The sequence below is a fragment of the Laccaria bicolor genome, genomic scaffold (assembly GCF_000143565.1).
Source record: "Laccaria bicolor S238N-H82 LACBIscaffold_26 genomic scaffold, whole genome shotgun sequence".
Taxonomy (NCBI): Eukaryota; Fungi; Basidiomycota; class Agaricomycetes; order Agaricales; family Hydnangiaceae; genus Laccaria; species Laccaria bicolor.
Window position 1 is genome coordinate 1 of NW_001889897.1, and position 133,328 is coordinate 133,328.

At 47.9% G+C, this 133,328-nt stretch overlaps 41 protein-coding genes across 41 annotated transcripts in view; 22 read left to right on the forward strand and 19 right to left on the reverse strand.

Moving 5' to 3' along the window:
• Positions 1 to 6,449: 6,449 nt before the first annotated feature.
• On the reverse strand, positions 6,450 to 6,647 carry LACBIDRAFT_303967 (uncharacterized protein; the record flags this gene model as incomplete). Its single annotated transcript, XM_001884559.1, has 2 exons — positions 6,450 to 6,522; positions 6,571 to 6,647. The coding sequence occupies 2 exons, from the start codon at positions 6,645 to 6,647 to the stop codon at positions 6,450 to 6,452; spliced, it is 150 nt and encodes a 49-aa protein (XP_001884594.1).
• Positions 6,648 to 10,892: 4,245 nt separating this feature from the next.
• On the reverse strand, positions 10,893 to 12,288 carry LACBIDRAFT_294988 (uncharacterized protein; the record flags this gene model as incomplete). Its single annotated transcript, XM_001884560.1, has 2 exons — positions 10,893 to 11,751; positions 11,827 to 12,288. 2 exons carry the CDS (start codon positions 12,286 to 12,288, stop codon positions 10,942 to 10,944), a joined length of 1,272 nt encoding a protein of 423 aa, XP_001884595.1. The 3' UTR covers positions 10,893 to 10,941.
• A 1,514-nt stretch (positions 12,289 to 13,802) lies between these two features.
• On the forward strand, positions 13,803 to 16,334 carry LACBIDRAFT_252427 (uncharacterized protein; the record flags this gene model as incomplete). The annotated part of the gene is made up of 18 exons (XM_001884461.1): positions 13,803 to 13,928; positions 13,985 to 13,996; positions 14,047 to 14,097; positions 14,151 to 14,275; positions 14,329 to 14,420; positions 14,474 to 14,599; positions 14,656 to 14,792; positions 14,843 to 14,959; positions 15,010 to 15,196; positions 15,246 to 15,321; positions 15,380 to 15,399; positions 15,454 to 15,569; positions 15,622 to 15,659; positions 15,711 to 15,785; positions 15,836 to 15,906; positions 15,965 to 16,092; positions 16,149 to 16,214; positions 16,269 to 16,334. 18 exons carry the CDS (start codon positions 13,803 to 13,805, stop codon positions 16,332 to 16,334), a joined length of 1,629 nt encoding a protein of 542 aa, XP_001884496.1.
• Positions 16,335 to 16,903: 569 nt separating this feature from the next.
• Positions 16,904 to 17,929, forward strand: LACBIDRAFT_330235 (uncharacterized protein; the record flags this gene model as incomplete). The annotated part of the gene is made up of 1 exon (XM_001884462.1): positions 16,904 to 17,929. The coding sequence occupies one exon, from the start codon at positions 16,904 to 16,906 to the stop codon at positions 17,927 to 17,929; it is 1,026 nt and encodes a 341-aa protein (XP_001884497.1).
• A 216-nt stretch (positions 17,930 to 18,145) lies between these two features.
• Positions 18,146 to 18,388, forward strand: LACBIDRAFT_303970 (uncharacterized protein; the record flags this gene model as incomplete). The annotated part of the gene is made up of 1 exon (XM_001884463.1): positions 18,146 to 18,388. The coding sequence occupies one exon, from the start codon at positions 18,146 to 18,148 to the stop codon at positions 18,386 to 18,388; it is 243 nt and encodes an 80-aa protein (XP_001884498.1).
• A 1,964-nt stretch (positions 18,389 to 20,352) lies between these two features.
• Positions 20,353 to 20,982, forward strand: LACBIDRAFT_330236 (uncharacterized protein; the record flags this gene model as incomplete). The annotated part of the gene is made up of 4 exons (XM_001884464.1): positions 20,353 to 20,598; positions 20,685 to 20,708; positions 20,767 to 20,890; positions 20,963 to 20,982. 4 exons carry the CDS (start codon positions 20,353 to 20,355, stop codon positions 20,980 to 20,982), a joined length of 414 nt encoding a protein of 137 aa, XP_001884499.1.
• A 293-nt stretch (positions 20,983 to 21,275) lies between these two features.
• On the reverse strand, positions 21,276 to 22,856 carry LACBIDRAFT_330237 (uncharacterized protein; the record flags this gene model as incomplete). The annotated part of the gene is made up of 5 exons (XM_001884561.1): positions 21,276 to 21,334; positions 21,467 to 21,491; positions 21,553 to 21,738; positions 21,776 to 22,300; positions 22,737 to 22,856. 5 exons carry the CDS (start codon positions 22,854 to 22,856, stop codon positions 21,276 to 21,278), a joined length of 915 nt encoding a protein of 304 aa, XP_001884596.1.
• Positions 22,857 to 24,981: 2,125 nt separating this feature from the next.
• On the forward strand, positions 24,982 to 25,689 carry LACBIDRAFT_237703 (uncharacterized protein; the record flags this gene model as incomplete). Its single annotated transcript, XM_001884465.1, has 2 exons — positions 24,982 to 25,268; positions 25,326 to 25,689. Coding segments are annotated over 2 exons (651 nt in total), but the record flags the coding sequence as incomplete, so codon positions are not given.
• Positions 25,690 to 25,891: 202 nt separating this feature from the next.
• LACBIDRAFT_303972 (uncharacterized protein) lies at positions 25,892 to 27,981 on the reverse strand (the record flags this gene model as incomplete). Its single annotated transcript, XM_001884562.1, has 8 exons — positions 25,892 to 25,962; positions 26,014 to 26,052; positions 26,104 to 26,392; positions 26,455 to 26,648; positions 26,705 to 27,323; positions 27,377 to 27,576; positions 27,622 to 27,865; positions 27,913 to 27,981. The coding sequence occupies 8 exons, from the start codon at positions 27,979 to 27,981 to the stop codon at positions 25,892 to 25,894; spliced, it is 1,725 nt and encodes a 574-aa protein (XP_001884597.1).
• Positions 27,982 to 30,058: 2,077 nt separating this feature from the next.
• On the forward strand, positions 30,059 to 31,574 carry LACBIDRAFT_294990 (uncharacterized protein; the record flags this gene model as incomplete). The annotated part of the gene is made up of 2 exons (XM_001884466.1): positions 30,059 to 31,388; positions 31,561 to 31,574. The coding sequence occupies 2 exons, from the start codon at positions 30,059 to 30,061 to the stop codon at positions 31,572 to 31,574; spliced, it is 1,344 nt and encodes a 447-aa protein (XP_001884501.1).
• Positions 31,575 to 31,876: 302 nt separating this feature from the next.
• LACBIDRAFT_294991 (uncharacterized protein) lies at positions 31,877 to 38,807 on the reverse strand (the record flags this gene model as incomplete). Its single annotated transcript, XM_001884563.1, has 9 exons — positions 31,877 to 32,184; positions 32,247 to 32,332; positions 32,386 to 32,836; positions 32,937 to 33,446; positions 33,498 to 33,789; positions 33,842 to 36,606; positions 36,661 to 36,792; positions 36,846 to 38,063; positions 38,123 to 38,807. The coding sequence occupies 8 exons, from the start codon at positions 38,805 to 38,807 to the stop codon at positions 32,248 to 32,250; spliced, it is 6,138 nt and encodes a 2,045-aa protein (XP_001884598.1). The 3' UTR covers positions 31,877 to 32,184; position 32,247.
• A 1,521-nt stretch (positions 38,808 to 40,328) lies between these two features.
• On the reverse strand, positions 40,329 to 41,010 carry LACBIDRAFT_303976 (uncharacterized protein; the record flags this gene model as incomplete). The annotated part of the gene is made up of 3 exons (XM_001884564.1): positions 40,329 to 40,495; positions 40,548 to 40,659; positions 40,720 to 41,010. The coding sequence occupies 3 exons, from the start codon at positions 41,008 to 41,010 to the stop codon at positions 40,329 to 40,331; spliced, it is 570 nt and encodes a 189-aa protein (XP_001884599.1).
• Positions 41,011 to 41,774: 764 nt separating this feature from the next.
• LACBIDRAFT_252397 (glycoside hydrolase family 13 protein) lies at positions 41,775 to 44,296 on the forward strand (the record flags this gene model as incomplete). Its single annotated transcript, XM_001884467.1, has 12 exons — positions 41,775 to 41,986; positions 42,058 to 42,150; positions 42,209 to 42,242; positions 42,307 to 42,436; positions 42,586 to 42,740; positions 42,794 to 42,897; positions 42,947 to 42,996; positions 43,055 to 43,298; positions 43,367 to 43,588; positions 43,659 to 43,752; positions 43,814 to 43,975; positions 44,033 to 44,296. 12 exons carry the CDS (start codon positions 41,775 to 41,777, stop codon positions 44,294 to 44,296), a joined length of 1,764 nt encoding a protein of 587 aa, XP_001884502.1.
• A 315-nt stretch (positions 44,297 to 44,611) lies between these two features.
• Positions 44,612 to 47,156, forward strand: LACBIDRAFT_303978 (uncharacterized protein; the record flags this gene model as incomplete). Its single annotated transcript, XM_001884468.1, has 14 exons — positions 44,612 to 44,744; positions 44,797 to 44,859; positions 44,917 to 44,933; positions 44,980 to 45,167; positions 45,231 to 45,394; positions 45,449 to 45,477; positions 45,531 to 45,575; positions 45,626 to 45,756; positions 45,808 to 46,061; positions 46,115 to 46,472; positions 46,532 to 46,765; positions 46,829 to 46,861; positions 46,923 to 46,951; positions 47,011 to 47,156. The coding sequence occupies 14 exons, from the start codon at positions 44,612 to 44,614 to the stop codon at positions 47,154 to 47,156; spliced, it is 1,824 nt and encodes a 607-aa protein (XP_001884503.1).
• A 547-nt stretch (positions 47,157 to 47,703) lies between these two features.
• LACBIDRAFT_303979 (uncharacterized protein) lies at positions 47,704 to 50,239 on the forward strand (the record flags this gene model as incomplete). Its single annotated transcript, XM_001884469.1, has 17 exons — positions 47,704 to 47,836; positions 47,887 to 47,949; positions 48,007 to 48,041; positions 48,103 to 48,156; positions 48,207 to 48,244; positions 48,309 to 48,352; positions 48,404 to 48,472; positions 48,523 to 48,551; positions 48,611 to 48,649; positions 48,719 to 48,831; positions 48,891 to 49,144; positions 49,198 to 49,264; positions 49,329 to 49,556; positions 49,614 to 49,847; positions 49,908 to 49,940; positions 50,006 to 50,034; positions 50,094 to 50,239. 17 exons carry the CDS (start codon positions 47,704 to 47,706, stop codon positions 50,237 to 50,239), a joined length of 1,608 nt encoding a protein of 535 aa, XP_001884504.1.
• Positions 50,240 to 51,033: 794 nt separating this feature from the next.
• On the reverse strand, positions 51,034 to 52,550 carry LACBIDRAFT_303980 (uncharacterized protein; the record flags this gene model as incomplete). Its single annotated transcript, XM_001884565.1, has 6 exons — positions 51,034 to 51,813; positions 51,865 to 52,104; positions 52,160 to 52,249; positions 52,311 to 52,358; positions 52,417 to 52,478; positions 52,541 to 52,550. 6 exons carry the CDS (start codon positions 52,548 to 52,550, stop codon positions 51,034 to 51,036), a joined length of 1,230 nt encoding a protein of 409 aa, XP_001884600.1.
• A 229-nt stretch (positions 52,551 to 52,779) lies between these two features.
• On the forward strand, positions 52,780 to 53,942 carry LACBIDRAFT_303981 (uncharacterized protein; the record flags this gene model as incomplete). The annotated part of the gene is made up of 3 exons (XM_001884470.1): positions 52,780 to 52,911; positions 52,972 to 53,376; positions 53,436 to 53,942. The coding sequence occupies 3 exons, from the start codon at positions 52,780 to 52,782 to the stop codon at positions 53,940 to 53,942; spliced, it is 1,044 nt and encodes a 347-aa protein (XP_001884505.1).
• A 1,456-nt stretch (positions 53,943 to 55,398) lies between these two features.
• LACBIDRAFT_303982 (uncharacterized protein) lies at positions 55,399 to 56,265 on the forward strand (the record flags this gene model as incomplete). The annotated part of the gene is made up of 3 exons (XM_001884471.1): positions 55,399 to 55,488; positions 55,548 to 55,583; positions 55,633 to 56,265. The coding sequence occupies 3 exons, from the start codon at positions 55,399 to 55,401 to the stop codon at positions 56,263 to 56,265; spliced, it is 759 nt and encodes a 252-aa protein (XP_001884506.1).
• A 313-nt stretch (positions 56,266 to 56,578) lies between these two features.
• On the reverse strand, positions 56,579 to 58,958 carry LACBIDRAFT_303983 (extracellular triacylglycerol lipase precursor; the record flags this gene model as incomplete). The annotated part of the gene is made up of 14 exons (XM_001884566.1): positions 56,579 to 56,683; positions 56,741 to 56,775; positions 56,839 to 56,994; positions 57,051 to 57,173; positions 57,231 to 57,446; positions 57,505 to 57,820; positions 57,870 to 57,956; positions 58,008 to 58,108; positions 58,161 to 58,230; positions 58,285 to 58,360; positions 58,415 to 58,425; positions 58,480 to 58,575; positions 58,627 to 58,745; positions 58,808 to 58,958. The coding sequence occupies 14 exons, from the start codon at positions 58,956 to 58,958 to the stop codon at positions 56,579 to 56,581; spliced, it is 1,662 nt and encodes a 553-aa protein (XP_001884601.1).
• Positions 58,959 to 60,407: 1,449 nt separating this feature from the next.
• On the reverse strand, positions 60,408 to 61,663 carry LACBIDRAFT_294995 (uncharacterized protein). Its single transcript, XM_001884567.1, has 3 exons — positions 61,512 to 61,663; positions 61,238 to 61,456; positions 60,408 to 61,183 (listed from the first exon to the last, which is right to left on the reverse strand). Exons 1-3 carry the CDS (start codon positions 61,650 to 61,652, stop codon positions 60,689 to 60,691), a joined length of 855 nt encoding a protein of 284 aa, XP_001884602.1. The 5' UTR covers positions 61,653 to 61,663; the 3' UTR covers positions 60,408 to 60,688.
• Positions 61,664 to 62,506: 843 nt separating this feature from the next.
• Positions 62,507 to 64,474, reverse strand: LACBIDRAFT_330252 (uncharacterized protein; the record flags this gene model as incomplete). The annotated part of the gene is made up of 5 exons (XM_001884568.1): positions 62,507 to 62,725; positions 63,003 to 63,241; positions 63,940 to 64,046; positions 64,098 to 64,362; positions 64,459 to 64,474. 5 exons carry the CDS (start codon positions 64,472 to 64,474, stop codon positions 62,507 to 62,509), a joined length of 846 nt encoding a protein of 281 aa, XP_001884603.1.
• Positions 64,475 to 64,778: 304 nt separating this feature from the next.
• LACBIDRAFT_330253 (uncharacterized protein) lies at positions 64,779 to 66,268 on the forward strand (the record flags this gene model as incomplete). Its single annotated transcript, XM_001884472.1, has 6 exons — positions 64,779 to 64,880; positions 64,946 to 65,056; positions 65,085 to 65,094; positions 65,414 to 65,529; positions 65,661 to 65,696; positions 65,921 to 66,268. The coding sequence occupies 6 exons, from the start codon at positions 64,779 to 64,781 to the stop codon at positions 66,266 to 66,268; spliced, it is 723 nt and encodes a 240-aa protein (XP_001884507.1).
• Positions 66,269 to 66,493: 225 nt separating this feature from the next.
• On the reverse strand, positions 66,494 to 68,097 carry LACBIDRAFT_303987 (uncharacterized protein; the record flags this gene model as incomplete). The annotated part of the gene is made up of 3 exons (XM_001884569.1): positions 66,494 to 67,270; positions 67,320 to 67,884; positions 67,943 to 68,097. 3 exons carry the CDS (start codon positions 68,095 to 68,097, stop codon positions 66,494 to 66,496), a joined length of 1,497 nt encoding a protein of 498 aa, XP_001884604.1.
• A 709-nt stretch (positions 68,098 to 68,806) lies between these two features.
• On the forward strand, positions 68,807 to 70,315 carry LACBIDRAFT_303988 (uncharacterized protein; the record flags this gene model as incomplete). The annotated part of the gene is made up of 7 exons (XM_001884473.1): positions 68,807 to 68,869; positions 68,924 to 68,998; positions 69,050 to 69,193; positions 69,253 to 69,345; positions 69,396 to 69,519; positions 69,574 to 69,873; positions 69,927 to 70,315. The coding sequence occupies 7 exons, from the start codon at positions 68,807 to 68,809 to the stop codon at positions 70,313 to 70,315; spliced, it is 1,188 nt and encodes a 395-aa protein (XP_001884508.1).
• Positions 70,316 to 70,570: 255 nt separating this feature from the next.
• LACBIDRAFT_303989 (uncharacterized protein) lies at positions 70,571 to 71,927 on the forward strand (the record flags this gene model as incomplete). Its single annotated transcript, XM_001884474.1, has 4 exons — positions 70,571 to 71,276; positions 71,333 to 71,347; positions 71,402 to 71,584; positions 71,656 to 71,927. 4 exons carry the CDS (start codon positions 70,571 to 70,573, stop codon positions 71,925 to 71,927), a joined length of 1,176 nt encoding a protein of 391 aa, XP_001884509.1.
• A 243-nt stretch (positions 71,928 to 72,170) lies between these two features.
• Positions 72,171 to 73,793, reverse strand: LACBIDRAFT_303990 (metallophosphoesterase; the record flags this gene model as incomplete). The annotated part of the gene is made up of 4 exons (XM_001884570.1): positions 72,171 to 72,568; positions 72,622 to 72,951; positions 73,003 to 73,185; positions 73,244 to 73,793. 4 exons carry the CDS (start codon positions 73,791 to 73,793, stop codon positions 72,171 to 72,173), a joined length of 1,461 nt encoding a protein of 486 aa, XP_001884605.1.
• Positions 73,794 to 74,571: 778 nt separating this feature from the next.
• Positions 74,572 to 76,219, reverse strand: LACBIDRAFT_330257 (metallophosphoesterase; the record flags this gene model as incomplete). The annotated part of the gene is made up of 4 exons (XM_001884571.1): positions 74,572 to 74,969; positions 75,026 to 75,361; positions 75,418 to 75,600; positions 75,655 to 76,219. 4 exons carry the CDS (start codon positions 76,217 to 76,219, stop codon positions 74,572 to 74,574), a joined length of 1,482 nt encoding a protein of 493 aa, XP_001884606.1.
• Positions 76,220 to 76,843: 624 nt separating this feature from the next.
• LACBIDRAFT_330258 (uncharacterized protein) lies at positions 76,844 to 77,750 on the forward strand (the record flags this gene model as incomplete). Its single annotated transcript, XM_001884475.1, has 2 exons — positions 76,844 to 77,002; positions 77,061 to 77,750. The coding sequence occupies 2 exons, from the start codon at positions 76,844 to 76,846 to the stop codon at positions 77,748 to 77,750; spliced, it is 849 nt and encodes a 282-aa protein (XP_001884510.1).
• Positions 77,751 to 78,479: 729 nt separating this feature from the next.
• On the forward strand, positions 78,480 to 78,936 carry LACBIDRAFT_303993 (uncharacterized protein; the record flags this gene model as incomplete). The annotated part of the gene is made up of 2 exons (XM_001884476.1): positions 78,480 to 78,569; positions 78,622 to 78,936. 2 exons carry the CDS (start codon positions 78,480 to 78,482, stop codon positions 78,934 to 78,936), a joined length of 405 nt encoding a protein of 134 aa, XP_001884511.1.
• Positions 78,937 to 79,530: 594 nt separating this feature from the next.
• Positions 79,531 to 85,836, forward strand: LACBIDRAFT_294998 (uncharacterized protein; the record flags this gene model as incomplete). The annotated part of the gene is made up of 28 exons (XM_001884477.1): positions 79,531 to 79,629; positions 79,706 to 79,818; positions 79,867 to 80,014; positions 80,064 to 80,171; positions 80,222 to 80,492; positions 80,541 to 80,654; positions 80,705 to 80,977; positions 81,029 to 81,200; positions 81,254 to 81,399; positions 81,450 to 81,581; positions 81,672 to 81,790; positions 81,846 to 81,909; positions 81,962 to 82,371; positions 82,465 to 82,494; positions 82,556 to 82,703; positions 82,737 to 82,757; positions 82,817 to 82,912; positions 82,962 to 83,053; positions 83,106 to 83,235; positions 83,291 to 83,413; positions 83,466 to 83,829; positions 83,887 to 84,062; positions 84,112 to 84,273; positions 84,326 to 84,569; positions 84,619 to 84,960; positions 85,010 to 85,098; positions 85,146 to 85,358; positions 85,417 to 85,836. The coding sequence occupies 28 exons, from the start codon at positions 79,531 to 79,533 to the stop codon at positions 85,695 to 85,697; spliced, it is 4,680 nt and encodes a 1,559-aa protein (XP_001884512.1). The 3' UTR covers positions 85,698 to 85,836.
• Positions 85,837 to 86,036: 200 nt separating this feature from the next.
• On the reverse strand, positions 86,037 to 87,137 carry LACBIDRAFT_303996 (uncharacterized protein; the record flags this gene model as incomplete). Its single annotated transcript, XM_001884572.1, has 3 exons — positions 86,037 to 86,453; positions 86,500 to 86,702; positions 86,750 to 87,137. The coding sequence occupies 3 exons, from the start codon at positions 87,135 to 87,137 to the stop codon at positions 86,037 to 86,039; spliced, it is 1,008 nt and encodes a 335-aa protein (XP_001884607.1).
• A 2,811-nt stretch (positions 87,138 to 89,948) lies between these two features.
• Positions 89,949 to 91,088, reverse strand: LACBIDRAFT_252407 (uncharacterized protein; the record flags this gene model as incomplete). The annotated part of the gene is made up of 1 exon (XM_001884573.1): positions 89,949 to 91,088. One exon carries the CDS (start codon positions 91,086 to 91,088, stop codon positions 89,949 to 89,951), a length of 1,140 nt encoding a protein of 379 aa, XP_001884608.1.
• Positions 91,089 to 92,294: 1,206 nt separating this feature from the next.
• On the forward strand, positions 92,295 to 96,859 carry LACBIDRAFT_295000 (uncharacterized protein; the record flags this gene model as incomplete). The annotated part of the gene is made up of 8 exons (XM_001884478.1): positions 92,295 to 93,846; positions 94,107 to 94,173; positions 94,376 to 95,781; positions 95,806 to 95,852; positions 95,903 to 96,101; positions 96,161 to 96,325; positions 96,527 to 96,737; positions 96,764 to 96,859. 6 exons carry the CDS (start codon positions 92,295 to 92,297, stop codon positions 96,253 to 96,255), a joined length of 3,366 nt encoding a protein of 1,121 aa, XP_001884513.1. The 3' UTR covers positions 96,256 to 96,325; positions 96,527 to 96,737; positions 96,764 to 96,859.
• Positions 96,860 to 97,020: 161 nt separating this feature from the next.
• Positions 97,021 to 103,182, reverse strand: LACBIDRAFT_330263 (uncharacterized protein; the record flags this gene model as incomplete). Its single annotated transcript, XM_001884574.1, has 16 exons — positions 97,021 to 97,314; positions 97,365 to 97,699; positions 97,752 to 97,848; positions 97,908 to 98,537; positions 98,829 to 99,017; positions 99,262 to 99,379; positions 99,782 to 99,839; positions 100,104 to 100,114; positions 100,316 to 100,355; positions 100,485 to 100,605; positions 100,684 to 101,012; positions 101,066 to 101,159; positions 101,212 to 101,574; positions 102,166 to 102,366; positions 102,770 to 102,988; positions 103,042 to 103,182. 16 exons carry the CDS (start codon positions 103,180 to 103,182, stop codon positions 97,021 to 97,023), a joined length of 3,240 nt encoding a protein of 1,079 aa, XP_001884609.1.
• Positions 103,183 to 103,928: 746 nt separating this feature from the next.
• LACBIDRAFT_330264 (uncharacterized protein) lies at positions 103,929 to 106,923 on the forward strand (the record flags this gene model as incomplete). The annotated part of the gene is made up of 8 exons (XM_001884479.1): positions 103,929 to 104,228; positions 104,288 to 104,370; positions 104,534 to 104,547; positions 104,602 to 104,958; positions 105,007 to 105,031; positions 105,084 to 105,665; positions 105,728 to 106,814; positions 106,879 to 106,923. 8 exons carry the CDS (start codon positions 103,929 to 103,931, stop codon positions 106,921 to 106,923), a joined length of 2,493 nt encoding a protein of 830 aa, XP_001884514.1.
• A 10,644-nt stretch (positions 106,924 to 117,567) lies between these two features.
• LACBIDRAFT_330266 (uncharacterized protein) lies at positions 117,568 to 119,034 on the forward strand (the record flags this gene model as incomplete). The annotated part of the gene is made up of 9 exons (XM_001884480.1): positions 117,568 to 117,577; positions 117,642 to 117,789; positions 117,845 to 117,928; positions 117,984 to 118,270; positions 118,344 to 118,436; positions 118,500 to 118,562; positions 118,607 to 118,668; positions 118,723 to 118,936; positions 118,994 to 119,034. 9 exons carry the CDS (start codon positions 117,568 to 117,570, stop codon positions 119,032 to 119,034), a joined length of 1,002 nt encoding a protein of 333 aa, XP_001884515.1.
• Positions 119,035 to 123,298: 4,264 nt separating this feature from the next.
• Positions 123,299 to 124,264, reverse strand: LACBIDRAFT_237670 (60S ribosomal protein L8; the record flags this gene model as incomplete). The annotated part of the gene is made up of 4 exons (XM_001884575.1): positions 123,299 to 123,431; positions 123,491 to 123,783; positions 123,841 to 124,106; positions 124,168 to 124,264. Coding segments are annotated over 4 exons (789 nt in total), but the record flags the coding sequence as incomplete, so codon positions are not given.
• A 912-nt stretch (positions 124,265 to 125,176) lies between these two features.
• Positions 125,177 to 126,139, forward strand: LACBIDRAFT_330268 (uncharacterized protein; the record flags this gene model as incomplete). Its single annotated transcript, XM_001884481.1, has 4 exons — positions 125,177 to 125,208; positions 125,234 to 125,345; positions 125,538 to 125,609; positions 125,879 to 126,139. 4 exons carry the CDS (start codon positions 125,177 to 125,179, stop codon positions 126,137 to 126,139), a joined length of 477 nt encoding a protein of 158 aa, XP_001884516.1.
• A 3,709-nt stretch (positions 126,140 to 129,848) lies between these two features.
• On the forward strand, positions 129,849 to 130,499 carry LACBIDRAFT_330269 (uncharacterized protein; the record flags this gene model as incomplete). Its single annotated transcript, XM_001884482.1, has 2 exons — positions 129,849 to 130,392; positions 130,444 to 130,499. 2 exons carry the CDS (start codon positions 129,849 to 129,851, stop codon positions 130,497 to 130,499), a joined length of 600 nt encoding a protein of 199 aa, XP_001884517.1.
• A 342-nt stretch (positions 130,500 to 130,841) lies between these two features.
• LACBIDRAFT_295001 (uncharacterized protein) lies at positions 130,842 to 131,985 on the reverse strand (the record flags this gene model as incomplete). Its single annotated transcript, XM_001884576.1, has 5 exons — positions 130,842 to 130,883; positions 130,959 to 131,093; positions 131,159 to 131,302; positions 131,399 to 131,623; positions 131,890 to 131,985. 5 exons carry the CDS (start codon positions 131,983 to 131,985, stop codon positions 130,842 to 130,844), a joined length of 642 nt encoding a protein of 213 aa, XP_001884611.1.
• Positions 131,986 to 132,233: 248 nt separating this feature from the next.
• LACBIDRAFT_295002 (uncharacterized protein) overlaps positions 132,234 to 133,328 on the reverse strand; it is a gene marked incomplete at its 3' end in the record, with an annotated part of 1,542 nt that continues 447 nt past the window's right edge. Inside the window, exons 2-5 of the mRNA XM_001884577.1 lie at positions 133,267 to 133,328; positions 132,487 to 133,168; positions 132,322 to 132,460; positions 132,234 to 132,251 (exon numbers count right to left, since the gene is read on the reverse strand). The exon at positions 133,267 to 133,328 is cut by the window's right edge and continues 68 nt beyond it. Coding sequence (XP_001884612.1) covers positions 132,234 to 132,251; positions 132,322 to 132,460; positions 132,487 to 133,168; positions 133,267 to 133,328 — 901 coding nt within the window. The remainder of the gene's footprint in view (positions 132,252 to 132,321; positions 132,461 to 132,486; positions 133,169 to 133,266) is intronic.

Below are 133,328 nucleotides of genomic sequence, written 5' to 3' on the forward strand. Positions count from 1 at the left end.
ACTCTAGAGGATCCCCTGTCTGTGACGGAATTGAATATTTCGCAGAGTATTTCCGCAGCGAGATTGTCGATGTAAGGCATCTGAAGATCTGCGGGATGTCGAAGGGAGCTGGGAGTCACGATGGTGGAAGGGAAAGATAGAGGCGTCCAGAAATCCGGAAAGTTTGAATGGCTAAGTTGGACTCTGTTGGTTATTTATACATGTAGAGTGTGGCCTAGTGTGGCCCACAACCGTCCATTGTTCTCTGGATTCGTGCAATCCCAAAGATGGATACCGATCATGGTGTGGGACAAGCCACGAAAATCCGAGCTGTGGCCTTATTTTGATAATTGGGGCAGGGAGCAGGTGTTGCACAATACGGTAGAGGAGGAAAAAACATCTCAAAAACTATTCCCTGGCAACCTCAAAGGGAGGAAACAATTAGACCGTCAGTGACCACAGCGGAGGGTTGACTCTTGCCGAAATTTGGGTATGGGATTAGACCTCTGCCAGAGGTGTCCATGCAGTCGAAGGATGGGGAAAGCTATTGCGATGACTGACTCAGAAGGCCTTGAAAGACGAAATTTCAAACAAAAGAACAAAAAATATTTGTAAAGGTTGACGGACCCAATGGTTCAAGACTAACAACCAGGTATCACGAGCCTTCACGCGATACAGGGAACGCCTTGGACTCCTCACAAAAGAGCAAGAAAACGCCCTTAACCATGGCAGACAGAACAAGAGTTGAGATAATTCGATTGGCTGAGCGACTGTCGCCGGACTTCGCGTTTGACCGCGTGTATTCTGTGCCGATCATGAATGTCTGCATTCCAGTTGTATTGGTTGTTAGCGAGAGTATCGAGATACTAAGGCCAACATGAAGTGACGTACGCGTGTGCCATATGTCCGTACCAGAAGAGGGAGACTGTTGAATACCACATAGCTTAGTGGTAGTTAACAGAGACAAGGCAAGTTTGCATCGTAGAGGGACATCATTGGCTCAAAAGAGATTCTCTGGAGAAAATAAGAATTGGTATATTCCGTTCTTGAAGCAGGCTTACAGCTGCCAGTCGCACGCAGAGGCGGCTGAACATCTAGTGCGTCTTCAGATATTGTATCCGTTAAGATGCTTAGGCGAAGAGTCGTCACGTCGAAGCTCTGGGATTATCATAATACGTTCGAAGCTTTGGAGGACCAAGGAAGAGTGATTCGGTTGAGAAGGATAGAAAAAAGACTCAAATTTCTTGATGTCCGGCATTTACCGATGACGGTGTAATGGACGCACGTGGGAAGAACGTCTCTGTTTCCCCCCACACAAGCTTTAGACCCGTGCCTACGGCACGGCACTCGCTAACGCTCGGCCGTTCCTCCAGCACTGGTCACAGCTTGCCGGGGGCACGCCCCCTGGACCCCCTGGTACACATGTTTAATCCTAGTTCTGGTACACATGTTCAATTCTGGCTCTTCTTACATCTCAATCAAAATAAAGTGACATTTATCAGTACTTTTACCATTTACATCAATCTAATAATACCTCTGGATAGACTACATTTTGTGTTACAGTTTGTTGTGAACCATCTTTGAAGAGAACTTTGATACAGTTGCTTGATGTGCAACGTGAAAGAGCCACATAAAGTTGTCCATGTGTAAATACTGGGGTCCGAACATCCAGTCCTAAATGTTTCACTGACTGTCCCTGAGATTTGTTGATTGTCATGCAAAAGGCCAGGCGAACAGGAAATTGCCTTCTGCATAACTGGAATGGAAGTTCACCATTTGAAGGCTCAAATCTTATGCGGGGAATGAATGCTGTGTGTCCTGCAAATTCTCCTCCCAGAATGCGTACTTCTAAAACTCGGGAAGAGGCACGGGTGAGGATTGCCCGGGTTCCATTGCATTGTCCATTTGCTGGATCAATATTTCGAAGGATCATTACTGGTGCACCTATCTTGAGTTTCAATTTTGCTAGAGGCATTCCACTAAGGTTGATGGAATTGAGGTATTCTACTGGGTATTCAAATTCACCATCCACACCTCCTTCTCTCATAATAGAGTCTGCTGAGTGAAATGTAAATTCATTTCCACACATGCGTAATGCCTGTAAATGAGCAGGTAAGTGTGGATACTGAATACCATTTTGGTTAGGATGCCCCATATTCTGGAAAAAAGCTTGTTAGACAGATGGAAAATAGCCTAATGGTTTTTCTTACCACATCTACCATAGCAGCAGGTGGAAATAGAGGTGGAGGGGCAGCAAGGGGGGCAGCATGAGCCTAAAAGATATATTAAATATTAGAAAAAGAGATATAACTCTGCAACCTACCTGATTTTGCAAATTACCCACTTGTGCAGCCATCCCAGGAGTAAGGTGAAGAATTTGACCATTATATAGAACCTCAACAAATGGATCATCACCTACAGGACCTTGAGGAATTTGAAGAGGAGCAACAGGGGGTGGAATAGGGAAAGGAAGAATAAAAGGTACACCACCACCAACAGCAGGATTTTGAGGTGTTCTCCTATGCTCAGGACTTTCCAACATCCTTTCTTGACGCTCTCTTGCCCTCTCAATATTTCTATGCCTTTGTGGAGTATTAGGAAGAGAATCCCTAGGGAATAAATGATAGTTAAGTAATAAAGGCAGGGAGCAAAAGAAATATCCTACATCAAGACCAAAAGGACAACTGAAGCATATATTCTGATTACCAAAAAAAAGAGAAAAAGATCCACATATTGAAGCAACTAACCAATCAGCAAAACCTTGTGAAATCCTATCATCAAAAGTGATCAGAAGCAATCCAAGTGGACAAAATGTCAATTGAAGGTGTCTAAAAATAGTTGAAGGCTTTCCATAATGATCAAAATGTTATCCAGAAACTTACAAAATAATGTATCAGAGTTCGTGGTGGTTTGTGGAACAGTGAGGCAGGAGCAGCCTGAAGCCGTGTTGAGAAGTCTCGTGAGGGTGTGAAGTGCTTAGTAAGATAAAGCTGAATTTGTCAGCCATCAATCCTTTGTGTTTTCATGTATACAAGCTTTAGACCCGCACCTACGGCGCGGCACTCGCTCCGGTGCTGGTCACAGCTTGCCGGGGGCATGCCCCCTGGACCCCCCTGGTACACATGTTTAATCTCAGTTTTGGTACACATTTTTTATCCCACTTCATGTTTAATCCCACTTCTGGTACACATATTTAATCCCACTTTTGGTACACATAGTTAGACTTAAACCTGGACTTATACTACAGCACTCACTTCGCTCAGTCATGCCTTGCCAGAGGCAAGCTGTTCCCCCAGCACACATGTTTGTTTCCAGTTCTGGTACCCATCTCTAATCCCTGTTTTGTTACTTACACTTTATTTCACTTCATTTGAATTTTCAAAGATACACTTTAACCTACAGTGGCACTCATTGCACTTGGCCAGCTTGCCAGAGGCAAGCCCTTGGACTATCTGATACAATAGTGGAATGCAGAGTTGATGTCACAGCCACCAAAATGGGTCATGACAACTTGTCCGCTAAATCCCACAATACAGAAAATCTGTGAAAGTTGGACTTTGTATCGCTTTCTGTCTCGAGGGCCTAACCAATCAGGCAGACTTGGGGCAGACTTCAAATTGAGACATACTTTCCTGTTAAATTACCTCTATATGTGATGCCATACCTAATTTCTACATAACAAAGATACCATTCAGTAAGAAAGAGATTGAAAATTTCACACATTTTGGGAATTTTACGGTGTTCCTCAATGTAAAAGATCTGGTATGTACAGAGCATGCCATGTGGCCATCAGGGATTTGAAACTCAGTCAAAGCTGTAGCAGGTGTGTCAATGGTCAGTTGTAGTGAGGGCATTTACCTGTTGGAGTTGATTCACTAAGGAAAGTTGTTGTGTGGTGAAAAAAAGCATAGTGTTGTGGCCACCACGTCAACTCTACATTCCACTAATATAACAGTTGTGGTGTACATGTTGCTCAAAGTTACAGTTTCTGCACCTATGGTGTGGACCCCCAGAACACATGTTTAATTCCAGTTTTGGTACACATCTTTTATCCCAGTTCCAGTGCACATGTTTAATCCCACTTCTGGTACACATATTCAATCTCCATTCTGATACATATTCTTTATTCCAGATCTAGTGTATATCTTTCACCTGAATCATCAATGTTAGGCTTAGACCTGGACACAGCAATCACTTTGCTTGGCCATGCCTGAGGCAAGCTGTCCCCCCCAGTACATATGTTTATTCCAGTTCTGGTGCACATTTTCAATCTCTCTTTTTTTTTTTTTTGGTGAAGCTATGTAGCATACAACAGTTAACAGTGTTATCCTTGTACGCAAGCATCAAGGACAGGGGATTGCACCCTGTTGGAAGAATGTCAACTCACCCCAAGGAATTGTGGCTAGGCAGGCTCACACTGGAGCAGTGTGGGACTCAGAGCAGCCACATTGTGTAAAGCTAGCAGTTGCAGCCTGGAGGCCACCCTACTCTCATACCCACTAAAACCCCAGCTTCTGGTACTTTCATCTTATTAAATTTGAAATTTTAAAATTATGCTCTGACCTGCACCTATGGTTTGGCACTCACTGCAGTTGGCCAGCTTGCCAAAGGGAAGTCCCTTGGACTATCTCATAAAAATCTGATAGCTGTGGTGTACATGTTTCTCAAAGTTATACTAATCCCTGTTTTGGTACTTACACTTTATTTGAAATTTTCAAAAATACACTTTAACCTGCAGCAGCCCTGGCTGCACTTGGCCAGCTTGTCAGGGCAAGCCCCCTGGACCTCCCAGTACATATGTTCAATCCCAGTTCATTTTATCTTAATCATCAAAGTTAACCTGCCCTCATTCAAATTTTTATTCTAATCCAAATCATCAAAGTTACATTTAGATCCACACTTATATAGTCCTACATTTGGTACTGTAACTGCAGTCAGCAGTACAAAGCTGGCCATAATTTTTGATTTTTCAACACTATACCATGCACCATAAATTACAGTTCAGTAGGCCACTGATGAAAATCTGTAGAGCAACTAAAATCCACCTGAAATTTAATCAGCATAGATCTCAAAGTAGGAGAAATATACACTAACAATGAAGTGGGGGGTAAAAAACAGTACAGAAAAAGCGAAATTGAGGCTGCTCAGAGAGGTGTGACCACAAAAACACTCACAAAAAATTAATGCAGGATCTTACTATTACAGAATGAGGTTGGGAGCTACCAATACAAAATGTTCTGTGGTTGTGGTCACACCGTGTGACATTCCCGGGAAACGCCGCTGACGCGGCTCAGTAAAAGACAAAGAGGCTGCTTACATGATCTATTACGTAATAACTGACAACCGTCCTCTCTTTATATACGAGGATTGACACGTACACAAAGATATCATCAGTGATTATCTATCCAATTATCCGTGAAGCTGGAGCTGAAACACATTATCGTGTTGCGCAGGTGTTTAACCGTGGTTCCCTTGCTCGCCGTTTCGAACTGCTAGTTAATTTTATCGACCGAAAACGTGGGACCAGTCGACCTTGAGGACTCAGGAGGAGCGAGATCATACATTTGCGGCGGACAGACCAATTGTGCACATCAGCTCAAAATCAGTACCCAGACGTCCTCGGGACTGGAAGTTTTATTCATGATACAAAGGTCAGTCTTGAATTCGATGGCAATAAAGCATACCATGAGACACGGTTTTTTTACTGAATTTTTGTGTGTTCAGTAGATACTGATTAGTCGGCCGCCACATAGGAATCGCCTTCATCGCCTTCAGGGAGTTTCTCAGTCTCTGACTTTTGTTCAATTGTTACCGCGGGAATCCTGGGGAGCCAAACCGTCAAGTTCAAACTGGCGTGGCTTGGAAGTACCACCTTATCACTGGATGCGCCATTTCGGCTGGTTGATTAGGGGACCTTTGCGCTCCTTTCAACTCCTCGCTCAATGCCGCAGGATGAAGTACCGCAGCAGAGGCCCAAGTGCAGAGTGCGGTTTTTTTGCTCAACCCAAGCTCAACCACTCAAACGTCGATTGGACACTTCATTCTCGTTATACGCCCTCTATGAATGTCCCTGTGAGTCCACTCGCATCGCTTCCTGGTATCTGTCGAATAAACATCATCTCCCCGCCTCCCTAAAAGATTGCTCTGGACGTTCTCCCAACGTTCTCCTTATTTTTGTGAAGTTGATTATGTAAGCAATTAAATAATTTCTTTGAACAAGCTTTAGACCCGTGCCTACGGCACGGCACTCGCTAACGCTCAGCCATTCCTCCAGCACCGGTCACAGCTTGCCGGGGGCACACCCCCTGGACCCCCTGATACACATCTTTAATCCCAGTTTTGGTACTCATCTTAAATCCCAGTTCTGGTACACTTCTTTTATTCCAATCTCTATATTCATTCACATACACTTATTTACAGTAATTAAAGAAATTGTACAAAAATCATAGCATAAATCTACAATATCAAATTTAGTCAAGAAGTACCTCAGGATATACAATATTTTTGGTAACAGGAATTGGAAGTTGATCATCCCATATTATCCTGATGTTATGAACAGAAGTTACTCATGAAACTGCAACATAGAACTGCCCATGGGTGAACACAGCAGATTGAGCATCTATCCCCACATAATTCACAGATTGTCCTTGTGACTTGTTGATAGTCATAGCAAAACACAGTCAAACTGGAAATTGTAGATGTTTAATTTTGAATGGAACTTGGGTCTCATTAGGAATGATCCCCATCTGAGGAATGAAGATCAGCTCTCCAGCATGTTCTCCAGTGAGAAGTCAAACCTCCAAAACTAATGGAACTTGGGTCTCATCTATGTGAGGATTGAAGATCAGCTCTCCAGCATGTTCTCCAGTGAGAAGTAGAATGGTAGTGTGTTCTTGGTAGAATGTTCTGAGTAGCATGTTCTCAATGCACATATTCAATCATAGTGTGTGCTTGGTAGTGTGTTCTCAATAGTCTTGCTAACACTTGGCCATTCCTCCAGCACTGGTCACAGCTTGCCAGGGGCACACCCCCTGGACTCCCCTGTACACATGCTTAATCCCAGTTTTGGTACACATGCTCCATCCCATTTCTAATGCACATCTTCAATTGTAGTGTGTTCTTCGTAGTGTATTCTCAATGCACATCTTCAATGATAGCATGTTCTTTGTAGTATGTGCTTGGTAGTGTGTTCTTAATAGTGTGTTTTTGGTAGTGTGTGCTTTGTAGTGTGTTCTCAGTAATGTGTTCTTGGTAGCATGTTTTCATACACATATTCAATCATAGCATGTTCTTGGTAGCTTGTTCTCAGTAATATTCAATCATAGCATGTGCATGTTAGTGTGTTCTCAGTAGTGTGTTCTTGGTAGCGTGTGCTTGGTGGTGTGTTCTCAGTAGTGTGTTCTTGGTAGCATGTTCTCAATGCACATATTCAATCATAGCGTGTTCTTGATAGCATGTTTTCAATGCACATATTCAATCATAGTGCATTCTTGGTACTGTACGATTATGACTGAGTCTTCACCTCAAGCATCACAGAGGGGTTTGAATGAAGGGAAGTGAGCATGACATCACACATCACTGCAGGTTTTGAAACTGTTTCCTCTTGCATCTAAAATACCAATTCTTCTGAGCCTCACTCCTAGCTGTGTAGACAGCACTAAGAATCCTTAGACTAATTTCTAAGGAGACCTATTGCACCATTGATGATTTGACTGCAAGGACAGCCTATTCTTGATTTTCTGAAGTACAGATGAAGAGACTGTACTCTTTGTCATGCCTCACATCAGATGTTGAAGTGATGAAGAGTTGATCGAAATAGGTCACACCATAAACGGCTTGAAGAGGTGGTCATAATCGTACAGTAGCATGTTCTCAGTAATATTCAATCATAGTGTGTTCTCAATGCACATATTCAATCATAGTGTGTTCTTGGTAGCTTGTTCTCAATGCACATATTCAATCATAGCACATTCTTGGTAGCATGTTTTCAATGCACATATTCAATTATAGTGTGTGCTTGGTGGTGTGTTCTCAGTAGTGTGTTCTTGGTAGCATATTCTTGGTAGCATGTTCTTGGTAGCATGTTCTCAGTGCACATATTCAATCATAGCATGTTCTTGGTAGCATGTTCTTGATAGCATGTTCTTGGTAGTGTGTGCTTGGTAGTGTGTTCTCAGTTAGGAGGTCAGGATTGATGGTTAGAATTAGGGATGTTTTGTCTCCCTATGTAGGAGGTTAGGGTGGTTACATAGTTTGAAGCTTCAATTGCTGTGAGGCAGCTAAAGTAGGATGCTTGAATTCCTATTTTGGGATTGTCATTGAATGTATATCCTCTTTTTTATCCCAGTTCTTCAATGTTACACTTGGATGTGGACTTATAGCACAGCACTCAATTCACTTGGCCACACCTTGCCCAAGAGAAAGCTCACCACACTTTGCCAGCTTGCCAGATGAAAGCCCTCCAGATCCTCCACCCAACATATGTTCACTCCCAGTTCTCGTACATATCTTCCATTCAAATCATCATAGTCACATTTTGATCAAGACCTACATGGAGCTACATGCTATATCATGATTATAGCCAGCCATAGAAATTTAGCTATATTTATTGGCCTAACCCTCCATCATATGGCTTAGCTTAAAAAAGAACTGTAAAACCATCGCATATCAATGCTGTGCAAAGAAAGCAAAAGACTGATAGCAACTGGCAGACATTTACACAGAGAGGCATTTGGTCCTCCAATTTTTGCCAACTTCAAATCACCAAAGAAGGAGCAAAATGTCCACCCACACCAAGTACTGGGAAAATGTAAATCAGAAGAGAAAAGTCAAAAAAGAACTGCCTAGCAGGATAACATCAGACAGAAAAGGAGCAGGAGTGGTTAACCATAAGAGAAAAGAAGAAATATACACTAATAGTGACTTTGACACAGGTGTAGAGGGAAATGAAGGGTGATAAAGGTGAAAAAAAAAAGTGAAATTGAGGGTGCTGAAGGAGGTGTACCCACAAAAATGCATGGTAATTATTCTATGCAGTACAGAATGTAGTTGTAGGGTCTAATAGGACCAACACAACATTGCCTATGGCCAGAGTTTCCAGAAAAAGCCACTGGTATAAAGAAAGAGGTTGCTTACATGATCTATTACATAATTATTAGTAAGCGTTGTACATTTATATATTAGATTAGAATCAAGGGGGTGGCGGAACGTGGATCCCGGATATAGGGTTAGGGGGGGGGGCTCCGCTTGGGTATCGAAATATTTTTTGTGACCTACATTGCAAAAGTCCTGCCAATAAGCCAAATCGCGCTCCCCAAAGAAGTTGGGAAGTTCAGATGCACGGCAAACACTTAATCTGCGTATTTACTATCCGAAATTTTGACTGAGAGCCAAAAAAAAGTCAACGAACTTTTTTATAACACCATTCAGGTTCGCAAAAAGATGAATTCGAGAGCCACGAAATGTGTGAAGGTTGGCCATTCATCGAAGTTTTGGATGTGTCTGAGTTGTATGGATACTATGGGGGTGAAGTGTCGTTGCACGTAGTAACAGATCCAAAAATGTAACATACTACATACTTACTTGAGTATGTTTTTGACATAGGAACTCAGAGGTTTCCTTTTTTGGGGGGTATGGGGTAGGGGGGGGTAGGCTGAGGGTGCCTTAATTCGTAATGCGACTGTATATCTAAAATCCACGTTCCGCCACCCCCTTGATTAGAATTAGATAGAAGAAGATAGATAGAATAGAATTACCGAGCATTACCGTCACGAACCAAGAAATCAACCAGAGGGCTCGGAGTTGCTTTGTTACGCCCCTTGTGCACAACATCAGTTTACCGGAAAAAAATAACTGACCAACCTTCAAACCGTTCAACTTCTGTATTCTTCCTCAGGCTGGTGCAATCATAAGGAACCTCTCTACATCGACTCCTGGGATTGCACTCTAAAGCTTCAGGCTCGGGGATTCCACTATCAATCTTGGGCAACTCCTGGGTCCGCCCCACCATTCACTCACTTCTGGTATCTCATGTACTTGCATTGGATCCCGGCACGATGATCATGCGCTCGCCCCAAACTCCTATCCGCTCTCCAAAATTGACCCGCCTGACACCATTGGCGGGAGAAAGGAGTGTATTTTCCACCTTATTTAGCCTCGCAATTGGGATGGTTTCATTTCACAAGTACCCCCCGCGGAAAACAAAAGGTTCATCCATCTGCCTACATTCGTTACATTTGACTTGACCTTCGTTTCCAGCTGACAGTCGCGATGAGTATCAAGCCACTCAACTACGAAATTCAAGTTATAGGGCGGCAGCAGCCAATCGTATATAAAGACTCCGTCCCAGCATCCCTCACCGTTGCTGCTCCGCCAAAGGATAAGACGCTCGCATTCCTCGCCCAACTCGTCAAAAAACACCATGACGAAATTATGAAAGATCAGGCGTGGAAGTGTTGGAAGTGCGGCAAGAATGCGACTAGCATGCTGCATACCCCGTCGCCGTACTTACATCTGAAGGAGCCTATGGTTATGGATATTGCACAGCCGATTTGCTGCAATGGAGGGGTCTGTGATAAAGAGGGAAGGGTGATGATTGAAGAAGAGATGAGAGAAGCTTATGGTACGGGACTTGCTGGGCTATAGGCTCCTTCGTCAAGAAATTGTTTCCGAGATTGTCAAATCAACTTTGAACTAAGACATGTTGTATCATTGAGACCAAACAAGACCCCTCCACTTCATCGCTAATGATATCGCGTTTGTGAGACCAATCGGCTCCACATGGCCACGTACTAGCTATTGTGTCTTCGATTGCGCGACGAGGCAACGATGGCTCATGGATGGAGCTGCAGTAATTCCACCCGCAGTCCCACTGACACGTATCACCGTAACCTTCCGCCTTAAATAGCCAGCATAGGATAGTTTATATGGGATTTAATTATACGAAGACCAGTCCCATGATGATTACAATTCAATCGACATAGTAGGCCGAATCCTCCACCTTTTAAATTTCATCCCCTCCTCCCTCTCCACCAAAACATCATCATATTCAATTTCCTTCAGCTTTGGCCAAACAGACTTATCCAACGACCAAAGCTTGATCAAAGTCTTTCCATGGGATTCGTCCATAATCCCCACCATTAACCGAGTTAAATTAGGGAACAGCCTCGCGAGAAGGTCAAAATCGTCATCGCCGTCGTACATATTGATGTCTTCGAGCCTCAAACTGCGCACGTTTGGGAAGTGGAATGGTATGCCGTCGCACACGGAGATAAATCCAGCCCAAATGTCTTCAGAGATACCGACAAACCAGACTTGCTCCAGAGTCTCACTAATCCGCTCTAGAAAGGTTTCCGCAAAAAACTGCTGGGCAGCGCGAATGCGGTCGTTGCTACGGATGCTCCCCACAGAGTCTCTGATGTCGCGAAACATGATACTGACGAGGGGTGATGCGGTCCTTTTGAGATACTTGACTCTGTCCTGCGCAGCCTCCCATTGAAGGCGCGCAGCGGGGATATCGATGTTGGCGAGGATGATGTGTTTTACATAAGTCATTGTCAGAGCGTCCAGATATTCCCCCTTGGAAAACAGACGGTCCTCGAAGAGAATCCGATCCATACCCGTAGGAAAGTCGGACACCAGAGCGAATTGAGAAGCCAGCGAGACGACCTGAGGCGCGATTAGAGATATTTGAAATGGTATGTTGGGACTGATCTCTTTCCGATCAACCTCCTCGAAGATGTGGAGCCACTTGATCCCAGCGGTCGTGTCGGACTGGTAATTGTAATATTCCAAGGCCCGTAAGAAGTAGTGGATCGCCCAATGGCGTCCCTCCAGGCGCAAACTCACACAACGCGCTAAGTGCTTGGCGAATATGCCATTAACAGCATAAAAGATGCTTTGACAGTTATCCCTCGTGTTTGGGTTGCATCTTACTAGAAAGGACACGTCCAGATGGAGTGGATTACTTCGGGAACGCTCGAGTACCTCTTTGGTGAGGTCTGCCCAGTCCGAGAAGAGCCGCCTGTGAGTGATGCGCAGACGTGACCACATAACGGGTCGGTCGAGCATGATCCTGCGCCATCTTTTGCAGACGTGTGAGAGGGCGATCGCGGTTTCGGAGTCATGTGTGAGTTCGGGAAGCATCAAGGCGTCGGCTGGGGGCGTGACTATGATGCCACTGCTGTCCCCGTCTGGATCCATGACTGCCATGGTGGGGTCGCTAATGCCACCATCTACACATCCTGTGAGGAGCTTGAAAACCTCGCACAGCATTTCTGTAGGTAATTTGTTGACGGAGGGCGAGCGCATTGCGGAATGTAATCGAAGTTCGTTGGGAAGCGCGTTCAAGTTGTGGTTGAAGGGAAAGTGGGAAGACTGTCGTCGGAGTCTGGATTTTAGATGGCTGTATTGTTGATTTAAAGTGACTCTAGGGGGTTAAAATTGTGGCCCCACAGCAATCCATTGTTCTATGAACTTGCGTATTCCCTAAAATGGATACCGATCGGCCGCCTGATGCGAGCTGATGCGCTAGGCGGGATGAGTCACGGACATCGTGGCCTTGTTCCGAAATCTGCGCCCACAAGGCAGTGGTCGCAAGAAACACCAGGAGAAGTGGGGATAAGCGGCCGATAGCCTGGTATTAAAGATCAAAAAGAACAAGAGGCGTCCACAAGCGCCCACCAACTAAGAGCGATTAACGGGACGATTCACCGATAACGTGGGCTCGTGGTCTTGTTCCAAAGTTGGGGCCAGGGAGGAGGTGCCTCAAGGCGTCACTAAAGCATAGGCAGCAGCGATGTCCGAGGGTTCTGGGGGGATGTGATTTCAAAATGAACAAAACAGCGTGGTCATACTAACCAAGCAATGAACAGAGTGAGGGGACAAAACCCTGTTTCGGATGAGCAAGCTCTAGGCCCGAGCATTGAACCTCGACTCTTGTTGTCAATGCTGAATTCTGGGGCCAAATTTTAAAAGCGGGGCTGTGGACGTACTCCGACTTCCATGAATATAAAAAGGACGCAGAGCTCAGGAAACCACCGGACTCTATAACAGCAACGGCAGGACTGTGACTCCAATGTCCCTGAACTTGTTTTAAGTCGGCGCTAGGAAACAGGTATTGCAACCGCGAAGTGTTGCGCAACATAAGCCAAGGTCATGACGGAAGACGTTTGAGGACAAAAGCTGGAGAAAAAACATCGAGAAGCAATGAAACGTATGAGCTCGGCTTACAACTGAAGAGGATAACTAACGTCAATATGGGCTGTTAGAAATATTAAAGATCTTACGTTTTCTGTGAAAATCAGTATTCTAAGTTGGCTCATCATCGTGCTCACTGTGAGCAACGGTCAACTTTGAACTCATAGGCAAGCACAAGGGCTGCGGGAGGCGGCGGCGTGGGAGTTTATCCGGTCACTGGGAGTGGTGACGTGTGTCCGTTCCTTTCGGAAACGTGAGCATGGCAACGTGAACCCATCTTGCACTATCACTTGGCTGGTTGGAAAGACGTCAACTGTAAGCTCTCAATCACGCTCAGCACGATAACACTTTGACAAGAATTTCCCAGCCTGAATGTCTCTGGGAGCCTCAACCAATGACACCATGAATAGCACCCAGCTCACGTCCGATACTTACCCGCTCCAGCCTGTAGGTATCGGAGGAAGTTCGACGAGTGGGGTAGGGCCGGTCGGAAGATCATTAGAAACTTCAGCCGGCCGCCTTACAAGCCTATTGATTCTACCGCGTCAAAGTTGTCTCATTGCATTATTTATAGATGTGGTGGTGCATGCCTCGTTCCCCGCATCTAACATAGTGCAATTCCGACCATGCGAGCCACACCCCTCCTTCGCAATGCACCTGCTACCGCATCTGCGGCTCTCCGAGAGCGAGTTCGTCGACCAGCTTATCTGAGCAAACTCGCTCATCCGAAGGATTTGGCTCCGCTTTTCAAGGTGATCCTTATTTTTCCGACTTTTTTTGGGCGCTATCTCATTGCACACTTTGACAGAACGATGACTATGTATGTTCTTATGAACCACATCAACTCCCTTGCCTAAACGAGCTGTATAGATTGGATGGTCTGGGTTCACTGGAGTCGGGTATCCCAAAACTGTCCCGACGGTATGTTTCACGATATCTTCCCACCTTTCAACTATAAAGCTTATGATTGTCAGGCAATGGCTGACTTGGCAGAAGAGAGCAAAATGCAAGAAAACCCTGAAACAAAGAAAAAGTTCAACCTCTTCGTGGGCGCTTCTGTCGGGCCTGAGGTTGAAGATCGCTGGGCATCCCTGGACATGTAATGTGATTGTATTCCAAACTCTCGAGCCTCACTGATTGGACGCTTTCTAGGATTGCTCGTCGATACCCACATCAAGTCGGAAAAGAGGTTTCAAAGGGCATCAATGCCGGTCGGATTGAATTCGCCGACAAGCATCTTTCCAGTGAGTCTTCTTCATCATTGAATCGTTCTACTGACTCTATAATGTCAAAACAGTGTTCCCTCAGGACTTGACTTACGGTTATTACAGCCTCAAAAAGAAGCATGGAGATCCGAAGAAACCACTCGACTGGGCCATCGTGGAGGCGACGGCAATCACAGAAGATGGGAGTATCATTCCCGGTACGTCTTCCCACTTTCTAGGGTCTCCTTAGAGTCGGATCCTGACTAGTTCCTAGGTGCATCGGTGGGTGCTACCCCGGAAATAGTACAGAGCGCGGAAAAGATTATTATTGAAGTTAATACCCACATTCCCTGCCTTGAGGGGCTACATGACATCAACCACTCTTTCACGCCGCCGAACCGACAACCCTACGTCAGTCATCTTTTTCTGTTGTGCGTTTGTCCCTCACTCATCCCCAACAGCTCGTCACAAACCCTATGAACCGGATAGGTCTCACATCCATCCCCATCGACCCCGATCGCGTAGTTGCCATCGTTGAGTCCCGCGTGCCCGACAACACGGGCAAGAACGCGCCTGAGGTTCGTCGCTTCTCTCCCTTCTCTTCCGTTCGCTCTAATGAGCAATGTAGAACGATGAAAGTCGCGCCATTGCAGCCCATCTGATCAACTTCTTGTCGGAGGAGGTTGCTGCTGGTCGTCTCCCCAAGTCTCTTCTCCCTCTTCAATCAGGCATTGGTAACGTTGCCAATTCTATCATTGGTGGTTTGGCGGATGGTCCTTTCGAGCAAGTGCAAGTTTGGACTGAGGTATTGCAAGGTAGGCCGTTCTTGATGATTTCTTATCGGCGTATGTTAACCTGCTACAGATACCTTTATTCGTTTCTTCGACTCTGGGAAGCTTCAGTTCGCCACTGCGACCAGTATCCGTTTCTCGCCCGAGGGGTACGTTGCCTGTTCTGTCTCTTCAGATATGAGTACTCAATCCATATGCTACCCAAAGCTTCGACCACTTCTATGCCAGTAAGCAGGGAAACATGTCACCAGTACCTCCTTACTGATATGTCTTCCTTCTAGACTGGGCCCAATACAAAGACCGTCTTCTCTTACGCTCCCAACAAGTTGCGAATGCCCCCGAGATCATCCGCCGTCTCGGAGTCATCGCCATGAATACCCCACTCGAAGTCGACATCGTATGTCTCATTCCTCCGACGTTCCCATATAAACTCTAACGAAGGCTCGCAGTACGCCCACGCCAACTCCACGAACGCTCTTGGTTCAAGGTACGTTCTGCGATTCTACATCGAAATCGAGCCCTGATTGATGTCACCTAGAATGTTGAACGGTCTCGGTGGCTCAGGCGACTTCCTTCGTAACGCTAAACTCTCCATCATGCATACCCCTTCGGCGTACGTCGTAACCAAATCACCCTCTCTTTCCCCATTGACACCACTACTAGCCGACCAACCAAGACGGACCCGACAGGGATCAGCTGCATCGTTCCCTTCGCATCTCACGTCGACCACACTGGTTCGTCTTTCCAGCAATCAACTTTCCCTGCCGACTCTTACGCTTACACTTTCTCCAGAGCACGATCTAGACATCATCGTCACCGAGCAAGGTCTCGCGGACCTCCGTGGCTTATCGCCACGCGAGCGTGCGCCGGTCATCATTGAGAAATGCGCGCACCCGGATTATAAGGATATGTTGCATGAGGTACGTGTATTCGTCAATTTTCGTTTGATGTGGATATGGTTTGATGGTTGGGGTAGTATTATGAGCGCTCGTTAAAGGAATGTCTGGCTAGGGGGGCTGGTCATGAGCCGCATATGCTGAGGGTACGTACTTGCTTCTTCTTTGGGGGGTAATACTTACTGATTGTGGGATGGTAGAATGCGTTCAAGTTCCATACGAATTTGATGGAGAAGGGTACGATGAAGATCTCGAAATGGGATTGAGCTTGAGTGGTGATGTTATTTATCAGCTAATACCGTACTACAATCCAACTATTTGTTCACCATATTTTTTGCCACTTTTTTCTGGTGCATCCAGAACCCCTGTCCGAGCGAGTGTTTGGTAAATCCAGCGTGGACAAACAAAAATCTTTCACCTTCAAATTCTCCTCGCCACCATACTAGCTTGATCGTATCTCAACCTCTCCGCACTGCTGGTGAGGTTTGGTAAGTCTCGTGACCAATGTCCTCGAACCCTGCTGTCACTATCAGAGCGCCGCTCAAAATGTCAAGTTGTTGTCCTTCTGTCACATACACAACGTTGTTCAGACCTTTCGATACCAAGGCGAACCTCTTAGAAAAACCTTGTCTTGGAGTGACATTTGTCAAGGCTCGCTCACTCCATGGCCTCTCATACCATTATGACCCCATACCATCGTCGGACCTGCCCATTTCACAACTTATCAAAAGCCCTCCTGCGAGAAATATTTAGCGCCCATTTCTCCCAGTCGAACAACGTTTTGGGATTAACCATTTCCAGCGTCTGTAGGAATTGGAGAGAAGTTGCCCTAGGCATGCCCAATATCTGGACCAATATATCCCTTCGCGCCGCTCGCCATCCCCGGATATTAGAACACATTCTTTCCCGGTCTACACACTATCACATTGACGTCAGAATCGACTTCAGTGAACAACGATTTTTCTCAACCTGTGATGCTGAAGCCCCCGATTTTCGTGACACCTTCGAGGCAATCGTGCTTCACATCAAGCGCTTGCGTAAACTTACAATCACCGCGCGGAATCCTATCATCCATGCAATTGCGAAGCACCTCAAATATCGCACTATGCCCAAACTCGAGCATCTGGAGATCATCCAGTGCGATACGGGTCCGGTGTCCTTCTTTGGACCTTTCCTGGTTGATCAAAGCGCGTTTACATCTCTCCGACTCGTACGAACAGCTGCTACCTTCGGAGACGCCTCCCTACTTCAAGGTATCCGCACTCTCGATTTGGTCGAGTCTTCAGGTCGATTTCTCGACCAAAACGCACACATCGACTATAGGTTTCCGGCTAGTCAGCCGGTACCATGCATGAACAAGCTCACAAGGCTCAGTATAACGGATACAGAGCTCTTCGTGAACGTTATCAACCCCCTCGTCTCTATAAAACCCGCGTTCACCGTTTCGCAACTCACCCATCTCACATTGTCCCGACTTAAAGTCGCGGCTTCCCCCGACTCTATGGCTGCGTTCATCAGGCTTTATAACATGACGTATACCTCCCGTTTGGAGGAGCTGTGTTTGGATAACATCCATGATAACGCTCTTGAGATTCTTCAGCAGATGATTGGCGCGCCGTATCCGAAGTATCCGCTTTTGAAATCGTTGGGGCTGTCGTCCCTTCCTGTTAAGGATTTGAGGAGAGAGTTTTATGTTGCTTTTCCGGCGGTTGAGACGCTTATGCTGAGTGATGTCGATCCGAGTTCTTTGTTGGTCGCGAAAACGCGAGACCCGCACGTTCTTCCGTTGTTGAAACGTGTCACGTTTAATGGCATTGATTTGAGAGTAGGGGATGAGGTTCGAACGATTTCTATCAGATGATATACCCCTTTGCTTACCGCTCTTGCTATATACCTACCTATATGCTGTATACTTACCCTAGGAGTTGTAATTTTATCTTGACTATGCTTTGGCCGAGAGATTTATTCTGAAAAATTTTAAGCGGTAAGTCCATGGGTAAGCCGACGATTTTTTACAAGGAGTCGGCTATGCATGTTGAGCCGTAATTGCAATGAGCTAAGGACACTTAGTTTATAGATGATCAATATTTTTGATACGCTTCTCAACTACGAAGCATTTACCCGCCGACCATTTTACTATAGGTCAAAGAAGGTGTGGCCATGGAGCGAACAAAGAAATAATGGTAAAGAAAGACACCCCTGTCGCGGGAAATCAAATGCCATCACCAAATGGTCCGTGCGCGCTGCCGCCCTATATAAACCTCGTTGCGACCACGTTGATTCCTTACCACTCTGGCCTTTTGGCTTAGATCAAGTGTAGTATCTGTTCTTAATAGTTTAACCACTATTATGGAGGCACCGCCTCCATTTCTGGTTATCTAATTTTTGCCGCCCCAGCTCCTTGGGCTCTGCTTGCACCCCTTGGACACGATGACCTTGCTACTGCACTACCGGCTTGTGTCGTCGGGGGATCCCTCCCTTTTTTCGGGTTTTCTTTTTGCTGCAAGTTACCTGCACATCTGTAGATGATGCGGAGGATTTCAGCAAATGGATGGCTTTGAAATTTGATTATTTACTTGTTTTTTGGTTTTTTGGTTTTTGTTCTTCCATTATAGACTACAGAAAGGTTAACATTCTGCGCGATCCTTATCTTACTTTCTAGATAGACTCGCATCTATGTACGTCCGATGTTGATTTCCAGTGTACTTGTCCTTGTGTTCTCACCTTTGCCCACGTCGCCTCGATCTTCCGAACCCCAAAACTATTTGTGGAGAGATGAGAAGCTGCGCAGCTCCATGGCACATGTCTTGACACACCTCTTCAATTTCGACAGTCCTTTTGTCAATGTGAGCGTCGCTCCACGTTCAGTTTGCGACGTGCGTTGAAGAGTCCACCCTCGATCCCTCTAACTCGATCCCATCAAAAGGAAGCCTGTCCGTCAGATGCTCCCGCCGACAAGTTTCGTTTCGGAGAGCTGTCAAGCGTTGGCGGCCTACGGCCAGAAATAGTTAGCTACTAAGTACATAAAAATTTTAATACAATATTTTGCCGGTCACTGTAACGTGTAAATTATGTCCCTCATACACTTTTGTCAGGTGTTTCCTTAGTTGCTTTCTGTCGTTATAATATTGAATAATGTTGTGTTTTGATAGACGAGATCTACATAGTTTTTTAACTAGCTTGTTTGGATGGATTATGATGTAAAGAGAAATGGAGTCTATAAACTAACAAAATACGAGGGCAACATGTACAAGCCCCTTGAATACACGTGTCAAAAATTTATATTTGTAAAATTATTATGTTTCTGGATTTCACTTCATTTTTCATAGATAGAAAAACAAAAATCTTCCTTGAAGTTTACCACTTTGGTGATTTTATGGTGACAAACATAAACCATATGATTATTTCTTGATAACATGATTGGAATAAAGTAACTGTACTTAGCAATATCAATAACTGTTTTAGCAAAGCTGTCATGCCGTGAGAAAAGCGGCTACCGTTGGCGGCTGGGCTCAGGTCTAAAATCTTTTCGGAAGGAAGGATTTCAAGATGCTTCTTGACGTGATGGGGTCCTCGCTACATTGCGACCATGACATTGGTCGACAATTCGGTGTGACCTCGTAATTAATCAAGTGTGACCTCTACCATTATACACGCCAAGATAGTATGTTTCGTCTTTTTGCTGCTTGTGCGGAGACTTGCATGCAAAAACTAGTTAGTCCAATGATATGTCTATAGAAAAGAAAGATGTCTACCGTTGGCCTAAAAAATAGGCGGATGTTTATGAAATAGCAGGTTGCCAGTAGTTGCACTGGGCTTGAATCGAAACCCCAGCCTTTGCATGATAGATGCGGTTGGTTATACAGCCCGATCAGACCACTTCACCATAGCTCAACTTATAGCATGTAAATAGAAAGAAGTATTATGGGTCTAAGCCTGCTTGATATCAGCGGCCTCGTGCGGCATAACGAAGTTGATGTGTCATCATGTTTCTGTAACACTTCCTTCTTGACCGACCATGGCCCGCTCGTTACTGGCTGGCATTTAAGTGGATGGTATGCCGTGCGCCGCCTGCGTTACTCTGGTTTTACCGTGTGACCTCGAGGGTGCGGTTCCCCCCACAAGGTTTTCTCTTCGCTTGGATTTGAGTAAGCTTGTCGATAACATGGGTACGCGGGTTGATGCCAATTCTCTATGCGCATGTATTGACTGCCCTCCAGTTCCTCACTCCCTCATGACTGGCTTTGCCCCCTGACAGCTCATGGCAGCCAATAGTATGGCACCATGGCAGTGCCCGAGCTCACACAACAAATGTTCGACGCCGACAACGTGCGACAATCTCAAAGCCAGGATAAGACGATGAAGGAGGGTACATACCGTCTGGTGTTTCACAGGGGTTATTCGTTTATTGTCATCCAGAATCCTCAGTCCCCTAATCAACAGCGTTATAGACCAAGAGATTCGAAGAATTCTCTTCGCTACAAGCAGCTCAAGGATGGCCGCATCCTTTTGGGTTACAATGTCCACAAGGTGTCTACTCTCCTAGCCAGCACTAGAAGCCCTTAGGGGTCTGATGCAATCAAATAGTGCACGGAGCACTGCTGCAGGTCGGGTAGGCACGTTTCACTGTAAACAAAATGGTAAGTACTCCCTGTCGCATGGAGTCTTGAATAACTAAACAAACCTTTGTATTGGCAGTTCTTGAACACCCCCAATGCCATTCAACATACTACACGGCCCGCAATCCCTCAGGCTTCGACACGGTGTATCGCCGTCTCTACGCGCGGGTCGCTTGCGGACATTGGATGGTGTTTTCGCAAAGGTATGACCTTGTGCATCCCAACCATCTCAACCTTCGTAAACTTCCTCATTCGTACAAGAGTAATCCGCACAGGCATCCTTTCGGAACCATAAGTGAGATTTCAAAAGAAAGATAGGAAAACATACGGCTGAGCGCTCTGCAGAAAACGTATTGATAGAAAACACACACTGCAGCTTGCTAGAATAGGTCACTTTACATGGAAAGGACTTCTTCAAATCGAGGGTGTTGAGAGAGCCATAAGGGAACATCTCGAGTATACGTGTGAGCGCTACGCAGAAAACGTATTGATAGAAAACACACTGCAGCTCGCTAAAATGGGTCACTTTACATGGAAAGGACGTCAATTGGCTGGGATCATACAGCGAAGCTTTTATTCAATTCACGGTTAATCCATGCGTGCACGTTGGAGTCGCCGCAGCTTCTGAATATCAAAGAAAGTAGTACCTAGAAATTTACGTGTGAGATTAGTGAAAAGAACGGTGGAAACAACACACTCTAACTGAAATCAGGCCATGCTTGGTGCGAGGGCTTTTGCTCATTCAAATCGAGGGTGTTGAGAGAGACATAAGAAAATACAATCGACGACTAGACCGGTGACCGTCTGTATATGAAGAAAGTCCTGCGATATACAGACCGGTAAATCTGAGTTTAAATTGACGTACCGCGCGGCTCCCACGCCAGTTTCCATAAATGGTTCGATGGTTTCTGACCTCCCCTAAACAATCCGCACGTGTCGCATGACGCGCACCGCGTTTCCACTGAATTAATGGCGTGAAATTGACGCGTTTTCTCATATACCACACGTCTGTATCATTGAACACCAAACCCAGAAAATTCACCGGGAGGCTCTGATCCAATATTGTCAAATGAAATTGGCCTACACACAAAATATATAATACATTCGGCGTTAAAGAATATACCCGAAGTACCCCCAACTTCCTCCTTTCTCAATGTCAAAAATGTATCGGCGTCGATGTTGGGGTGAATGTGATAGAAGTTGGTGGTATGTAAGAATTTGCGGTGGTCAGAGGATTGGCGTCGCTCGGCGCAAGCTGGGATATTGAAGGAGACGCAGAAAATTTGCTGGAACCGATGTCGGAAGCTAGAGGGTTCGCTTTTGCAGGTTTTCGGGTTTTCTTTGTCGGCGCAAATGTGGCAGATGCCAGTATATCGGCTGCGCTTCTGTGGTGCATAGCTGAGAGATGACTTGACGTTGGAAGCAGTGGACGGAGAAAAAAGCGAATCGCAGGGCGGGATGATTTGGCGTGAGCCGGACCGGATTGTTAAGGGGAGGTCAAAAATTGTCGAACCGCTTATGGAAACTGGCGTGGGAGCCGCGCGGTACGGGGATTTAAACTCAGACATACCAGCCTGTATATCGAAGTTCTCATATACAGGCTGGTCACGAGCCTAATCGACGACGGACGTGGCCAAAAACAGGGTGGTAACATCACATGACCACACCATGAGTTATGACTTCAAGTTCCAAAGATATCGTTCAATATACTTCGTATAATGGAAATAAAGTGTTTTCCAAGTGTTTTCTTTCGCAGAAAACATATGAAAGTCCAATCTACGGCTACAGACTTTCCAAACAATCAATATGAATACTTATGTGGATATGCAAAGAGGTTTTCGTTAAGTTTTCGTATGACTTTCAAGAAGAAATACTGAAACAGTACTGAAACCAGCTGTTTATTCACGGAAAACATACGCGTTGTCACCCATGCCTACAGGCAGCTATTAGTTTTCATTTCATATTGTCACGCACTCAGAATTCGTGAAGAAGCGGTGCCAGTTCCCCCAAACACCCCTCGGAAATCAACTTCTCTTACCAAATACAGACCTGAGCCCAGCCGCCAACGGTAAGCGGCTTATGCCCAGAAGAGGTTGATGTGCCGACTTCTTCTACTTTGATGTAGCTTTGGAACGCTTCGGGCCCAGCCTCTATGCTTCCTGATTTCATTTGGAGCTTATCGAGTTAGAGTCATCGACCCTCCCCTCGTGCGTTGAACGTTCAATCGAAAACCAGCTTTCAACGTTTTTTTACGTCGATTCCAATGGATCTTCTCAAGTTGAGAACCCTGATTTGCACCTTGATGTGATATGTGATAGAGTGCTGTAAACACCGCAGTACAATGAACCCTTTCCTAACCATCCTAGTCATTCATCGCCAGCTGACTCATTTCGGTAGCGCTAGAAACGCCATATTCCCATGCTCGCTCCATTCATAAGACAGGAGGATCCCTCTATCCCCTCCTCCATCCCCCCACCATGCACAAGCGCTTCTCAACTCTCGTCAAGGGTTCTTCTTCGAAAGAGCCTGGCTCGCTGTATACAGAAGACAATGAGTCGAAAGTCTCTACCATTGTACGGGAGGAACCTCTCCCCGTGCCTTCTTTGAAGGTCAAGCGGGTCGACCACTATTACAGTCGATGGACGAAGAGCTGGAAGTACAGGGTAACACGCCTCTTTCCATCCGTTTTGCGTTTTTGCTCATTATCTTTTAGAACACGAGTTCCAAGGTCGTCGTGGAGACCATCCCCATCATGCAGAGTGGTACCAACGACGCGTGGAAGGAGTTTAGTTTCGTGTAAGCTTGACTCTAAGAGTTCGTGTTTTGAATTTTTAACTAAAATCATTATGATTAGGATTGTCCGGAGCGTCCCTAGGCAAGAGAACCTCGAGCCGACGTTCAAGCTCGTCATCAAGAGCGAGTACATTCTCAAAGCCTGCAAGGACGTTATCCAATCCTGGCCCGGAATCTCATGGAACTCTGATCCTTTGGAGGTGACCCCCATTCCGTCAACCTTACCCTTTTCTTGCTAACCTATCTCAATAACAGCTGGACCCCGAAATCTTCGTCACCTTCCACCAAGAATTCCTCAACTACCGCGACACCCTCGCAAAGAAGAAACAAACAGACGAATACACACACATGCTCTCCTCCGTCAACCTCCTCACATCCACCATCGCCTCAGACTACCGCCTAACCTTAAGTACCCTCGAGCGCCTCACCGCACACGGAGAAATCACCTGGGACCTGCTCTACGCCATCCTCATCCCGCGCTCCATCTTCGTTGCACGATGCTCCATCACCGGGCTCCCGCGTCTTCTCAAATTGACGTACTGGTCCCGGACGACGGTGGACGGAAAGCCGATGTATCGGCTCGTATGTGAGAGCGTGGACCTCGTCGACAGGCCCATGTCGCATTCTGTAGGGATTGGCAGGATCGCGACGATTGTCCATTTGAGGCCTTTTAGGGGGACGGTGAAGATTGATAGTTTGGATGCGTACCCTATTAAGTTCCATCAGGACGAGGCGAAGCTCCGCAAGACGATTGCGGAGAGGGGGAAGAAGTGGGTTGGGTTGATTGGTGTGCATCATAAACAGTTTGATGGGATTGCTGCGTTGAAGTGTGGGGATAATCTTTTGAGGCATAATGTGAATTCCTATTCTTGTGTGCCGTCGTCGTCAGTCCTAATTTTTTGCTTTCAGGTTCGAAGCAGGATTATGGTTGACAGAGGTGAGTTTTCTTTCGTCGTCCATTGTTGACCATGCCTAACCAACCACCCTCATAGCCACCTTCCGTCGCCTAAACGCAAACTACCAATTCCCAGTCCCCATCCCGCCCAAGACCGAAACGGACCAAACCAACGCCCGCTTCCAACCCGCACTCGACCCATACGGCCAACCCCAATACCAGTACACCCCACCACACTCGCCCCTCCCAAACCTTTCAAACCTCCCAGTCAACGTCAACCCATTCACGCACAACTTGGTTCAAAACCAGATCAAGGACGACGAAACGGATGTGGAGCTCACGGATGAAGAGTTGATCCTCACGCCTACGGTTGTGTATGGGTTTAGCTTGAGTGATAAACTTTGGTGTATGTTCCCTTCCTTCCCTCAAGTTAGTACCACCTGAAACCCCCATCTGACCCCCTTGTTCTCAGTGGAATTCGACGTCGAGAAGATCCAAGACGTCGACTGGAACTCGGACGCATTCGCCAACCTCGTCCTCCCAGCCGACAGAAAGAACCTCCTCCAATCCCTCGTCGAATCACACCACCGCGAAATCGGGTTCGACGACTTTATAAAAGGCAAAGGACACGGACTCGTCGTTAACCTCTTTGGGCCCCCTGGGGTCGGCAAGACGTTTTCAGCAGAAGCCACGAGCGAGCATGTTAAAAGGCCTTTATACGTGATTGGGGGAGGCGATTTGGGGACGAAGGCTTCTGAATTGGATTTGGCGCTTGAGAGGGTTTTTGACGTCGCTACGGCGTGGAAGGCTATTGTGTTGATTGATGAGGCGGATGTGTTCCTTGAACGAAGGTCTTTGCATGACCTTGAGCGGAATGCGATGGTTGCTGTTTTGTATGTCTTCTTCCTTCTTTGGTTTCTTCCTTCGTTAACACCAATCACTCCTCACAGCCTCCGACATGTCGAATACTACCGCGGCATCCTCTTCCTCACCACAAACCGCGTTAAAGCCTTCGATGAAGCCTTCCTCTCCCGCATCCACGTCGCCCTGCACTTCCAGCAGCTCTCCCAAGAATCAAAGGAACAAGTCTGGAAGGCGTTCATCGCAAAGATCAATGCGTCCGAGTCTATCTCCCCCGAGCAGATCAAGGAACTTGCTAAGAGGAATATTAATGGACGGCAGATTAAGAATGCGTGTAGGACTGCGCATAGTCTTGCGGTCGGCAAGGGGGAGGGAGTGGTTAGGTTTGAACATGTTGTGCAGACTTTGGATGCTATGGATGAGTTTACGAAGGAGTTTCAGGGGAGTGCTTGATTGGAGTGTACGATAGGATAGGCATTGTGATTGATAGTTGGTACATTTATGAATCGTATCACTCAATGAAATCAACGCTATACACGTCCGAAGAACACATCGTATGCCCGACGCCATCTACACCAACAAGCTATGAAAACCAAGAGAGCCAAGAACCAAGAAAGAACGCATGAATATTGGGTAGTGTAATGATAGTGTACATTTATGAATAATATCGCTCAACAAAATCAACACTATACACGTCTGAAGAACGCATCGTATGCCCAACGCCGTCTACGCCAACAAAATCAACATCAAGAAACCAAGAACGAAGGAAGAACGTACGATCATCTGTGATTACCATGTAATCCCCATTCGGGAGCACTAATTCCAACAATAAGTACCCATACAACACACAAACGAAAGAGTACTTACCAGCATAAGTAGCTTGATCAGCTATCGAGTCCCAAAACGCGTCTTCCAGCATCTCTGGGTCCAATTCATCATCATCCTCGTCGTCATCATCGTCGTCAGCATCATCTCCGAAAGACGGCTTGCAATTCAGGTAGATCCCCGTGTCTGACATCTGGAGACACGACGCGGAGCCCAGTCGTTCGGGGTTCAAGAAGGAGAAAACGCGGAATACCCGGATGGGAGGTGGGGTTGCGGGAAAGTTGGAGGAGGGGGCGAAGGGGGGTAGGTGGACTATGAAGAGTGCTGTTCCCTGTTAACGGAGGTTGCCTGAGTGGTGGGAAAGAGGAGGGTACGAAGGTGAATCGGACTTACAGTGACCACTGCCACTCGGTTGTTCTCATACGCGAGATACACGGATTGAGCATGTGGTGAACCTAGTTGGACGTCAAGGGTCAAGTCGAAGATGTCCATTTGGTTGTGGATGGCACGTTCGAAGTGGGGCATGATGATGAGGCGAGAGCTTGATAAGAGTCCGACGAGGTGTGAGCCGCATGGGGAGACGTGGACTAGTCATCCATCAGTACATTGAAAGAGGAGGGATGGAGAGGGACTGGATACGTACCAGCTACGAATTCGTCGAAATACTGATTCAGTTCGGTTCCCGGCCCACACATTATCGCCTCCATCTCATGCTCAACAAGCACCGACCCCATTGCACTCTCATTCCTCGGCCCAGTCTCCAACCTATACCCCCACCTTCCATATACAAACTTGTTCGATGGGAGAGTCAACACCGCCCTCCCCGTACCTCTATCAAACACCCGAAGGGCATGCCCACCGCAGAGGAAGACGTGTCTCGCACTGAGGTCCACGTAATTCAGCGTTCCGAGGCTGATGTTAGTGGTTAATGGTTGTATGTTCTCGATGATCTGGACGAGACGTGCGGAGGGTACGTCATATAGATAGACGCGCTCGAAAGCTGCGACTAGGAGTGTAGGGTACACGAAACGATAGGCACGTGTTGGTTCGGGTGTTTGGAGGAGTGCGTGGGGTTTGAATAGCCCGGGATGGGATCCGTCGGGTGGTATTTGGGTTTGAATGGTGTCAGGAAGGGAGGAGGAGGAGTCGGCGGAGACGGAATCGATGGAGGAGAGCCGCCAGATTTCTTTTTCAGAGGTGAAGCGGTCAAAGATGATGTATCCGTTTGAGTATTCGCAGTGTGCGTAGGCGCGCACGTATGTCTGTTATCGTAACTCAGTCATGCACGGGGAAAGAGACAGAGGGAGGGACACACTTCGGGTAAAGACCACAGCAGCTGGTCGGTGTTGATATCAGTGACGGCCAGACCGCCACTCTGAGAAGTGGTGATGATGAACCCGGCCAATTCGTCGACTTTGATGCGATGGACACGACGGTTGGGTGAGGTGTGGTGTCGGACTATGCGGGATGGGGCATTACCAAGCCAACTCTGCTGGATTTGGAGACGACGTTGGCCTACGGCTGTAAGTAAGATCAAGATAAAAGAACGTGACGACGTACATAGTTCTTTCCAAGAATTCACTCCTTGGAGTGATCTTTGAGAGTATAGCTCTTTCAAAGCCTCATGGAGTCGTTGAGAACTGGAAGAGGCCGGAACGAAGTTGTGGAACTGGGCAGCGTTGTGGTAGATTGTTGACTCGTTTTCTTTGATGAATTCCAGCCATTCTCGACAAACTACAGGGAATACTGCAAGATTCTTGAGGGGGAGGTGCGAGAGGACCTCGAAAATAAGTTCGACTGGGAGCTGAAGCATTTTGTGAGTGTCAGTAGCAAGATTGTCGTATCACTGACCTCACACTGGCAAATGCCGGTAATCAGATAAGATTTGTTCGTTTGAGGTAAACTCGTCCGATTAGGCATCCTTCAGTGGCTCCCGTCAGCGCCTTCAGTAAATTCTTCCTCCAACGGGTGGCGCTAATGATTTTGATATCTTTGAAGCCAGTACCCCATATATAGGAGAATTTTTTGAAACAAAGCTCAAAAGTGTTTCCTTGCCCACTTGACCATAAGTTACTGCAAGGCATGAGTGAGATTTCAGCGCGTAAAATGAGCATGTAGGGAATAGCTGAGTCGAATAATCATCTTTACCCGAGGTTGGAACGATAATCCTGGCGAAAGAATTGGGTCAGAATCATGTAAGGCATCATGCATCAGGGTCTTGGGTAGTCTTCGTGTGAGCAATGTCTTGCACGTCAGTGGGGCTTCGCCTCAACGGACATAAATAGACGAAAGAGTTCCGAAAGAAGGCAAAATAGGAATGAAAGAAAAGGCAACGTCAGTGATTGTGTTCTCAGCTCATAGGAAACCATACGTTTGCAGACCGTGTGATTCTTCGCAGTCCTATCGACCGTCGGAGAGGGCGCAAGATGAGAAAAATGCGCCACAGTTACGGACTCGGTACTCAACGTTCAACCCCCGATTGCTTAATGGCATTAACTCCCTCCTTCTGTTTATCTCGTCAATTTGGCTCTAGGCGCCGAGAAATGAGAGTTTTGACGCATAGGCCAATTTAGTAGAGCCAGGACTATCTCCCTGCTTGGAACAATTATTAAAATTACTTGAAAAGTATCAGGGGGCACGGACATCGACAAAGGACCCTGTAATTCAATGGCGAGCGCATACTTAGTATATCCAACCTGGTTAATTTTTTTGACGTCGTACAGGGAGATACATACGCGATTTAGACTATTGGTTAAAAACGCGTACGAGAAGCGATTTCTTGATAGCTCCAAGGTGGAAGTTATGTCCACGCCGATGGGAGGACAATAATATGTTCGGGTCAGTTCGTGGGGGGAAGAGTGGCTTAAATAGCAGCGACGCCACGTGCGTCCATTTCTTCAACTCATCGGCAAACGCCGGGAATCACTTCTTCCGTCCTCGATCGAGGCTCGCTTTGACGACTGCGCGCTAAACCTTTTAACAGATACAATATCTGAAAATGCACTCGATATCCAGCCGCCTCTGCGTGCGACTGGCAGTTACCAAATGCCAACCAAGTACGTCTGCTTCAGAAAATGGAATACCAATTCTTACTTTCTCTAGAGAATCATGGCGAATGAAAGTCGTCTCTTTTGTGCCAATGACGTCCACCTGCGATCAACCTGCGATGCTAACCTGGCTTGTCTTTGTTCAATACCACTGAGCTACGTGTTCCAGTGGTATCTAGCAGCTCCCTTTTCTGGTACGTACACACGTCACTTCGTGTTGCCCTAAGTATATTCACACTCTCGCTTACAACCAATAGGACCGGCATTCAAATATTCATAATCGGCACGGAATACATGCGGTTAGACGCCAAGTCCGACACTGGCAGTCGCTCAGCCCATCGAAGTAACTCAATTTTTTTTCTGTCTGCCATGGTTAGGGGCGTTTATTGCTCTTTTGTAAGGAGTCCAAGGCCCATGGTCGTTGCCACCGCTTCTCCATTCCCTGTATCGCATGTGTTACCCGTTTGCTGGTCTAGGCGTCAACCTTTACAAATGTTTTTTGTTCTTTTTGTTTGGACATTCGTCTCTCAAGGCCTTTGGAGTCGGTCATTGCAACTTGTAGCTTTCGCCATCTTTCCACTGCATGGACACCTCTGGCAGAGGCCTGACCCAAATTTCGGCAAGCCCGTGGCTATGGTCACTGAAGGCTTAATTGTTTCTGTTGTTTCCCCCCCCCCTCCGCCGCATTGTGCAACACCTGCTCCCTGCCCGTAATATCAAAGAAGGCCACAATTTGGATTTTTGTGGCTTGTCCCACGCCATGATCGGTATCCTTGCACGAATCCAGAGAACAATGGACGGTTGTGGGCCACACTAGGCCACTCTCTACATGTATAAATAACCAGCAGAGTCCAACTTAGCCTTTCAAACCTTCCGACTTCTGGACGCCTCTCTGTTTCCCTTCAACCATCGTGATTCCCAGCTCCCTTCGACATCCCGCAGATCCTCAGATGGCTTACCTCAACGATCTCGCTACAGAAATACTCTGCAAAATATTCAATTCCGTCACGGACAGTGTAGACGATGGCATTATTCAAGACCCTACTGTCGGAGGTCGGAGTGGCGGCGTACAAGTTATGGGTGGCATCCCAACGCGGGGCGTGATTGCGCCCACATCTGACGCGTACAAGCTCCCAGAGCTCAAAACGACCATTCTCGCCGCGTTCACCCTCTCTCACGTCTGTAAGACGTGGCGCAAGATCGTACTTGAACGACCTGCGATGTGGCAACGTGTCCGCATCAGCTACCGCCAACTACTCGGTCTGGGCAAAATGCTCAGGAATATCCTCGTGCGCTCGCACCCCTATCCCCTCCATCTAGACGTTTCTCTGCTTGGGTGTGAGTGGCATCTCAGTGGAGAGGTCTATACAGCGGCTAGGCGCCAACTGGACGAGTTTATTATGCGCTGCGAGTCTGTGCGTGTCGAAGGAAACCACTTTGCCCTCGCTGCTCTCCTGAAGATCTTCGAACGGCACAATTTAAAGGCAAGAACAAAAGCTGGGATCAAATGGCTCCATGTCGTTGAGAACTTTCGTGACGCGAATACGAACATCCCTTCAGGTCCATTCCCACTCGATCGCATCGCTCCCCAACTCATCTGTCTGAATGCTCAATTCGCTGGAGCGTCTCGGTTTCCGTCGAACATGGATCGAATTATCTTTGAGGACCATCTCTTCAAACGAGAGGTATATTGGGACGCGTTTTCCATCTCGGGCGCAAAGCATATCGTACTTAGCAACGTCGGAATTCCGCGGCCATACCACAGGCTAGGAATAATGCTTGGGCCGCTGCCCCCAGGCTTTCCGGGTCACACGCCGTACGTTTCCCCAAGAGACAAGTACTTGGCAAGGACCGGCTCGACGCTCACTAGTATCACTTTCCATGCCTTGCATGACTATCGTCATGAGCGGGGTTGTACTATCAGGGCTGGCGATATCATGCAGCATGCAGCTGGGCAACTGTTTCAGGAAATCTTTCTCAAACGCGTCGCCGCAACTCTGGAAAAAGTCCAGTTCGTGAACATCACTGGGTACACTTGGGCGGGTTTCATTACCGCTTGTGAGCACATTCAGTTCGATTTTCCGAGGGTCCACACTCTGAGGCTCGAGGATGTCAATATTCACTTCGGGGGAGAAGATTTTGGTCTTCTCGCGCGGGTGTTTCCGAATCTGACGCAGTTGACGGTGAAGGGGATGGGGTACCCTCACGGTGTGAATTTGATACGGCTTTTTTTGGGAGATGGATTTGTCTGGCCGGAGATGAGAGCGATTGAGTACGATGGTGTGTTGGTGGACAGGAAAGCATGGTTGGAATCCAGAAGCCTGCAGAGTATCCCTGAATTGTAGCTTTGATTATTGAGGTCGGAAACTGTGTTTATGTATGAAGGCATTGCATTTCTTTTCTGGCTTTCTCTGTGGAGCTAGCTGAGAGCTATATATATCGGTTCTCGTAGTGTTTGATGATTAGGTGTCATTTACTCATCTGGTAAAATAACAAAATGTATAATACACCGAGAGGGATCGAACCCGCTTGCTACCCCACCGAATTTAAAGTTCGGAATGATAGAAAAGCACGATGATGACTTCACTACGGGTAGTGTTGAAGATCTAACCGAGTCAGCTACACCTACACTAACTGAATGATTGTCCTTGTTGAGAATCTGACCAGCAGAGCTACGGGGAGCGCAGAAAATAATAAAGGATTCCAAAAGGGTGTACTTGAGTTTATGTGCTACGGAAATTTCGGACAACTTATGTTTGCCACACGGGTAGGAACATAATGCGCAATGGTATTCGGTCTACGAATGTTACGCTACATTTGATTTGGGTTCTTATTGAAAAGTGCCAAAGCTAAAGGGGTGCGAAGAGATATGTTCAGGATAGACAGCAAGATAACAGATAGCGACAATCAATTCCAAGAATAAAGGGGATGGGGGGTGAGACGTTAGTAAGAAAGGTGAGTCGTAAAAGGATCATTGGATCGTAAGAAGAGGGTAAAATATCAAAATGTGTGCGTAAAGATATCATTGAGGGTTCGTGGGGACGTTACAGATGTGTTTTTGATGAGGGGGAAGATGCTGATAGAGGAGGAGGATGCATAGTTCAATAAGCATAGAGTATTGTTATTGGTTGGGTTTACTTCAGACTCGGATAGGACGGCCTTGCGTGGCGGGAGTTGCTCGTCCACGTGGACGAGGTCGGTTGAGTCTCAATGATTCGCCAGGCCTACAGGAAGAGAACAGTCAGCAAGGTCATCAGACACCTTGGGACACACTCACGTCATCACCGCGCCTTGATTCTCTTTCTGGTCAGTGGAGGCCTTTCCATTGCTTCGTTTCGACCATCCCAGTGCTGACCTTCGTGTAGATGACGCGACGCGAGGTCTGGCGGCAAGCCCAAAGGCATTCTCGCGTTTGGGCTCAATGTTGATGACGAGCGGCGAGAATGGCTTGAGTGCCTCCAATGAAGGTGCCACTGAGAGGGTGTTGGCATTCACAGGGAGGGGCTTCAAAACCGGGGTAGCATGGGCATTGGAGGACTTTGAGGACCTGGTTTGTTCGGGCGATACAGTGACCTTGGGCAAGCGTGCTTGAGGATACGGTGATGGACGGGACTGGGTGCGTGACCGCACGCGGCGAGGTCGAAGCTCCGAAGGGAGAGGGCCATAATTCTGTACAGAGTACTCTAGTAGGGCTTGCATACCCAATGGCTCCTTGGGCGGTTGGAACGCTGACAGCTTGATTTAGCCTCGGCATAAGAAGAATCAAACGAAACACCTTACATTGGAGAGCGAACACCGAGAACGGGGTGTCCAGCCATTGCCGCTTACTTTCCACAACGGTGACATGCGCCTCATCTTTCAGAGCGTAGTACTTGCGTAGGGCCACGATGCCGCGTTCATCATCCCAGATGGTCTCCTCTGTAACCGAGTTGATAGAGGCAGTGTCCGAATCAACGACGAATATAGGCTGGCATTGGGTGGGGCTGCTCTTTTTGGAGCCAATTGTCCGAGCCGGTGATGAGGCATTTGACATCTCCTCCTCGATTGTTTCATACACCGATGAACGCGAGGCATGAGCCTGCGAGTACCTGCGACGGTGACCATGACCACGAGCACGGGCACGAGCCCTAGCCCGAGAAACGGTAGACATGGGATGAGTGGCATTCGAGAGCATCATGTTCAACTGCGAGAGGTCAATGCTGGACTGGGAACCCTCCGAGATGGAGGAGCCATCTGAAGCTGAGAGTGGAGGAGTGTCACCACCGGAGCTTGAAGTGCATGTGCTTGATCTTGACCGAGCTGCAGGACCAGGACGAGTGAAAACCGGAACCGCGTGGACTATAAAGAAGCGTTAGTTGGTACACGACCAGGACATTTCTTACAACTTACAGGAGTTACTAAGATCCTCGCCATCAGCAATGAGACAGCTATCCTCAAGACTCTGACGCTCCAAAAGGCCGTGTTGCGCTTTGATCATTCGCTCTCCGCCAAACTGATATGAAGATGTCGATGCAATCGAGGGTTTCTCTACAATTCGTGCCTTGTTCGAAGAATCATAATGACTGTCGTAGCCCTTCGTGTCGTTGAACAGGGCATGCTTGCGCTTTTCGACGCGAACACATGGAGACGCTTCCATGATAGACCCAATGGAGCAGCGACGGACGTGACCGCCACCAAGCATCTAAAGTGAACCCAGATCAACTATAGCACAATGAAAATAAATGAAAACGTACGCTAATCATAGTGTCATCCTCCTCCATCGGAGCGTGAGCACTGTGCATGCTGATGATGGAGAGCGGTCGGAATTGGCCAGCAGGAAGCAAACCATTTGAATTGGGTTGAGAAAAGTCGTTGCCAAAGAGGTCGGATGACATCGACGACCTGTACTCGGACCTGTCAAAGAGGGAATCTTCGTTTGAACCCCCCTCCCTGTGGTCAATGATCGAGTCATAATCGAAAGACGACCTATTTGCGTTGCGTTGAGCCTTGGCAAATACACTCTCACAAGGAGATGCTGCGATCGCGGAAAGAGGCATTTGATTGTCCCTCTCGAACATCTTGTCACCAAGCCCAGGACGGCCAAGGTGCATGGCGGAGAAATCGCTCATGACGGAATCGACGGATGATTCTTGACGATGTCTAGCCCATGTCGCACGACCACCAGTCGCCCCATGCATGGCGTATGAGATGGCAACGGAGCTTGCACTGGTGTTGGAATCGTTGCGGCGGTGATGGCTGCGATTATAACGGCTGATAGGCGGACCTTGCGATGATATGGACAAATTCGATTCATGACGACGGTGGCCGCGTGCAAATGGCTGTGGGGCCTGGAAGTAGAAGCTAGAGGCGTCACTATCAATGCGTCTGCGGGGTTGGTGATTCAGGAAAGAGAACGTGTCGTCGACAGTGATTGACATCGAGATGGACATGTCTTCGCATGAAGGTCGTTCCTGAAGACTTGGTAGTCCATAGTCAAAAGGATCGCTGGAACCTGCATTGAGAACCCTTCCGTAAGAAGACACAGACGCGATGCTGAAGACGGAATCCTGAACCCGGTGAGCCCGTCGGGTAGCAGGAGGAGGATAAAACGCTGGACGGTTGTCATTGAACTCAAATCCACGACGAACTTCTTCGAACGAGTCCAAACCACCAAAGCTGACGCCAGATGAGGGCCGAGTAAGAGGTATATAAGAATCTCTACGATCCTGCTTTTCTTCAGCTTCAACGCGAGGTCTCTGAGGCAGATTGGCAGCTTTAGCCAGAATGGACTTGAACACAGAATCACCTTCATCCATCAAGGACGAGTTGGACAGGGATCGTGCATGCGAAGGGGATGGGATGATGTCCGAAAGGGTCATGGGTTTCTCTGGCTCAACATCGCGCGACTCCGAGTTCCGACGTCCTCCAAATCTGAATGAAGTATCGAGTTCGCCGTCAGACCTGGAGGATACCGCAGAGTACGTGGATAAAGCCAAGGAATTGTTCAAGCTGGGGGGAGACTCTGGCGCAATGATAACCTCATGGCTTGAAAAGCTATTAGGGCCGAGCAGCATACTAGGCTCCACGACATCGACAATCCGAGAGGTAGGGAAAACGTCGAACTGCGAACCCGATCCAGTCTCGAAAATCTGTTCTGTGCGAGTACTTTGAAGCATTGTAGGCTCCTTCATGTCGACGATGCGAGACCGTGAACCCTGAAGACTGTCGAATCCTGAGCTGCCATAAGAACTGTCTTCCGCGAAGAGAGCAGTGTTCAGTTCCACTGGTATCTTGGGTACTGGGGGCACCTCGACATGTAGCATCCCATCCTTGAGATGGGCTCCAAAGTCATAACGAAGATCGACCTTGGCAGGCGTCTTGAAAGCGTTCTCAAGTTGCTCTACAAAACTTCGACGATCAGACCCGCCTGATTCGTTCAGCTTCTTCAGCTCCCCAGTGAAATCGAACGACTTCTTGGTATTGTCCTCCTCGGACGTGTTGCCGCCTTCATCCAGATCAGCCAGGTTTTCATCCTCATCCATAAGCGACGCGCGGAAAACGGGCATGTCAATGAACGGCGATGCTGCAGAACGTGCAACAGGAAGCTCTTCTGACTGAGAATCAGGCGAGGCCGTAAATGCTCGGTGAAGAACCTCCTCCTGGTCAGGGAAAGAGAAAGTATCCCCAACAGAGTCCCTGTCTGAATGTGGCCCGCCAGCGAGGATGATACGCAGTTCATCAGGAACATCCGAATCAGGATCGGACGCGTCGAGCTCGGGAACAGCATATCCAGAAGCTTCCGATCCACCCATCGTCCCACCCATCCCCAGCACCTTACGAGCCTCAGGAGGAATGGGAATACCCCGTGAGCTACGAACAGAGCCTTGACTCCCTCTGCTTCCTTTGGTGCTACGTGAATCCGACAACGGAGTGAGCGATGAGCGTTTGCGAGAGGAGGAGGTTGAGCTGGTTGAGCGCGTGAAGACAGGTCCGGGAACCAATAGGCCCATCTCATCTATGGATCCCTTGGATTCGGGCCTTGAGGAGGTAGACCTCGATCCAAACGTCAACGAAGATGGGGCTCGTATTGTCCCATACGCGTTAGGTTGTTCCTTCGGTGATGGAGAGGTAGAGATTCTGCTAGCTGAGGAAGTGACACGAGCCTTAGGAGGAGCAAGAGGGTGAAAGATCGGATCAGGCTCAGGCTCCGGACCAGGTGTCATAGTACGTTTGTGTGTCTTCCGGAAAGTAGATGGCGGCGTTGCTTTCGTCTTCTTGGTGCTCGGTGGTGACTCCTTCAGTGGCGACAATGACTGAATCAAGGTAGGCCAAGGTGCGATCTGTTGGCCAATAAGATCCGGATGGATTGGTGTTGTCGACGTCCTTGTTGCCTTGCCACGAGACTGAGCATAGGGCCGCAAAGAACTGATAGAAGCCAGACTGCCCCTCAGCCCATTCTTCAAAGGGCTCTCTGAGACCAGTTTCTTCCTCTTGGGACTGCCAGTGTAATCCGTAGAATCTGGGACTATCGTTAATATCGAGACTAGATATAAGCTATAGATCGAAACCTCACCTCTCTTCTCCGAAAGGCCAGGGCTAGGGCGCAAAGGAGTCAAGTCAGGCGTACAAGGAGTGGCTTCCAAATCGAGGTTGTTGATGAGCAGAGCCAACTCGTTAGTGGCAGCGTCAAGGATAGAGAGAACACCTGATGAAATTGCAAGTTATTCACTGTTCAGTCAGATGATAGAGGTGACTTACCATCCTCGTCTTCATGAATTGGCTTCGGTCGGCTCCTACCAAGTAATTGTTCGGACATTGGTCTAACACGAGCCTTCTTGACAGGAGTAGCCGCAGCCGCAGTTTCTCGTTCTTCTTCCAACAGCTCCTCGTCACCAGGCGCGCCATGTCCGTCCGCTGTAGCCTCCTCAATCGTCAAGATGGGGAACGCTCGACGCACGGACATAGCAGGTGAATCGCTCCGTTGTATCTCAGGGAAAACCTCAGAAAGAGGCGTCCTCTTTCTCCCCTCCAGTGAATGTCGGCTCTCGGTCTTGGTTCTACTCTTCATATCCTCATCATCCGTGGACGTCCGGTTCTTGCTCGCGCGCTCCCGCTTCCTCTGCTCCCTGACGGTCTCAAGGCCTTCTTCATCCCACTTCACAGAGGCGCATGAACTGCCAGACGACGCCCTGGAAAGACTAGAGGCGACAGATACCGGCCTCAAAGAAGACCCTGTGGAGATTGTCGACCCAGCACGGTCTCGGCCGATGACGGGGACAGTCGATTCCACAGAAAGTCGATTGCCACTGATAGTCGCCGGAGGTATCGAAGAGGCCGTCGAACCATTGCGAACCGTCTGCAGGCGCATCGTGGATGGGAGTCCAAGACCCAGAATCGAGTGCTTTTTCCTCCCAAGGGTCTTGTTCACCTCAGGACTAGCCGTGAGTGCACCAGCCTCAAAGCTGCTGGTCGATAGGCGAACGGTATCCGTCTTATCTTTCTTCTCCTTCTTTTTCTTCTTCTTCTCTCCACCCTCCACATCCTCCTCCTCCGTCTTCTTCTCCTTCTTCTTCTTCTTACCCTCCTTGATCGTCCCCTCCTTGCTCGCTTTGTCCTTCTTCTCCTTCTTGACGGGTACAGCCTCCTTGTCGTTCCAGCTCCCAATACGCGCTAAAGAACGTACTGAGCGAATAGCTCGAAGGGCTATGGACCCCTGGTTGGCGTTCGATGGTGGCGCGAGCAAGCCATTTGAAGGCGGTGCAAGTAAGCCGCCAATCGTGGGCGTGGAAGAGCGGGAACGAGTACCCGGCGGATCAGATACCTTGCTGGATTTTGGTTCTGAGAATTGCAAGGTTTGTCCTGATCGGACGCTTTCCTGTGATGGTCCTATGATTGGAGGGCTGTTCAGAAGGATCCCAGAGTCCAAAGAGTTGAATCGAGCGCGTGCTTCTGAGCCGAGTTTGAGTGGCTCTGGGGCTGTAAATAAAATGTCAACGATTTTCAAGAAAACCTCGGTGAGAATATTATCCACTTACTCTTGGAACGAACAGGCACATATGGAGCAGGAGCTGGAAAATCGTTAGCTGATGGGCGGGCATAGACAAAAAGAAGAATCCTACAGATGGCGCGACCCTTGTTTTCTTTCGCTTCCTTCGTCTTCTCTTTAGAGTCTTTACGCCCTCTCCCGATACTCCACCACTTCTCTTTCTCCTCGTTCTTGACTTTGAGCAAAGCCGGGGCTTCCCTGGGAGTGACGGAAGGGACATTTGTTACCTCACCCAACGGGCCCCACTTCATGCCATCAAGGGCAACACGGGACTTCTTCTTCTTCACCATGACGATCTCGCCGATGTCTGGATCCACGGTGGGGTCCACGTAGATCTCGAAGCCACCTTTGCTTGATGAGGTAGCTCCAACGCGTCGGACGACGTCAGAAAGATCCTTTCCTCTCTCCTTCTCGCGCCCAACACCGAGTAGACTGAGTTTCGATTTTTTGGGAACAAGGCGCTTCCGTGAGGGAACCTCAGCTTTTGGCGCCAATGGAGAAGGGATAGATGCCCATGAGCTGTCGATGGTGCGGTTGAGAGAGGTATTCGCCTCTGAAGATGTCCCAGTCGCAGACGGGGTGGCGGAGATGAGGCGGATGGAGGGGATATTGTGGGTTGCGGGTTGCGGTGGAGTGGCAACCGCAAGAGGTCGAGCGGTTAGTGTGTTAAACATTCGATGAATAATTGTGCAGTTTGAAACGAATAAAAATGTCGTAGAATGAGAACGAAAAATCAGTAGCTGTCGTTATCGAAATAAAGTCGTGAATGGTCGAGAGAGTCGTGAAATTTGAGTGGGCGTATCAGGACGACGTGTAGACTCGTGAGCTGTATAAACGCGTTAATTGGTTTGGATTTTGTTATTCTGGAACTCTATTGTCTTGTCAGTGGGATTTTAGGCGCAGGTTACTAGGATACCAACCTTGGCAGTGCGCACCTCTACTTCGACCACAGACCCCAGACTCGTACACGGCAAATAATACGCCGAGACGAGAACTGGTGGACTTTCTTGAGGACTGGCGGGGGTGGGTTGAGGAAGAGAACAAGGAGCGCTCGTGAAGGAAGCCGTGCAAGTTCAACTTTGATCACGGGACGGCGACAGCGGAAGCAATAGTGTCAACAAGCATCGCAATTTATTGTCGGAATTCCTTGCCGGCGACATCTCCTCGGCGTGATCCAATCACTGATTGACGGCAGCTTGCAAGAACCAGAGGTTGACCCTCTTGAATTACCAGAATAGAGAGAACCTCCAAGCCAAAACATATTTGTTTGATTCGTTGACATTCCGAGTCTGACAGTGTTACCACTGGTTGCATTACCCGTCGAATCAGGAAGTAACAAGCAATGAAGCATCGGTACCCGTTTTCCTGAGGGATTAAAAGTCAATATACACTGATCCCTGAATATCATTCAAAATGTGGGACCAGGTGGGACCATGTGGACATTGTGAACGGAGCGTACATTCGGGAGCCCTGCGCAAAAAACCCTACCGGGACCGAAATTGTGAAATCACTGGATCCCGAAAGCTTCTGCGGTTTCTCGCGGTATCTGTCCGACATACTGCCGAGACCCTGGAACAAGTGGGAAAGTGTTCCATGTATGCGCCTGAGAACGCAGGTAAGGGGTAACGTTGACAGTTACTGATGCTCCGGACCTGCATGATAATATCAGAATCGTCACGAAAAGCGATATGTGCCAGTGTTACTAGTGTGGCATCGGAGCGCGGCTGACTGGGCGTGGAGTTCCCGTTGTCCGGCGTAGCAGCTTCCTAGTGATACGCTATTCTGAGGTGTTAAATTCGTTCATTTGAGCGTTGAAGATGGTGGTCAAAAGAGAGAAGGAATGATCGCGCCAGACATTTGGCGTGTTCTATTTACGCGTCGCGGGTCACGCGATGATAAATTGATTTTCCTGATTTTCCAAACACATCTTATTTTACCGCAACTACATTTTTGTAAGTGCACTATCACTATCTGCGGTGGGCATGAAGAGCTATGCCATCAATTTCCTTCACTTGCCGCAAGTCGCCAAACGATTGCGATTAGCAAACGATCAATATTCAAATATTCGACGGACAACGGACAAACCGCGCATCGGAAATAATCAAAGGGTGCATGTCATCATCCTACTCGACTGTCGCTTGATTCTTCGTGTTTTATAGAACTTTAGATAAAAGACAAATTCCTCCTCAAATCAACTAGACCTGCGACTGGGTGACAAAGAAGTTAGCGCCAACCAACTTCAAACCATACTTCTCAGCGAACGCCTGGGCGTTCCACGAGCGGCGGTCCTTCAAAGCTGCGACATGCTCGATAGCACCCTTCGGGATGGAGAACGATACGGGCTCCTCAAAAAGCAGGAAAACTTGATTGAATTTTATCAGCCTCATTAGCTTTGGAAAAAAGCAATTACAGACCGTAACGGTGAAGTCCCGTACCTGCCGGCGGTGCAGGGGGCTCGTACGGAGTAGCAGCGGCGGACGTGAGCTTCACATTTTCGTTGGCCTCCGACAACTTAACCCCAGTGACCTGTTCCAAAGGTATTAGTACTCATCAACTTCAAACCGAACGCAACAAGTTGAGACATACAACCCAGTGCCTCCACTCTCCAAACTTGGGGTCCGCCCGAGACGGTGCGTCGGGATCAGTCAACACCAAAGTAAACGACTTGTCCCCTGCTCCTTCTCCGGCACCGCTCAAGAGTTTGATCGTAGGCTCTGGGAGCGTGTGGTTTCGGAGGATTTCCTTGCCCAAGCCAGTCTCTACCCCAGGATAGACGATGGAGAAGAGAACGGAGGGAGCGAATGACTTGGGGATAACATCTGGAATGACTTGGTCGTGCTTTAGAGCGTTCAAAAGGGTGGATACGTTTTCTGCCATGGTGGTGGTGTGTGGGCGGTTTCGGGAGGAGAGCGATGATGTCAACTTTTGGCGCGGGCCGAAGGACCGGACCGGTACTCGACGTAAGCCGACCTCCACCTTTGCTCCACCTTGGCATCGTTTCCTTTGAGAAGATTTTTATTCTTCTGAATTGACAGCACTCACATGTTGAAAAATCATTTAGGGTGCGCAGACCCACACCGTGTTTGATTTGTGCAGTGTCTGAATCCGTATTAGAAGTGGCTGTGCTGATTGCAAACTCTGTCTGTTCTCTACCCGTTCAAACTTCTGAAGTGCTTCCTCACGATAACCACGCTTGACATGGACACTTGACTTCATTCCGGAAACGTTCAACAGTGTTAGGCTCGGCCATGAATCAACACCAACTCAAAGGCGCAAAATAACCTCCAAAGGCAAATCTCCAACTTTTCAATGTGAAGTTCCTCATTGCCTACTCATCCTCCTTGAGTCTTGACAGTCCTGATCGTCTGTCAAAAAGAAATTATGTTCCACGTCCTACCTGCGCATGTGGAGGGCCCATAAACGAAGGTGAACAGTGCTTAGAGCCGAGTCATGTGTTCCTTAAGCTTTGCTTTCCTGGATCGAGGCGTTGTGTACTCGCAGTGATATGATCCTACAAGGTACAAGCACGTTCCGTTCAACTGTGAGTCCATTTGCCCAGTGCTTCTCAAAGCTCCATTGATATATGACGTTCAAGACGGGCAATCGCACACCAAGTTCCCTCTTTCACACTCCTTACCATAATGTCGACGCCTTTTGTTCCATCGCGGGCGTGGTGGAAGGAAGCTACCATTTACCAGATATTTCCCATCTCCTTCTTCGACTCCAATGGTGATGGCATTGGTGACCTGAACGGAATCTATGCAAAACTGGATTATCTGAAAGATTTAGGCGTTGATGTTCTATGGTTATCTCCCATTTATCGATCCCCCTTGGCTGACATGGGGTACGATATGTAAGCATTCAAATTTATTTCAACTCGCGATTGACTCGTGCTGATGCAAGTTTAAATGTGGAATGGAACAGTTCTGATTTTCGTGATATAGACCCGAGATATGGGACGCTAGCTGACTGGGATAACCTATTGAGCGGGGTTCACGAGCGAGGCATGAAACTCATGTTTGTCTTCTTTGATCTTACGGAAGTTGAGTATGAATATTGAATTTTCGTGACTCAGGATGGACTTGGTGGTCAACCATACTTCCGATGAGGTGCGGAAGACGCCATCGAATGAAATGCGTGTCAAATCTAATTGTCATCCGTACGTGTCGATAGCATCAGTGGTTCCTAGACTCTCGGTCCAGCAAGTCTGATCCCAAACGGGATTGGTACATATGGCGTCCCCCGAGATACGACGACGACGGTAACAGGCAGCCTCCGAATAATTGGAGATCAGTGTTTCAAGGTAGGCAGCTAGTATTGATTCTTCTCTATTGGTATGGCTAGGATGTACCCGAGTGTTGGGCATTTGCCAGTTGTGTGCCTTCTCGACGGGATGCCCCGAGGGGAACACTTTCTTTGCGATCCGTATACTCAAATAATATTCAATCACAGGCTCGGCATGGGAGTACGACGAAATTACGGAAGAATATTACTTGCATTTGTTCGTCTCTAAGCAGCCGGATCTGAACTGGGAGAATGCGGATGTTAGGGATGCAGTTTGGGATTTTATGCAGTTTTGGACAGACCGTGGATGCGATGGATTTCGAGTAAGCCATATATGTGATTGTCTGGATAAAGGCGATGATTTTGTTTCATGCAGTTGGATGTCATCGATCTCTTATCCAAAGCGGAAGGACTCCCCGATGCCCCAATCACCTCTCCGGACGAGGTGTATCAACCAGCCGTCATTCACTATGCGAATGGGTTAGTCGTTGAATTCTTAAATTTATCTCGCGTCTCACGGGCGGTGTAGCCCAAAGATTCACGAATATATTAAGGAAATGGACAAGAAAGTTCTGTCCAGTAAGTCGCTCAACGAACTCAGTTTATTTGCGTCGTTAATTACTATTGTCGCCAATAGAATACGACTTAATCACAGTTGGTGAAGCTTCCTTCACACAAAAAATGTCCGAATTCGATGGCTATGTCCTGCCTTCAAATAACGAATTGAACATGGTGTTTCATTTCCAGCTCATGGATGTGGATTTTCCAAAGGAAGGAAATTCTAGGTTACCACTGAAACACAAGGACTGGACTCTAGCCGAATTCAGACAGGTAGTGGTGAAATGGCAGAATTACAAACGAGAGGAAGGTTTCTGGAACACGTAAGTTTCCCTTTTTTTTTTTTTTTTTTTTTTTAGGCTAGACCAATTTCCTATTTTATGCTTTAAAGGGTTTACATAGAGAATCATGACCATGCGCGCTCCGTGACCCGGTTCGGCGACGACTCAGAAGAATGGCGCGCAAAATCAGCAAAGATGCTCGCCATCCTCGAAATTTCGCAGAGCGGAACCTTATACATATATCAGGGCCAGGAGCTTGGATTGAAGAATCTCCCAAGGACGTGGGGGATCGAGGAATACAAGGATATCGCCAGTCAGATTTATTATAAGAAGTAAGTCTTTGTTTGGCATGATGGAAACTTCTGTCGGTGATTGTAGATTTTGCAGAATCTTGGAGGAAAGGAAGAAGTTATTAATCGACGAGGCCGTGGATATGTCTGACATCCTTGACGGTTTCCAGCGGAATGCGCGGGATCACGCTCGAGTACCCATGCAGGTCAGCGCAAGGATCGCTTCTAATTATTCTGCCTTATCTTCATTTCCGAATGCCCCGGCAGTGGAACTCTAGCGCACACGCTGGGTTTACAAGCGGTGAACCGTGGATGAGAGTTAACGAGGACTATCAGACGTGGAACGTAGCGGCGCAGCTCAAGGACAACGATAGCGTTCATTCATTTTGGAAGCACGCTTTGAACCTGCGAAAAGCGCATGAGGTCTTGGTGCGTAGATATCTAGGCCTTTTGTCTTTGTTTACCAGTCGCTGTTGATATCGATAGATATATGGCGATTTCAGCGACATATCAAACAGCCATGAAGAAGTGTTCGCGTACATTCGTACTCTTGAGAATTCCTCAGCCCTGGTTCTCCTAAATTTCAAGAAGACAGACGTTATTTTTAGTCTCGATTCAAAAAGCGATTGGACTGGCTTCAGACATGTTCTGGGAAACTATGGAGGCGATGAAGGAGACGAAATTGGAGTTGCCTCAGGCTCAAATGACATTCGGCTGAGGGGATTTGAGGGCAGGGTGTACATACAATAGTGACCGACAATAATAGAATCGCTTGCAATAAGTCTAACGTCGCTACTACATTTTCTATTTTAGGAGAGCTAAGTACGTCTGGGAAGAAAAAAGAAACCTGCTAGCTGGTGATACGGAGGCGCCGTCCATGTAAAAAGCACACGGCTCTCGGGAAATGCCGATTCCCGAAGCTGTTACGTATCAATATATCACCACCTATCACCACTAAGTACTAACCAAACTTGGTTCGTCTTTGATGAAGAACAAGAACTTCGGGACGGTGGCTATGAGTCGTGGCACCATTCCGGCAGAGTGCACGCTCCTCCTTCCCCCACCATGCTCGAGTCAATCTTCAAAGGGATCTATGTGTTCGTTGGCCTCTGGGCTTTTTATCGTGTTCTGCGTCGGCTCGTCGTGAAGACGGCTCTCGATAACATTCCAGGGCCTCCCTCCCCTTCTTTCTTCAAAGGTACGTGTACTATCAACTCCAACAACGCGCGGCGGGACACACTGCTTTTCAGGTAACTTCCCGCAATTGTTCAACGTTGATGGTTGGGATTTCCATCATGACATCGCAACCAAATGTAGGTAACATTTGGACTTTGTTCGTGTGTGAGTCTCAAAAGTACTATTCTTGTCAGATGGAGGTGTGGTCAAGGTCAAGGCCCTTTTTGGTGTATGTTCGAGATTGTTGTCATGAGAAGGCTACTAGGCGGCAACACTCACTTTGTTTGATCAAGGAAAATCAACTCTATGTGTTCGATCCGAAGGCCATGCACCACATTGTTGTAAAGGTAAGCCAGACCTCACACAGCACATTTTTTTGTGCCAAGATACATGTGTGTTTCAAACAGGATCAACATTCATACGGAAAGGAATCATCGATTTTTGTGTACCTGCTTTCTCTCTTTTCCCGAAGGCTCTGCTACTTGACTGATCACATTCAATCGCTCAGATTCAACCGCTTACTGTTTGGTAATGGGCTGCTGGCGAACAAGGGTGAGCGATGCGAACGCTTTTCGGGATACACCAATTCATTTAGTGATGTAGGAGAACGTCATCGCCGACAAAGAAAGATGTTAAACCCAGTGTTCTCCATTGCTCACATGCGTGAAATGGGTTCGTTGATCCTGACCCCTCATTCCGTTCTCTTCACGCTAAACAGTATTCCAGTTCCCATTTTCTACAATGTCACTCATAACGTTAGCACTCTGCATCTTCAATCGCCCGTTCGATCCTCATGCTCTCCACTCAGCTTCGGGCGTCAATCGCGCTGAAAGTCGAAGACGGTCCTCAAGAGGTAAATTTCTTTAGAAAAACCTTCAATTAACTCTCTCCAACCCTTTTCAGATCGATCTCGTCTCATGGATGGCTCGTACAGCACTGGAATTAATTGGGCAGAGTGGCCTAGGCTACTCATTTGACTCCTTAGCTGAAGATGCCGCGCCACACCCGTACAGCGACTCCGTCAAAAAGCTAGTGTGAGTCTGATCTACCATTCAGATTGAAACTTCTCTTGACGGCCGTCCTAGGCCCACCATCATCCGCGTCGCGTTCTTCCGCGCGTACCTGCTTGTCCCCGCACTCAAAATCGGCACGCCAAAATTCCGACGCTTCGTCCTTGACTTGCTTCCCTGGAAAAACCTGCATGATGTGCGGGACATTGTCGATGTGATGTACAATACTTCTGTCGAGATTTTCGAATCCAAGAAAAAAGCGTTGATGGATGGGGACGAGGCTTTGGCTGCACAGATTGGGAGGGGGAAGGATATCATGAGTATTCTCAGTGAGTAGATTATCACCTTCTCTTCGATGGTGTCATGCTTATCCTTGCACTAGTGAGAGCCAACTTGCAAGCAACAGATGAAGATAGACTAGATGAGTCCGAACTCATCGGACAGATGTCGTGTGTTTCTACTTTCACGAAAAACCCTGCAGCTTGCTCTGGCTCTAATTTCCTATTTCCCAGAACTTTGATATTCGCAGCTATGGACACAACCTCAAACGCGCTTGCTCGCACCCTTTTCTTATTAGCGCAGAATCAAGATGTTCAAGAAAAACTGCGCCGCGAAGTCACCGAAGCCCGCGTGAAGTACGGGGACCTTGCGTACGATGAGCTAGTAGCACTCCCGTATCTGGACGCGGTTTGCCGAGAAACCCTTCGTCTTTACCCCCCGTTATCTTACCTTTTGAGAACGTGCGCCTTTCAACTCGCCCCTCACCTTCTTTCATTCTGATGTCTGAGAAATAATGTAGGACATGCGCAGACACTGTGATGCCACTTTCAAACCCCATCAAAGGACTCGACGGACGCGAAATCAATGAAATTCCCCTCCCGAAAAACACAAACATTATCATCTCGGCTCTCGCATCCAACCGTGACCCGGAGATATGGGGTTCCGATTCTTTAGAATGGATCCCAGAGAGATGGGTGAGCGCCTCACCCTTCTCAGTAGCTAGTGCACCTATTCCAGGGGTCTATTCGAACCTGTGGGTCATCGGATTTATTGTCTCGCCTTTTCAAATGCTGATTTAATCCGTGAAAAATATCAGTATGACATTCGGGGGCGGCGGGAGAGCTTGCATGTGTGTATCATTTCTTGTTTTCTTCGTTATTCTATATGACTAAAAAAATCGCACCCCACAGCGGATTTAAATTCTCCCAACTCGAAATGAGTCCGTTCAATTCCACAAACGAAGTAATTTTTTCTTGCTCACTGACGTGCTTTCTTCAGAGGTCGTGCTCTCGGTCTTGATCGAGTCTTTCAAATTTTCCCACTCCGACAAGGAGATATTTTGGCAAATGAACTCAATAGCGACGCCTATTGTCATTGGTGGGAATGGTAAGAACGAACTCCCGCTCAGAGTCAGCAAAGTCTAGTTCATCATTGTTCTTTTATTGCCATGGTCGTATGCGCATGCTCTGATATGTACATCCAATCCCCGCCATCACTATACATGGTATGTACATATGCCCCCCAGGCCAAGAGTAGAGTAGAGTACATATATCCCGGATCGGTCTTAATGAGGAACGGGCTTCCGACCAACTTCCGACACACCTTGGTATCAGCCCACATCCCTTGCCTCACGTGATCATTACTTCCACTGTCGATCTGTCATGCACAGAAGGCCATTCGAACTCGGGGTAGTCTATTCTTGACATTCCTGAGAAGTTTTGTACTTGTCGCAGAGCTTGATCTTGACAAGTTTCCCTTGGAATGTCAAATAGTTGCAGAAAAGTGCCCACACTGCACGTCAAAGGTGAGCTGTTCATTCGTTCTGTGAGACAAAAGATCCAAAGGCAGTCTCAACAACTGAATGCCTTCGAATTCCTTCCCCAGCTCTTCATTGGTGGCCACACTCAATCTTGATAAGAACAAGACCAGGACGGCCCTGGCTATGCCAGTGCGTGTCCACCGTCTCCCATCATGCTCGGGTTAATTTTCAAAGGAATCTTTTCGTTCGCTATCTTCTGGGCATTTTATTGCGTTCTGCGTCGCCTCGTCGTCAAGACAGCCCTCGATAACATTCCAGGGCCTCCCTCCCCTTCTTTCTTCAAAGGTACCTAGTACTCTTAAGTCCAACAACGAGCGGGACAAACTGCTTGTCAGGTAACTTCCCGCAATTGTTCAACGTTAATGGTTGGGAATTCCATCAAGACATTGCAACAAAATGTAGGTAACATTTGGACTTTGTTCGTGTCTGAGTCTCAAAAGTACTATTCTTGTCAGATGGAGGCGTGGTCAAGGTCAAGGCTCTTTTTGGTGTATGTCCAAGATCCTCGTCATCAGAGGGCTCCTAGGCCGACACTCATTTGTTTGATGTAGGAAAATCAACTTTATGTGTTCGATTCGAAGGCGATGCACCACATTGTTGTAAAGGTAAGCCAGCCCTCAACCGCCCTTCTTTTCTGCTAATATACGGGTTCCAGGATCAACATTCATACGAAAAGGACACATCGATTTTTGCGTAAATTTGCCTCTCTCTTCTGCCAAAGGCTCTCGTACCTGACTGTTCACATTCAATCGCTCAGATTCAACGGCTTAGTGTTTGGTAAAGGGCTGGTGGCGACCAAGGGTGAGCGATGCAAACGCTTTTCGTGATACACCAATCCATTTATCAATCCAGGAGAACATCATCGCCGACAAAGAAAGATGTTAAACCCAGTCTTTTCCATTGCTCACATGCGTGAAATGAGTTCGGTGATCCTAACCACTCCTTTCTCTTCACGCTAAACGGTATCCCAGTTCCCATTTTCTACAATGTCACTCATAACGTTAGCACCCCTCTTTTTTAATTCCCCATTCGATCCTCATCCTCTCCACTCAGCTTCAGGCGTCGATTGCGCTGAAAGTCGAAGATGGTCCTCAAGAGGTAAATTTCATGAGAAAAACCTTTCAATTGACACTCTCCAACTCTTTTCAGATCGATCTCGTCTCATAGATGGCTCGTACAGCACTGGAATTAATTGGACAGAGTGGTCTAGGCTACTCATTTGACCCCTTAGTTGAAGACGCCACACCACACCCATACAGCGGCTCCGTCAAAAAGCTATTGTGAGTCTTATTCACCATCTAGAGTGAAACTTTTCTGAACAGCCGTCCAACTTGCCAAGACCGACCTCCTTACGCGTCTCATTCCTCCGTGCGTACCTGCTTGTACCCGCACTCAAAATCGGCACCCCAAAATTCCGACGATTCGTCGTTGACTTGCTTCCGTGGAAAAATCTGCATGATATGCGGGACATTGTCGATGTGATGTACAACACTTCTGTCGAGATTTTCGAATCCAAGAAAAAGGCGTTGATGGATGGGGACGAGGTTTTGGCGAGACAGATTGGGAGGGGAAAGGATATTATGAGTATTCTCAGTAAGTAGATTATCACCTTCTCTTTGATAGTGTCATGCTTATCCTTGCACTAGTGAGGGCCAACATGCATGCAACGGATGACGATAAACTAGATGAGTCTGACCTCATCGGACAGATGTCGTGCGTTTCTACTCTCATAAAAAAAACCTGCAGCTTGCTCTGGGTCTAATTTTCTATTTTCTAGAACTTTGATATTCGCAGCTATGGACACAACCTCAAACGCGCTCGCTCGCACCCTATTTTTATTAGCGCAGAATCAAGATGTTCAAGAAAAACTGCGCCGCGAAGTCACCGACGCCCGCGTGAAGTACGGGGACCTTGCATACGACGAGCTAGTAGCACTCCCATATCTGGACGCGGTTTGCAGAGAAACCCTTCGCCTTTACCCTCCGGTATCTTATATTTTGAGAACGTGCATCTCTCACCTCGCCCCTAATTCTCTTCTCATTCTGATGAGGAAATGAAACAGGTCATGCGCAGACACCGTGATGCCACTTTTAAACCCCATCAAAGGCCTCGACGGACACGAAATCAATGAGATTCCCATCCCGAAAAATACAAACATCATCGTCTCGGCTCTCGCATCCAACCGTGACCCGGAGATATGGGGTTCCAATTCTTTTGAATGGATTCCAGAGAGATGGGTGAGCGCCTCACCCTTCTCAGTAGCTGGTGCACCTATTCCAGGTGTCTATTCAAACCTGTGGGTAATCGGTATTGTCTCGTCTTGTCAAATGCTGATTTAATCCGTGAAAAATATCAGTATGACATTCGGGGGCGGTGGGAGATCTTGCATGTGTGTATCACCCCTCGTATTTTCTTTTTCGTTATTCAATATAACTGAAACATCGCACCCCACAGCGGATTCAAATTCTCCCAACTCGAAATGAGTCTGTTGAATTCCACAAGCTCAGTATTTTTTTCTTGATGACTGACGCGATTTCTTCAGAGGTCGTGCTCTCGCTCTTGATCGAGTCTTTCAAATTCTCCCCCTCCGACAAGGAGATATTTTGGCAGATGAACATGATAGCCACGCCTACTGTGGTTGGTGGGAATGGTAAGAACGAACTCCCGCTCAGAGTGAGCAAAATCTAGTTCGTACATTCTTGTATGCATCACATCGTGCGGAAGGTTTTACATAGCTGACGCGTTATTCCACAGCAACTCTCCCAAACTCCACTCCTCTGCAACGTTCCTTTAGTTTCTCCTGTTCTTTTTTTTGGAATGAAAGAGAGAGACTTCACAACATGTACATTTCGAACACTAGGATCGCCAGAAAATCAACAGAAAATACGAAAACGGATGGTAAATTCAAATTTCGTTGTATGGAAGGTGTAAGCGCTTAGCTATTCCATAATAATATTCGTTCCACACTCATTCAATCGGACACTGGGATTCGAACCCAGACCACCACGACACATATTCTACTCAAGCACACCGTATCATTTCATGGTATGCAGCACCCTTTACACCATATCCGACTTCATATGTTCTACGGCGTATCGAAATAAAACCATATAAGCCGAGAAAGACGGAAAAATTGGTTTGTTGGTACAGCAATTGGGTGAGTAACTTTTACGGAGTGGCCGGCGAGGATAAGTCGGCGTTGAATACTGAAATATTGAAGGTTGGCGCCAACGTTCACTAGCACTCCCCAAACTTCTGCTTCGCTCGCCCCAGTGCGATGTAACCCCCGACCAGCCCCGACCTTGCCCCGATGGTGCGCCCTCCCTCCGAGAAAAAAGGGCAAGGGTCTTCTCAGCTCAGTTCAACTCCCCCATACCTTCCCTGTCGTACAACACACACTCTGCATCATAGAGAATGATCTCCTTCATCATCCACATCAAATTTCCCCAACCAATTCCAATTCCAACACCCAAACCCGTCCCTCACCTATCACCCCTTAAACTCAACAACCCCTCCGTCAAAACCAAAATCTCAATCTCCGTCAAATCCCTCCCTTCTTGTCCATGTGCACGTGCACGTCCCTTCGAGAAATGATTCCTCAAATACTTATGAAACTCCTCCTCCTCAACCCTCGCCGCCCGTCCCGCCAAAAAGCGCAGGAAATCGCCGCTGACGCAGCCGTAGTGCACGAGGTGGTCCAGGAGGTGGATGAGGGATGGTTTGCACGTTGACGCTAGGAATTGTTTTACTTCTTTTAAACCTGGATCTGAGCCGTCGTTGGGAGGCGTTTCGGGCTGAGTATTAGGCGGCGGAACGTGTACGGTTGGAGGTAATGCAAGTTGTGTAGATTGAATGACGACCTCGACTTGACGGTTGGGGAGTCGACTGGCCGAAGCTGATGAGTTGACGGGAAGTATGAGCCCTCTCCTTTCCGTTGCTCGGTTCGATGGGCGGCCTGTCTTTCGTGGTGAAGCAGAATGACCGGGGTGGACATGCACCGCCTGCCCGACCGAATCAAGGGGCAATAAATCATGCCCTGCACTAGTCGAAGCTGACGCATTGACGAAAGGAGTGACCCCGCTCCCCTCCGTGGGTTGTGCACTTTGCTTCGGTGGGCAGCCTCTCCTTCGTAATGGAGCAGAATGACTGGGGCGGACGTGCACTGTCTCTTCGACTGAATCAGGGGGCAATGAAGCCTGCCTTGCACTAGACGAGTGGGTGTTCCGGGGTTCGCTTTCCGGCTGCACGGGGGAACCCTGACTCTGAAAGAGTATCAGTGGTTGCCTCCCCAAGAATAATCATAACAAACGTACCAAACGCCCACTAGCGCTGGAGGGCCCAGCATCCTCATCCATAGCCTCTGCATCACTTTCACCACTTTCATCAGAAACCTGAGTTTCCCTTGTGCCTGTCTCCACCACCTCTCCCATTCCTCCTCTGTTGGTAACTTTCCTCGCTGATCGTGCAACGTCATGATTTCTATATATACAATTCCGGAGGTGCTGAATCTTAGTTTCACCATTACTGAAAATGTTGGGATATGCTTCTTTCACCTATGTATGTCAACTGAGCAGCTGCGTTGAATAAAACAATGAGGGGGGACCTCACAGCATTCTCGACTTGAATCAGTCGTTCCTCCTGGTGCGTAGCGAGGTGATTGAGGTCGAGGTATAGGTCCGAGAACCGTCGAACGGTACCCTACCATTTCCCCCTATCAGCTTGAACGGCGGAGGAGGTCGGAGAACGAAAAACAACTCACGAAAATCGCGTTAAGCTCTTTTTGGGTTACCCCAAATATACGCCGTTTCTGTGCAAGCTGTCATGCGTGTAAGAGGAAGGGAACGAGCAAAACGAATGAAACCAACCGTTGAGGGGATATTCGGAAGTCGAAGGGGAAGTCGAGAGTTCGAGACGGCCGCAGAAGATTCTGGGTGTGGGAATGAAGATTAAGATTGGTTCAGAGGAAGAGGGGCGCCAGGAAGAACGTACTGCGCGGCATTGCCTCTCGAAGTGCGATATGGGTTTGGATGGGAGAGCTGCAGATTTGCAGGGACTCGGAGTAACCACGTCGAATATCACGCGTTGACAAACTCTAAATATAATCCCTCCGAATCGCATTTGATGACCCTGAATGTGTCCGATCAAATGTGAACAGCCTCACACGAGTACAACTTACAAGCTGGTTACAAGATAACGTTTCTGCTGCTCTCTCTCTCCCTCAACCAGCCATGTCGAACAGGATTCTAGAAGACTTCAAGCGCGCCACAACAAGACTGAACTCCGTCATATCCGCCTCTTCCCCCAAACTCAAAAGAGCCGATGCGAAAAAGGCAGAGTGGGCCATCATCTCAGAGGTACTGGTAAGCACCTCGTCCGTCCAATCCAACCCCCAATCATATATGTAATGTAACCAATCCCAGGACAAATGGATCGGCACCGTCGAAACAGCAACAGAGCACCAACTCCGCTGGCCCAAAAACCTCATGCCCTCATGGATGGCAACGCTCCGATCCCGGACGTGGTTGACCCAACCAGCGCTCACCATCATCGACCAGCGGTTCTCCAGGTGCGCGAACAAGATCGCCGTGGTAGTACCTCTATCGCAGATCATCGACTTGGAGTTTGATGATTCCGAAGACGGAGAGGAGGGGCAGGAGGAGGTCGTTGAAGGCGATGCTCCCGGTGGTGCTGGCACATCTTCAAACTCGAACTCTAGAGCGGCGAAGAAAGAGAAGGAAAAGGCGCCTCCACCGACCTCGTCCCATCAAGTGAAAAGAGAACCCCCAGTCTTCAAACCGAACATCCACAAACTAAATGATCCACGGGTACGTTTTCTCCGCAAGTATCCCGTCTCACCACCACGACTAAGAGAGCCGTTCTATAGTGTCACCGATGTTCCCAAGCAGCCGTCCCACGAATGTGTTTTTCAGAAAAGAGCCTAGGGAGCAGATGCGAGCGATGCATCCACCTCAAACAAGCATGTTCGCTAACGAAGAAAGTACCTGGTGCTGTACAGCAAGCAGGAGGCGTAGCACAACCAGTGGGAGATTTGGGAAAGGGAAAAAGAAAAGCGATCGTAGACGCTGAGACACGGAAAGTCAGGCAGCGGCTATCAGGCTCTGGCTCTGGTTCTAGGACATTAGACAATTCCTCAGTTAGCCATCATTCAATGGAAGATACTACTCCGAGGGCAGGACCTTCGTCCCATCGTCGCAAGACTTCGGCGTTGACAGCAGAAGCGGAGAAGCTGCGAAACGATCTTCGGATATTGATTGGAGGGGTGGCTATGGTTGGGAAGATGTTGAATAAACATATTGCAGAGTTGGAGGCGTTGGCGAAGAGGCCGTTTGGGGAAGAATCGGAGGGGGAGGGAACGGAGTTTGAGGACTAGTTGTATAAGACTTTTTTGTATGATAGACTTTGGGATTTTGATATTGATACGTCGGTTTTGGTCGTTTAAGTCTGGGGGAGAGACCTTCGAAACAGAGTATCTGCAGGGCGTCTTTTGCAATATGGTATGTCAGATGCATGAAGCGTGGTCGAATAATGTCAACATCGGAGAGGTGCTTCAGCTGGGAGAAGTCATTGCTTGTCGACCAATCGGAGTTTGCGTGCCCTAGAGGGAGTCGAAGCGGACATTGGGGAGATGAAGCAGCCCCGTGGATTGCTGCAACCGGTGAAGGCGTGGAGCAAAGTACCTATGATGCGGAGAGAGGCAGGGTCGGATCCTCGTCCCGAGGTACGAGGAGGGGTTGAATTGAGTGGGTGTCAACGGATTGAAGCGTCAGCACGAAGAGGCGAAACGACGACACTGCTGTCGCCGGAACAGACTCCCAATGTTGGCCTCGGTTTCCAGTCGCCCGCCTTCAGGGGCGTGATGTGGAACCGCAAACAGAACAATCTGAGAAGCAGGAGGGCATTTTGGGAAGGCAGAGAGCAATGGTTTGCAGCTGAGGTGCGATAGTCAAAATGCAGACCGTCAAACTTCAAAGCTCTACGCCGCAGTCAATTGATAGAATGTGGACTAAAGAAATCCCCTCACTTTGATCGGCGACGTCCTACTTCTTCTGTTCGTCCTTCAAACCCCCGGGGACGACATCCAGATGAGTCATGACTTGCTTCACCATGGAATGCCCTTGCTCGACGCGTCGATATATGCGTCGGATACCACGACAACCCCAGTCCAACGTCCGTCATGCCCCCCCTCTCCACGAAGAGCTCCTTCACCCGCCTTTCGAACAAACTCTTACAATCACTCCGAAAGTCCCCTAAGCTTGATCAGCGTCAATGACGGCCTGTCCAAAATCCTGGAAGCCCAGTCAGGCACAAGCGAAGAGGGGATACGCGATGTCGCGGAGTGCGACGGTTGTCGTAGTGGGCATACACAGGAACTAGGCCGAGTGCAAGTGAGTGTATGGTCCTGATCAGCCTGTCGAATGTGCGAGCCTGCCTGCCTTCGAGAGACTTCAGATTGGGGTAGAAAAAGCAAAAAGCTAGAGAGGTACAGTCGTAACCAAGTCGTAACAATATCATAACCAATATTTTCACATCGTCTTCAATCGTATTACTTATCCTATCCGAATGCGAAATCAATCATCACTATTTCTCAAGTCTCCCCTTGGGTAGGCAGGTGGTTTCGAGTTGGCAGAATGAAAACTAGTCTCTTTTGAAAATTAATGGAACCAAATTGCTGGATCCGAATTCATGAAGTCAGTCTGTGTCTTGCGGAAGGTATCAGGGATAGTCGTCGTGTTCTGTCCGTTAATCTGCAGGAGAACCTACAAAAGGCATCACTGATGTCAACATCCTTTTCGTGAAATTAAGAGGAAGACATACCTGGTTCTTAGATGTGTATTGCTCCCATTTCGGGCCTAAGATATCAGAGAAATCCCTTCAACGGACACTCAAGGAGGCAATGCAAAGAGGAAAACTCGCAGGTAAAAATTTCTATCATTTCTTCTTCATTCATTTGGACTAATCTTTATACCTATCCCAGACAGCAACAGGGACTAAAGCCGCGTCAAATTCACAGGTACGTACCTCTTATCGCAACCTTTCCTTCACTGACTAACTTTTCAAAGTCGACGGGATTCGGTTCCTCTCAAACCCAGGCCAGGAGCGAGCGAGTGCGCTTTACTACTGGGGACAACGTGGAGGGGGTGGGAAATGATGTCGCGGCCCGCCTAGAGCGACGGACAGGAAAAATGAGGGAACACCCCGAGGAAACCAACGAGAAAGGGGGAAAGGGTACGAGCTCCCGCCTCGCCTCTACTTCGGCCGTCGTCTCCATTCCACCAACCCCACCTTCCGTACCATTTACATGGAACCGCACCCTCACTCAGCCACCATCGTCATCTCGCGGTCCTCCCTCGTCCCGCAGTGCTTCATCATCCCGACTGGAGCCCAGTGTCGCAACTCCGCCCCCTGCCAACCCTACTAGCACTCGTGTGGACCACGACGATGCCTGGGATGAGGAATGGTTGCGAGAACTCCTTCGGCGTCACCGCTTCGAGTGCGACATATTGGTAAACGCCTTGCGGGTAGCACAGGTTCATCGGATTCACATTGAACACATGATGCACAGCAACGGCTATGGGTTGGAAAAAATTGAAGGGTGGCTGAGGAAGGCTCTTCCTGATCACCTGGCCGATAGTTATGTTTTAACTCTAGTGGAAATCATCTGGGAGGAGAAGCTCAAGCTCAACTCGGAGTAAGTCTTGTGTCCGGGACTTATATATATTTTCCCTAAGTAGATAGCGGCGCCTCTGGTATATAAATGTTTCGTAGTGATGTTCAACCATCACAGTAATAATGCATAGCTTTGTTGCCTGAAGAGAAACATTACTTAACGCAAAACGTCACATCTTACACGAAACCGAAAAAGTACAATCGTAACAATATCATAACCATTATTCTCACATCGTCATCAATCGTATTATCCTATCCAAATGCGTCACTATTTCTCAAGTCTCCCCTCGGGTAGGCAGGTAGTTCGAGTCGACGGAATGGAAACTAGTCTCTTTTAAATTAATGGAACCAAATTGCGGGATCCGAATTCATGAAGTCAGTCTGTGTCTTGCGGAAGGTATCAGGGATAGTCGTCGTGTTCTGTCCGTTAATCTGCAGGAGAACCTACAAAGGCATCACCGGTGTCAACATCCTTTTCATGAAATTAAGAGGAAGACATACCTGGTTCTTAGATGTGTATTGCTCCCATTTCGGGCCTAAGATATCAGAGAAATCCCTTCAACGGACACTCAAGGAGGCAATGCAAAGAGGAAACTCACGTTGTACACCCTTCCCGTCATTAGGATCCAAGCCATTCGTGAACGATACCCAGTAATCAATGAAGTAGCTGCTAGCTGTGTGTGCGGAGGTCGTTTTCTCGAGGGGCTTGTAGTAGAGTCCACCGTAGACGAATGTGAGATCAACAGCGTGCGTTGCTGAACGTCAAGTGGGTAAATATCGCAACTTTACACAAAGGAAGAAACAAACGCACTGCCGAGAGCAGGGGGGTCCGCAAGCATAGGCTCAGTGAACAGATACCCGTAGGTCTTCACTCCAAAGTCGGCAGCGGCTTTCTGCCAGAATCTGCGCGGCGCCAACATCATCGCATCAGTAGCTATGCCACAACAGTCAGTTCGGGGTGAAACCAAGAAAGGAAAGGAAGCGAACGCACAGATGGCAGCCATCCGTTTGTACTGGCTCGAATACCCGAATGTCTCGTTCCCAGTCCCGAAGGGTGCACCGAGCGCTGGAACATCGGGGTACAGCTGCAAGATCTTATCCACTGAGGCGTTTAGCGAAGCGGGGTTGTTGGAGGGAGAGGCGCCGGCGATGAGGCTCGCGCGAACTTGGTCCGTGGAGTTGATCGTCGGGGCTACAAAGAGTGTCCCTACATTTCTTCACTTCAGTTCATATTCTCCAGAGGCAAGAAGAATAAAATAACGCACCTTCATCAAGGTTCGTCCCCGTGATGAATGGCAGTTTCGCGAAATGCCCCTTGGCATACAACTTAGACGGGTAATCTGGGATAAACCCGTCCGGCCCATCAAGCACTGGCATGAAGGGCGCGGCCGTGTTTGTCTCCACGTTGACGAGGGAAGCAAAGATCTCAGCGACAGGGGCCTCACGAATACAATCCCAGGTGTTATTCATAGCGACAAGGTCGGCGCAGCTTGGGACGAGGGCAACGAAGCCGTCCCAATCGGATTGTTGATGCGTTGCGGGAAAGTTTCCTTTGAATGTCAAGTGTCCAGATTGGAAGATCTGAGGGTGGGTTGGTAGGGGTCGTTGGTGATAATTGACAGGGGCTTACTGCAGCCCTCGCATACTTCTCGAGGTTTGAGTTAAGGAAGAGGGCGGACGTCATGATAGACCCGGCGCTCTCTCCAAAGACGGTTACCTGGAATGGAGATTAGTGGCGTGATTATTAGCCTTGGTGGTAGCCACTGACCTTTTTCTTGTCACCGCCAAAAATCCCTATGTTCTGCTGGACCCACTCGAGGGCGGTTACTTGATCCTTGAGTCCAAGGTTGAGCGCTTTGTTATTGATGGCTAGACGATAATATGTTTGAGTCATACGGCTGACGCAAGGAGGATTACCCACCTTCTTGACCCTGAGGGAACCCAAGAGGGCCGAGACGATAGTTAAAGTTGACGTAGATGATTGGGGTACCCTAGAGATTGAAATGAATACTTGCATTAAGGGAAGGGTGAGAGGAGGAACAAACCCGAGTTATGCTCTGAGCGACGATTGCGCTTCCGTTGAACATGTTTCCAGCACCTTGAATCATCCCACCGCCATGGCTAAGATATCATTAATTTGAGACGGGAAGAGAAAATATGTCTTGAACAACGTACGTCCAAAACAGCTGAACAAAAGACGTCACTGAAAAGGTCGACATAATAATAAAAATGAAACGCACCACAGGTAATTTGGCATCAGAACTAATCCCAGCCGGACGATAAACATTGATAGTCATGCAATCCTCGTCAACTTCATCAGCAGTAAGATGCTTTGGCTGACGACACCTGATATCAGCATAAACGATCGCAAGGCAGCACCGACTTACATATTGCAAGCAACCCTTGCCAAAATTTGTCGCGTTGAACGTAGCAACGTTCAGATGCGTTTTCAGCACAGGAGGCCTGAGGCGAAGCGGACCAAGGGGAGGTTCAGCATAAGGAATAGCTACAAGCAAAGCAAATTTATAGGTTAACAAATCGTCAAGTAACCAACGCGAACGACGGTACCTCCAAAGAACTCGACCTTCGACGCTGTGATAGCCCTCCCGACAAGCGTCGTCTTCCCCAACTTGACGCGGGGAACACCGTCGTTCGTGGTGGGCGCAGCGAACGTTGACAGAGAGTAGAGCGCCAACACGTAGGAGAGGGAGAGAAGCATCTTGTCCGAAGCCTGGGGTCCGAAACCTATGAGTGGGGAGATTTTATAGTGTTAGTTTCGATCTCAGATTTTCCTCGTGCCACTCGGGATAGATCGCAAGGTATGGAGTGAGATTCACCTCCTGAGCAAACGTGTTAGTCAACCAATTTCAACCAGGTCAATTTCGCAAGCTCTTACATGATTGGACCGTTGTCAACGTAGGTTCTAAAGTGGCATCGACTTTTCAAACGTTATAGCCGGACGTATAGTAAGCGTATGGCGCATAAGAGAGCAAGCGTCGGCGAGACGTTCCAGAGCATGGTGGTAAGAATGGATAAATTTAGACTCCGAAGTAGGGCTTGACGGTTTCGCTTACGTAAGTAAACGCTTTTCCTTCGAAAATTGAGCTTATTTATAATTTTCAGCACATCCTTGACCGGAGAAATTTCATGAACATACTCACTTCCCCTTACACATAGGGGTGCAACTCTTCTCTCCCTGCATGGCCCTCCAATATACTAACGTTGTGACTAACCGTGCTCGTCTAATTACTTACCTCCTCTTGAGTCGGACCGGGCTTCCGATGTGGTGCGAGGAATCAATATTAATAATCTCTCTGACTACTTATTGTGTCCGCTAAATTCTCCCTCACGAATGACGTATAAAAATCCCTGAAGTTATTCAACCGCATTTCTAAAATCTACCCTTCACCCAGCGTCTTAAGTGGGAAAGACATGAATTTTCATCTTATTTGGCTGAAATGCTCAAAGCTTGGTGCGTAGTATGTAACAACATTATTATGTAAATGATTAGTTGAACGTTGATGGCCCACGGGCCACAACGGGACAAATTTTCGAATTTGAATTACCGGGACTTTCTTCCGATGCGGGGAATCATTCGCATGTGGGGTATGCTTGGGGTATGCTTGAAAGTTGATCGTAATCAAGGTTCCTGAGTGTTCAACGTTCAACCATCTGTCTGCGTAGATTTGAGGCCTGGATGGATGAATTACAGTACATTGTGTGAAGTGCAGGCTACAGAAAAAGTAACCAAAATGGTAGACGTGTTTTACTGCGTGGTAAACTATAGGGGTAGCAGAGGATTGTTAAAACAAATAAAACGCGTAAATTCTTGCATTCTTACGGTCTTTCAGAGACGCATAAGTAGTATTCAGTGGAAGTTAAGTCGTAATGCTATGAAAACCAAACAATCATTGCGAGCAAGAAGGGCGTTGATTTCTTAATGTTTCTTTAGAGGCATTAGTGTAGACGACACATCGCGGCTTGAGGCCGCTCCGAATTCCGCTAATTCATCTTGATTGTCTATCGTATTTTACTCTCACGTCCAGGATAGTGGAGGTTAAATGGAGGGATGCTCTAAGATAAACCTATCAATGTGTGGGTCTAAAACCCCACCCTACGACCAGGCTAGAAATCGGTTGTGGCGAATCAAGAATTGCGGTAACAGAAGTAGGCAAGCAAAACTCTTTGAGTGTTACACATACGACACGTTGAATAGAGATTCACTATCAACTCCAGGTAGCTTTACAAGAACTGACGATGACTGCAGGGTAAAACAACTTGACGCGGAGCAGACAAGAACGATACGAAACAAAAAAAGAATCTAGGGTTTGAAGGCTGTAAAATAGAACAACGCTACGACTAGCGTTGATCTATGTTTCAGTCCCCTAGATAAGAGAATAAGGCAACGGCGAGCTGCACAAAAATGAACGTACCAGAACATCGACATGTTCAAACACGAAGTAGACGAGAGAAGTTCGCCGTCAAATCGTTGAAAGTACCCTGAACCTCCTGCATCTTAGCTAGACCACAAACCTCGCTCTCAATATGTTGGACAAGTGCTGAAATTACCGTAAAGTCCTTGTTGCACTTTGGGCACCTGAATTCGTCGGCGTCGTGGGCCGGCGAAGCCAGGTGCGCGTTAAGGCTGGTAAGGAGTCGAAAGCCCTTGTGGCATAAGAAGCATTCGTACGATGTTCCATTGAACGATTGTTCCGTCGCAATGTAAGTTGAAATCGTAGGCGGACCTGAAGAAGGGAGAAGCCGGGTGATGCATATGTCGGGAACAATCTTGAGCTTCTTCACTGCTGCGGTGACTTGGTGGCGATTGATCTTATGGCAACCGGACTCGATGTGATGGGCAATGGCGGAAGGCGCCTTGAACATCTTCGAACAGAAGGGGCACCTGAAGGATCGATCGGCATGGGCCAGCTTCGATAAATTATGCTAAACAGGTTATTAAGCGTTGTTCATACACTGTGAAGGACGGGTAGGACGAACTTGATCTAGCGCGGTCTCCGAATTGAAATCCCTAGAACAAATAAAGCACCAGTTATGCTTTAGGCTCGCAGACAGGTGCTGGTATAGGCTATCGAGGTCGATAAACCAGCGATCGCACCCCCTGCAGTAAGGCTCCTCATCGTCAGATGCATCACTGCCGTCGTCACTTTCGTCGCTGGAAGGATCGGAATCTGTGTGCGCAGGAGACGCAGCGAGATGCTTCAAAGAGTAGTGAGCGGCCTCAGCCTATGGGAGTCAATGGTGGATTACGTACCTGTGCCAGCGCTACACTGTTCACGAACACACGATCACAATCGATGCATGCATGAAAGGCATGGGCTTTCGCACGACAATGAGATGAGAGCGCTGAAATAGTGTTGAAGGAGCGCGGACAGTCTCTGCAGTTGAAGGCCATAGAGAGTGAAGAGGGGTAACCAAGGGAAAGAGAAGGGAACGGCCTCGTTCTCATGCTTGTCACTTAAGTAGAGCAACGGGGCTTTCCGCAAGTCATCAACATTTTAAAGTTCCGCAAACGAGATGTCGAAGATCAGCTTGAAGCAGACTCGGGGTACATAGTTGTGTACCAAGACCGTCCACGCGTCCGGTGCATATCGTCTCAGGTTGGTCGTAGAAGTCAAAGTTACTAACTTTAAGTTTTAAATTCTAGGTGAGCGTAGGTAAGTGTCAGCAGCATGGCGCAGTTGGAAGCGCGCGGGGCCCATATGTAATGTACACTTAGTACTCTTTAGTATGTAACCCCGAGGTCACTCGATCGAAACGAGTTGCTGCTATTTCATTCGGTGACCGTCTTTTTACTTCATTCTGCACAACCTCAGTGCTTTTCTTTTCTTTTTTTTTCAGGAAAGTATGAAAGTATGAACATTCGCGGTCTTCTCAAAATTCGAGCATCAGGGTTGGATCAACCAAACACGACGCCATACTAAGTTCTCCCAAGTTGCAACTCGGCAACCTCAATCTGCCTTGTCGTCCTCGCATCGTACCTGCGCCCGCAACACCGTCTGCCGCGTAGTACAAATTCAACGCAGTGGGAATTCTCCAACCTTCTTCTGGAGCAAATGTTCAGCGCACTAATCACACAGCTTGTCCACTTGATAACTTCCCCGCTCATTTGTTTCTTTCCCGATGCCTAAGCCAAGGTTAATCCAATTTCAGTCTCTTCTCCTTCAAGATTCTCTTGCTTGAACACTCGTCACTTACTATAACCGGCCGGCGTAATGAAAGTATTTTTTTTTTGTCGAGTCGGACATTCTACTCCTCCCCGATCCACCATTCGGGACCATTATTCTGCAGGTCCCACTCGTAGATTGTCCCGGCGTGAGGTTCAGCGTACAGAGTTCCCTCGCGTGGATCGGAGAAAAGCTCAACCACATCATCGCGGCTTTCATTCTTTAATAACAGCCTTTCTTCCATCTCAAACGACGTCGCATCAACCACATGAATGATGGCAAAATCGGAGACACGATCGTGCTAAGGATTCGTTTTGAGAGGTATGTATCAGGATGTGAAGATACTACAACCGTTCCTCCGCAAATATCATCAAACTCCTCTCAGAGAGCCGCCAAGCAGGAGAAGGAGAAGGAAAAGGCGCCTCAACTGGGGTCGTCCCATCAAGTGAAAAGAGAACCCTTAGTCTTCAAACCGAACATCCACAAACTAAATGATCCACGGGTACGTTTTCTCCGTATATCCCGTCTCACCCCGTGCCCACGACTAAGAGAGCCGTTCTATAGTGTCACCGATGTACCCAAGCAGCCGTCCCACGAATGTGTTTTTCAGAAAAGAGCCTAGGGAGCAGATGCGAGCAATGCATCCACCTCAAACAAGCATGTTCGCTGACGAAGAAAGTACCTGGTGCTGTACCGCAAGCAGGCGGCGTAGCACCACCACCGGGAGATTTGGGCAAGGGAAAAAGAAAAGCGATCGTAGACGCTGAAACTCGGAAAGTCAGGCAGCGCCTATCAGGCTCAGGCTCAGGCTCTGGTTCTAGGACATTAGACAATTCCTCAGTTAGCCATCATTCAATGGAAGACACTACTCTGAGGGCAGGACCTTCCTCTCATCGTCGCAAGACTTCGGCGTTGACAGCGGAAGCGGAGAAGCTGCGAAACGATCTTCGGATATTGATTGGGGGGGTGGCTATGGTTGGGAAGATGTTGAATAAACATATTGCAGAGTTGGAGGCATTGGCGAAGAGGCCTTTTGGGGAAGAATCGGAGGGGGAGGGAACGGAGACCGAAGATTAGTTGTGTAAGACTTTTGTATGATAGACTTTGGGATTTTGAGATTGGGACGTCAATTTTGGTCGTTAAAGTCTGCAGAGGAGACCTTCGAACCATGGTATCTGCAGAGAGTCTCTAGCAGGAGGGGGATGTATGTCACACTCGATATCGGATAGGTGCTTCAGCCGTGAGGAGCCATTATCTGTCGACAAATTGGTGTTTACGTGTCCTAAAGCGGACGGGGCTTGGACGGGGAGTCTTGAAGCGGACGGGGAGATGAAGTCGCCGCATAAATTGTTGCAACTGGTGAAGGCGTGGAGTATAATGCCTATCATATAGGAAGGCAGAGTCGAATCCTCGTTCCGAGGTACGAGGAGGAGGGGGTGAATTGAGTGGGTGTCAACAGATTGAAGCGTCAGCACGAAGAGGTGAAACGACGACACTGATGTCGGCGGAGCATACTCCCAATGTTGGCGTCAGTTTCCAGTCGTCCGCCTTCAGAGGTGATACACAAGCTCTGAGTGAAGGCGCAGAGTATAATTCGGACTCGAAAAGGAGCCACCGAAAACCTATTGTCGGAGCCACAGTCGCGAGGTTTCAGCTGGGAGGGGAGCACGTACATAGGTTTTGATAGGTTGGGGGTGGGCATGAATAAAGAGCCGGGGAGACCACATTTGCTCGACACTGCGTTTTGAATGCCCAAAATAACGTGGAAAGCCATCAAACCATCGAGCCACGACTTGGGGGAGGGTCTCACGGGAAGCACATGAATTCCCATGAGCCGGAAACCTAAGGGAGGGAAGACGCGAGGCCCAGTGGAGCCGCAAACAGAACAGTCCGAGAAACAGGAAGTCATATGGAAAGGCGGAGAGGAATGATTTGCAACTGTGGGGGGCGATAGCCAAAGTGCAGTCCGTCAAGCTTTGGAAGCTCTACAAAGCGGTCAATCGATAGAATTCGGACCTAGAGAAGTCCACTCACCTTGACCATGACCCATCCCAATTCCACAACGACGTCTTCCTTTTAATATGTAGTGACGCCGCCGCTTGTCCCTTTTCTGCTGTGGTAATCGGGGACGTCCTACATTCGATTCGTCCTTCATACCCCTGGGGACGACATCCCGATGACCCGCTTCACTACGCCATACCCGTGCTCGACGAAGATCCGATATATTGCGTCGGATACCACGACAGCCCCAGTCCAACGTCCGCCATGCCCTCTCCACGAGCAGCTCCTTCACCCGCCTTCGAACAGGCTCTTACAATCACTCCGAAAGTCCCCTGAGCTTGATCAGCGTTTCAATGACGACCTGTCCAAAATCCTGGCAGCCTAATGTCAGTCACAAGCGAAGAGGGACGCGCGAGGCTGAGCTTCGATATGGAGTCGCGATGCGTGCGACGGCTGTCAGTGTCGGAGCGGGCATACACAGAAACTAAGTCGAGTGCAAGTGAGTGTATGGTCTGATCAGCCTGTCGAACGTGCGAGCCTGCCTGCCTACGAGAGACTTGAGATCGGGGGTGGAAAACAAACAGTAGAGATTTGGTACTACCGTATTGGTAGCGATGTGGTACAAGTCAAAGTTATTGACTTTGAATCTTAGCTTCTAGGTGAGCGCAGGTAAGTGTCAGCAGCATGGCGCAGTTGGAAGCGCGCGGGGCCCATATTGTTGTATTGTTGTGGTGTGGAACCCCGAGGTCACTCGATCGAAACGAGTTGCTGCTACTGACGTGTATGGATGCATGACCTTTTACTTCAGTCTGCAAAACCTCAACATGTTTTTTTTTTCCTTCAAGAAAGTATGTAGCTTCGCGGTCTTTTCAAAAATTCAAGCATCAGGGCAGCGGAGGCGGAGATCAGCACCGGATGTTGGATCAACCAAACACGACGCTATAAGTTCCACCGTCACAATCTTGACCGACCACACGCCTCATACCAGCTCAAATGCTCCCAGCCTCTTCCAGGACCGTATCCACATCGTCAACCAACCCCATCTCCGGGTATCCAACATACGGCGTCCCAGCCATCCCCCCATTCTCAGTCAACGTTCCCAACGTAAACTCGCATGCGAATCATCAGCCTGGAGGAGGGGTAGCGCAACTTAGCTCCCTCCATCAAGGGACGGATCCGAATTCACCAGAGCTGTTTAAAGAACACTTGGCGCTTGCTCAGGACCAGGTGATTAGGGTTCAGAGCCTTGCGAGGGAGGTGTTGTCGAGTATGTGAGTGATCAGTGGTTTGATCGAATCTGCAGACGAGAGGTGCTCATTCACGATTACGCAGACAAAACGCCTACAATCCCAACACATCACCAAAACATACTTCTGGTGATCCTACCGTTGCAACACCTCACTGACAAAGCACTCACAATGAATCAATCACATAGAATGCATCGAATCTCTCAAACAATGTATACAAAACCTATACGATACCTTGAGACACACAGGTATCGGAGCTCTCCCGCTTCCTCCACCAAACGCAACGGGCATCCCGAATGAACAGCAGCTCTTGGCAGAGGCAAGTCGGAGCGTTCAAGTGCTGTATGAGACCCTTAAGAGATCTCAGGATAGCGCTGCTGTGGTGGCGAATTTGCTGGGTGGAGATGCTCAGCGGAGTACTAAGTAACCCAACCATGCCCGATGGCAGGCTGAGTGATGTGCACATCATCTGTCGGGGATTTCATGACCGAAGCACATCGTTTTGGGAGGACTGCACTGAAACTACCGCCCCGATAAGCGAGATCGATTTGTATTTTACGCCCCCATTCAACGCTCTACGCTTCCACTTCGTCTAATTCCGCTCAAGGCCGATCTTCTCACTCCTCAAGAATATTCTCTGGTTCTCCAGAGTAGATTTTCCAAGGAATAAAGAGCTCTTTCCCGGGAATAGTTGCCGCGAGGACCAAATGGCGACGTTTTAAAGAAAATTTACTAAACCACACTAGCCTCCCTCTATTTTTTACTTGTTTTAAATTCCATTGGTATCTTGAATTTCATCACCCCGAAGCCCAAATTACTTATCATACACCCTCCGCAATCAACCTCTGCGGGACCTCAACATACCCGCGCCAGCATTCCACAAACGCCGCCAACTCCGCACCCTCCACAACACGATGATCCGCACTCCAGCTTATCCCAACCTTCAACCTCCTCTCCCCTTTCCCATCTCCCCGATCAACGTCCCAAACCCACTTGGCCCTCCCAATAGCCACGATCGCTACACCACCCCCAGGTACCAAAACAGGCGACGCAAATTCCCCAGCGCCTATAGCGCCGACGTTGGATACGGTCACCGTCCCCCCCCGCTTGGGCATCTCTTTTGGTGTCAGGCCGCAGGGCGTCTGTCTTCCTAGGTAAGAGAGGTGTTTGAGCTGGGAGGTGAGGGAGTAGATTGAATGGGTGTTGACGGATTGGAGGGTCGGCGTGTAGAGGCCTGATGGAGTGGAGAGGGCGATGCTGATGTCGGCTGAGGGACGAATGGTGAGGGTTGGTTTTGCGGTTGGGTCGTTGGTTCCCGGGGTGATGGAACTCCGTAGAAGCGGCCATTCGATCATGGCTTTGGAGAGGGTCTTGAGGAGGATAGGGAGATATGTTAGACGCGTGTATTGATGTGACTCGGTAACCCGAGGCGGAGAAGGCGCGGGGTACAGTGCGGAGGGGTTGACGGGAGGTGGTTGAGTACCAGAAGTCGAGGGTAAGAAGTGGGGAGGTATATGGTTATTGAAAATGGGTAAAAGATTGTGTAGCTCTGTTACGTCCAGAGTAGTCGAGTAACCAAAATGTGGAATTTCGAGGCTCTAAGATGTGGTCAATAAGCTAATTTCGAATAAGAGAGACCCCGCTTGCCTTGACCATGGCTTTCCACATTCCATACCGCGTCCGGCCCAACTCAACAACAACATCTTCCTGTTGATCTGCAACCGCCAACGGTGTGGTTTGTTCCGTTGTGGTGCTGCGCGCGAGATACGCCTCGACGTCTCGCTTCTCTATCCGGCCAGCCTTGCCACTTCCAGGAACGAGCAGGCCAAGGTCCACACCATTTTGACGTGCCAAATGACGCACCGAGGGAGCAGCGAACACGTCCTCCTTCCTCGCCTGACCAGGCTCCGGTACGTATTTCGGATCCAAAGGATGGACTCCCCGTTTCTTCAAAGTGGGTTCTTCAACGCTTGGTGGCGCTATCTCAACTGCTGGCGTCGAAGCCTCCTTCCCTACCTCTTCTCCTTCTTTTGTCTCTTCATCCACTTCAATGAGACACAACCCCGCTCCAACCTTGGCTACTTCCCCTTCCTGAACCAGGAGCTCCTTAACCACGCCCTCAAATGGGCTCGTTATCTCCACGCTTGCCTTGTCACTTTGGACTTCGCACAAAGGCTCAAAAGCCTGAATTACTTGCAAAGGTTTTACGCTCCTGCGAGAAGGAAATGTCTTTCAGAAGGAGCCAGTGGGTCCGGCCGGAACATACGCACCACTTTATGACTTCGCATTCCGTTATTCCTTCACCAATGTCGGCAAGCTTAAACTTGTGAACGACCCTTTTGGATGCCCAGAAGGAAGCTGTTGAATGGAAGGAAGATCTGGCCCATGAACGACCCAGGAGCCGGGGTATGGGACGGGCGAACATGATGGGAGGAGGAAACCAGTGATTGGGGTTAGGTCTTGATATTAGGGTTACAATTGGGGACCGGGCCGCTCCGCCGCCAATCACAGAGGGTTTCCAAAGACTACTTCTTTGGGCAGCCTCAGCTTCAAATATTCGAACGATGAAGTTGCGTGGTTCAATAAAGAGATAGATTTATTCTTACCACGTAATTTGTACATTGTCTTGAAAAGTCAATAGCAAGAAAGGCCACACAGGTTTATGAGTGTCATCAGGATAATGATCAGATTTGCCGAGCTCACCACAAGCTGCTGCTCAATGACTTTGCCAATGCCTGTCAGTCAGTGTAGTGACAACTTGAATAGATCAATTTGGGTGCGGATCTACATATGTATTGTCGGATCCTGGCGTCCATCATGTCCAAACCGACGTACAGTTCAATTGACCATTACTTACTGCTTTTGGGAGGTTTGTGGTCCGTCAAAATGGTACAGTCACTTGGACAATAAGAAAGCCGTGAAACGGGTTATCGAGCCCAAGAGTATCTAAATCGCGAATTTGGTGGCACATCTTTTATCTCAACGAAGATAAGATAAGATGTACTGTATGTGTAGTAACGATCGTGTCAACAAAATTTCGCCCCATCATTTTTGCGACCGGACCATGACTCGGACCAGGAATTTCCCTCTTCTCTATCCTCTCATCCACCACTGTCTTCCACCAATACCACACAATGGCCATCTTGAAATCATCTAACCCTCAAGCCGTCGCAGAGGCTCGCCCCGCTGAGCTCGATGTACGTGTATCAGCTATTCACCAGCGTTCACTCTGACATTCCTCTTACTACTAGGCCTCGAAGCTCGTTGTTACCCTGGCGAAAACACTAAAGCCTCTTCCTGTTCCGGAATCACTGGTTTTCGGCCAGGTGAGTTGTGCTGCACCTGATGACTTCTCATAGCTTATATTTACCCTTTAGACACAAACCGACCACATGCTGGTCATGAATCACGACCCCGTACATGGCTGGTCAGCGCCAGAGATCAAACCTTATGCGCCGTTGAGCCTTGACCCCATGAGCTCCTGCCTGCAATATTGCCCCAATGTCTTCGAGGGAATGAAAGTGCGTCGACCCATCATTTCGCCTTCGACTTTGATGCTCATCCCAACTCTTCAACCCAGGCATACCTAGGACCTGATGGCAAAGCCCGTTTGTTCAGACCTCGAAAAAACATGGAGCGTCTCGCACGTTCGGCCGACCGCGTGGCACTACCAGTAAGCATTCGGAAACTCACCCCACAACATGTCACCAACTCTATTTTTAGCCATTCAACACGGACGCCCTCCTCACCCTCATCGAACGCTTCATTCAGATTGAGAAACGGTGGATACCAACCAAGCCGGGATACAGCTTATACATCCGACCCACAATCATCGGTACTCGGGCAGGTGCGGCGTTTTTGGATCCTCCCCGTATTCTTACATTCTTATCCTTCCATTAAGCTCTTGGAGTCGCGGCCTCTGACAGCGCATGCATCTTCGTCATCGTAACTCCAGCCGGACCCTACTTCCGAGGCGGCACCAAACCCATATCATTGCTTGCCGTCAGCGAAAGTGTGCGTTCATGGCCGGGAGGGACTGGTGGACACAAACTGGGATTGAACTACGCCCCAGGGTTTGCCCCTCAACGAATAGCCGCGAAGCAGGGCTACGACCAGATCCTATGGCTGCTCGGAGACGACCAACGAGTAACAGAAGTAGGAGCAATGAATTTTTTCCTCGTTGCACAGAGAGATGATGGAGGCACGTCCAGCCTCTGCCTTTCCACATGATCAACCAAATTAACACCTCGACAGATTTGGACATCATCACCCCACCGCTAGACGGCACCATTCTCCCCGGCCTCACACGCGATTCCACGCTCACCCTCGCGAACGCCCACACCTCCGGGAAACTCCTCCTCCCCAGCATCCCAGCCTCACAAAAGCTGCACACGCACGAACGCGTCCTTACCATGTCCGAGATCACTGCCCTCTCAGCGCAGGGCAAGATTATCGAGTCTTTCGGCGTGGGAACGGCCGTCGTCGTTGCCCCTGTGGGCCGCATTGGCCATGAGGGCAAGGATCTCATCCTCCCTGTGCACGAGGCTGGGTTGGGCCCCGTTGGGAAGGCCATGTACACCGTGATCACTGATATCCAGACTGGGAGACGGCAATTCGAGAACTGGAGTGTGTTGTGCGAGTGAGCCTAATCTTTGTATCTTACATTACCTTTTGTATTGGAGGGGTAGTTGTTGATTGGGAGTCCTGATATAGCTTCCGATCGACACGCGTACATAATCGCCGACCGCGAGGCAGCGCCCGTACACGTTTCACTAGACGCGCGCTTGATCATAAATCTGCTTACTCGGGAACTCCCCGCAGCCCAGATTGAACTGACTCATACGTTATCCTCACCTTACACCCGCTGAACACGTTCCCATCCTGCATCGAACTACTGCATGGCGCCCGCTGGCAACCCAAGTATCCTGTCTCCCCAAGAGCTCGAAAGCCGGCTTGCTGAGTGCCAGGCTGGAACGACACAATCCTATCCCTTCCTTCTGAACCAGTCTGACTCCGAGTCAGCAATCTCTACAAAGAAACTGGAAGCATGGTTTAGTGGTATCGAGGCATTCGGAGCTGCTTGCAACATCTCCCCTGTACAATGGGCTGATGTCGCCATTTTCTTCTTGGCCCCGGAAGGGGAGGATTGGGAGTTGAAAGCCGTTATGAGCGAGAGGAAGGCTAGTCATTTGAAAGAGATGAAGCGGCTTTTTTGGGATTGGGATGACTTCAAGGATAGTCTTACTATATATATAGCCTCGCCTTTCATGGTCTATTCTCCCCGAAACCTCAAACGCCGGCTTGATGACTGGGCTGGAAAAACACATTCCTACCCCTTCCTTCTGAATCAGTCTGACTCTGAGTCGGCAATCTCTGCAAACAAACTGGAAGCCTGGTTCAGTGGAACTATCGAGGCCTGCGGAGGTGATTGCGACATCCTACCTTTACAATGGGCTGATGTCGCCATTTTCTTCCTGGCCCCGGAGGGGGAGGCCCAGGAGTTGAAAGCCGTTATGAGCGAGAGGAAGACTAGATATTTGGAAGAGACGAAGCGGAGCTTTTGGGATTGGGATGACTTCAAGGAGGATTTTAGACTGGTAAATCGTACGTGGTTTCTCCAAACGACCTCGTAGTACATCCTAAAATTCTTACTCTCATAGGCCAGGCGACAGAAAGTGAGTGAATTCGAACATATGAAAGGCTAAGACCCTTCTAACCCCAAACTTCAGTCTCGAAAGCAGCGAAAGGGAAAGAAAACAAAGATCAACTCAGCGAATTCTACAAAAATCATCCATTCATTGCCGCCTCGGCAAGTGCAGGCCTTATTATCGGGGGGTCTGTCGTCCTTCTCCCAGCGCTCGGGGTCATGGCTTTGAACGCGATAGGGTTCACCGCAGGAGGTGTCTTGGCTGGTATGTAATTTATTTTTCGCAAGTACCATCCGTCCGACCTCAGAATAACTTTTACTCGAACACGATTATAGGTTCATTAGCAGCCACCATTCAATCAATATTATATGGGGGACTCACTGGGGGACTATTCTCGATATTCCAGTCGATAGGAGCAACTGCGGTGCTTCCAGGCGTGACAGCAGTTGCTGGCGCATCAACCGCTTTGGGCGCTGGAGTTTCGTCTCTCATCAACTTGAAAATGCAGCGCGGCATGGGGGAAGATGGCCAGGATGACCGTGAGGATGGAGAGGATGATCCCATTGCAACAAGACCCCCATCTCCAGTCCTATCTGAGACTTTGTGAGGTTTCCACTTTACAGCTTTGGTTTTCCGCGGCAGTGCCATCCCATCATCCATTTTTTTGAAAAAAAATTTGAGGATGGTGGAGTTGTTTTGTAGCATTTTGGACATTGGCACGGTACATAATGTGTGTATTGCACGCAAATTTTGCTAGTAGCCTTTTTCAGTAGAGAATTATTACCAACACGCAACTAAAACTTGATTCAGTCCATGAGAACCTATGAGCAGAACATCCGCACCCAACCTGTCAACACTTCCTATCCTTGAAAAGAGTAGCCCTATCCAGAACGCTACCATCCGCGCTCTTCACAAACTCATGCGTCAAATGACTGCAATTATGGAACACCAGCCGACTCCAGCCATAATGCCTGTCAAACGCCGCTCTGCTAAACGGAGCCAACTTCGTATGCAAATTGTCCAACCCATCATAATGACCGGCAGCCCCGTTAGTGATGTACCACGGAAACTTGGGGTTATTCAGTTCATTAGGGTCTATTTTGCCGTTGAAGATGGGAGCGATACGCTCGTAGATATGGAAATGGCCGGTGAAGACGAGGTCGACGGAGTATTGATTGAGTATGGATTCAAACGCTTTTTGGCACTCTGCGCAGATGGCCCCGCTGACGTACCACGGGCGATGGCCAGCTAAACACTGGATATAAGCAAAACAATTGTTTGAAATCGAGGCAGAGACTGACCAGCGACGACCCACGGCGTTTTCTTGCGGTCTACCTTCTTTAGATCATTGATCAACCAGTTGATCTGTTGGTCTACCAACCCAAAGGGCCCGCTGTCCTCCCCTGCGTCCGACCCCCCGGGCTGGTCAGGTCCTATGATCCCATGGCCAAGATCAGTCTCTGTGTCGAATTGGATGAAATGCACCATCCCGTGGTTGAAAGAGTACCAGAAGTTTTCGAGGCCGCCGGACTCGTAGGAGGGCATACGAAAGTGGTTCCGGAAGCCAGTGAAATTGGTTTGGCCAGGGACACAGATCTTAACGTCATACCCATGCAAACCTCCGTTGTCACCTGCATGCGCAGTTGAGTGGGTTTAGCAGAAAATGAAAGGGTGGGACTCACAGTTTGCTTCGTGATTTCCCGGTCCCACCATATATGGTTTTCTGCTAGTAAGGGGCGTCATCTCGTCGTAGAATTGGTTGAGGAGAGATTCGTAAACATGAAAGCCGTCGGCGATAGAGGTCTTGGGCAAGTAACCTTGAAGTTCTTCTTTGAGCCAGTAATCGGCGTATCCAATGTCGCCCGCTGACCCAGGACGATGAGCACGAGCGATTGAAGGTGCATTCCAAAAGACTGAACTCACGATGCCAAAGAAAATCCCAACTCTCGTGCTTCTGCAGAGACTGGATCGTATTGATCTCTCCCGGCTTCAAAGGGTTTGATGCGCCAGCACCAACCGTTGTACTCAGTCCTTGCGGTCCAATCAATCCAAGATCCACAACCACAGCAATCGTAAAAAGTGTATGATCACCCGCCTCCCTTGCTGTAGTAAAGGAGAAAATGCTGGTCGCATTCGAAAAGGCTGGCTTCCAAAAATATTTGGTGTTCGGCTTCAGGTACTTGATGTGGACATGGTTATTGTAAGTGAGAGACGTAGGGTAAGTCACACTTTCCGCATTTTGGGGCAAAGAAACGGAAGTAAGGGAGGTGGTAGTTAAGCCATAGTGCACGGTGGGTGCAGCGGGGAGTTTTTTGAAGGTGTTCCAAGAAAGGTGCATCCCAGTAGACCCAGCGTACGCCTGACGAATTTGGACGGGTTCAAAGGGGTCCTTGGGGACCCGCACATGGGAGATAGAGGGTAAGTCGGCAAGGATGAGGGGTACGAAGCTCATAAGGAGCAGCTGGTGCTTCATGGTAGCCTTCTAGAAAGCGTGGAAAGGAGAATACTGCTATAAAACCCCCCACATCTCCACCTCAAAAAGGAGAAGGAGTCCAATAATAGCGAAGAAAACTTCCCTGTTAGTGAGACCTAACAACAGAAACTGGCAGATCCTCGGACCTCACGACTCCTATGTACTAGTTGGCTCTGAGCGTTCTAGATCGACATGACAGTCAAAAGATATCACTCCCACTAGAATTGTGAAAGTAAAGTCATAGAATAGGATCGGCGATGAGAGAGCTATGTAGCTTGGAAGTTGCTTGATCATTGATGTCCAGAGGGGTCAACATCAGTGTCACATGACACTTTTTTTGCACTGAAGTTCTAAAAACAGTGTAGCCCTCTGCTTCAGTCTGGAAACAACGATATTGTTGTCTCCGAACCTGAGGCCTGAGCACCCATAGAGGGACACACGGTCCATCACAGCAGATTGGTGTGATAGGTTACTTTATATGAAAGATGGTAGAGGAACGGGGAATTCCCGAGTCCGGCGCCCTCAATAAACCACGTTCGTTTGAACGTCATATTTATAACGTTGCCTCATCCATTTTCTGCGATCACATTACAACAAGGGTTTCCACTCAAGAACCTTAGTAGATTCTACAAAGGGCATAAATAATGAGGGTATGCGGGCTCTTGGGAATCGCGTCGCCAAGAACCAAGAAAAAGTTGTAAAAGTCAAGAAATAACGAGTGACTAAAATATGAGTGCATGATAATGCACATTTAAAAAGAAACGCCCCACTCAGCCCATCAACACTTCCTATCCTTGAAAAGCGTAGCGCTATCCAAAACAGTTCCATCCGCGCTCTTCACAAACTCATGCGTCAAATGCGTGCAATTATGGAACACCAGCCGACTCCACCCATAATACTTATCAGACGCCGCCCTGCTATACGGCGCCAGCGTCGCGCTCAAAGTGTCCAACCCATCATAGTGCCCCGCAGCCCCATTTGTGATGTACCACGGGAACTTGGGGTTGTTCAGTCCATTGGGGTCCACGGTGCCGTTGAAAATCGGGGCAGAGCGCTCGTAGACGTGGACGTGGCCTGACATGACGAGATCGACGGAATATTGATTTAGCGTGGCTTCGAACGCTTCTCGACATTCTGGGCAGGCGGTGCCGCTCACGTACCAAGGCCGATGGCCAGCTAGACAATTGGCGGGGTGAGCAAAAAATAAAGTATATGACCCAAGGAAAACCAACCAGCGACGACCCACGGCGTTTTCTTGCGGTCCACATTTTTAAGATCGTTAATAAGCCATTGGATCTGCTGATCCGCCAACCCAAATGGCCCACTGTCCTCTCCTGGATTCCCTGCCGATCCCCCAGGCTGGTCAGGTCCCAGTAATCCGTGCCCCAAATCAGTCTCTGTGTCAAATTGCACAAAATGAACCATCCCGTGGTTGAACGAGAACCAGAAATTTTCAAGACCCCCCGATTCGGAGGAAGGCATGCGGAAATGGTTCCGGAAGCCGGTGAAGTTGGTTTGACCGGGAATACAGATGGTGACGTCGTATCCCTTGGTACCGCCATTATCGCCTGAACGTCGATGTAAGTGGGCTGGAGAAGGGAGGAGATGTGTGTGTGGGACTTACAATTCGCTTCATGATTTCCTGGCCCTACCATCCATGGTTTCTGGCTGGTGAGGGGGGTCATTTCGTCGTAGAACTGGTTGAGGAGGGATTCGTAGACGTGGAAGCCGTCCGCAATGGAAGTATTGGGCAAGAAACCTTGGAGTTCTTCTTTCAGCCAGTAGTCGGCATATGCGATGTCTCCGGCTAAATGGAGTTGGTTGGTAAGGTGGATTATATAGCGAAAGGATTGCAACTTACGGTGCCAAAGGAAATCCCAGTCTTGATGCTGTTGCAAAGATTGGATGGTGTTGATCTCGCCAGGCTGGAGAGGGTGCGCAGCACCCGCACCAACAGTCGTACTCAACCCCTGCGGTCCAATCAACCCAAGATCCACGACCACAGCAGCCGTAAACGGCGTATGATCGCCCGTCTCTCTAGCCGTAGTAAACGAGAAAATGCTGCTTGCGTTGGAAAACGCGGGCTTCCAGTAATATTTAGTGTTTGGGAACAACTGTTTTAGTCGGACATGGTTGTTATAAGTGAGGGACGTAGGGTACGTCACGCTTTCCCCGTTATGGGGTGAAGAAAGAAATGGAAGGAAGGTGGGAGAGAAACCGTAGTGCACAGTGGGAGGGGCTGGGAGTTTAGCGAAGGTGTTCCAAGAGAGGTGCATCCCGGTGGACCCGGCATACGCCTGGCGGATTTGTACTGGTTCAAAAGTGTCATTGGGGACCCGGACGTGAGAAACGGAGGGTAGATCAGCGAGGACGAAAGATACGAAGCCCAGGAGCGGCAGGACGAGATGATGCTTCATCGGGAGCATGGTAAACACCTAGAAGTCCGGAAAGCAGGGGTGATTACCTGAATCCCCCACATCCCCTTGCTTTTATTCCGTCGGTAAAACGATCACGGCAGCTGCCCCTGGCCACCGTCTGCGCACGTTTGTACGTCTCCCGCTTCGAATATCTGTTTTACGTCAAGGCACGTAAGTAAGTAAGTGGGCTAATTTTAGATGAAGTAGATCTCACGGATGTTGGTGAGTTCACAGAGGTAGAGTAAGGCGAAGTCGACCACAGAAATATCGAAAGGCTGCTGGCAACTTGACGTGGCGCCCCTGTAGAAAAGTCAGAGATTTGATTGTTCTTGGCGAAGTCATCGTCCTGCGAGCCAAATCCTGTTCGACAAATGCATGATCCATGCTTCTATCCATCCTTTCAACGACAATTGATACACACTATTTATTCTGCAGGCTTGCAATTTATCTCTATGAGATTTCGACGGAATGTTGGGTTTCTCGCTGAGCAAGAAGAAAAAAGCGGCTGCCGATGTGTAGAAGCGCGATTTGAGCGCGATGGTGACAGTCATTGAGTCAAGAGCACTCTTGAGCGACCATGTGATTCGTTTGATTAGCACCACGCCATGACAACGAAATTTTCTCAAGTCCATCATGTCCTTTACCTTCAATGGTCGTGAATACAATGTGGATGGTTGGATTCGTGAAGCTATCTCCTTGGTAGAACTGCTCGCAAAGAATCTCAAGTTACTTGATCCACTGCCATCCGACACAGACCTCACGGACGCTGATGAAAAAGAGATTCAGTCCCAAGTGCGTAAAACACTAGACCTCGACTCGTGCACCACTTCTAATAACTACTTCACTCCAGATCAATGCAATGCTCATCCTACCTCCATTTGCCGTACTCGACTTTTGGAGCGCATTCGCAGCTCATCACCTTCGCCAGCTCGCAACATCTCTTCGCGCTCTCTCTCGCACAACCCAGCCTCGCGCCTTCTCGACCCTCATCCAAGTTCTCTCTCTCCTCCCCGATCCCAAAACGGAGCCCTACTTTCGCAGGTTCATCCAATCGCCGCAATACGCTGACCTCGCAAATATAATCGCCGATGGCTTCGTGCAAGGCATTCGATGGAAACGCCCGAGTGGGCCCGGTCAAATATGTTGTCTCATTATCCATTTCCTATTCTGGGGAAACTCGACGAAGGGCGACGACGGCAAAGCGTCCATTGATGCGGATGTTCGTACAAAGCTTGCCCGGAAGCTTGATGCCTTGATAGGTACCCCGGAGTTTGAACGACTCCCGGAGATACAACGCGTTGATATCGAGAGGTTGCATGGGATATTGAAGTGCATAGAAGGCATGCCAGCAGACTATTACCTGAGCTCGACACGCAGCTATTTGGAAGGTCAGGTGGATAATTGTGGGAGGTCGTCCTGTGACGAAGAGGCGGAGCTTGCATGCTCAAAGTGTAAGACCGTGAGGTACTGCGGAAAGAAGTGTCAGACCTGGCACTGGAAGAACGGGCATAAGTTGAGATGTTTCCAGGTTGCTTATTGAGTTTTTTGGAACAGGTACGCGCCTCGCTTGTCTCCCCTAACTCGTCTCTGACGCAATTCCCTTCGGTCCAGCTGGCGTTTGCTCGAATATATGCGTCATAACGCTCCTTGGAATCCGTCTTCTGCCAGTAGGACGCCGACCCACTTCCTTCTACCCTGCGTCCGCCAGTAATGTAATCTAGAAATCGTATATTTAAACAAGCACCTCTTTTTGTCCTGGTCAATGCCTCAAGGTCCCCTTATCCTCTGGTCAACCAACGGTTTTGGGAGCCAGACGCCCCACGGCCCCCATCCTTCCCTGCACTTCCGTATCGATCCGTGTCAGTTGTGCACTTGCTGTGTAGGTGGCGACTGCCTACACACTCGTTAACCTTTCCAGGTGGAGAATGTATGCGCGGTCGAGATGAACATCTATACCAAGTCTATACTTAGAGATTATATGCGTTGTGCTTTGTTTGGCCTTTCGCTTCTTGAACATCCCCAACTTGCACATTTACTCCCATCTATTGCCCCAGTTCAGGCTCATGTAGATGCATATCGTGTTTAAATTCGTTTGATTGGTGTCGGAGATGTCATTCTGGCCCCTGAAGTCAAAAGTTCGTGCCACAACATCCTCACTTGCCTTCTTGCAATCTCATGTGGCACGCCATGTCCTTCAGCTTTAACGGTGGTGATACAAGACGGACGAGTGGTTTCTTGACTTGACGCTCGCCGCGGCACAAGACCTCGCATGGAATGGCAAATTTCTCGATCCATTGCTACCCGACACGGTCCCCACGGACGCGGAAGCCCAAGAAGAGATCGAGATACAAATATTCAAGTGTGTAAGACATTCTCAACTTTGAGAATTACCTCTAACCAATTATGCTTAGGATTGGCGACGTTACCTCGTTTGCGGTACTCTTTTGCAGTGCATTCGCCGCTCAACACTTTCGCCAGCTCGCGACATCTCTTCGCGCACTCTCACACAACGCAGCCTCTTACTTATTCAATTATCCTCTCTTTCCTCCAAAACGGAACTTTACTTTCGCAAACTTATCCAATTGTCGCAGTTTGGCGATCTCACGACGTTGATAGCGACTGCCTTTTGCACGACGGCAGTTGACCGGAAATGTTTTACCGGGCCTGGTTGTATCTGCACCCTCAGACCTCATCATCCACTTGGGGATGTCTCACGCAGGAGATGACGGGAAAGCACCAATCGACGCCAGTATTCGTGCGAGGCTTGTCAAAAAGCCCAACTTAATGATGATGAAGATATCCACATTCGACAAACTGGAAGAATCACAACACGTTGACGTGGTATCTTACGGTGGATAGAAGGCATGCCGATGGACTATTATCTGAGCTCTACAGGTGAGTTGGTGAAAACCGTGAAATATTGTGGAAGTCTGGCTGGCAGTGGCAGTGGAAGAATGGGCACAAGTTGAGGTTCCTTACTGAGGTTGTTGGTCTCAAAAGAAAGAAAAACTTACATTCCTTCTATGCTCCTTCACCGTTGTCCTTTTTTTTATCACCCGAGTACAACTTGTGAAGGAGTTCAGGCTCTCTCTCTGTTACCATAGTTACCAGGATCTCTTACGTAATGTAGTCAACCAAATACCAATTCCCTTGAATTCCTCTGAGCTTTGTCCTGACTTTGTCTTCACATTTTCACCCTTTTATCAACCATGGAGATTTGAGTTGCTGAGGTCCATCAGGCCCTCCCCTTCTCAACTTTTGTTTACTGGCTTTTTGAGCCACGCTGCAAGTGACAACATAGCCACGATCGCGATAGCAGAATGGATTCCACCGAAGAATTGCAACAGTTAGAAATCACTGCGTTAAGGTCCATCTACGCCGAAGACTTTGTTGAATGTCCACCACCTAAAGCTTGGAAGGTGAGTTGAACCGTACTCTTACATTGTTTTGTTACTGATTCTTCCTTGGAAGGTGAGTTAAATTTTACTCTTGCAGTCTTTGATTCTGAAGGTCGTGCAGGGTGCTGGTAGATTGCCACAGTTTATCATCAAGGTCCCACACCCGGATCCAGCGCACGCATCGAAAGTGAACGCACAACTTCTTGTCAAGTGAGTGTACAAATTTCCTTGATGTATCACGTTGCTGACAATTTTCAGATTTCCGAAAACATACCCACACCTTGCATGTCCTACATTTACGCTACAGAAGCCCGCAAAAGGCTTGACGAACGAACAATTAACGAAGCTATCACAATCTATCAATGGAGAGGCGCAGAAACTTCGGGGGTCGGAGATGGTATTCTCGGTACGTTCATTCACCCTAACTCACTTGGTCCCACTGACTTTGTTTCCAGATCGTCACGTTCTGTCAAGACTGGATATCGAACAACGTAACGCCCCCAGTTGAGGTTGTCGGTTCTTTGGCATTACAAATGAACCAGCGTGCAATGGATGAGGAGAAGGTACCTTTACCCCTTCACTTCCTACTCTCATACTTACTAATTCTTTCCAGGCACGAAAGCAAAGGGAAGCAGAAGAAGCAGAGAGGGAACAAGACAGAGCCGTTAAAGCTGCGCAAGAGCTCGACGAGCAAATCCAAGCGGACCATGCAATGCGCCAGCTCATCGCTCGGGAACAACAATACAAGGCGAGCCGGAAACGCGCTAATTCAGAGGCGACGGAGGTTCCTCTGTCGAGCGATACCCCGATAGAGACGTTCAGTCATGAGGTGGAGGTCGGTGACGTGTATTTCAATACGGTGAAGCTGTTTCATCCCCGAACGGGTGAGTGCGTTTGTGCTACGTTTTGTTGTAAAGTTGATTTGTTACAAGACGGGCTTGGGGTGGTGTATATGGCTGATCCGATGGTGGATGACGTGAGCACTACGCTCCCATTGGAGTTGTACGTCGTGACGTTCGAGGACCCATATTATTCGTCCAACCAGGGTACGTCCATCTTCTCATCCTCTCCCAACGACGTGTTAATTGCTCGATAGGACGGAAGAAGCTCAAACAAGTCGAAGCCGAGATCCAGCGCCTCACGACCGTCCGGCACCAGAATCTCATCAGCGTTTTCGCCGTCAAATTGAACATACCGCACTCCAGCGGACCTCCGCAGCTGATGGTCCTCTCGGAGCAACGTCCAGCGTTGACGCTACACGACGTACTGCAGGATTGTGATTCTCTGAAGGAGGAGAGGGCTTCAGATTATCTGGGCCAGATATTGTCAGGATTGAACGCTGTGCATGGTGCGGACCTAGTCCATCGAGGTACGTAAATCTACGTTTTGGTTTTGGTGCTCGCTCACGCTTGTTTGTTAGGTATCAACGCGGGGTGTATCGGTCTTGCGCCGAGGGACACTCCTTCGTCTTCAAAGCTCGTGAAACTGGCAAGGGTGGCGTACCATACTCGGCTTCTGGACCTGCATCGCTCAAACTCCTTTGGCCCGCACACGCCCCCAGTGGCGGATGAGCCTCAGATCTCTGACGAGTGGTGTGTTCAGGCCGCTTCTCCAGCTGACTCTGCCATTTAACTGATAATTTTAGGCTATCGAAGGACGTGAAGAACGAATCATCGTTACTGTACACTCGCCAACGAGACCTCCACGCAGTAGGCATCGTTCTGCTCCAGATGCTCATGAGCTTGAACGTCACAGAGATATTCCCAGACGTCCAGGGTGCCATCTTCGCTCGTCAGTCCCCTGCCATTAACGATCTACCAAATACTAACCCTTCCAACTAGTATCCGCTTCCCCCGTACTTGCAAGACAAGCATCTTCCATGCTCATCCCCCCTAAGAAAGGTCAAGTGACCTGCTTGTCCCTGCTGTCTGAATTGGCAGAAGCGTCATGCCAGAGCCCAGTGACGGGTAGGAGTATGTCAAGCTACTATAACGTTGGTGTGTATTAGTTCCGTTTTGGAGGAAAGAGAGAGGACGTTCAAGGCCCCTGATTGTTGGTGGTAGACCCGAAGACACCGATGAACTTTGGTTCACCCGATCTGGAGTACTTCAGGATGCCGGCATCTGCTGCCCGCTCGCATACCAGCCGGTGGAAGGAGGATTGGGAGGAGCTGGAGTTGTTGGTTCGTCTTTTTCTCCTTCCTTCGTCTCCAGGTTCTCATGCTGTGTTGAATACAGGGCAAAGGCGCCTTTGGCTCAGTCGTCAAAGCTCGAAATAGGATCGACTCGAGGATCTACGCAGGTTTGTCCTACCCCTTATCCCATCATCCTTCATCTCTAACCCTCTTTTTCAGTTAAGAAGATCCGTCTCCGAACAATGCAAAGCGACAGCAAGATCTTCCGCGAAGTCAACGCTCTCAGCCGGCTCTCCCATCGTTTCATCGTCCGGTACTACACCACCTGGGTCGAGACCGCCGAACCCACATCCACCGCCGCCTCAGACGACTCCAGTGCGGAATCAACAGATGAGGACGGGATGACCTCTGTCCCCCACCCCATGTCGAATGGAGGCCGACTTAACGGCGGGTTTAGCATCAACATCGAGGACTTTGATGATCTCTCCGAGTCGAGGTCGTCGTTCCCTAGTATACATTTTGATAGATCGATGTCGCCGACTGGAGAGGATACTAGTAGCGGGGAGGAGGAGGGGGACGATGCTTTTGGGAGTCTGTTCAAGTCTTCGGGAAGTTCGAGTATGGTGCAGGTGGGGCCGCCGATGTTGTCTAGGACACTTTATATCCAGATGGTCTGTGTTTCCTATCTTCTTTTCCAACCGCGGCTGAACGGTTTTTTCTAGGAGTTTGTTGAGCGTCAGACGTTGAAGGAGGTATGTTTAAGCTGCTGTTAAGGATCCTTGAATTGGGTCTGATACTTGAAGTTCCTTGTAGAGACTTGATGAGGGTATCTCGGAGGATGAAGCGTGGAGGCTGTTCCTGCAGATCGTTGACGCCCTTGTTCACATGTCTACATTAGGCATCTTGCATCGTGACATCAAGCTTACCAACATCTTCATTGGCAAGTCGAACGTTCACTCCTGTCCTCCTTGAACTTATCCTTTCTGAAATTCAGATGCCAAAGGAGACTGTAAAGGTGGGATTGACAAAGTCGGAGTTCTGTAGAGTTCCAAGCTAACGATCCCCTTGCTGCAGTTGGTGACTTTGGCCTCGCAACATCTAGTCTGGCCGCTGTCGACCCGTCGGATGTGTCTCATCATGTAGCTACCCTCGAAGCTGATATGACTTTGGGTACGGCTCTACATCTTCAAAACCTTATACCTCATTGACACTTCTGTAGAGGTCGGTACCCGCCTGTACATCGCCCCCGAAGTTCAGTCCAAGAAACGAGGACCAAGGAATCACAACAAGGCTGACATGTACAGTCTTGGTGTAAGTCCTGTACTCCAAGCATTTTCGATTACTCACGTCGAACGCCTTTTAGATCGTGTTCTTTGAGATGAACTACATGTTCTCAACGGGCGCAGAGCGGATTGTCGTCCTGGAGGATCTGCGGAAACCGGGCGTTTTCTTCCCCCACGCATGGGAAGCTCATCGAACTCGGCAGCGAGATAGTAAGGGGAAAGCCAAAGTTTTCAAAGTTCTCGACTGACCTGCTTGACCCACTAGTTATTACCTGGCTCCTTCAGCATGATCCTGACAAGAGGCCTACGGCGTTGGAACTTTCTCAGAGCCCGCTACTCCCCCCTCGTTTGGAGGATGAGTTTTTCAAAGGGGCGCTGAAGCTGATGGGTGAGTCGGATAACCAGTTGAAGGACGATCAATAGCTCATGTTGCTTGGTAGCCAAATCCGACTCACCTTATCACCAAGCCGTTCTTACCACCTTGTTCAACCAACCTGTCAGGCCGTCAAGAGGCGTCCTCTACGATCTCGAAGCTGACCCACCTGAGCACGCCTCTTTGAATGACACCGTTCAAGACCGTTTGGCTGCGATCTTCCACCTTCACGGAGCTGTGGCTATGGAGCCGCCCCTTCTCATGCCTGTTCTGGATCCGGAGGACGAGAAGAGTCGAGCAACGTTCGTCGACCGTCATGGGGATGTCGTCACATTACCCAACAACATCCTCGTCCCTTTTGCGAGGCTCGCTGCTAGGGGGAATATCAAGCGGATCAAGCGTTATCATATCACCAACATCTATAGACCTAAGTAAGCGTTCACTGTGCGACTTCCATGTGGAGACCTTGCGCTGATCGTTCTCCTTAGTCCCGTGGCGGGTCATCCACGAGTCTCAAAGGCCGCTATATTTGATATTATCACGCAAGATCTGGGGTCGGGCCTTGTCGCCGCCGGAGCTGAGATCATAGCCATCGCGAATAACTGTCTCAATAGCTTTCCAAACCTTTCTCAGAACTACGACATTCACATCTCCCATTCTTCTAGTACGTTGCGTAAGTTCGTTGCGGTACTCGATGACTGACTTATGTGTAGTCGTCGAGTTGACGATGAGCCGAGTACCTGCTGGACAGAGGGATGCCGTCGTGGAAATCATCAACCAGTCGAAGTCTTTGCCAACCCAGAAGCGGGCGTTGTTATTGAAGAAAGGTCTTCTTCGTAGCACTGCAGAGGAGCTGGAGATATTGTCGGAAACTGGTATGTTGCTGTTCATAATTTTAGTGGTTCAACAGTGAAATGCGTTGCATAGATGACGATATCGATGATGTGTTATCGAGGCTGGAGAAAGTCTCTCCCGCTCTCCTTTCGCTCTTGCAGCCTGCGGTAGATGAGGTGAAGGCTACTTTGCAGTTCGCTTTGTCGGCCGGGGTTACGCGTCAAATCTACTTTCATCCTCTCATGCTGGGTAGCCACCATACACACTTCAAAGATGGAGTCATCGTGGAAATCGTTCGGAAGAACAAGCACACGGACGTGCTTGCAGCTGGTGGCCGGTATGCTGTCTCTGTTGCTAAACCTTCGTCTACTAACTAACGTGACCAGCTATGACAACCTCATCACTCGTTACTCCCCTCTGAAGCAAAAGTCCGAAATTTGCGCTATGGGCTTGCAAATCGCAGTGGAGAAGATTACGATGGCGCTCGCCTCTTTCCAGGGTGCATCCGTCAAGACCCTGGTCAAGGAAGGACGTTCGTTTGGCTTCTGGAGCCCGAGGAGATGTGATGTGTATGTTGTTTCGTACCATCCTGGGTATTTGCAAGATCGGTTAGAGGTTGTTGCGTACCTCTGGCAACACAATATCAGCGCCGATATTATGTATGAATCGGGATTGCCTGAAGCGGACCATGAGAGCCACGTCGACCTATGTGAAAGGGAGGGTATCTTGTGAGTTTCTTTCACCTATGCAAAGGCACACCCTTATCCAGTATATCAGATTCACTGTGTATCCTCGTCCTCGCACGGGGCGTAGAGATCATCCCGCCTTCAAAGTCAAGAGCATTCTGAAGGGCACTGAATACGAACGTCAGTCCACGTTCCGTCGCACAGGAAACCACTAACAGTTGTGACAGTCTCAAGACAAGAGCTCGTGGGATGGCTACAACATCATATCGCAGAACAGAAGCGAATCGATACTGCAACCTCTGGTGCTCCCGTCGTTTCCGAGAGTGTACCTGGACTCCTACCAACGAAGGACACCCCAGTCTCCTCTGACGTCCAACTACTCCTCCCCATAGATATCAAGAAGCAGCGAAAGCAGGTCAAGCAACTTTTCCTTGACCGAGGTCAGATCCCCTTGTTTCGTCATCGTTACAGTCCGCTGATCCGAGCCCATCCCTCCAGCTTTCGAGACCAGTACCCAAATCAAGTCCGCCATCCAGAGCGGCATGCCCACGCTCGCCATTGACGTCACGCCGACGATTTTCGACGCCATGGTCAAATCGCAGAGTTGGATTACGGACGAAGACGCCTGGAAGCCTATTGCTGCTGCTTTCCCTACCCAACATTCGGCTTACGCCCAACAACTCAGAGAGGCTATTCTTAAACGCAGGTCGGAAGGCCACCCATTTATATTGCTGTTCGCTGTTCGTGAGGAACGCGTTCAGCTGCTCACGCTTGCTTGATTTTCAAGATTGATGAATGTATTACCATTTCATGTTTGTAACAACTATACCTTTTTTGTATCATGACCCTCTAACCAATCTTGTAATACGCATAACCAATCTCATCTTCTTTTCGCGCTTCTGCGTTTTGAATTCACAATTGCTCTATTGATGCATGTACAGAAGTACATAGAGTAAAATGCCATTTAGTCGTACACAAACTTGAACAGACACTTCGCCTGGAGATAAAAGAACAACGGAGACCAGGTTTATGCAGAGAATCTAGAAAATCAGACTCAACTGACCGGTTGTTAGCTTCAGTCAAGAAAGGTAGCAATTAATGGAAAGGCCTCACAAATGTTAAGCACCAAAATTGTACTTCTTCCTCGCCCTCCACTCCACGAAAGACGGCCAGATCCAGTACAAGAGATGCCCGTATCGCACAAACGGTGGTATGAATACGGTTTTCTCCCCGGCATCAGCCGCAGCGATACACCTCCTAGCCACGTCTTCGCGCTTCAATCCATGTTTGTTGGGATCGACTTCTCTAACTGGGCCGCTGTCGACCGCGGATGCACGGAAATCACCCTCAACGGTAGAAGGTAATATAAGAGAGAATGAGATGTTGGGATGTTCGATTGAAAGGGCCTGATAGAGAACTAGGGATGCGGCTTTAGTGGATGCGTAGATGGTGCGGGTTGGCGCTGCGATCACGGAGGCTAGAGACGAAACGAGGGTGATCGCTGGCGACTTTGATGTTTTCGACAGGAGGGGTATCTGGGCTTTGTTAGCTGGCGAATTACCCGTCGAAGTGGTAGCTTACAAAGGTGACTGCGGCAATTAGAGGACCAACATAATTTCCTGTTATCGCAGCTGTTGCGACTTCAGTAACTCGCTTGATTCCCTCGCGAGTCGCTTCTTCTGGAGTAAACCCCCCATTTGCAGTCTCGACACCAGCGACGGCCATTAGAGGCTGAAGCGCCGAGACCCCAGCAGCGACAACGATGGTATCTAAACCCTTCCAATCTAACCCCAAATCAAATTGAGTCGAAGAATAATAAAAAAGTACACACTGAACTGGATGACCTCTCTAACTCTAACCATATCATCAACGTTCGCAAAGTCGGCCGTGACTCCCAAAAAGTCGTTCTTCTCGTCAGTGGTCCCAAGGCGCAGCGAAGATTGCACCTGACGACATTCCTTCACGACCTCTTTTACCAGCGCTCCTCTGCGCCCAACAACGCAAACGACTGCTCCACGCTCAGCATACTGGCGCGCTATTGATCGACCGATCCCGCTCGTCGCTCCTAATACGAGAACGCGTTCTTTGGTCTTTGAAACTTTGGACAGGCGTTGAGGTTTTTGGAGAAGCTTGTAGAGCGCGAATGCAAGCGGGATTGCAGCAAGTGATAAAGTGCCCGTAGGCGTTTCAATCCACCTTCGGATGGCGGGGCTGAGCATTTGGGAGTTCCTGTCAGAGTTAAAGTTGATGAGAACGTGTTTGTGTCAGTGACCAGCTATTTTTGGAACCGGCCCGACCAAGGCCGTTGACAACGTCTACGACCACAGGATGTTAAAATCAAAGATAAGTTGTGAGCTCGTACAAGCCATAGATAGATACGGTTTAGGCTGCTCGCTTTCTCGGACAATTGCTTCCAACGCTCTCTAACGACTCAATCACGAACCAATGTCTACGGAGTGAAGTCCTTTCCAAACATCAGAGCGACGCTTTGCCTAAAGATTCGAAAGGAAGGAGCAACGCCAAGACACCGGCTCCCAAGAAAACAACGCCTGCGATATAAATCGGAACAGAGGTCGTAAGGTTTGCAAACAGCGCAATGACTGGTGCCTGATAAAAGGTCAAATTCGAAAGCCACAAAGGACTCCGAAACCAGAACACATACCATGACGCCAAATACTCTGTTCGCAGTCGCCGTAAGTGAATTTCCAGTTCCTCTATGCTTTGTAGGGAAGAGCTCCGGTGTCATGGCATACAAGACGCCGTACATAATATTACTGGTGAAACTGTACGCGCAGTTCCATCCAAGGAGGCTATTCGAGCTCCGTGCAGTTGTGGATGCTAGGATGAAAATGCCAGTCAAAACTGAAATCATCGATTAGCTGGTCATAGGTAAGGGAGGTTAGAAGAAACGTGCTCGTGAAGATCGATAGAGTTCCCCTTCGTCCAAGTAGTGTGATTTCCACCATGTATCCAGCGAGTAGAGAGCCTGGGATTCCACATGTGGCCAAGATGACTTGCTTTGTTCACATTGTTATCACTAATCAAAAGGGCTGAGGAGATACTCAATAGAAGACTCACGTTGCGGTAGGTGATATACACTGAGCCGTCACCAAAGTCCGCGCCTCGACTTGCAAAACTGGCATTGAGAAAACAAATTGAGAGGCGGAAGCTTGATATTAGTAGGTCAAACTTACTAGTAGGTGATAAAGGAATAGTATCTGAAGATTTCCGTGAAGTCAATACACTATGGGGGAAAATAAATCTAATGATACGTACAGCGTATAAGCAAGGCCAATAAGAGCTGGTACCGGCTTATTCAATAGGTTGAAGATGGCATAAGCGAAACGTACCGACCCCATATAACGATCAGCAAGCTGGTGGACCAAGCCAATCTTCGCGTCGCAAATAACAGTTTGACGTGATTCTCATCAAAATTGATAAGCTTGCGTTGAAGAACAGCTTTCACAGTCGTCTCAATTTTTTTGCCTTCATTTCCGGATCCAATCTTCTCCACCGCTTGCAATTCTTCAAGCGTAAACTCCGACACCTTCCCGTTGTACTTCGCAACCTTATGTATAACCTCCACGGCATCTTCATCGCGCCCATGCCCCATGAGAAACTTTGGGCTTTCGGAAAGCTTGAAAAAGAAAAACCGGATGATCCATAGAATTAGCATAAAGGCGCCCATTGCGAAAAGGAGGTACCGCCAGCCCTGATTCGATGAACGGGGGCAAGGGGCATTTATGGGACAAGAATAGTTTCCGATGAGTGGCCAGGCTATCTGAGTAAAGAGATCAGTATTGTACGTATTTTCTCGAAGGAAGTTAAAGTATACCAGACAGGCGAACAATTGACCAAACGCCCACCAGATTGAGAGGACAGTCAAGAGATATTGATGGGATCCGGGGACAAATTCTGTCAAAATGCGTACTGTGAGTGGCGGCCGGAGCCCATGATGACGAGGGGCATTACCAAGAAATATAGCGGAATCCACGGGAAGGTTTCCCCCAACCCCGATAGACCACATAGTGGCAAATGAGGTCAACGCGATATGATTGCGCGAGCCGCCACCAGCCATGCCGAAGATGCCATTTATCAATAAAGTGAGGTTGAAGGAGATCCTGACGCAATTTTGAGACTCTGAATGTCCGAAGATCAGAATCCAATACTCACTTTCTCCCCCAAATATCAGCTCCTACTCCCCAAAACGCAGCGCCGATAAGGAGGCCAACACTTTGTCCGAGGCTGAGATATGGTCCCTGGAATTTGAATTCATTGATGACGGGGGGCAAAATGAGTCCAGTTACCGTCTTCAGAAGAAAGCTGTAAGTAAATCAGAATGTGGAGAGAGGAGTGCCGCTTGCCGGCCATATGTTATCACTATAAAGCTCTATCAGTTACGTCGACGACTCGGATAGTTATCATAGATTTACGCTAGCCATCCAAACCCAGTGAGAAAAAACAATCCCCTGTGGAATTTAACGGTCAGAATCGGATTAGAGCAATAACGGTTGCGTTACCATTGATACCGTCCCATTCCAATGTCCTGTATCGCCTTGTTCAAAACTTCAGCTTTTGCATGGTAAATTGGGTCGAAATCGTCGTCGGTGTGAATTTTTTCTGGACTTGCGGTGTCAGGGCTGTTGGACATGGCAAGGAGGTGATGATGGTATGAGTGAAGGGAGGAACAAGAGCACAGGCAGACAGCGAGCTATCGCAGCCATGAGGTGGCGCGGTGCTTCGTGGAGCTGTCTTCTTTGAGTTGACTTCACTGAAGTGGCAACCCTAAGCCTCAACCGGTGGGCCTTGAGCGGTTTTACTGAATGAAGCATGGGAATCACCGTCAGATTGATAGTGAACAGCTCAGTAGGTTACGGTCCCATGCCGCCCGTTGTATCTGCAATTTTCGACGACCTTGGTCGCTAGATGCCCAACTACCTTAGCCAAATGTAAGTGGGGAGAATGGCTATTTATTTGCTTTTCAAGGGGCGTGTTTAACTGTTCACGCTGTCCTTAACTGTAAAGATCAATTATTTACTGCCAGTTGACGTGTATGACCACTTTACCTCTTTTTCCCAACCAATCTTGTAGTATGCATATTCAACCTCATCGCCTTCCCTGCCCGTCTCCGCGTCGCATAAGATAATTTCTTTGGACTTGATGACGAGCCCGCCACTTTGAGCGAAGGCAGTTTCGACAGTTTGGGACTCGAAAGTATGCGTTACGCGCAACGGAATGACCAGGTGGAATATGGGCTCGGGCCCGTCGTCGGGTGAACCATTGGTGTTCCGGAGTAATATGGTCAGGCAGGATTTAATCCAAACGGCATGCTGCGCTTCGTAAATGATGTCCGCTCCGAGTACAAGGTCAAAAGGCTGGTCGAATGGTTGTGGTTGAGGGTATGTCTCGGAAAAAAGTGACCAGTCCAAAGAATGAGTGGTGACCTTTACAAGGTTGGCATGGTCGAAGCTGTTGCTCCGAACGTTGGTTGCAAGGTTCGTCAGAACAGATGGGTAATAGTCGGTAGCAACGATCTCTACCTCCCTTCCTGCGACCTTTCGCATGAGCCCTGCAACGGCAAGACTGACCAGTCCAGTCCCAGCTCCGAGCTCAAGGATCCTCAGTTTACTCGGTGATACGTTTTGCTCCAGCAATCCAAAGTTCTCCGGCTTATCCGTGATCATCTCAGCCAAAACACACGCGCCGCCCCAGGTTTGTGCGCCTACGCTCCCATAATCCTGATTCTCCAACGGAGCATCAGTTAGGTTGACGGTGACCGAGCCGAATCGAGACTCAAAGGTGAAGGTGCGGCAGATGATGCCGGCGGATGCGGTACCAGCACAGATGGCTAGCAGGGAGGCTGCATCTTGGATCAAGTCCTCCACATGGTGTCCTCCCAAAGGATGGTCACATTCTTCTGTGGAGCTAAAATGGCCTATGAGCGCGGTTAGCCACTTGATTGCGTATGTCCGTTCAAATGCGTCCGTTCGTAATTCGTCCAAGGAATCGCGTCCTGCGCTCGCAGGTGGAAGGTTACCTTTGCGACGTGTTATACCTCTAACTTGTGGGTTGTAGATTTTCCTCAAATATCTGACGGAGCCGATGAGATGAGCAATAGAAAATGCGGCGAGTTTCCTGATGGGTGGAAGTTGTGATGTTGGGGGAAGCATGTCGATGATCATGGGCGCCCCAGCACCTACTCGGATCCCTAATAATAAGGTTCTCCAATAAATAATAGAAAAGGAGTGTTGCTTAGACGCTTACCTTGGTTGGACTTGGTATACTGGTAGCTTATGACATTGTGCCAGAGGGTAAAAATTTGTTTGAGTGGCCAAGCTTGACCAAACAACCAAACTTTCCCCTCAAGCTTGATTATTATAACGTCCAAGCGCGTCGGAATTGCTGAGCGACGATGAACAGCCGGAATATGCTGTTAGAAATACGCATGTTCGAATAGATGGATATATTTTGTGTTTCATTGGCATTTTACGACAAATTCAACTAACTTTAAGCGCCATGTGAAAAGAGTATATAGCTTCCGAGTCTTCCTTTGTTTCTTCACATCATCACATTCGTCACGTCATCACCTCTTCGTCTTGGATATATCATATCACAGAGGTCCTCCGGCATTTGCTTTGTGGCCTGTGCGTGACAACATAGGTGCGCATCGCCTCTGGCCATCCAATTATCCGAATGTGCTCGCCTCATAGCTCATCAACCAACTTCAGCCCTTGTTCAGCCCGCTAAGTCGCTGACCACTTCGAGCAACTTCCGAGTCCCAGCTGACTCCTGAAACGATGTCAACCGGGCGTCGCCACACGGGGAGTGATATCTTCGAGGTAGTGCCTGGACAATGGATTGAAGATTTGCTTTGACTTCCTTTGATACGCGGGCGCGATTGGGCCTCTCGGACCTTAAAGCCGTTACTGGTGAAATAGCTCTTAAGCTTCTACAGTGGAATATCGTCGCAATATCACACATCCTTACCATTGCGGTCGCCCTCAGTCACGGAGTCAAAGTGGCCTTCGCCTTCCATGTTTTGGCTGGTGGCTAACAACAAGGACAGTACTTAAGCGAGGCCAACTTCCGTGACCATCTGTCCCGTTTTAGATGTCGAGGACTGTCCGGCCACATTACGCACAAAGGGAGCTCTGGCGCTCGCAGGCCATATCTGCATTACGCCTTGACAGCCCCGGGTATATAAATAGTAGATCGGTTGGTGAATGGGTCGCTCAACCCCCTCCACCACACCTTCGAAGCAGCGAGAAGTTCAAAGTTATCAATCCCCGGTTCCTCAGTCGTCGGTACGTCTCTCACTTGACATCGTCTCTTTGGCGTCAAACTAACGACATATGAGAAGTCCCACAGCTGCTACCATGTCTACCATTGGCTCCCCCATTTCGCGTTTACCTCAAGAGATTCTCCTCGAAATCTTTCACGTCGGTTCCTGCCTAACAGGCAGTCCGTTTGACGCGATGGACTTCTCCATCTTAGTTTCGTTGGTCTGTTACCAGTGGCGCACCCTGGCCTTATCTTCATCGCGATTATGGTCCACCATTTTGTTGGAGTTTGGACAGGACGACTCTTGGCCTGCAGAAATCTTACACGAGAGCGCGAAAAGTCGCTTCCGACACGTCCCTCAGTTCTTAGAACGCTCCCGTCAGGCCCCTCTTCGGGTTTTTCTTTCCATACGAGCGTTTGAAGATGAATCCGGTCAATACCAACACGAAAATGTTGACTTGTGCACCAAAGGGTTCAACTTCCTGCTTGAGGCTGTAGGCATTCTTCTTGCCCCCCACGGGGCTCGCTTCCGCGAGTTCCATCTTCTTAGTGGATCCATCGCTCCAATCATTGAGATCCTCGCCCATCTTCCACCGTCCGCCATGACACTTCTGGAAACCCTGGAAATCCACTGTTCAGTTCCTCACCAATCCTATATTGGTGACTTCGAGCCTCAGGGAATCGATCATACCCTTTCAACATTCTTGAACCCCTCTGGGAGCGGAGGGAGAGAGGCCGTAGCATATTTTGCTAATGCGTATCCCCGTCTGAAAGATGTGACTCTATGCGGGATACCCCTCCCTTGGAGTTCATTTGCCCCACGTAACCTCACTTCGTTAACCCTCAACTTTCTACCGATCGACGTTCGACCTCGGGCTGAGGATCTTCGGGCGCTGCTCCTCGGAAACGCGCACTCTCTGGAGACGTTGTCAATTCAAGGTTCTGCACCCTGTGAGGAGGGCAAGCCGTTCACCCTCCCCAAATTGGTAACTCTCTCTTTGGGTTACGCGTACCCGGAAGAAGTGTCTTACCTCATACCCAACATCCGAGTACCCAACCTCAAAAACCTGATAGTCAAGGATCTGCGCCGCTGCCTGTCTACTTCCGAGGAGGAAGTGGTGGCGTCTGCTGATCCTTACAGCACCATATTGCTCTTCGCCGCCTTATGTAGACATTTTCCCCTTCGCACACTCGAGGAACTGACGTTATGCTACGTCCTCTTCGCTCCCCCCTCTCCCACTTTTGCCCTACGTCGCCCACCCCCCGATCTCGCGACAACCTCCTGGCCACACTCGTTTTTCTCTCATCTCATCTCACTGAAGTCGCTCAAAGTTCACGACCCTGACGAGGGAATTCTAAAATCTTTGAACTCCCTTTATTACAAACCCCAAGTCTCAAAGGAAATGCAGAGAGTATACGTCACCTTCCCAAGACTACAATCTCTACAATTGCATTGCAGGGCCTCCGATCGCGACCTCGTTCGTAGGTTTCTGAACGATCGCATCATGTATATTCAACTCGCCCGGAGATACAACGTGCCCCGGCTGAAAGACATCACCGTCTCCGCAGCCGCAAAATGGGCACACCAGCTCGACATACCTGGACTAGCCTTAATCGCAGATCAAGTCACAGGAATCGAGAATCATTGTAGTGCCAAGGCATATACATCTGTTCGATGCTAAACAAGGTTCGGATATGGTCCACCCGCAGTTTTTGGTTACGTCGTCTCAAATCATACTGTCTTTTACTAAGGATGTTTAACATATATTTAATGGTATTTATCAATTGATAGTGGACTGTAACAACTTTGAAAAATGAAGTCGGGGAACAAATGAAGAGTCATGGGGAAAAAATCACACATGCCAGAAAATCGGTTTGATTGGTTTGACGCTTGAAGTGATGTGAAGGGCCACGTGGCAACGCCACTGCTCCGACCTTTGTCCAACCTCCAACGCCGACACTGGATACTCAAGCGTAAGTGCAATGTAGGTGCTCTCTATCGATCTGCTGAGGTCATGAGCTGATTGTGATTTCATAGCGCATGAACCATGTCGTCGAGGCTCGAAAGCATTACTGGGCTACCTTCTCCAGTACCGGCCCTGCTTCGCTCGAATTCAGAACCAACGGAGACTGAGAAAGCGTTCATTCTCGACGCAATTTGTTCTTGTGAAACCAGGCTGTCCGCTATTTCACATGTTCGTGATTACTCCACAATTCAAACTCGGGAATACTACATGCGGTTTCTCACCTCTCATCGAGCCACTCTCTCCGTCATTCGCCGAATCCCAAATGAGCTCTTGGATAGAATCTTTACTATGGTTGCAGAATCTAATTGTGGACAACCCTGGACGTTGGGACTCGTGTGCCGCCGGTGGTGGATAGTCGCTTCATCATCCATTCCTCAGGTACGACCCAGTGGGGAATATGCCACTATTTCGTGGAAAAAGAGCGGCTCATCCTCCATGGTGAATCCGTACATGTACCGGTCGCTCAAGCCAATATCCATTTCCATTCATAATGTTGATCCTACTTTAGGTGCCAAAGCGTACGAGGCTGAAGCATCTGATTCAAATCTATGTCTCGCCAGCGATCGTTGGGTATCGCTATCATTGGACTTGGGGAACACGAATTTCACCACTCTCTCTCAAACTATCCGAAATAATCTCCCTCTCCTGCGCTCCCTCAACATTAAATTAACTTCGAAACCTGAAGGATGGTTGGGCGGTTTTCTCAACGCCTTTGAGAACGCCCCGCAACTGCGAGAGCTTGAAGTGGAGGCCCATTCCTCCCATTTTTTGGTGCTTCCATGGCACCAGATAACTCGATATGTTGAGCGTTGTCAAATGCCCGTCGCTCTCACAAGGCTTATACGGGATGATTCTATCTTAGAAGATCTCACTTATATTGTTTCCTCCACCACCATACATTTCCCACCAGCAACTCTAAAGCATCTCGAACACCTTGATATCAGGGCCCCGGGTGCATCGCTATATTACACCCTCACAGTCCCAGCTTTGAAGCGTGTACGGTTGCAGCTCGACACTGGGGACGCTATTGAAAAAATAATCCATCTGATACAACAATCGTCCTGTAATCTTACGAAGATCTCGATCCATGCTCGATCTATGGAAGAATCTAGTCTGTTTACCCTTCTACAACTAACGCCACAGCTCCTAGAATTGGAATGCAATGACCTTCCAATTAGCGATCTCCTTAATCTAACATTTTTTCCCAATATACTTCCCATCGCCCCCCTCCTAAAAAAGCTAGTGTTGCACTGTTCTTCAAGAGCCTTTTACCAGGAACTCATGGCGATGATAGAATCCCGGGCTAAGTTCGGGGAGCGATACACACGGAAACTTCCTCCTAATTCTGTGGAGCGCTTGGATGTTCAAATGGTATTTCCAAGCTCCGAGGAGTGTGTGGAAGCGCATTCACTCCTTGAGGGATGGGAACAGCCATCGACAGCCAAATTCTTGAAGGTCAAGAATATGGCAGCACAACTCCAGTCGACACTCGATGTCTGGCGTCGGCCTCAACTTCGAAATGGAATAATTCAGTCCGTTCTGGATGTGAAAAAAAGTTATGTTCTTCATTCCATTTTAGCATGTATCGAAGCCGAACGTCTGATCCTGGATGTTATGTTTTTGAATGTGTTTGTTCTCTTTTGTTTCACATTCAAGACTGGCTCATATATTCGTAGACGTCAAGAGTCCACAAGGCGGTCTATGAAATAATTCAGATGGGACCAAATAACATACCCTATGAAGAGAAGTATCGGTTCTACAAGCGCGCAGAAGCTCTTATTCACGAATGGACTCCGCTCCTGCTGGCGGATATTGATAGTCGTTGCTGGATTCAGCAGGGGAAATATTCTCTTTTATACGTTGGAGAGAAACAAGGTATTTGGCAATTTCGTGAGGCTCGACGATTAATGTATTAACCAGGTTTTTTGGTCAAGCGGATCCTCCATACAGAGATATTTTATTCGGGAAGCCACAGGATGTCGAAGAATCAGAGTTATTCTGGTACAGGTGCTCCCCCGATGATGGATAGACTTGTCCGTCTCTCAGCCAGAAATCCGAGAGGAGAACAACAATTCTAGGGCTTCCAATGTGAGCCTAGGGTAAGTGAACTTGAATCCGCCTCCTACTATTGAATTGAAATCATTTCAGAATGTACCTATGTAAAAGCTTTTGTTAAAAAATCTACTACCTACACAAGTGTGATGTTGCGCTCATCTTCGAAACTTTGCTCGAGGGAGTCAGTACCACAGAACGGATACTCATAGCTCAAATAGCCTCAGTGGACAGCTAAATGTATCCAGAAATACGTGTGTAGCTATTACCAAATCCAAAATAGTCGTGCCATATACCGGCACAACCCAATTGGAACCAGGTAATCTCCTAGGAATACTATTCAGAGGGGGCAAGGCAACGACCGCGGCGGTTGCGATGGCAGTCAGATACTCTGACTACAATTTTCTTAGGCTTGATCTATTGTCCGATTCTTATTTAGCATCTTACTACCTACTCACGGTAGGTCGAATTATGCATGATTTTAGAAATGGATGAATGACTCAAAAATCGTGGGAGACGGGGGTACGCCAATATTCGACCTGGTCCCTCAAGCTAGAATTAAGGTGTCGCGATTTGCATAAATTTACACACTATACTATATTTATGGCTATTCATAAAGTTTCTACCAGATGTAACGTTCTTAGGGAGGAGAGTGTTCTAGTGATACAGAGGGGTTTCACCGTTGAGAGTAAAGTCCAAGAGAGAAAGACACAACATCCCGGTTTTCTTGATAGTAAGTGTACTAGCCGTGGAGCGATAACTGCGACCTTGAAGTTGCGTTCAGAAATGCCGACGACCCAGAATATGGCCTATACGCCGTCAACCGCGGGTCTTCCTCCATCACGGAGCTCTGACGGAAGCCCTCCATCACGGAACTCTGACGGAAGCTTTGGCTTACAGGTCGCGAATAGTCGCCCACAGACGAGTGGGCGTCAAACTGCAGTAACGTTGATCCACTTCCCCCAGACTCAAGTGTAGTGCTATTCCATGCACGATTTTGAGCCAGACGAGAGATGATGAGGTATCCGGCGATTTGCTGCACAAGGAACATCAGCGATATTTTCAAAACGGGCCACATCAGCTTACCTGCGCGGATGAAGCCACGCCCAAAAAGACTTGATTCAGCGAGTGATCGATTGCGAATGTTATAACAAAAACGAGTGCAAAGATAGAATTGAGCGCTGCGCTCTCGATTAGGATAGTTGACAAAGAAAAGTATTCCGAGATTTGTTCCCATCGAAGGTATTTCTTTGCGCGCAGGCGGTAAAAGAGGAGACGGGCGGTAATGAGGATGGTGAGGAGCATGTTGGCAGCGGGTGAGATAGCATAGTAGGCTGTTCCGTAGGCCATGGGTAGGGCGCTGTACAAAGTGAATCCTTGGGAATATGATTTTAGGTTCCAGAGGGTCCCCATTACCATTACTAGACGACCGGTAAGATATGAGAAGTGCAGTGAGGATGGGGGAAGATTTACCGAATGATGCGAAGACCAGGAGCGCGGGAAGCGCAATCACGATGCTCGGTATAAGGCGCCCTCCGGAGGCCGTCCAAATGACCCAACAGCGCCGGAGCTACTCTCCCGAAACGTTAATAAGCATCCAAGTACTAGTCACTCATAAGACAGACTCACCAACAATAAATCTACGAGGAATGTCAAGATGAACAGCGAGCCGTAGAAAATCTCATTGAGCAGCACATTCCGGGTGGCTAGGAAGTAGGCCCATGGCCCTCCTGGGTAATTTCGGTTATCGATATACATGCTCTGAATGGTTTGCGCTTGGATTACGGCATAGAGGGTTTCGATGGCGAAGAGGAGGGTTACGTAGAAGAGGAGGAAAAGGGCTTTGCCATCCTTTTTGAACAAGGGATAAGAGGCCGAACGTTGAGACTTGGAGTATCTTGAATAGAGTAACTTTGCACAGTTTATGAATAGGGCGGCCTGGAAACCTATCTCTTTGGTTAGCAGGACGGCGATGCAGACACCTGGAAGAACGAGCGCTGACCATATCCCACTCCAGTAATAAAGTCTCCAGCTAGGAACGTCCGCTCTAGGTAAACATCGTCTGCAGGTTCGTCTGGGCCATAGTATTTCGTGGACATGAAGCGCTCGTAGGATGTGGGGGGTGGGGACCCAAGAGAGTCGTTCAGAAGTTGGGATGAACGTGTTCGCCCCATGGTTTTTTATGACCTCGTGCCAAATTAAAAATGAGGCGCGCATTGAGCCAGTGATATCAATTTGGATAGGTCGTGGACACCCAAACTGTGCACGGCTGTGGTACGCAAACTATCCCTTTGGGAAGGATTGGAACAAGATAAACAGTGAGGAAGTCAGCGCCCGTAACCCATGATCGCCTGAAAACAGGGAGATCTATGGAACCCTTTGACCAATTGGTCAATCGTTCGTAATTGTGAGTGTGCATGGCCTCCGACTGTGCATTCGGAGTTTGGTTGAGTCCGAGTCAGGCCGAAGAGTTTTGTATTGGTTTGGTTTGGGTGCTATGAAGACAGCTTGAGCCAAACAAAACGCGCGGCCCTTGACTAGTTGACTTACGATTGGTGTAAACTTGAAAATAGAAGTCTTTCCAAGCGTTGATGCTGAGCGCTGAGAGCTGAGTACTGAGTACTGAGTGAAGTCGAGTGGATCCATATTACGTAACAAATCACTCGTGTCCAGCACGTGTTGCGCCTTGGCGTCGTCCAACGAAATACGAGCGGCATAGTTCAAGCGGCTAGACACCGGCTGCGATTGTGTTATTTAGGCAAGGGAAGAGCTGCCAACTATAAACGACTGTATGTATCTCACCTTGTCCTTTTTTCTCCGTCAACTTTGATTCAGATAGAGTCTAAGGTTAGATTTGGGCGCCCATGATAATCTTGGATACTTATCTTTCGACAGTTCCCTGTGGTTACACTGCCTGCCCCAATCCTTACGACAACAGAGCTTACGCTTACTCTAGACCACACGCCGTAGCACTGAAACAAACCGCCGGAGGCGCACTGATGCACTGGTCGGCGTCGTTCTTCATGAATTCAAAACGCCGTAACATGAATTTTATTGCTGGGCGTTCCTGATCGGCCGGGCGTCGGTGCGGAGTCTCTTGGCTGCAGATGTCGTAAAGTCCCTTTCGTTCTTCTTATCGTTGAGCACCGTCTGGTGACTGGTCTCTATCGGCTTCCGTTCCGTTGCGAGTGTCTGTGTCTTATAATAGTTACGATTTAGCGACTATCCTTCCGAGATCAACGGGGAGACGCTCTTCAAGCAAACTCCCATCAAAAAAAAAAACAGGTGAATTGAATCCTCGCTATAAAATCTGCAAACAAGTACGGTGAACGTAAATTTAGGCAGGCTCAGACCTAAGGACCTTCAACTAGCGTACGACGTCGTTAATATGTAATGTTTGCTCGTACGGGAAATCGTGCAACAGTAATATTATCGTACGGAAACGCCCAAGTGGTGCCCCGAGGGGCAGGATAAGGTAACACTGGCCTTGGGGGAAAGCCTACCACAAGACGGTGGTGTAGAATATAGTGCTTCCAAAGAGTGCCCACTGAACCTGCGACACTGCAGTTACCACAAGACTCAAGAGAAAGTTCGCTCGGTATAAGGAGCCATTATGGTTGAGCGAACCGCGCGTGTAGAAGCGTACCAGAGGCTGAGATGATGAGACCGCTGGCCGTTACCGAAATGCTCGGGTGTGAGGATCAATGTTGGTCTCAGAAAACCACACCCGAATGGAACCCTTATCCATCACAATTTGTATGAAGCCAAGGCCCAAGACGGGAGTCGAGATTGAGCAAAGCTGTCAGTGATTAACGTCGGGCTTACAGCTGTCAATTCTGTTGAAATAAGAACAGGACCAGGGAGCAAGGAAGAAAGGAAGGAGGTGATCTTGGATTCCGGAGAATTTCACGTCACGTGTGGTCCAAGACGCGTCAATATTATTCAATAGGCAGCATTTAGCAAATCAATAAAACTACAGTCCCGTCTTCCAGCGGGTAATACATAGATAGTGCGTCAAAAAGCTTGGTCTCACCCACCCGACAACTACGACGTTGGGGTCGCATTTTGCCTCAGACTCTAGGTATGTCGAAGATGATCACTCCAAATTCTTTTTATACGCCATCGCCAAGGACAACGGAGGTTCTTCAACCACCAGAACAGCGCTTCTTCGATGATTCCGGTTCGCAGGGTAGGCATTGCTGTTACCTCCATACGAGGAGCCGCCAAACTGTAAGCTCGACGACGGGTTGCCCGTCTGAGAAAAGGTGCCGCTATTCCATGCGCGCCCTTGGGCGACACGGTAGATAATGAGGTATCCCGCGATTTGCTGTATGAACAGTAAGTTAGCATCAGCGTCCTTTGAGCGGGGGTTCCCAGAGAATGGTAAGTATGATCAACACCTTACCTGAGCAGAGGAAGCGACGCCCAAGAAAATCTGATTGAGCGGATTATTGATCGCGTATGTGATGATGAAGATAAGCGCAAAAACGGAATAGAGCGCTGCGCTTTCGATCACTATCGCCGCCAAAGAGAGGTATTCGGAGCCTTCATCCCCTTGAATAGCCATTCGGGCACGCCGGCGATAGAGGAGGAGACGGATGGTAATGAGGATAGTGAGAATGATGTTGACTGAGAGGGAGATGATGTAGTATGACGTTCCATAAGCCATAGGAAGGGCGCTGTACAGCGATAGCCCGGGTTGGGATGATTGGAGGGTCCAGAGTGTTCCCATAACTAGGTAAAACGTGAGAATTGAGGACATGGAAAAACAAGGGATGAAACATTACCGAAGGAGGCTAGGACGAGAGTAGTAGGGAACGCAACCACGATGGCGGCAATAAGCCGCCCGGAAGCTGTCCAAATGACCCAACAGCGCCAGAGCTATTGTTTCGTATGTCAAGTGTGTCCAAAACGCTGTCAAGGAAATACTCACCACCAGTAAATCTGAGAGAAACGTCAACACAAACAGCGTGGCGTAGAACATCACATTAACCGGGAGGTTTTGCGTCGCAAGGAAGTAAGCCCATGGTCCCCCAGGGTAGTTTCGGTTATCGATATACATTAATTGGACAGTGCGTGCTTGAACTGCGGTATAGATCGATTCGATGACGAACAGGAGGGTTATATAGAGGAGGAGGAACAGGGCTCTTGTGTCCCCCTTGATTAAGAAGGAAGAGGAGGAACGCAGGGAGCGGGAGTACTGCGAGTAGAGAATGGTCGCGCAGGATACAAAGAGGACGACTTGGATGCCTATGACAGTTGTGAGCGGGAAAGACAGACAAGGATATTGAGTGTGCTAACCGTATCCCGTTCCAGAAATCACATCCCCCGCTAGAAACGTTCGCTCCAAAAAAATGTTATACGCCGACTCGTCTGGGCCATAGTAGGGCGTAGACATGAATGGAAGGGGGGGGGACAAGCTGAGCCTGCTAAATGATCGTGTCCTCTTTCATCGATCTATAACTGTTTGAAACAAAACTGGAGGCGCCCAAGGGTATGACCAGCAGGGATTCGAGACCCTAATGAAAAAATCTTGACGTGGACACAGAAACCGCAAGCTATTCTTTTTGCTATTCTTTGGAGAGCCTGAAGCCTCATGGCCAAAGATACAGCCCCCGAAGTGTTGCGAATTAGTTGCGATGTTTTCGGAGGATGAAAATAGCGTCTTCCTGTCTGCTGGAGCCAGGTAATCTTTCCTTCTCTCCAAGTACCAGCCCACTTCTCACAACCCGCTTCGTCCAATTAGATAAATTCCCAAGTTCCGTCAGCACTGCCAGCAAAGTGCACCTCCAAAATTCGGTCCACCTCGGAGTTGTTCTGTCATCATTTCCCGTCCCTTTTCCTCTTGCACACGATATGCCAAGAATATCTCGATCGCGCAACGCACCAGTTCCTGAGTGGTATCAAAGGTGTTTGAGTGGGCCTTGCGTAATGATGAGTCGTCTGGGATAGATGAGGGAGTGTGAACGATGGAGGTCGATGGAGTAAAGGCGGATTGAAATGCTGGTTGCTTGTGGGTTGTGAACTCGTCCAGGTTTCGGGACTTGGGGGATTGCAACCTAGTCCGTGAACCACGCACTATCCAAGTCTATGAAGAGGATATTTTGGATGCGGGCCTTTCAGGACGACGTAGAGTAAAACAGGACTTTTCGTTGGATTTACGTCACATGGTTGGGGCTTGCGGAAGACGTGGAGGAGGTGGAAATTTTCAGGGAAGCCGTGAGATGGGTTAGGGTTAGGGTTTTTGTTCTCAACTCATCTCAGAAGTTACTCAAAGTCGGGAGTTGCAACAAAAAATCCCGCTCAAGAAGAAAAATGCAGTATAGTCAGGGCGCCGAGTCCACAACAGCTCATGCTTCCCTCCAAGCTTCATCCGGTGTCTCATCCGACACCCCAAACCCCGCCAAATCCAAGTCCATCGCAAGTTGCGTCAACACCGCAAGAGCACAGTTCCAAAACTCGCGCCACTCTTCTGTTTGATCTACACTCACCTCCCACCCCTTCCCATCTTTTACTCTGTCAGACAAAAAGGAGTCGTGCAACATTACAAGAGCCTCGTTGGTTTTAAAAACTTGTGGATGGGACATGCGTAATGGGGAGTCGTTCGGGGTCGACGAGAGAATGAGAGCAATCACGCTGGTGCACATCGAAACGCAGGTCCTAGCGCGCCCAATTTCGGAAGTTGGTGGGGTAGCCGCAAACTCAAAATCCTGTTCGTTTTGTTAATGGGTGTGATCAGGCAGGAAAAGGAGCGCATATATACCTCCCAGTGTTTGTTTCTCTCCTCGTCCGATACCTTTGGACGGCCCATGTACATGATCATCCGGACAAGGACAAGATACGCGGTCGAGAGCGCAATGTCAGGGTCGGGGAGTGGCAACCAAAACTTTGGATTATGCGACATCTTTTCAAACGATTCAAGGCCCAGGAAATCGAATTGAGCTGGAGGTGTTCCTTGTTCATCGGGAAACTGGTATCTGGACGCAAATCTCTCGCTGACCGGGGCTGGCGCGCGTTTCGCAGGACACGCTTCGGCCTATTCAGAATTAGCTTCATCCTCAACAAACAATAAGGAGACATTATACCTTAAAACGCCCTTGCCCTCTTCCTGAGCCAACAATTGAAATATTCCTTGGTGTCCCAATCGCCGGCCTCAAAGCTGGTACCGACCTTCTCAAAATGAGTTTCAATGACGGGCGCAACATGTCCGTCCTTTTGAATTTTGATAAGAGAAGTCCTCCTTGCGCTCGAAAGGACAGATATGATGACGGTAGTGGAGAGTAGAAGTAAATCAAGTAACGTGACCGTGTGTTGGCCATATCAAGACGCGTGACAGGGCTGTCGCCTCAAGGCCTTCCCTTGCTTGTCCCTTGCGGCAGCAGAACGATAGGCCACGGCAGATCGACACATGTTCAGGGCGGACTCCCAAAATTTCAAAGCGACGTGATGGCTGGGGCCGCTGAGTTCTCACAACGTGTTAAATTTCAACCTCCGAATTGATGTCACGCTAGTACCACAATAAAAGTTGAGAGTCCGCCCTATGTATGTGTCGATCTGGCATGGCCTATCGTTCTGCTTTCAGCTGTAAACCCACTGGTTCCGAGTCCCTGGTTTGCCCACTTTTCTCTCCCTTCTCCCCTTGCTTACAGTATGACATCCACTGGCAGTCCCGACTCACAGGCCAACCAAGCTTTCCAAATTGCTCTTCAAAGACATCGGGACAAATGGGAATCAGACTATGAATTTCCGGAGAGCGCGACTCCAGAGGAGCTGTATAGTGAAATCAAACAACACGAGGATGACCACCGTAGGTCGAAGTTACGTGCCTACACCTCCCGTATATCGGATGTTATCATGCAGTTCGAAAAATTCTTCAGCTCGGTTGATGCGTTGGTTTCCGTGAACCCGATCGCTGGGCTGGCTTGGGGCGGGATCAAGTTCATCATACGGGTACGCGAACTTGCAATGCTTATTTTATCAAAGAGTAAACTACTGAATGCTGTCGCTAGGCGGTCTCAAAACACTCGAAGTATTTCGAACGCATTGTGGGCGTTCTTCAAAAAGTCGGCCAAAACCTCCATTTTTACGGCAGGTACGCGACTGCGATTTACAAGGGGAATGATCGGGTCATGACGGTGCGCTGTTTGCTGTCATCGTCACTACAATCGTTGAATTTGGAGCCAGGAACTTGCCAACGTCTATGGCGATATCCTTACTGTTTTTATGACGATAAAAAAGACTTTTATCGACCGTAGGAAGCGCATGCGAAGTATGTTCTACTCCCATCGCATCGACATCAGTACCTGTTAATTCATTATCCTAGATTTCCCTGCCATTGTTGTTTTGTCCCTTTGGTTGGAGGGCGACTTTGATGCTGTTGTCGCTAGTCTCGAAAAACGGCACATTATGCTCAAAAATGAAGTTGAACATGCAGATCGCGAGGCTCACCATGCTGACCGAGAAGAACACGTCATCGCCAAGTGGCGAGAAGAGATGGATCACCTGCTAGACCTTTTACACTTCCAGGACTCCGATTGCGGCGAGAAGCACGCACAATCCATCGGAAAGAATATGTCTTTGGACTCTGGTACCTGGCTTCTCGAGGCTCCGCTATACAAGAATTGGCGAGATTCGTGGGGTGTCGACTCCTCTGGTTCGCTTTTCTGGCTCAATGGACAGCGTGGGTAGTCATCCAGGTTTTCAACTTCTACATGCTTACCGTCAACAGCGGGTTCGGGAAAGACAGTTTCAACGTAAGATATCACTCATATTATGCGCTGATCTGCAAGCCTGACATATTCCCAGGTCCCTCGTGATTGAGGATCTTAAGGAAAACAAACGCCCCAACTCTCGATTGTTATCATTTTACTGCGATTATAAATTTCCGGAGAAAAGTAAGGCGGCATACCTCTTTCGAAGTCTTCTGGGACAGCTACTCCGCTCGTTTGACGACTCTCTTCCACAATCGCCATCTCCTGTCCACGACATTCTAGCCAAGTTTTCGAGGACTCGATCAGTGACCGACATACCCTTCGCTGATGTATTGAGCGGGCTCGCAACTTGCTCAATTTGCGGACACCTTACAATTGTCATCGACGCCCTGGATGAATGTCAGGACAGGGAAAGCATCCTCCGCTTGCTCCATCAGCTTCCATCATCCATCCACCTCTTTATATCCAGTAGGGATGAGGATGACATTAGGCGCAGCTTTCGATCCCATTCCGCACTTCGAGAACAGAAGATCAATTCAGACGACATCGAACACGACATCAGGAGTTACCTTGTCAAGACGTTCGATAATCATATTGAGAAGAACCCAAATTTTGTACAGGATTGCACCTTACGGGAGGAGATCATCGAAACTCTCGTCAAAAATGCTGACGGAATGTGAGCTACATTTCGTAAAGATATGAACACTGATTGGTCTAATTTTTTCAACCGATATGCAGGTTTCTTTATGTATTTTTTCAAGTTATGAGCATCTTGGAGTGCGAAACAGACTACGATATCCGAAATGCACTCCAAAGCTTACCAAAAGGGCTTGAAGAAACTTTCATACGTTCTCTCAAACGGATCGACGAACGTCCTGGGGCTTCAAGGATTCGCCTTCGACGTACGCTTCATTTGGTGGTCTGTTATGAAAGTATTGAAATCAATTTCCTCATCCAATTACTCAACATCGCGGAAATGGGTGATGATTGGGACCCAAATAAAACTATCAATGATCCTTTCAAACTGATATCCGGCTGTGGTCACCTAATCAGCACAACACTTTCTATGGAAAGTCTATTCGTCACACCTACACACCTTACTGTTCAAAAATTTCTCACCTCTGACCCAAATTCTTTCGATGACACCATCACAACTCTCCCCCAGTATCATTGCTACCCGCTCGGTGATTTGTTTATGAAAACTGCACGAATCTTTCTCAAAAAACATCAGATGCGGGGTTGCCCATACCTTGATACGACGTGCCAGTGGGAAGACGAACGCCAATTGGTCGATCGTTGGAGTACGATTCCGGATTTTCAAACACGTTTCCCGGATATCCTGTCCACGGTGTTCAACGCACCACTGAAGGAGAACGCACGACCTGGACCACTTGTGTTTCCGAATGCGACACATGTCACAGCCATAAACTGCCACTTCATCGACGTTGAGGACGAGTTTTACATTTCAGTGGCCTCTTCACAACCAGCCGAATTCTCGAGGGGTCCATACGTCTTGGAAGATGTCTTTCCACGACTTACCCATCTCAGAAGCACTAAGTCTAACTTTGCCAGAGCTAATTCTGCAGTCCATGTACTGGGAGGCCCACGAGCCACTACCAAGCCTGTGGGGTATCCCTCCCAAACGAGCGCAACCCACGTTACCGTAGAGGGTATTGACTTCATCCATGCAACAAACAGCATTTGGATTGTTCGCCCCGGTGTCGAAACCATACCTGGGGTAGTGACCCTGCCTGAACCCCAGACGCCCTACTTCTTTATAAATTCCAATATCAAAGTCTGGTCGTCTGACGACACGTATACTGACGTAAGTGGTCAAATTACTTTTTTTGATACGGAAAGACCTCTTCCGGAATTACTCCCCACCCAAGAACTTTCACGAGATCCCGATGAGTGCATCAGCGAGGATTCAGTAGATTCCAGGTGGTCAGGAGTGGAAAATTCCCATCCAGGTTTTCGGTTGTTAACGGAGTAGCGGAAATGTAACGCGCTATATAGAGCCAACTCTTATGTGCAACTTATGTGCCGCTCAGAAAAATATTATTGTGGATACCATCTTATGTAAATAAGTCTTACAAATCGGATGGCTTGACGTCTCTTAGTTTGCCTTAAGCACCAACAGGCATAATATATATTGTCATAGGCCCAGAGAGAAAAGCACAGATACAAGTATTGGGAAAAGCAGGGATGATGAGGACCCCCGAAAATCCTGCTAAATGGTAGATACCGATCCGGACAGAATGTTTCAAAATGAGGCGCTAGGATAGATACAAACCGGACAGGTTTTCGAAAAAATCAGCAAAATGCTAGATACAGAATCCGGACAGGCTTGCGAGAAGAATCAGAGGCTAGATACTAACCGGACAACTATGGTCGCGTAGCTCAACGGAAAAAAAGTATGTACTTTACGAAGCCTGACGTGTGGTCTGCGGTTCGAACCTTTTGCCGCACAAAAAAATTTGGCCCTGACTTGGGCTAGATACGCAGTTCGGACAACTTTTCGAAATTTTGGTCTAGGCTAGATAAAATCCGGACAGACTTCGCCAAAATTGGTACGGACAAGAATCTGGAAATCGGCAATTTCAGTATCTATCATTTAGCAGGATTTTCGGGGGTCCTGGATGATGATGGTAAGGTAAGCACAAGAGAGAGAGCCGCAAGAGAGTCACGGCTTCAAACCAGCAACGAAAAACCAGAGACATGATAAAAGCACTCAGAGACGAGGCATTCTGGACTACATACACTGCATAACACAACATCAAGGACCACATAACGCATACGAACATGACATGAACATGACGATAAATTTGTGCATAAACATAAGCTGGAAGTACGCATCAACAGACTCCCAAACCGCTCAAAAGGTTCCAAGGGACCCCGCTCCAAACGTCCCCCGCGAGACGCTCAGAGCTTCCCAAGCGAAGCAGCAGTCGTACTCTGCCCAGCAGCCTTGGCGCGCTTCCTAAGCATCTGGGTAGACTTGTTCCCACGAAGTCCACCACCCCACACACGGCGCTGCTCCTCATACTTGTCAGAGCTATAGACCAACCCCATCAGTAACTCTACAATCACAACAACAACAACGAAAACTCACAAATTAGCCTTGGCAGCGCTAACAAGCGTAGCGAGCTCCCTCTGATCCTCGCTCTTCACTTCCTGAAGAGCGACAACAGCAGCCGTCTTCTTGTGCACGACGGTTCCGAGACGTGCTTTACCCTTCACGATGACGTAGGGGACGCCCATCTTGCGGCACAGGGCGGGGAGGAAGACGACGAGCTCGATAGGGTCGACGTCGTGTGCGATGACGACGAGGGCGGCTTTCTTGGCTTCGATGAGGGCGACGATGTGGTTGAGGCCGTATTTGACGAAGATGGGTTTCTTGGAGTCCTGCTCGTAATAATGTCAGAGGTTAAGTAGCGAATGAAAGGGAGGGAATGAACGGACCTTGGCGTCCTTCTCCTTCTCTTCGGCAGCAGACGCAGCAGCAGCCGTCAAACGGGCCTTCTTCTCCTGCTTCGACTCGGGGCGGTACTTGTTCAACAGCTTGAACAATTGCGTAGCGGTGTTCTTATCCAAGGTATGCGAGAACTGGGCAATGGCGGGTGGGACTTTGAGACGTTGGTGCAAAATGACCTTTTGCCTTTGGAGGCGGACGTATTCGGGCCATTTGACGAAACGCGTGAGGTCGGTTTGGGGTCGGATATCCTGGCCTGTGTGTAGTCCAAGCTGAGTTTCGAGAATTCCGATTGAGATGACGACAAGAAAACGCACCGATACCAAAGTTCTTGGCATTAGCCTCGAACAAAGGGTTCTTCTTCGCCTTGGTGGTCTTGCTCGCACCAAAGGGGGCCGCGGCGGGTTTCTTGCCAGTTCCGGATTTGGCTTTGGGCTGGTCATTGAGACGAAGTGAGCGATGTTCTTCAGAAAAGAAGAAGACCATCGCGCTTCGGAGCTCTAATGTCGTGCGTACTCATAGGAGTATGGACGACCCAGCAAAAGTAAAGTAGTAGGCTTCATAGCTCAATGGCTCAGCCGAGAACGAGTCTCAATTACTTTTTATGCAGTTCTATTAGAGATGTTTGTTAGGGCTCAAAAACGTCATCCACTCCAAAAACTCACCATCCATCCCAAGTTCTCACTCATCCAACACAAAACGTGCGATAGAGAACTACTGCTGGTCGAACTCCTCCGCGCAAGAGGGTCTCACGTACCATTTTGATCTTGTTTTTCTTGAGGGCGCAAAGTGGGGTCTTGTCGATGGGTGGAGGAAGAAATTTGTTTTCGATTTGAACTCCGATCGGTGATAGCCGAAGATATTGTTGTAGGATCTCCTCAATATCTCCTTACAAGTTGTATACCAACATCTCGTGAATTACGGAGTAGTTTTGCACCCAAAATCGCATATGTGGATGACACTTCAAATTAAGACCCTCTTTCAACAATCTCTGTTAATATATCGGTCATTTGGTCACCGTTACGAGCATTAGCTGGGTTCGACTCCTAGACAGAGACTTCACATTCAGGCATACCTTGAGAAGATTGATTTTTTCTTTCATGTACCAACTTGTGCATTTGGGTTCATTTTTAAATAATGGTCAACCTGCATCTTGATCCCCCAACGCACACGCCTGGGTAGGTGTGTTGCTGATCAGATTGTGGGTTTTTTTTTTTGAAGCGTACCCTGCAGACGTACAGCAGTAGCGGTACACTATCCGGAACTGGGTGACATATCCAAAGTATCCGTAAGTTTTTTTGGAAACAGGACGCTGGACAATGCCTTGATTCTTTTTTACAAAAGTTCTGCTGTAGGCCTAGCACCTCTAAAAGTTCCCCATCGTATATTTGACCTCACTGAGAACCCGAGGATCATCATCCCATCTGTGAGATACGACAGCACCATGTTGGTGACCCTAATCACCTTGCTTGTCAAGGTCTCCCAAGGTCATAAATAGCAAACAGGTACAAACAAACTACCCAGGGGCCATGGGGGTCTTTTCTAGGCTCGACACCAACCGTTACTTCAAACTCCGATCGTTGTTGAAGTAACGGCTGGTCTAACCTGTTGTCACTTTGGCGGGTCACACATTTGTGACAAAGGACTTAGCAAAATTTCGGTGAACAACGCTCAAACAATGTTAGTCAACATCATTCAAGACACTGCTAAGCTTAATCTCACCCGCTCTACAGCATTGTCCAGCAACCTCCCCTTGATACAACCAGCCTGGATGAAGGTCTTCACGTACTGAGTAATTCAGACGACTGGTGTCGAGTGACGTACTTAGTGTTGACACTTAACTATGGCACCTTGAACACCCTTGCTTGTAAGTATGTTTTACAGACTTGAATTTGGCTTACCATTCTACAATAGACCATACTGGGCCATGATGTGATCTCTGCAACCTGTCCCTTCTAAACCGAACATGACCTGGACCCCCCCTCCTCCAAAAGCGCGGCAAATAGCAACGAGGCAAGGCGAAACAGCACAATACATGCAGCATGGCTTGCACAGATGGCGTACCTGGAGGCTTTACGAGCGTGACTTCATGCACACAATGTTTGCAATACCCCCAACCAACCTCTGCACCCAGCTACCCCATCAATGCCGATGCCTTGCTGTGATATAGGATTGGAAGGGAATGCCCAGAGGCCATAGTCAAACAGTGGTATATAGCTAGATTTGGATATCTTACATAATATATTGATCTTTTGTCTTGAACCACCATCTTGTCAGTAGTCTTGCCATCCTCTTGCACTACATGTAGTGCTTTGTGTATCTGTACTTCCTACAGTATGCATAATCATGTTGGGCCAGCTGAGTATCTTGTAACTGCTCATTGCTCACTCATGGGTGTTGATCCCAGATCCACCCATTCTTGCCTCCTCCTTCCCTCTTGGCTTCAGCTATGCGAGAAGTTCAGAGTGAACACTTCACACTTGCCGATACTGATGCGACTGCAACAGAATCCTTATGCACATCTGGCATACACACCACACCGACAATATCTCTGGCAACAACCTCACACCCCCATTGCATCCAGTACTCCCTTCTATTGGAGATCATCCAGTTGTCTGGCTGGTTTCTTTCAAGATACATGTTGGCAAGGGGGTACCGGGATTTAAAATAAGGACCGGACGTCGAAATTATTTTTAGTGGGACTTGGGCTGAACCAACCACCCAACGTAATCAGGCACACATCCATTTTAAGAAATATGATGTCATCCACATGCCATTTTTCCCCCTTTTCCATCACCCAATGCCCAGCAGGCTGTGAAAACTTGGTAAAAACCCATTTTTTGAGCTCCCCGTCGAGCTTGAAATGATACTACGATGAAGCTGACCATAAAATTCACTATTGAAATTGAACTACTGAGCTGCTTGCTACATTGAATTAAAGTAAGTCACTGTAGGGGCTTGCTGTTTTCGGGCAGTGATGTTGTAGAGAAAGGTATTTCACAACATGTGATCTCAATTCTAAGTCCTATCTCTTTGGCTTCTTTATGTTCAGATAGACCCAATATATTCAAGCTCATGCATTCTGGCAGTTATCTGAGCACTGTCCAATCACCCTCTCGTCGTTTTGCACTGAAATTTTGGTATGTCAAAAAAAAAAATAGCGGCCTGGTGGCTGAACCAACCAACCAGCCTCTGGTCTGGGATTTAAATCCCGGTACCCCCTTGCATGTTGGATACATGTTCCCATTTACCCAACACCTCCTTGTTAAAGCCACTATGAGTCACTGGACAATGAATTCATCAAGGACTACAAGTACATAAATGTAGTTTTGACAGCCTATCTTGTTCCAAAAAGAGTGTGATGTGAAGGAAACTCTTTGTGAGGTCATTCAACTCGTTTTTTTCTTCTAAGTCCATTGTCACACTTCGCTGGTCCTGCCAAAATTGTGACAGTGTAGACCAGTCAGTACGGTAACTACTCTCTTTTCACTCTCCGCTCACCACAACAAATAGTATACATCCAAGGGGTATCCAGGATCTGAATGTCAGACTGGGGGTTGGGTGGTTGGTTTGGCCATCAGGCCACTATTTTTTTTTTTTGACCTACTCATTTTTTGGCCTGAGAAACAGTGTGAAGCATTCACTCTGAACTTCTCGCATAGCTAAAGCCAAGAGGGAAGGAGGAGGCAAGAATGGGTGGATCTGGGATAAACACCCATAAGTGAGCAATGAGCAGTTACAAGATACTCAGCTGGCCCAACATGATTATGCATACTGTAGGAAGTACAGATATACAAAGCACTACATGTAGTGCAAGAGGATGGCAAGACTGCTGACAAGATGGTGGTTCAAGACAAAAGATCAATATATTATGTAAGATATCCAAATCTAGCTATATACCACTGTTTGACTATGGCCTCTGGGCATTCCCTTCCAATCCTATATCACAAACAGTTAGAAACACCATACAAGCCACTAAGCCATTCAATTAGAAGTATGTATACAACAATTTCAAGCTGCAAAACAGACAAAGGGAGCAATGGTTGAAACTTGAGCTTATGTAATTGCTGTTGTAGATAAGATTATGATAATGGTCTTAAATGTTGTGGTATCATCTATCATCTGCTTGACTGAGCAGGCAGAGACAAATGGGTTTGCAAGGCTTGTAGTACATTGGCGGAACATCAAGGGGGAGTGGAGCTGAAAATAGCACAGTGGTGACATCATATTTCCTAATGTAGACATGTGCCTGATTACGTTGGCTGGTTGGTTCAACAAAAATCTACTAAAAAAAAATTGGAACCCCAGGTGCAATTTTTTAATTTTCCTACCCCCTTGTATACATCACCAAATAACTCTGTTAGAGTGTTACTGCACCGACTGGCTTGCGAGGCTAGGTCTTTTCTTGCATATCATGCACGCGAGCAGGCAAGCATGAACAAACAAACTTCCCACAGGCCATGGAGCTCTTTTCTTGCATATGGCACATGCGAGCAAGCAAATCAGTGCAAACAACTGGTCTTTTCAAAACATGATATCATTGTCTCTTTCTTAGTGCCAGCTCCAATGTTTACATACATAACTATGTAGCACTATAGCTCTTGAACACTGTTTCCTTTGTTACAAAAAAAAAGTCACATTGTATTGGTGCAAAGCAGCATATTTGTCAGCAAGCAAGGTGCCTGCTGCCACTGCTAAGTGTCAGCCTCTAGTCTACTTCTTTACAATTCTTTGTTAGTATATCGGTCAGTACACACACCTGTCATGACTTCGTGGATTGTATGTATGCTCACATGAAAGCTGGGTTCAACTCCCAGACAGAGAGTTTGGTTATTTTGTCCCATTCTTTTTTCCAACTCACATGTACCCAGAACATGATGGCTAACCTGCCTCCGGACCTGCTCTACCTCAGACAAATAATTAAATTTGTTGAAAGAATCAACCTAGTGAGTGCATCGAAAGGACCATATTGATGATCCTAATCTACTTATTTTAATGTTCTCTGTTATTATATCGGTTAGTACATGCGCCTGTCATCGCATACGCTTTTCAAAACGATCATACGAAAGCTGGGTTTGACTCCCAGACAGAGAATTTGATGCATTTCTTGGTAGTACTGTTTTTGCCAACTTGGATGTTCTCAAAACATCATTGCTACCTGCTCCTCTACAGTCTTTTGCAGGTCCTCGATACAGAATAGGTCCTCGATACACTTTTGACACTTGTGTAGTTTCTTCAAACCACCTCAAATCTGTGTACTTATATCATCTGCGGGTACATATGGCTTCTATAAAGACTCTCCGATAGTTATAATGACCTGTCAATGTTGAATACAGAGCAATGAGGCTTGTTGTTGTTGGTATCATTTCCTAAAATGGACTTATACCTCCTCGATACACTAGTATTCAACAAGATACACAGCCAGCTTTGCACGTATCTTCAAATGCTCTGGTACATAGCTTATTTAAGGTAATACAAAGGGTTCTGTCTCTTCAGATTTCGGAAAACCAAAGTCGTTCATGGATGGGAAGAGTTTTTCATTTGGTGTATCGAGGACCTGTAAAAGACTGTAAGTACCTCAGATAAAAATAATTTCATTTGAAAGAATCAACCTATAGCTAGTGTGTAGAAGGCACCATATTTGTGATCTTGGTGTACTTGTTTGCATGTTCTCTGTTAGTATATCAGTTACTACACACACCTGTCATGACATCCAACTCCTTATCACGCGAAAGTTGGGTTCGACTCCCAGACAGAGAGTTAGTTCATATGTACCAACTGTATTTTTTCTCTTTACCAACTCACGTGTGGTGGATGGGAGGAGGGAGAAATTTGTTTGGATTTGAATGTGAACTCCGATCAGTGATAGCTGATGATATTGTTGCAGTACCTTATTGCTCTCCTTCCAAGTTGTAAGTATCAGGTTGTATCCAAGCAACATCTCATCAGTTACACCTTAAACAAGGGATGATTGGGCAGTTAAGCGAAGGCTTTGACGGATTCTGTGACAAATTAAACATTTTTGCACCTTTTATGTAGTTATAACAGATTTATGGGAATTTTTTTATTGTGACATTATGTTTGCCAATTGTTCAACGGGGCTGACAGAATCAAAACAATTAATGTGCTTATTGTTAAAATTTGTCCACAACTGTGTTCCCTAGGTGAACCTTTACTAAAAATTAAAGTTTTGCCTAGTGCTGAAGAGACAAACTGAATTGTTCCTGAAATCCGTTCCATTTACAAATTTTAATTCTTAACAGCTTTTTGTCCTGTGGACGTACCTTTAGACACATTTTAAAAATAGTAACAACAATTTCTTTACATTTGGACATCGCCTTTGCACAATAGGCAAACACACTGTCGAAATAAAAATTTCCCCATAGGTCTGTTCTAATTACATAAAGCGTGCAAAAATGATTAATTTGTCACAGAATCTGTCAAAGGCTTCGCTCAACTGCCCAATCACTCCTTGTTTAAGGTGTCATGGAGTTTGATCAATCTCACAATTAAAACACTCTTTCAACCATCTTTGTTAATATATCGGTCATTATACACACCTGTCATGGCAGTCCTTGGAAGCCATTACGTGTGTCAGCTGGGTTCGACTCCCAGACATAGAATAGGTGTTATTGAACAATTTTTTTTTGTATGTACCAACTTGTGCATTTGGGTTCATTTTCAAATAATGTTCAGTGTTCGACCTGCATCTTGATTCCCCAATGCACGCCTGGTTAGGTGTGATGCTGATCAAATTTTGGGGGTTTTTTTTTTTGTAAAGGTACCCTGTGGACGTACATTAACAGCAGTACACTATCAAGAAATGAATCTCATAAAAATGCAGGAGTATGTGACATATCCAAGATAACTACATAGTATCCAAAACAGCTGTATATCCGTAAATTTTTCTTTTTTCGAATTTTGGAAACAGAAAGTTCGACAATGTCCTGATTCTTTTTTGTTGAAGTCCCATCTTAACCTTCGGGAGTTATAACCGATCTCATCGTGAACCCGAGCACATCATTGTCCCATGTCAGATGCATCAAAAGCACCACATCAGTGAGCATAATTTACTTTTTGGAAGTTCTCTGTTAGCTATATTGGTTAATACACACTGCTATCTTTCATGCATTTAATGGTGTGAAGGCTGGATTCGACTCCCAAACAGAGAGTGAGTTGCTTCCGTGTTTTGGCCAACTGGCGTGCACCCAAAACATGATCTACCTGCCTTCAGACCTGCTTTACCTTGCGTGAATAATTACAGAAGCACCAGGATTTGTTCGTGGTACCTGTTCACTTCGGTGCTGCTCTCCTTAATCGTACTGACATATCCTGAGCAGTATGTAGGACTTTTCTCAGTCTTGCACCTGAAGGCGCCTCCGTATGAGGCTTTAGATTGAAATCCTCTTTCAACCATCTCTGTTAATATATCGGTCAGGATACGACATTGTGGCAACCAACAATTGTAGCCATTACACGTGAAAGCTGGGTTTGACTCCCAGACGGAGAGTAGGTATATTGTTTCGGATACTGATTTTTTACATACCATTGTTGCATCTCAAACACAATAGCCAACGCCAGAAAAACATATATACTCTGGTTCATTTTCGTTCGACCTGGCTTTAAGTTGATACTCCGAATATAGCCCAATATTGTGCGCCCGATAATGATTGGGTGTGATTCTATCAATTGCAAGTTTTGGTGAACTACAGCACTTGCCATTAAATCTCAATATAACTACTTACTAATAACGGTTTTTGGAAACAAGTTTTTTTTATCGATTCTCTCTTTCAAGATTTATGTAGCAGTTCCCCAGAACATCTTCTCGAGATGCATCGAAAGTGCCACATGCATGATCTTAATCAACTTCTTTAAAGTCTCTGTTAGTATATCGGTTAGTACACGCGCCTGTCATCTGGCATCCTGCTCGAGCGCGCGAAAGCTGGGTTCGACTCCCAGACAGAGAGTCATAATGTAGAATGCTTCACTTTTTGCCGACTCGCGTGTTGGCTTCCTGCTTCAGGACTTGCTCACTTACACTCAAAAGGATTAATCTAACAGGATAAAAATTGTCGAATCAACCTCAACATCTCAGCCCTACAAAACCCCACCCCCAGTTCCCTGCTGAAAAAAAAACAGGCCCATTATCCGCCAGCTTATACTGAAGCGCCGCATTACGAGGAATCAAGTTGACACCACCACCAACTGGAGTAGAAGGTCCAATAACACGAACAGAACGAGGAGACCCCAGCGGGGTTCTAAGCTGCCATGTCACCAGATTCTGGTGACGGCGTCCCAAATTTGGCAGGCAGTCACAAAACGCTGGTGACCGCTAGGACGCTCACCTAGACGCGTGAGGTACTATGTTTGTTCAGGTGTTTGAAACTTTTTCACTGCTGCGCGATTTCTGCCTCACCACTTCATCAAATTCTTTAAATTTTTAACAAGCCAATAATCTTTTTTCTCTTCTATATGAATATCTACTTTTTTTTGGTATAAATGTGTTGTGCTTGCTGTCGGAGGCATTCCGGTACTCAGGGTTCAGATATATCAGGAGATTGAAACTCATGTCACACTAGGTAACAACGAATTTGGCTGACGGATGATGTGCAAATGTCACGTAAACGTCACGTTTTTCGAGCTGTTTCACCACGGAATTTGGTCTTTTGCCCTTCCTGAAAAGACAACTTCACCTCGCTATCTAAATCTTTTTATTTGAACTTGAGTATGCCATTCAAATGCAATTGGAAAGTTTTAGAATAAACAGTCAAGCCGATCTGGAGGGATCTGAGAGAACATTCCATTACTTTTGTTTGTCTGGTGTAATGAAAACCACAAAACCATGTCCCCAGACCACAAATCTTCGACTCTCGTTCTAAAACTTTGAGACAATAAATGTAATACATAAATACACCTTCTGTGAAAATTCCAAGGCCCCAAGGCAAGTGGAAGGTAAAATAATCCACAGTTTCAAACACCTGATGGGTTTCAAACACCTGAACAAACATAGTATTCCCCTCTTTGCCTCTGTACCACCACCGTTTCTCGCCTTTTCCGTTATTTATTCGCGTTCCCTACTACTTTATGTCCATTCAATACGCCCGATATGAGCCTCTGTAACGACGATAACGAAACCCTGCATGCTTTGACGCCAGGCACGAACGCCTGCCGCATCAACAGCATCAAACGCCGGCATTCCCCTGCTTCCATCATCACCGCCTTCATCTGCCGACATCCCAATCGACCCCCAGCTTCTTCACACTGACTTCTTTCTTGCTCAGAAACCCGATGGCAGCCTGGTTACGGAGGAGGTGTACAAAGCCCATCTGTAAGTCCCTCGTAGTACTGCGTTCAACTTCCTTGGATATTGACCTCACCTTCAGCTTCACCATCAGAAAGAGAGAGCCCTTGCGGTTCACAACACGAGCCAACCTTGAGTTCCTGTGGAACGCTCTCATCCGCCATTGGTGTGTTTTTATCTTCCAATATATTGCCAATTCTTTCTAATGCACTCGTTGACAGGTATCCTATTCAGAAAACTGTCAATCCCTCGCCGCCGAATAAGAACGTCCTTTCCATTGTCATACCACCACGGCCTCTCGAAGCCACTCAGTCTTTGAGTCCATCAAGTAGCCAAACTCAGCAAGAAACCCCCGAAGCTGACTTTGACGTTGACGACGAAGCATTAGCGAAGGAGTACGATGTAGAGGGAGTGGCTGAAGCTGTGTTCGGGGCCCTCGGCACTGGTGGCCTCGAAGATGAGGATGAAGATGAAGAGTTGGAGGACGTGGAGGATTTCAATGATGACGGTACGAATTTCCTCTTATTATTTTTCCTATCAGAATTAAGCCATGTCGTCTAGCAACCTTTCAACGGTTTCAGATGAATGTGTGCATGTCAGCTGCTCAAAGAACGGAAGCCAACCAAAGGAAGGGAGGGAGAAAGACCCAGAAATCTATTGTGAAGTCATGGAATGTAAGTTGTTCTACAGCTACTGTTTTTGTTTCACATCCTCATCTCCGCTTTGCTGCAGGTTAGGCTATGGATTGGAATCCGTTGATGGCTCGATGCATACAAGGATGGCAAACAACATTCCAATCTGTGAGGCAATTCATTGCTCTCGTCAGAAAAAACATTTCTGATAGCTACCTTTGTTCTTCTCGTTTATCGTCATGAGGGGCTCGAAACTGGTGGAGCTCCAGTCGCAGTACGTTGTAAATATCTACAATCACGTCATTTGATATTCACCTTGCTTTTATAGCATGCATACCTTACGGGAGTTTCAAAGCGATTCAAATTCCAATTGGTCGCTCTGGCATTGTCCCTTCCGAACACCTTTCATCTCTTGGGTCTTATTACCTTCTTCCTCCACGGCATCTTCTTGATCAATGGCGCCCTTCCTTCCAATTTGTCAATAGGCTGCCTTGCAGTCGTTGTCGTCTTGGTCGTCGCTTTCCAGTGCGCCACTTCCCAAAGTAGGCTGCCCCACCTACGCTTCTCCCAATTGTATCCTTGCTTTGTTATGTCCACAGATACGCTTTCGTATGATTTCTGCTCCCACTGTGTAGCGTGATTATTTTCCTCTTTTTTCGAGACGCTGAAATGTCCTCCAAGAAAAAGTAAGGATGTATGTCAGCGAGAAGAGGTATGGTCTTACAATCATGCAAATAGAATGGTAGGGAATTCTTACATGAGCCCTCCACGAAACGCCACGACAAGCTTGAAGTAAGCGAATGCTTTCGTAGGTGTTTAGTCTATCTCCATAGCTGGTAATGCTAAAAATAAAAATGAGCGGCGGGGCGAGGCGTACGTCGTCCTCCATCTCAATCTTTACACACCCCATCTGAGCCACAACCCCAGTTCTCGTAGGAGAAGAGAACCCCGCATTCGAAGGCATCTTCAAATTCTGCTCCGTTTCCGCGGGAGGCTCCATAGGTACATGCTCTCTTCCCCCTTCATTGGGTTTTAATCTCTTGTCGGCGGTGGGAGGGGTGTTGGAACATATTCATCTCAAGCCAGGGACTTGGCCTGGTAAATAATACTTTACTACTGACCGGGGTTGCCTGTCACTCACTCCCAATTATTTTATCAGTTCATTCCTTCCAGCTGGGTTTCAAGAGTCAACGATCGAACCGCCAACTGACGCCGAGGATGAGTCGTTATGAGGCGTGAGGGGATTAAATTTTCGCTGGTTGATTAGGTATGGATGGTACATGAGGTATATGTACTGCTCAGACAAGGTCAATTCCGCAGATATGCTTTCGTATGTTTCTGCTCCTACTGTGTAGTGTAATTACTTGATTCACGCACCATTTGTGAATCGTGATGAGAACATGCAATGCTGAAATGTCCTCCAGGAAAAAGTAAGGATCTATGTTAGGGAGAAGAGGTATGGCAATCTTACAATCATGCAACTAGAACGCTAGGGAATTGTTACACAATTCTAGGACAGAGGGCGTTGTAAATATCACTTGAACATGCAGTGCCCTCCACGAAACATTGTGTTTACAATGAGCTTGAAGGAAGTTGTTTCGCAAATAACCCGAAACACTTTCGTAGGTGTTTGGTCTCAGGCTATCTCCATAGCTGGTGATACTGAATAAAAAAATGAGTGGTGGGGTGAGGCAACAATGCGATGTCGGCGAAAAAGCAGACACACTACTTATTTTTGGACCCTTAGATCTAATGAAAAGAAATTGAGCTCTTCGGTCTTCCAACATTAACCGCACCTTGTTCAAGAAGAGAACGAGGTGTGCATGTTTGAGAATTTTATTAGCACGTATGGCGGAGAGAAGTTGGGGAGAATGGTGGACATATTGGAGCCGATTGGTTGCGGAGATAGTAATGATAAAAAACAATTCTGGGGCTGACGGGGTTGGTTTACCTCGTCGAACGCACTAATTGGAGCTACAGATTGGTGGCAATGTCAGTCAGTTTTGGATGAAGTCAAAGAAGTCAAAAATACTGAAGAAAAGTACTGACATACCTAGCTGTGCACAGTTTTGTCAACAAAGAGGAAACTTCATGAGGGGATTTTGACCCACCAGCTTCAAAGTATGGGTTCCAGGACAGCCCAAGGACAGCCACAGAAAAAAGCACAGTTAAACGGCATGGTGCAAAGTTGGGAGCACTAATGATGGATACTATTCCATACACGGGGGAGGATGCCAACCAAGCCCCAGCGTTCCTTGATTCTGGACATGCTCGATTTCGAGGAGCAAGGAGATGAGCTGCCTATGAACACAATACGCAATCATTGATCTCACAAGCAAGGACTCTGAGAGCAAGCTGAAAACAGGATCCAGCCGCTACCATGTTTTCCCTCTCGACCTTACCATACATGATGGCCACTTGGCACATGATTCCGACAGTAATTCAGACATAATGGGGTCAGCAATTTTTACTACAGGCTACAGTATGTTGAAACACGGACAAAATACGGATGTATGAAGTTTTGAATACTTGAATGGCTACATATACAGTAAAATACCAACCCTCTAGCTCGCAGAGTCGCAATGCCCCTCGAACGTTCCGAACACAAAAATCCTGACCTTCCAAACATCAAGAAGCGAGCGTGTGGTTGCTAGGGTGGAGGAGCAGGCAGGCAGCGAGGTGTCAAATTGGAAAGCGGATGAGTTGAAGCTAGGGATGAGCCAGGAAGTGGTGGAAAGTGGTTGAGAGCACAGCGTGGATGCGAAGGAAAAGCGGGGTGAGGGTAGTAAGGCAAAAAGGGACCGAGGGAGAGGTTGAAAGGATGGGAGGACGGAGCGGGGACGGCGAGTCAGGTGGCCCGCCCCACGCCAAAGCAATGTGACGACGACGGGCGGCCACCAGCCAAAGCGTGGTGACGAGGCGGAGCGAGGCCGGAGGAGGAAACACAGAGAGCGCTTGTGACGAGGGCCAGAGAGAGTGGCTGACGTAAGGTGCTGAGCGGTGACGCCGAGCTGGGACGGCGTCACCCCGTCACGGGGAAAGCGCCTGAGAACGGAGAACGAGAAAGGGCGGCAAAATTTTCAGACAAGCCAGATTTTCAGTTGCTGATGAATCAAACCACGTGTGTCATTGATCAATATTTCACACTCCGATATTCCAACACGGTATACGGTTCCATTCAAGAATTTCAGCAATCGCAACCTCCGATATGCTAACTTGAAGGTTACATAACTCTTTCATTCCTTTCGTACCAACGCCCCGCGACTTTCGCCAATCGTTGCGCAACATCTACCACCCGTTCGTTAGAAACAAGCCTCGTCATTCTACTCCAACTACAACCAAACCCAATAACGGACACCAATTCGCGATGAAAAAGCCAGATGCGCCAACTTTGCTTTCACATTTATTGCCCGTATCTGCTTAAACATTTCCAGTGTCCGCTGCACCAACAGCATTGCAAGCACTGCCCTTGACAGTATGAAGAACGGTATCCTTTAAGCGACATCCACCTGTACCGTCTGAAGATCTGAAGGACCATCCATTTCTTCGCTACCTACCGAGATTCGACACGACACTTCCAACCGTACTATCTGGAGGACCGGCATTCACTCCTTCGCTGCCTTTCGACACGTCATCGTCTTCGCTCACCATATCAAACCGCAAAAAACAACTCAAGCCGCATACGCTTATTCGGTGTGTTCGGGGAAATGGGACAATGGGAGCAAAGTGCCCATCCTGTTTATGCTTCTCAAGGCGTGAGGTGTATTCCGGTGAGTTTTCGAACCAACAGCGTTGTCTCTCCAAACTCATCCACCTCTCCCGACCCGTCATTGCACCTTCTAAACTAATCCTCAAGGCCAACGTCACTCTCCCGTTCCCTCCCCGCTTGTAGTCAATCTCATACCCACTAATCCGATCCCCATTCCCTTGGCGAAGAAGGGGCGCCTGTCCACTTTTGCTTTTACGACCTTCAGAAGATACCACGTCTGTCCTTCTCCCCAATACCTCTCGTCCTCTTCGCTTGACGCAGCCGCAGCCTCACTCTGTTTCCCAGTCTGCAGCGAGTGATCGACTGCATAACAACTCGGATGAGTTGTAGTTGGACATTGGGATTCGATTTTATCTCATGTATACTATTCTCATCTATCCTTTTGAATCATTTGACTGTGGTAATGCTATTTTACTAAACATTGAGATCTCTTATTACATTGGAAACTACTTTGACAAGGCCGGATGTGACGTGAAAGTTCATCGAAGACGTGAACCTACGAGCAGCCGCGCAAAGAAAGCTCTCGAACCTTCCACCATATTATCAGACACAACTTCAATCCCCGCAGAATGTTAGCACGCGTTACTGATCGATATTTCAAATTCCGATATCCATTTACAGTAAATGCTACCTATATACAGGAATTTTTCGACCTTTCTAGAATTGGGAGAACCACAGTATTCAGTTCCCATTCAAATTCAATCATTCGCGACCGACACAACCCTCCCAGAGACTCGGGGATAAGTCTTATAAATCAGATAGCTTGACGTCTCTTAGTTTGCCTTAAGCACCAACAGGCATAATATATATTGTCATAGGCCCAGTGAGAAAAGCACAGATACAAGTATTGGGAAAAGCAGGGATGATGATGGTAAGGTAAGCACAAGAGAGAGCCGCAAGAGAGTCGCGGCTTCAAACCAGCAACGAAAAACCAGAGACATGATAAAAGCACTCAGAGACGAGGCATTCTGGACTACATTCACTGCATAACGCAACATCAAGAACCACATAACGCATACGAACATGACGATAAATTTGTGCATAAACATAAGCTGCAAGTACGCAGATACTCCAGACTCCCAGACCGCTCGAAAGGTTCCAAGGGACCCTGCTCCAAACGTCCCCCGCGAAACGCTCAGAGCTTCCCAAGCGAAGCAGCAGTCGTACTCTGCCCAGCAGCCTTGGCGCGCTTCCTAAGCATCTGGGTAGACTTATTGCCACGAAGTCCACCACCCCACACACGGCGCTGCTCCTCATACTTGTCAGAGCTATCCACCAAACCCCATCAACACCCTCACATAAATAAGGACAACAACAAAAAACTCACAAGTTAGCCTTGGCAGCGCTAACAAGCGTAGCGAGCTCCCTCTGATCCTCGCTCTTCACTTCCTGAAGAGCGACAACGGCAGCCGTCTTCTTGTGCACGACGGTTCCGAGACGGGCTTTACCCTTCACGATGACGTATGGGACGCCCATCTTGCGGCACAGGGCAGGGAGGAAAACGACGAGCTCGATGGGGTCGACGTCGTATGCGATGACGACGAGCGTGGCTTTCTTGGCTTCGATGAGGGCGACGATGTGGTTGAGGCCGTATTTGACGAAGAGGGGCTTCTTGGAGTCCTGTTCATAATAATGTCAGAGGTTGAGTAGCGAATGAAAGGGAGGGAATGAACGGACCTTGGCATCATTCTCCTTCTCCTCGGCAGCAGACGCAGCAGCAACAGTCAAACGGGCCTTCTTCTCCTGCTTCGATTCGGGGCGATACTTGTTCAACAGCTTGAACAATTGTGTGGCAGTGTTCTTATCCAGTGTGTGCGAGAACTGGGCAATGGCAGGTGGGACCTTGAGACGGTGGTGCAATATGACCTTTTGCCTTTGCAGGCGGACGTATTCGGGCCATTTGACGAAACGCGTGAGGTCAGTTTGGGGTCGGATGTCCTGACCTGTGTGTGGTCCAAGCTGAGTTTTGAGAATACCAATTGAGATGACGACAAGAAAACGCACCGATACCAAAGTTCTTGGCATTCGCCTCGAACAAAGGGTTCTTCTTCGCCTTGGTGGTCTTGCTCGCACCAAAGGGGGCCGCGGCGGGTTTCCTGCCAGTTCCGGATTTGGCTTTGGGCTGGTCATTGAGACGAAGTGAGCGATGACTTCTTCAAAAGAGAAGAAAACCATCGCGCTTCGGAGCTCTAATGTCGTGCGTACTCGTAGGAGTACGCACAACCCAGCAAAAGTAAAGTAGTAGGCTTCATAGCTCAATGGCTCAGCCGAGAACGAGTCTCAATTACTTTTTCCATACAGTTCTATTAGAGATGTTTGTTAGGGCACAAAACCGTCATCCACTCCAAAAACTCACCATCCATCCCAATTTCTCACTCATCCAACACAAAACGTGCGATGGAGAACCGCAGCTGGTCGAACTCCTCCGCGCAAGAGGGTCTCACGTACCATTTTGATCTTGTTTTTCTTGAGGAGGGCGAAAAGTGGTGGATGGGAGGAGAGAGAATTTCGTTTGATTTGAACTCCGATCGGTGATCGCCGAAGATATTGTTGACCATACTTACTTACAACTTCAAGTCAACTTCAAGTTGTATCTGACCCATACCAACATCTCGTCAGTTACGGAGTTCGATTAGTCTCGCACTTGTAAGCACTTATGTAGGTATGACACTTTAAATAAAGACGTTCTTCCAACCATCTTTGTTAATATATCGGTCATTATACGTGCCTGTCATCGCAGACCCAGTGCTATGGACTTACGCGCGAAAGCTGGGTTCGACTCCCAGACAGAGAGGAGCTGTGTACCTTTCGAGAATTGATTTATTTTACCAACTCGTGCATTCAGGCTTAGTTTCAAATACCGTTCAGCGTTCGACCAGCATCTTGATTCCCCAACGCGGGCGCCTCGGTAGGTGTGTTGCTGATTAAATTTTGTGGTTTCTTTTTTTGTGAAAGAGTACCCTGCGAACATACATTAGCAGCAGTACGCTGTCTGGAACTGGATTTCATAAAAATGCAGGAGTATGTGACATATCCAAAGTATCCGTAAGTTTTTTTTTCTTTTGAACAGGAAGTTCGACAATGCCCTGATTCTTTTTTTCGAAAGTTCCGCCTTAGGCCTAGCACCTCTAAAAGTTCCCCATCGACCTCACCAAGAACCTGAGCGGATCGTCGTCCCATCTGTGAGATATGACAGCACCACGTTAGTGACCCTAATCTACTTCTGTAAAGTTCTTTGTTAGTATATCGGTCAGTACACGCGCCTGTCATGACTTCGCGGATCGTATGAATGCTTGCGCGAAAGCTGGGTTCGACTCCCAGACAGAGAGTTTGGTTATTTATTGCATTCTTTTTGCCAACTCGCGTGTACCCAGAACATGATGGCTAACCTGCCTCCGGACCTGCTCTACCCCAGACAAATAATTAGATTTGAAAGGATCAACCTAGTGAGTGCGTCGAAAGGACCACATTGATGATCCTAATCTACTTATTTTAATGTTCTCTGTTATTATATCGGTTAGTACACGTGCCTGTCATCGCATATGCTTTTCAAAATGATCATATGAAAGCTGGGTTTGACTCCCAGACAGAAAATTTGATGCATTTCTTGGTAGTACTGTTTTTGCCAACTCGGATGTTCTCAAAACATCATCGCTACCTGCTGCTCTAAGTACCTCAGATAAAAATAATTTAATTTGAAAGAATCAACCTATAGCTAGTGTGTAGAAAGCACCACATTCGTGATCTTGGTGTACTTGTTTGCATGTTCTCTGTTAGTATATCAGTTACTACATGCGCCTGTTATGACATTCAACTTCTTAAGCTTGGAAATGATTGCGCGAAAGCTGGGTTCGACTCCCAGACAGTGAGGCAGTCCATATGTACCAACTGTATTTTTTCTCTTTACCAACTCACGTGTGGTGGATGGGAGGAGGGAGAAATTTGTTTGGATTTGAATGTGAACTCCGATCAGTGATAGCCGAGGATATTGTTGCGGTACCTTATTGCTCTCCTTACAAGTTGTATCTGAGCAACATCTCGTCAGTTACGGAGTTTGATCAATCTCGCAATTAAAACACTCTTTCAACCATCTTTGTTAATATATCAGTCATCATACGCACCTGTCATGGCAGTCCTTGGAAGCCGTTACGCGCGTCAGCTGACTCCCAGACACAGAGTAGGTGTTATTGAACAATTTTTTTCGTATGTACCAACTTGTGCAGTCGGGTTCATTTTCAAATAATGTTCAGCGTTCAACCTGCATCTTGATTCCCCAACGCACCCGCCTGGTTAGGCCTTAGGTGTGATGCTGATCAAATTTTGGGGTTTTTTTTTTTGTAAAGGTACCCTGCAGACATACATTAGCAGCAGTACGCTATCTGGAACTGGATCTCATAAAAATGCAGGAGTATGAGACATATCCAAGATAACTACATAGTATCCAAAACAGCTGTATATCCATAAATTTTTCTTTTTTCGAATTTTGGAAACAGAAAGTTCAACAATGTCCTGATTCTTTTTTGTTGAAGTCCTGTCTTAATTTTTGGGAGTTATAACCAATCTCATCGTGAACCCAAGCACATCGTCGTCCCATGTCAGATGCATCAAAAGCACCACATGAGTGAGCATAATTTACTTCTTGGAAGTTCTCTGTTAGCTATATCATTTAATACACACTGCTATCCAACTGCTATCTTTCATGTATTTAATAGTGTGAAGGCTGGGTTCAACTCCCAAACAGAGAGTGAGTTGCTTCCGTGTTTTGGCCAACTGGCGTGCACCCAAAACATGATCTACCTGCCTTCAGACCTGCTTTACCTTGCATAAATAATTACGGAAGTGCCAGGATTTGTTTGATTTTGGATCCCGATCGGCGATGGGGGAGGTACGTATAGCATCGTCGCGGTACTAGTTTACTTCGGTGCTGCTCTCCTTAATCGTGTCTGACATATTACGAGTAGTGTGTAGGAGTTTTCTCAGTCTCGCAAGTTTTGGTGAACTACTAATACATACAATACTCGTCATTAAATCTCAATATAACTACTTACTAATAACGGTTTTTGGAAACAAGTTTGGTTCTCTCTTTCGGCCATGGTGCCATGTCTGGAACCAATTTTAAAGAGGATCAAAAATCAAAAACTCCATAACTTGTGCACTATAAATTATAATACTTAAAAGAGTGACTTAGCTCAATGGAAAGATTTGATTGAGACTTTTTATGTATGGTGAGGTCTCCAGTTCAATTGCTGCAGGCTGCAATTTCTTTTTTCAAAAATATGTTTGCTCTGACTTCTTACTCTCCTATTTACATTTTTAAGCACCAAAAACCTCACAGCACCACTTAAAAATTTATAAACACCAGAAAGCATGGATATAACTCAAACCCATAGATTGGGGGAGAATTCATGAGAATTGACATTTTCCCCTTCCACCTCTTCCTGCACATGCATGCATCTGATCATCCCTTGCAGAAGTAAAGCAGACCATGCACCTCCTTTTTCTTGAAGTAGAACTGAATAATCCTAGTAGTGCTTTCCACTGTAAAAATTTACCTTGTGCATTTTGGCCAAAAGAAATAGGAGAAACTGTCTGCTGAAGGCTCCTCTGGGTGTAAACCTGGAGGTTTTACTCAACATATATAACCATGCCTGAGGACATGGATGCCAAGGAAATGGATGCAATACCTGTTGCTGAGAGTGCAGACATATTTACTTTTCTCCAGATTTTCTTTCCCCAAGCTGTCAGTGGTGTTGATTCCCCATGCTCTCATTATAAATATATAAAAATGGTTCAAGAACTCTGCAGCATAGCTTGGTGCTTGAATCCTCTGCTAGATTTTCTTCCTTTTATCTATTCATTTTGCCACTTTTTTTAGTTGATTTATAGTAAAAAATTCAAAATGCTCATCAATTTTATAGAAGTTATTCTTAGAATTGACCTTTCCTGATAACCAGGGAGCCATAGCTTTGAAATGAGGATTCTGAGTAAGTGAGAACCAGACACTATGGAGGGAAACAGATGTTTCTTCCATTTGATTTTTTGTTTGTGATCTGACATTTCCTGCCTTGTGCTCTTCCTCAATATGAGTACCCCTGCAATGGCCTATTTTTTTAGTGCTACTTTGCATGTTCAACAACAGAAATTGGTGCAGTAACAGGCAAGATACATCTTGAGTGTGCAGAATTAGTATTAGTAATCGTGTGACTCAAGCAAACACGTAAAAGTAGTGTTGCCGCAAGCCAAGGTCGAGGTGGCTCGAGCTGAAAAACAATCAAACTCCGATCAGCTCGAGGTACCTCGAGGTACACCTTGGCTCAATCACCTCGAAGCCCCCATCAAACATCATTTCAATTTGGAAGTATTGAAATTATATGTTATCTGTAAGTACGACCAGGCAATAGGTAGCGAAATAAAGTAAGTATGATACAAGAAAGCTGTGAATATAATGCAAAAAGAGTCAAGTTATAATTAGTGATGATAACATCCAGATAGGGATTACTCTGAGCACTGTATGTTGCCTGGTAGACATTCTGGAAGCCGGAGACATAGGCAGGGGGTGGCAGTGGATTCGAGGGGTTGAGATGGGTTTGATAACCCCATGGCGTGTGCACGTAAGGACTTGTAGGAGTTGCAGGCTGCAGCTGTACTGAGAACATGTGCTGCTGAGGGTGGTAGGTAGGTGACAAAGGTTGTGAGGTGCAGGAACACAAATGAGGATTAAGACACCTACAAGATGGCGGCACCTGCACCATCCAAGTGGGGATTGCAACCTTTTCAATTCTCTCCGTTTTATACCTCCAATTTCAAACCTTAATTCACCCAATCAACAAACTGTTCAACAACGCACGACGCGTCCTCAGACGCGAACCCTTGGCGCGTTCGCGTTTCATTCGCTCCTTGAATCGATATAGTGAAATGATGAATTTGATTGCGTATATAAGCAAGTACAGGGGGAGTTTTGGGGGAGTTCTAGCAAAGGGAAATGTCGGTGGGGGCGTGGTCGGCGGTTGATGTTGCGGTAAACGAATGAAAGGTGAATGTGGTGGTACAGAATCAAGGAGACGGCAGCGATGGCAGCGTGTACAAGGACGGAAATGCGATCAATCAACCTTGACATAAAGCTCGAGCCTCAGCTCGGCTTGATCACCTCGAGTTTCCTAATTGAGAAAAGGGCCAAGCCAAGCTCAAGTTGACCTCGAGCTCAGCTCGCCTTGCGGCAACACTACGTAAAAGATGCCTAATTCGTTCACAATAAGCCGGATATAGACATAAATTCTGAAATGGAAAGTAGGGTCTGATGGCACTACCGCTTTGAGAATTATGTCCAAATCGGGCATCTTTTTGGTTCCAGACATGGCACCATGGAGGACCCCCGAAATTCCTGCTAAATGATAGATATGGATCTGGACAAAAAATTTGGAAATGGGGGTGCTAGGCTAGAGACAAACCGGACAGGTTTTCAGCGAAATGAGCAAAATGCTAGATACAAAATCCAGACAGCTTCCCAAGGAGGTTGACAGGCTAGATACATACTGGACATGTATGGTTGCTTAGTGCAGCGGATAATTGTAGCTGCAACAACTTATGGTTGAGTCTATGTAGTCTGCCGTTCGAACCCTGTTGTCAACTTTTTTATTTTTGTTTTTTCGACATGTGATCAGGTACCGAATGATATATTGAAAATAATGTGGCGTGAAATGTGCAGTAAAACCATGCATTTCAGCATTATAGCCCTCGACGCTGAAGGTGTTTTCAAAGAATCAGATTGGATTGGAGTCCAGAAAAACTACCAAGATGTACCACCCGAGGTGTCGGACGCCTGCAACGCTGTACTGCAAGTTCCGGAGTCACAATCCCAACGACTATTCCCTTCTTATGAGCTCCCAGTCAAAAAGACCGCGGCCAAAAATGGCAGGCATGAGCCCGCGGACGTCACAAGCAACATCGCCGCCCTTTCGAAGATCGTTCTACAAGTTTTCGAGCACAGCGGTCACGGTGCCCAGTTCCGCTCCATTCCGGAGGTCACCGCATTGCTTCAATTACACCAATACGTCCTGCTGCCACCAACAAGTTTTCTGACACTTCTGAATACCCAACCGTTGAAAGTCAACAATAGTGGATTTGAACTCTCTCCCGTCGATATGGTACTCTTCAATGACTTGAAAAAGGGGAAGGAACAGCTCAGAAAGGCAATGAAGGCCTTTAGGAAGCGCCAAAAGGCCGAGGACAGTCCGTAGTTTCGTAATTTAGCCAGATTTCCACTTTTCCTTATAATTCCAGTCCTCTGGAGGCCAGATACTGGATTCCGGACAAAGTTGGGCCCTAAATACGGCTAGATACGTAGTCCGGACAAAAATTTTATATTATGACTAGGCTAGATAAAATCCGGACAGAGTTCACCAAAATTGGTACGGACAAGAATCTGAAAATCGGCCATTTTAGTATCTATCATTTAGCAGGAATTTCGGGGGTCCTCACCATGGCCGCTACCTCAAGATTTTCCCCAGAACATCTTCTCGAGATGAGTCGAAAGCGCCACATGCATGATCCTAATCAACCTCTTTAAATTCTCTGTTAGTATATCGGTTAGTACACGCGCCTGTCATGAATCTTGCTAGGATGTGATCGCGCGAAAGCTGGGTTCGACTCCCAGACAGAGAGTCATAATATAAAACGCTTCACTTTTTGCCGACTCGCGTGTTGGCTTCCTGCTTCAGGACCTGCTCACTTATACTCAAAAGGATTAATCTAACAGGATAAAAATTGTCGAATCAACCTCAACATCTCAGCCCTACAAAACCCCACCCCCAGTTCCCCGCTGAAAAAAAAACAGGCCCATTATCCGCCAGCTTATACTGAAGCGCCGCATTACGAGGAATCAAGTTGACACCACCACCAACTGGAGTAGAAGGTCCCAAATGCAACGCAACCTGTCAATTGAACTTTCAGTACGACTACCACCAGAAACACGACATCAGATAAAACGCCCACGAACCTCTCCACTAACAGCCCCACTCCGTCCACTAGCAAGAGGCCTTACGTCCATATGATATGCGCACATTTGCAGCAGGTGCCGAAACAAGTCGTCAGGATCCCCAGGCGTAACGACGTGTTGGCGGATGATCAGAGTCGCTTTCGCCTATGCATCGTCAATTCTCAGCCTGAGTGAATCAAGCGAAAACAACAGGACGTACCTTCAAAACGCACTCCGTAACGCACGCGCAAACCTACTAACATCAAGCAACGAGAAACCTATCCACTCCAACGTCGCGATATCGTCCAGGATGACCAGCTTCGCGTCCCCGTGGTCCGCTTTTTGTAATGCGGTTTGCAAGAGATCGAATAGGGGACGTAATGTCGGTGATGTATGTAGATCTGCCGTCTCTCGAGGAGCTGGGGCACGAAAATCCGGTTGGACGTGCTTCATAACATCTATGAATTCCAGCGATCCATTCGTTATCTGGTGCGAGATGTTGAGGTTCTGTCGCACAGTTAATTACTCAACAAGGTCATGCAAGAGACTTCGGGTGGATACGAACAAGCTTGGACGCAACCGCTTTCCACCTCGCCAGGTCCTCTGAAACGGACAACACGATCGTTTTTGTTGGTCGATTCGTTTCTTTGATGTGCGATATCAGGCTCCGATGGAGGAGAAAGTCAACTGGAGCGGCTAGTTCGTCTGTTATCAGGAGGAGGATGCCTTCGGGTAGGTTGAATGGAGATAACATTGGTGGTCGTTGTGAACAGAAAGTGTTTGCCATCGACGGCTCGACCAAACATCTTGAAGGGACTCGGATGGTACTTATCGATTCCGCCGCTCATTTCGCTTACTTTTAGAGCTGGTCAAATGCGTTGCCTTCCCGCCCCTTCCCGTATATAGTCACATCTTCCTATGTAATATGATCGTCAATTTGTTCGCATATACCCTAAGGCTCTGGCAGAACTAGTAAACAATACCACAAAGCAGAGCATTTTTATATCTGATTTCGTGCGGACTTCACGATTCAAATGGGATCAAGGGGCCTTCAGAGGCATCTCCCCCCAAAAAGTCACCTACTAGTGGGCTACCACTAGCGACCGGTACAAAACTAAATCGTCTTCTAACATAACGTAACAAAATGAGACTATATCTTCCTGACGCAGATAAATAACGCTAACCTTCGCAGACGACCATTGCAGGAGTATATCCTTAACCCTCACATCCAAACAAATGCGACACATCTCACAAATTAAACCATCCTCCAGCACAGAAAACGCCATTTGAATAGCGTCCGTTGAGAATTCTATGACGTTGAGCCTGACCTCATTCAATAGATAACTTACGTACCGGGCCTAGCCGACCACACCAGAGGCGCAGCTACCATCATCCACCCGTCCGAGACTTTCTTCTGCTCTGCGTATCCACACACCCTAGTGTGTTGGTGGGCGTCTGGAGGCTGCATGAGGAGACGTTTAAGGAGCTCCGTTCGTTGCATTTGGAGATTCATAAGACGCCGCAGATATATCGGCCCCATGCGCCTGGTATTATCATCTGTGATATCGTGTAGCGACCAGGAAAGAAGATGTGCCGACGCGCTCGTTGCAAGATCATCAAGGCCATGGTGTGCAGCGAGAGAATATAGCACCAATGGGTTCTCCAACGCATGCGACAGAAGGAGGGCGTGGATATGCGTTGAAGGCAGAATATGCGCCTTCGGGATAACACCGTGCGTCGTCATCCGATCTATCGCCTTTTCCAAGTCGTTGAACGATGGTGAACGACCCCCGCACGGCACGTCATACAAGACGCACAGGATGATCCTCAGAACGTCCGCATTGTCTGGGATGTCGATCACTCCATCAAGGTGACTGCGAACTCTCATTTGCGCAAAAAATGCAGTGCTAGAGACACTCGCCAATTCGTCTGAGTTGATGTAGAACAGAACAGAGTCCATCGACCGAAAGACGACATCAGAATCGGAGCTTCTGTGAGCGCCGAGATAAAATGTCGAAGAAACCAGGAGGCCTGGGCCAGAGACGTTCGACCTTGGCCTCAAAGGAGAAAAAATAGACTCAGGGGACCTTAGGGATTGTTTTACGAGGGAAAATTATCGATTGACATACAATTGACTTGTTGCAGAAGGAGAGTCGGAGAGTCGTAGTCTGGGGAATGGGGAATGGAGCGT

What these genes read in the sequence shown, in the direction of transcription:
- LACBIDRAFT_294995 (XM_001884567.1), bottom strand. Translation starts at nt 61,652, where the DNA reads ATGGCCTTCAACTGCAGAGACTGTCCGCGCTCCTTCAACACTATTTCA. An exon ending in ACAGTGTAGCGCTGGCACAG is followed by an intron (nt 61,457 to 61,511) that starts GTACGTAATCCA and finishes TACTCTTTGAAG; the next exon opens with CATCTCGCTGCGTCTCCTGC. An exon ending in CGGAGACCGCGCTAGATCAA is followed by an intron (nt 61,184 to 61,237) that starts GTTCGTCCTACC and finishes TAACCTGTTTAG; the next exon opens with CATAATTTATCGAAGCTGGC.